The sequence below is a fragment of the Tachysurus vachellii genome, chromosome 7 (genome assembly GCF_030014155.1).
Source record: "Tachysurus vachellii isolate PV-2020 chromosome 7, HZAU_Pvac_v1, whole genome shotgun sequence".
In the NCBI taxonomy this organism is placed as follows: Eukaryota; Metazoa; Chordata; class Actinopteri; order Siluriformes; family Bagridae; genus Tachysurus; species Tachysurus vachellii.
In genome coordinates this window covers 10,532,645-10,676,823 of record NC_083466.1, presented here as the reverse complement: position 1 = coordinate 10,676,823, position 144,179 = coordinate 10,532,645, and the positions used below count along the sequence as shown (strand labels likewise).

At 38.0% G+C, this 144,179-nt stretch overlaps 6 protein-coding genes across 13 annotated transcripts in view; 1 reads left to right on the top strand and 5 right to left on the bottom strand.

Moving 5' to 3' along the window:
• Positions 1-30,103, bottom strand: part of ank2b (ankyrin 2b, neuronal) — a 130,614-nt gene extending 100,511 nt beyond the window's left edge. The window contains exon 1 of one of the 2 annotated variants that reach the window (XM_060874219.1): positions 29,825-30,103. In XM_060874219.1, coding sequence (XP_060730202.1) covers positions 29,825-29,884 — 60 coding nt within the window. In that variant the 5' untranslated portion in view covers positions 29,885-30,103. Of the gene's footprint in view, positions 1-4,454; positions 4,633-29,824 lie in introns of those variants that run through there. The other variant, XM_060874220.1, reaches the window with a different exon arrangement.
• A 7,099-nt stretch (positions 30,104-37,202) lies between these two features.
• nsmaf (neutral sphingomyelinase (N-SMase) activation associated factor) lies at positions 37,203-54,270 on the bottom strand. Its single transcript, XM_060874210.1, has 31 exons — positions 54,026-54,270; positions 53,563-53,643; positions 51,711-51,789; positions 51,548-51,612; positions 51,317-51,353; positions 51,061-51,111; positions 50,513-50,584; positions 50,381-50,428; positions 50,227-50,279; positions 49,579-49,708; positions 49,361-49,432; positions 49,171-49,279; positions 48,758-48,934; positions 46,648-46,727; positions 45,081-45,171; positions 44,901-44,964; positions 44,752-44,803; positions 44,526-44,646; positions 43,855-43,986; positions 43,640-43,682; positions 43,104-43,270; positions 42,900-43,008; positions 42,721-42,779; positions 42,571-42,638; positions 41,297-41,364; positions 41,036-41,159; positions 40,098-40,181; positions 39,159-39,309; positions 38,938-39,040; positions 38,182-38,291; positions 37,203-38,089 (listed from the first exon to the last, which is right to left on the bottom strand). Exons 1-31 carry the CDS (start codon positions 54,061-54,063, stop codon positions 37,995-37,997), a joined length of 2,733 nt encoding a protein of 910 aa, XP_060730193.1. The 5' UTR covers positions 54,064-54,270; the 3' UTR covers positions 37,203-37,994.
• A 743-nt stretch (positions 54,271-55,013) lies between these two features.
• On the top strand, positions 55,014-59,634 carry ggh (gamma-glutamyl hydrolase (conjugase, folylpolygammaglutamyl hydrolase)). The gene is made up of 9 exons (XM_060874209.1): positions 55,014-55,350; positions 55,436-55,544; positions 56,132-56,182; positions 56,270-56,354; positions 56,623-56,761; positions 57,373-57,479; positions 57,593-57,683; positions 57,795-57,929; positions 58,909-59,634. Exons 1-9 carry the CDS (start codon positions 55,257-55,259, stop codon positions 59,028-59,030), a joined length of 933 nt encoding a protein of 310 aa, XP_060730192.1. The 5' UTR covers positions 55,014-55,256; the 3' UTR covers positions 59,031-59,634.
• A 490-nt stretch (positions 59,635-60,124) lies between these two features.
• On the bottom strand, positions 60,125-88,715 carry unm_hu7910 (un-named hu7910). 7 transcript variants are annotated; one of them, XM_060874204.1, is made up of 23 exons: positions 88,520-88,669; positions 84,763-84,839; positions 82,686-82,835; positions 82,261-82,332; positions 67,992-68,045; positions 67,492-67,527; positions 66,246-66,281; positions 65,996-66,025; positions 65,802-65,837; positions 65,604-65,666; positions 65,480-65,509; positions 65,209-65,394; positions 65,025-65,110; positions 64,843-64,929; positions 64,520-64,670; positions 64,303-64,439; positions 64,085-64,183; positions 63,802-63,891; positions 63,569-63,709; positions 62,867-63,002; positions 62,694-62,785; positions 61,801-61,934; positions 60,125-61,648 (listed from the first exon to the last, which is right to left on the bottom strand). In XM_060874204.1, exons 2-23 carry the CDS (start codon positions 84,806-84,808, stop codon positions 61,498-61,500), a joined length of 2,043 nt encoding a protein of 680 aa, XP_060730187.1. In that variant the 5' UTR covers positions 84,809-84,839; positions 88,520-88,669; the 3' UTR covers positions 60,125-61,497. The 7 variants fall into 7 exon arrangements, with proteins under 7 accessions (XP_060730187.1, XP_060730188.1, XP_060730189.1 ...); XM_060874205.1 differs by lacking the exon at positions 65,604-65,666 and having other exon boundaries at positions 88,520-88,670; XM_060874206.1 differs by lacking the exons at positions 65,480-65,509; positions 65,604-65,666.
• Positions 88,716-89,198: 483 nt separating this feature from the next.
• sdcbp (syndecan binding protein (syntenin)) lies at positions 89,199-95,147 on the bottom strand. The gene is made up of 9 exons (XM_060873432.1): positions 94,967-95,147; positions 94,308-94,402; positions 94,068-94,185; positions 93,847-93,953; positions 93,584-93,745; positions 92,193-92,368; positions 90,818-90,989; positions 90,300-90,391; positions 89,199-90,213 (listed from the first exon to the last, which is right to left on the bottom strand). The coding sequence occupies exons 2-9, from the start codon at positions 94,356-94,358 to the stop codon at positions 90,159-90,161; spliced, it is 933 nt and encodes a 310-aa protein (XP_060729415.1). The 5' UTR covers positions 94,359-94,402; positions 94,967-95,147; the 3' UTR covers positions 89,199-90,158.
• Positions 95,148-97,689: 2,542 nt separating this feature from the next.
• Positions 97,690-102,685, bottom strand: LOC132848476 (cytochrome P450 7A1). Its single transcript, XM_060874200.1, has 6 exons — positions 102,496-102,685; positions 101,432-101,669; positions 100,378-100,970; positions 100,147-100,262; positions 98,325-98,503; positions 97,690-98,115 (listed from the first exon to the last, which is right to left on the bottom strand). Exons 1-6 carry the CDS (start codon positions 102,573-102,575, stop codon positions 97,777-97,779), a joined length of 1,545 nt encoding a protein of 514 aa, XP_060730183.1. The 5' UTR covers positions 102,576-102,685; the 3' UTR covers positions 97,690-97,776.
• Positions 102,686-144,179: the final 41,494 nt, after the last annotated feature.

Below are 144,179 nucleotides of genomic sequence, written 5' to 3'. Positions count from 1 at the left end.
GTGACATGCCAAAAACACAGTTATCCTACAAATGGGTAAAAATTACATTTTGATGCAATTTGATCTCTGATCTTGGTTTTGCTACAACACTTTGTTCCCATGGTAACAGAGAAGTTTCATGGGTATTTTCCATCTGTGTTGCTATTTGTCTTCCAGAAGATGCTTGAGGAAGGCGTCATGCTGAGACGGTCAAGAGAGCATCGTCGGTAAACAAGCACAGGCACAAGCGCCAGGTCTTTCATGTTGTGCAGATCACATGACCACATGACCAAGCCCCACCTAATGGTCTCCCAGGTACTGGCTTCATGACTAACATCATCTTATACTCTAAGTGGAGTTGGATTAGTGAAACTTGTTCAGTTACCTGTTTTCACTCATCTGTAGTCGCAAAAACACAAGGAACAGAGAAAAACAAAGGGTGTGGTTCAGTCTATACAGTACAAAATAATATAAAGATGACCAGATGCACAACCAGAGCAGAAACCCTGCAGTCATATTCCGGTATAGTCTAGAAGCTGGCTGGACGATTACAGCTTTCTGAAAGGTTTCACTTCCCAGCAACTCTCACTTCATGTAGCACTTCGCCATTTGACAGTGAAACAAGAGCTGGTAAGTTCAATGCAAAAACAAATCTGTACAAAGTATAATGCGTTCACAGTGGGTACAGACCAAAAACAGGGCCACATGCATGGCAACAGCTTCAACAACTACATGATTCCTTTCACACCCTTTAGATAAACTCTATTATTGTTGCAAAGTTCTGAGCCAGAAACTGGTCACCTACAGTTTTCAAACAGAACAGGAACAAGCTCTAAAATGACAATCCAGCTGGTTGAATCCAGGCTATAGGACTACATCTACTGCCGAAAACAAGCTCATGACCAAATGATCATTATCTCTTATGTACAACTAAACAAAACAAGTACAAAATGAATTAAATATATAAGTAAAAAGCCAACAATAGGAACATTAATATTGCACATCTGAAGCTGTGACTTCCATTTACTGCTCCATATCTTTCTAAGCTAAATAAGTTATAGTAACACAAATTAAATCAGGGCCATCTGTGACTTAGTAACTCTGCAGTGTCGATCGATACCTTTTCTCCAATTACAACTGACTCATACTATCACTGCCTCAAACCAATTTTCAGTCTCTCCGTTTTGCCAAACTTGAAAAGAATGAGTGAAAAGGTTTCATCTCAGTTGCTCAGACAAAAACAGAATCAAGGCTTGTTTTCAGGTTTGTACAACTAAATCTTGAAGAAACACAGAGCATCATTTCAATTAGTTAAGCCACAAGGATGCTGAAGATAAAACTGCACTTTTGTACAGAACTGTGCATGAGATTAGGAAGGTATTAGCTTTTATAGTCAGAGCTTATTATCTAGTTACTTACCTTACATCATAATACTGAGTAACAGCTACACATTACTCAGTAGCTGCAATAGACTAGACTAAACCTTATTTTATTCATTTTGAGAAGAGTTAGAACGCATATTTTATCCTTTTTTATGGCTTTCTAAACTGCACTATGGATTTCTATAGGAACAAGAGCTTCTTCGTCAGCAACATCTTCATCTGTCTTTAAAGCCGCTGCTGGGTGTACACTGCTTCGAGTGCGATATGCTAAAGCGCTAAGCGGCCCCCTGGGAACAAGATGCTGTAAGAGATGACGGATGCCAAGGAAATCATCTATACTTTGCTCCTTAATTATGCATGCCTTCAAGAACATTGCCTACAGCATTTTGCAGCTGTTCTCAAAGTGTTGCAGCCTGTTACAACTGAAAGATTGGAAATAACTGGAAGCAAAACTGCAACACTGTGACTAGCAAAAATGCTGCTATACTGCCATCAATACTTTACAGCATGTATGCGCATTGTTGTTAGCTGTATTTGAGTTGGACCTCTGACTTAAATCAATGCACAAACACGAAATCAGGACTGTTGATCAATTCTTAGCCAATAGATATAGCATTGACATGCCTTTACATGACTATTTTTAATTGCTTTCTGAAAATTTTCTAATGTGCTGTATTGATCAACTCCATGCAATTAAAAACTAAATGTTACAAAATTACTCTTGATTGAGTTACTATACATTTATCCAAAAGATCAGTTTGGAAACAAATTTACATAATACTAAACATAATAAATAGAATTCTTTAGTAACCATTTTAACTTGTTCTAGTTTTGTGGTCCCCGGAACGCTGGGTGTGAGGCAAGAATACACCCAGAATGAGATGTGGTCTCCATTAGTGAACAGTTGGCAACTTCACAAAGATAGACTTCATGGTAAAACTGGAATGAGTTTCCTAATTGCAGTTTTTTGACTATATTATACACAGGTATAGAATTGAATTATTTATAATCACACTCTCAGAGAAGGATGGGTTTCTTCCTCATGTCATCAGAGGGTGTATTTATTACACAGATCACCTCTGGATTGATCATTACAAATAAATTTATATCCTGAATATATTGTGTGTCCATTGTTAAAAGCACCATACAAATATACACATCCATTAACCTTTATTCGGTTAGTTATATGTTTTTATAATTAAACATGCTGACACTGGTCAAAATGGACTACTTATACACTGTGTTGTGTAAATACATGCCATTAAAAATCTAATAGACCTGTGTACTTGTGCTTAACCCTGCCCTTCCTTCCCTCATTAGTGTTACACACTGAGACACACTCCTCCACCCTACTCTTCTGCACTGATTAAACCCCAGCCGCCTTGCCCCCGAGGCAATGTAGGGTTCAGTGGGGGAGGGCATATCAATAATTCAAACACTGATCCCTCTTTGCCCTCTGCATCAAGAAGGACAGTCAGGAAAATGTAAGGGTGTGCTCATTCAGCTTAAAGCCATTGTTTGTGCACTGCAAAAGTGATGGTTGCCTTAGAGCGAAACATTTTTGCAAACTGGACACCACCAAGGTGTACCTAAAGCACACCATCATAAAGCTAATGATGGATATAAAAGCAAATTCTAGAAATACAAGCTTTTTTTCCCTCCCATGTTGATGGACTTGATAAACACTCTGTATTATGAGCTGAAAAATGTTTTTTTTTTTTTTTTTAATTATTCTTCCAGAACACTGAGGTAGAAATCTGAAGTATCTGAAATTATTGTATTTCATGCACAATAACTGACTGTTATGTCCAAATAATATCATTTGCAATTTTATATCGCGCAAAGACATAAGGCAGGAAATACCACACTGCACTTTCCACTCCTCCTTTAAAAAATGGTATTGTTTAAAAGAGTGTCACTAATTACATTTCAGTTCACAAATAACCATGTCATGAGTCACCAGCTAAACTGGGTTTTGATTGGTTCATGAGATCCACTGAAGTGGTGGTATCAATGAGATCATACACCGAAATAAATCTTGTACATGGAAACATGAAATATTTTCTAATATCTAGCAGCAATGAATGTACTATTAATGCATCATTATTAAGACACTATGAATAGGAGTAATTAACTATTAAAGCACAGGTGCAAGAGACAAATAACAGTATTTTTTTCAGTAACACACCCAATTCAACAAAACACCCACACCCCAATGCATACAATGTAGAGAATTAAACAAAGTGCCTTTTTTTTTTTTTTTTTTTTTTACTTAAATACATTACGAGATGATATGTATGATGACAAACACAAAGAGAGATGGACCCGCCCCATATTCAGCACTGACTACCACCATGAGGAACAAAAGGTGTATCATGACATTCCATAATACAAGAGTGAGAGTCTGTTAGAGCCTCCACAGAAACACTCAATATAGAAAGGCAGAGCCAAATATATACAGTAATCTAACCACAACTAAGGGAGGGGAGAGTATACTCTGGAGTATATGCAGCAATAAACACAGGGAAGAACAACATGATCAGCACTTCTTTTGCACACACAGACACACACACACACACACACACACACACACACACACACACACACACATTTTTTCATCTGTTGTGACTGAATCTTTATTCCCAAAACAAAATCCTCCCAAGTTCCCTGGAAATAATAACAAATGGGCATCATGCCACACAAACACCCACTCACACACACCCACACACACACACACACAGACAGACACACACAGCATGGCACCTGCCTAACAGTCAGCCTCTTGGGACAGCATCAGGCAGTTCTGCCCAGTAATGAAACGCTCAGTATAGAAAAAAACAACAGGCTTCCGTGAGTTACCTCAAACCTGCTGCACCAATACTGTCTAAAATTTGCTTTTCAACACCATGACACAAAATCAAATCCCATTTCTAAAAGATTCTTGTGAATATAACAGGTCCAACCGAACCAAAAGTGATTCATCGCTTCATTCAAGAAAAACACTATTTGTCAATCCTTAAATCGTCTTCTTTATATCTCAGGTATATCTCAGATGTGTAGACACCCGGTTCTAAAAACTGAAGTGGGGTTTACCTTTTTGGGTTTCCTTCTTCTTCCTCCAAGTCCGTTTAGTCTGTCTGTAGCCTCCATCCTCAGACAGGACTAGGTGTCTTCATTTATTCCCTCCTAAACTCTACTTTTTGTTATTTCAACTTTTTAAGTCACTAAGTGGTTCGTCTACTCCTCCATCCAACAGAGCTCCTTCCACACCCTCCACTCTATTAGTCTATACTGATACAACCACTGAGTGGAGCGCAAAGCACTGGAAAAAGGGGGAGTGGCTCAAAGATGCCAAGAGAGAGAAAGAGAGAGAGAGGGAGAGAGAGAGAGAGAGAGAGAGAGAGAGAGAGGTGGGGGGAAGGGGAGCACCAAAGGGGAAGAGCACAATGGTGTTGCCATGGCAGCAGCTGCCACGAATGTTTATCTGGAAGTGTAGGCATAGCAGATCAAGACGCAAGCTTAACATGTATGTGCTTGTGCATATACAGTGAATAAATATACTGTGTATGTCTTGCTTTTGACAAAAGAACAACTGAAATGATTTCATTTAGGCTGCATACTAATCTTACCTTGGCTACCTGCAAAGTGTAAAATATATGTTGTTTAAGCCACTTTGACTTTTTAGCTAAGCGTGAGTTTTGCAGACAGTAAATGGCATGATTTGATTAAGTTATTGGATAGCTGTGGACATAACTAAAATAGACATAATCTAAATCATTTCAGATTGTGATTAAATACTGGCTGGCAAAAAATGATTTGATATGTAAATTTCTTTCAGATACAAATACATGCACATAACAAGAAAATGATCTGTAACGTATATGAGAAAATACCGTGCATCCAGGCAAATGGAGTTTTCACTACTCTTGTTTTTACTGCTGACCCTGAAAAGCCTCCAGCAGCATACAGCATGTGCTCTGAAAGGCATGAGTTCACCCATGACCAAACACTAGCAGAAGAGAAAAGAAAATTCTTAACCAAACTGTGATGACTGTGTGTTCAAAAAAGTAATTAACATTGTACCTCTGTCAGTAAGAGCAGATGTGAGCCGAGAACTTGTTTAATTGTGTTAATTGAAGCTATTAACATACAAACATGAGGCTTGTTCTGCCTTGCTGTAATTTGACAACATCAACACTGCCCCCTAGTGGACACACACTTTTAACTACATCCTCCCATGTAAACAGATCTACAGTATGTAGACAACAGACATTTTATATTTACAATCATCAGTCACTGTAATGGGAAATCCTGCAAATTTATATAGCTGTCCAATCATGTGGAAGCAGCACAAAACATCATCATGCAGATACAGGTCTAGAGCTTCAGTAAATGTTTACGTCAAACATCAGGATGAGGAAAAAGTGTGATGTCTGTAACTTGGCTGTTGGTAACAGATTGGCTGCTGTGAGTTTTAAAGAAACTGCTGATCTACTGGGATTTTCACACACACACACAACAGTCTCTAGAGTTAATAGAATGATTAAAAAAAACAGTGGGTGGAGGAATCAGAAGGCTACAGTTGAAGATCAGCTGCTTTTTCCAGACTCCAACTGTCTGGTTTGTGTAAGTCTATATCCATGATAGCCTCAGATTCCTGTTGAGAAGTGGACCATGTTGTGGTCTTCTACTTAGTCTATCCACCTTAAGGTTTGATGTGTTGTGCATTCTGACATGCTTGTCTGCATATCACAGGTTTAAAGAGTGATTATTTGATTTATTATTATGTATTATTCCTGTCAGTTCAAACCTGCCTAGTCATTCTCCTGTGATCTCTTATTAACATGGTGTTTAAGACTATAGACTCTCTGAACACAGGATGGTTTTTGTTTTTTGTATCATTCTGTGCAAACTCTGTTCAAAATCCATGGAATTTTTTAAATATTCAAACCAGCACATTTGGTACCAACAATGCCATGGTTAAAGTCACATAGATCACACTGTTTTTCCCCAATCTGATGTCTGATGTGAATATTAACTGAACCTCTGGGCCAGAATCTGCATGAAGATATATACCGCACTGTTGTTCCTAATCAAGTGGGAAATGAGAGTATAAAATAATAATAAAAATAATGATTGATAAATAAATAAATAAATAAATAAATAAATAAATAATAATAATAAAGACTGGCACTATTGGCACATGCATAAACTCCATTTAAAATTTTTCTATATATTTCTTCCTTTTATTTTAATAATATGAAAAAAAAGAACAAAATGTATTCCACATTTTGGACATTTAGAGTACAGATAACACATGACTTCTCTGTAACAGGCACAGTGCTTATGCCACTAGTGGATCTGCATTCAGTTACATTTCCTTTATGTAACAGAAATTGATCCAAGGCTTATTAAATGTTTCTATATGTAGGGCATTCGATGTTATTAGAGCACAGGGGTTAAGGAAAAATCAATGCTAGCATTTTTCATCTAACCACCAATGACATAGACTCCTGATATGCATACAGTAAATCTGTTCACATTTGTTTCTCTTATTTTTAAAACCCAATTCGTAAAATAGAAAAGTTTCTACATATTTGCTATATATTTTATACAGCGGCAAATGCTTTGCAGTAGAGATATCACTTAAGTGTCTTTGTAAATGGTAAGACATCATTGTAGTTATACGCCACAGCCCAAGATCAGAAAATTGTGTCAGACAAATACTAGTTCATTCAAAAGAGAGTGTGTGTGTGTGTACGTGTGTGTGCATGTGTGTGTAGGACAAATGTAGTGTAATTGTCGTCAAGGCAACAGACTCTCTCCAAAAAGCTTTAAATCTTCTAACTGCCCTCACCAATACACAGACACACAGACAGACAAACACACACACTCACACACACACACACACACACACACACACAAACACACAGACACACACACACTTGACTTGCAGCCCTGTGTTATATGTAACTCAAGGCCATCTCGGACAAGCATGTAGTTTGTTTCTTTTCCTTAAACGAGGACACTTAGGGGAGTGTGTGCTCTATTCAGATATTCACACACTAGATACAGAATAGTACTGTTTGTTCTCGCTTAATTATTTCTTGCTTAACTCTTCCTTTTTACTCCCACAGTTAAATAGAATGTCTATACCAGCCCTTATAAAATGACAGTTTCAAAGAAAATTCAAGATCCCAGTTTCAGATTCACAAGACTAGTAAAGAAAATACCATAAAAAATAGTACAATAAAGAACCAGACAGGCACAAAACTAGTTATCAGTCCGTGAATGCTTAAATTAGCCCCATAATTTCATTTTGTCTGGATAATGCCTAAGGAGCTGGAGCAATTTATGTTTGGACTAATTATGTCTGTGTGTGTGTGCTTGTATTTGCGTGTGTGTGTATATATATATATATATATATATATATATATATATATATATATATATATTTATTTCAGAACACTGTCATCTCCTGAGGATGTGACAGCAGGCCTGTATCTGCATGATTGTAAGAGGTCACTACACATTTGAGTATTGCAACTATTTTGCGAAATAAAACACACTCAGTCCACACACACACACTATTCACCAAGATCCAAAGTGTTCTATTAAGCCTCTGACTGAAACATACAGTGTGACAAATTATACACTGAACACCTCCTCAAAAGCATCCTTTTGTAAAACTGTGTGTAAATCATTACACACTTTTGTCCGTGCTGTCTGTCACTCTACACACTGACTCCCTCTCACACAGGAGGATCGCCTGATGTGGTTAGACATGTAAGCTGAATTATGCTTGTATGCATAACACATAAGCCGAATGCCGAAGCCTACACACACTCCTCCTTCTTCTTCATCCACCCCTCTTCTTTCTTCTCATTTTTATTAATGTCCCATAAAGATCTGCGTGTAGTAGGAGGTTAACAGGCTCAGAGTGTTCTGGCAATATGAAAGACTGCAGTCAATAGAGTGAGAGTGAACTCTAGGCCCACACTGAAAACGGGGATAATTGACTCAGCAGGCACACCCTTCCCCCATGGCAATGCTCAATGGATACGCACACACACATATACACACACACACACACACACACACACACACACACATTTTTATTGCCTGCTTCTGGACTCCATAGGGAAGTTTATATCCACCCCTGTTGTTTCTCCGCCTCCTTGCATTTCCAAATGCAAGGAAAATTATGTTATTTCTTATCTTATGAAGTCTGTAATTAATCAGTAGAAGGCAACTCTAGATTGTAGGATATATTTGCTTCTGTTGAATGCAATGCATTGGAATATTTTAGGATGTATATGGCTACATTATTATTTAGCATTTTTTATAGATTTTAGGGTTGAGGAGCAGGGTTGCCATAGAGACACAATCTAAGTAGATAACCATAGCAACTAGCTCAAAGTCAAGATCAAAATATTGGGGTCATTGTGTGTGTGTGTGTGTGTGTGTGTGTGTGTGTGTGTGTGTGTGTGTGTGTGTGTGTGTGTGTGTGAGTGTGTGTGTGTGAGTGTGTGTGTCCACCCATTTTTACTATTTTACAAGTGTTCTATGTACAAATGTCAATCACCATGGCAGGACCTATCGGAAATCATTCCTGGCACCCTGCCATAGAAATTGAGGCCCAGGTGATTGTTGTCAAGGAAACCCAAACCTCCCTAGGTGAGTGTTGGCATGTCAACCTGTACCACCCCAGGCCAGTGGCAAGGTGAACTCCCCTCCTTAAATAAATCACCTACATTACGCAGTCCACAGAGCTTTATTAGATAGAGGAATATGACATCTGGAATAGGAATATGACTTGACTTAACTTAGTAGTTTAACTCTTTTTACCAGAGGCCAAAAATGGAATTTGTGCATGTTTTGGTTATGTCCATGTTCGGCATTGAATTCCTTTGTCATGTCAAACTCTATAGTGTTGTTTAATGACTCATTTTAAATTAGACACTCAGGGATTTAGAAATGTTTATCATTTCCTAAGTATTTCCACAGTCAACTAAGGGAAATTATATAGCAAAAAATGTTTTCTTTTTTTACTCAAATGTTTACATCTTCAAAGTATATAGTGATATCAAACCCATTTCTACTCTCTAAGATGCCCCAAGTGCTTGTTCATAAGCATTTAAAATTTGAAAGCATGATCTTCAACCAGTAAAATTCTGTGTATGGTTATACCAACAGAGGGGAAAATCGCACTAAAGTCCTGACTAATTTTATATCAGACTTGCAACAAGAAAATAATTCACTTTTGAATTTCTAATTCAAAATGACCGATAAGTCGATTTCAATTCTGCTGACAGAATGGAACACCGGTGCACTGGTAAAAGGTTTAACACTGATACAGTGGAAAATTTTATATTAAATTGCTTTCCTTCAAGTACAATACCAGTGTTGTCCATGACATATTATACTATAATATTTTCAACTAAACGTTCTTTTGCTTCTTTTTGTTTTCACCTATAGTCATTCAACATATGATATTCCTTTTCCCAGTAGCAGTGTTGCCTGTATTTAATATGATACCAGGCATGATGACATTGGATTTTCTTACATCCCTAAGGGTGCTTGATTGAATAATGGCTAGGTAACTAGAGCTTGAGGCTTTTAAGAGAAACTGTCCCAGTACTGAATTAACATCAGTTTGATAGAGACCAACACCCAATAACACTGTCATAAAATGCATTCTGAAACTAATACCGGATCAAAAGCATGTTTTAATGATCAAATGACCAAATCTAGAAGCTTCAGCAGACCATAATTTTGGAACATGATCTCCATTTACAATATGATGTCAGACCTGTATAATGTCATAGCAGAGAAGTGTTAATGAAGGACACTAATAAACTGTAATGTTAATTAAAAAAAAGGTCAGCATAGAGTTGCACACATCTACTAGGAGAAAATATCTCTCCAAGCTCCTAGTGACGGAGTAACTCAGAAATATGAAGGCAAGAACAAGCAAGCAGAATAACTGAACAAAGTACTGTTTGTATTAATAATCAGTTTTATCTGCAAAGAATAATAAGCAGAATTGGACTTTAGCAAAGGGCTTTGCTTTCCAATCCTGATCCTGTGACTCATATTAGAATATTTAGTCCCTATTCTAATATATCATACGCAGTGGTTAACCCTCTCTGCTCCAAGGGGTGCTGTATCATGGCTGAACCTGTGCTCGAACCCCAACCTCCAAAGTTTGGATATATGAAGAAAAAAATTCACTGTAATGTATATGTGACAAAGATTAAAGCTTCTTAATTAGCTGATCATACTAAACTACTATACAATCATACAGGTTAACATTTTATGAAATCGATTAAATGTTTTAATGGTCAGTCCAAGGTCACATGTGGCAGGTCAGCCTTGTCACATGCCTACACCTTTGGACACTAGATGACATGACAGATGGCATGACAACCATCTACAAAATAGTACAATAGAAATAATAACTTGACAATGCCAAAGATGTGTTACTTTTCTTTGTGTATTATTTATTCAGTTCAGTCAGAAGATGGCAGTAAAAGCACAATTTCACTCAAAACTAACCTTTCTGCAACAATGTGTCCTCAAATAAGATACAGCACACATGCTGGCCGATATAGTGAGAATACTTTTTGGACACTAAGCAAAAATGTGAACTGCAGTCTGGGCAGGTTTGAAACTCAAAGTTTAAACCTGTGGCAATAAAGATTTACCCAAACACTTGTGGCAACACGTCTGGGGAACATCAGCCATCAAATTCTACAGTGTGACATTACCAAGTACCTCCGATTACCCTGACTGAGTGTCACCTACACACAAACACACACCAGTTAATCGAGGAAATGTAAAAGTGTGTTTGTGTCTGTGTGTCCAAACTAGGATAGGAAAAACTGTCAGTTTTGATTTTGTGACAATAAGTATCAATAAGACGATAAGTATCAATAAGGCAAATAGTTTTTTTGATGCAAATCTGCAGCATATATATATATGTGTGTGTGTGTGTGTGTGTGTGTGTGTGTGTGTGTGTGTGTGCGTGTGTGTTACTTATATGTTACATATTATATAATTATATAATTATATACATATATGTTATTTATTGATTTTTATTTATTTATTAAATATTTATATACATATATTTTTTCTCAAAATGTTTGCATTAGGTTTAGGTGTGTGTGTGTTTGAGAGGGAGAGAGAGAGAGAGAGAGAGAGAGAGAGAGAGAGAGAGAGAGAGAGAGAGAGAGAGAGAGAGAGAGAGAGAAAATATGATATTTTTGTGTCATAAAAACCCCCGACAATTAGAGAACAGAAAGAGACTAAGCCTCTCAATCTATTCTATTTGAAGATACAACAAGCGACACTAGAAGGCAAGCATAACTGATGAATGTAACAGAAAGGCTTTTGGCAATGCAACAATACATCTGCCTGTCAATCTGCCATGCAAAGCACAACAATCTGGACATTAGATATGGTCATTAAACCACGGTATTATTAAACACCACACAAACTTTCTCACATCACCGAAAGTGTCTTATTCCTTCATTATTAGTGCAGAACAAGGAAAGTAGAGATGCACTGATGGAAAAATGCTGTTTTTTTATTTTAGGTGAGAATTGTCTTACACTAACTCAAGTATCAAGTGTCATTCACTGCTCTGCCTACTAAAACGCTTGAACCTTAACCCAGCCCAACAAGATAAAACAAGGAAACTGTAAATACTATTCTACTGTTTTGTATAGTTCATAAAGTGAGTTAAAAAAATAGTAATAACAAAGATGAATGAAATTCTAATAAAATGATTCTAATTAAAATAAAGCGAGTGCTACCGAGAGTAGAAACAAGTAATCTGATCCAAAACAGACAGAATTACAGACAGGATGTCCATCATAAAAACTAGAGGGACAAAGCAGCTTAAATGCCAAAATATAGCAAACATACTGAGCATCTCCGCAGCAAAATACAGAACTGCACAGATACTTCAAACTGAATGACAGTTCATAGTCTCTATTTATAGTGTGTGTGTGTGTGTGTAAGAAACAGTGGTTCTGCATCAGTAATCAGGCATCTGGGTGTTGTAGTCCATGCCAGCCATATTTGTAGACAGTGTTCTTGGAGGAATGGAAACTGACCTCAATTTTGGAAAGACTTCACAAGAATGAGAACAAAAGCAGGGTTTATTTAGAGGTATACACACAAATAAAAAAATCAGGAAGCAAAAAACAACTTGAGATAAAAAATTTCAGTAGATCAGTAGAGCTCACTAGATCAAGCCCAACATACAGACCTCAAATACATCTGTCCCAGGTGTGCGGCAATCAGCAAAATATTAAAGCCTGCTAATATTGTGTAGAGCCCCCTTGTGCTGCCAAAGCTCTGACATGTGGAGGCATGGACTCTACAAGACCTCGGAAGATGTGCTGTGAAATCTGACACCTAGAGGTTAGCAGCAGATCATTTATACACTTCACCTATTAGTTTAATGTTACAGCTGATCAGTTTTAATACAGCCCAGTTACAGAATTGACTCTTGGATGTTAAAGCAATCATAGGCGCCATTATGTGTCCTAAGGGCTATATGGGTGAGGATATGAGGCATGATGCTGGCTCACTGGCAGATCTTGAAGTCATGTAAGGTAAGCAGGGTTGGGAGGTATGTTATTTCTGTCTCGGATGAGAAACTCTATAGGAAATTGTCTACAGTACATAAAAGCACCTCTGGATGAACTCTCAGACATCATTTCCCTTATTGCTGTAGTCCACAAAGTATCACTGCAAAGTGTAAGTAGCACAGCAAGAAGAGCATGTAGTGTCAGAGGGCAATTTCCAATATATAAATGGAATGGAAATCAAACACAGGAAGAATCCAGGAAACCTGTAAGATGGCAGCTCTACCCTCTATACCACTGTGCCACCCTCATGCCTAGATCGTGCCACAGAAAGCAGATAAATGACTTAACTCAAAACTCTAATGATGCCTCTGTATGCTCTCAAAGCCCAGTAGAACATCTAGGCACAATGGTCCCTTATAAATCCAGACAGGACAGACTTATTCCACCTACATCCTTGGAACCGGTAAGAACAGGAGTAAAATTCTACCTGAAATTTAAATAATAATCAAGCCGGGTATATTAAATGTTAAAATGCATGTGATATTAGTTAAAATACATAGATGTTTGAGTTCAAACCTTATGGGTGTACATTATAACACACACATATGCACACTTGTGCATTATCTGCAGCTGAATGTCTTAGCATTAGCTAAGTAGGCCGTTCAGCTCCATTATATTCCATCCTATGTAGGGCACAATCAAAGTGAATGGGTAACCATTTGGGATTTGCCCCAACTAGAAAATGGCTGATGTTTCTTGCAGCACGGGAAAGAAATGTATGGTTGCTTAATAGTGAAAATAAAATGTAATAATATAAATGTAAAATAAATGTAAGTGTGTAAATCAGAATTATTACATTAATGTTTAAATCTGGTTAAAATATTAGGATTGCTAGCCACTTCAATATAATTAAAAATAGAGTTAGAGATGATACTAGTCCTGAAGATTTTTGAGCAGAGAAGCAATTCCAACTTTACCTGTATCTTTGGGCCACAGCTTGCCTTGCATAGAACACGAGTAAAAAGATTTCCAGCACTTTCGTATAAAGAAGTGCTGAGCGCACTGCTACTTGAATATGGCACCGCTCACATGATAGAGGAAATATTGACAAAGTGATGAACTATGGGTAATTTTCAAAGCTGAACCAAAACTTTTACATATGGGGTATGATTAATTGCAGGTGATGGAAGAGCAGGCTGTTGTTCAGAAAGCTTTTAGCATCTTAATGTGTACCATCAGATCTCACACACAAACAGACCCCAGTCAAGAGTGTGTGACATACAGTACACCACCTCACGGTCTCTGTATGATGTGTACTTTTTCTTTTTACCAAGAAAAGAAGGAAAGAGTGGTAAAGCATCTCATATAAATAATTTCTTAAAATACAAGAGAATAAAACTAGCACTACAGTGAGAAATAGTCAATACCCCTTCAGTAAAACAATAACATGACAAATGTGATGGAGATTTTAATGGGTACATAAAAAGAAACACAGGAAAAAAAGTTCTTCTTTCTGAGAATAGAAAAGACTTAGAAATACAATTTAATCCTCCCCTGCTGGGCTCAGACAAAAGACACACACAAGCCAGACATCCACAGAACTCTAATGTAGGTGTTGTGTTCGTGAACAAGCTGTTAATGATATTTAGTACAGGAAACCATTCATACAGCAAACAACTGTTCCAGCTTTGCATTCACAAAAAAGAACATGGATCCTACAAATAACTGCTCTTGTTTTATCAGTAACTGGAGATCTACGGTTTTATCAGTAATTACAACTAACAGAATTTTATCAGTATCTATCAAGTGCTTCTGTTTGTGTCATATCAGAAACTCTAGAATAGAAGTTGATGTTATGCCTATCGTAACTTAAACACTTAAAATTAATATCAGTTTTCATGAGTTTGCCGTATTATCGATTGCATCCAGCCCTACAAGTCTGGTTTCTTCTGGTATCTCACTCACTAACTTGTTGTGAGGCAACAAGCTACCCAATGCCCTTATCTTCCACCCCATATTTGTTGTCTCTAATCACATTATAATGCCCTGCTATCTATCCATACTATAGCTTCTCATTCTTTGTTTTTCACATGCATTTGCCCTCTGTCTTGATACTTTTCAAAAATATACAAGCAATAGCTCTACAGTGTTGTCCTAAAAGTCTCCATACATTGGGGAAATGAAAATTTTTTTTTTATCAAATGTCATAAAAAATTTGTCATACTTATTTTATATTTTTATTTGTTTCATATCTATTTATTTCCGTATATTTATAAATTTTCAGATACACTTTAACACTGGCTTTTACAGAAGAAAACGCTAAAATTGTTCTCCAGGCTGGATCACTTAGCTGTCACAAGATTGTGCTGAACATTAACTCAGTACATCAACTCATACACAACATTGTCACCGAACTTATTAACAAATTCAAACAGACTGAGAGAGACATTTAAGACACTCTGTTGTATAAGATTAAGGAAATAACGAGGGCATTCTGTATAAAAAAATAAAAACTCGAGGGTGTTAACAGTAATTCTGCTTGGTGAATTACTGGGACACATCACACCTGTAATGAGTCTGTCTGTGTTTCTGCCCTGTTTCTGTCTGCTGTCTTTCCCTGTTGTTAATTGTTTGCTCCGCCCACTCATTGGTTACCACGGACATTAATTGAACTCCATCTCTCCTTCAGGTGTGTTGTCTTTGTCTTTGTACAATCCCCGTAGACTCTCTATCCTGCCTGAAGGGCTTGGTACCGAACTGCTCTGCCTATCTGCTCTGTCAGTCCCTAGTTTTGTCTCCCTTTTTCTGTCTGCTGTCTCTCCCTCTCCTGTCCCTACTTGTAGGTTCAGAGCACCTCCAGCACCACCCTGGCCGCCAACTCTGCTATGATCTCTGGCTCGACCTGTAGCACCACCCTGGCTTCCAGCTCTGCTCGGGTCTCTGTCTCCACCTGCAGCACCACCCTGGCCGCCAACGCCGTTATGGTCTCTGGCTCGGTCTGCAGCACCACCCTGGCCACCAACTCCGCTGTGGTCTCTGGCTAGGCCTGCGGCACCACCCTGGTCTTCTGTCCTGCTTTGGCCTCCTGCTCTGCCAGCTCCGCCCTGGCCTCCTGCTCTGCCGGCTCCGCCCTGGCCTCCTGCTCTGCCGGCTCCGCCCTGGCCTCCTGCTCTGCCGGCTCCGCCCTGGCCTCCTGCTCTGCCGGCTCCGCCCTGGCCTCCTGCTCTGCCGGCTCTGCCCTGGCCACCTGCCCGGTCAGCCTCACCACAACACGAACTCGACCCGCCCTTCCACCCTGTGGCGCCTTCGCTCCGCCCTCCTGGACTGGTTTTCTACGGCCTTGGGAGCGTCTGGAAGCCGCTCGTGGGGGGGGGTTCTGTAATGAGTCTGTCTGTGTTTCTGCCCTGTTTCTGTCTGCTGTCTTTCCCTGTTAATTGTTACCCCCGCCCACTCATTGGTTACCACGGACATTAATTGAACTCCATCTCTCCTTCAGGTGTGTTGTCTTTGTCTCTGATTGTTTCTGCTCTGTGATTGGTTCCTGTCTGTTATTTATACTCTGTTTGTTCACTTCCCTGGTGTTGGTCGTTTTTGCATGTTGGATGTTGGTGTGCCTGTTCCTGTTGCTAGCTCTGTGCTCTGCCTTGTTCTGTCTGTCTGTCTGTTCCCCTTTCCTGTTAGCTCGGTTTGCTGCCTTGTTCTGTCTGCCTGTCCGTTCTGCCGTGTTTTGTGTTTTGGATTATTAAAACTCTAAATCTGCATTTGGATCCTCACTCACCTTTGTCCTGCATCATCACAACACCACCCTGTCACTGATTATTACTTTCCTATAATTATACACCCCATCATGTTACTTAAAACATGGTTGTGCCAAAGCCATGGCCTAGACAAATTTATCAGACAATGAGTCTGAGCAAACCCTTATGCTGCATTAGCTAAGAGCCAATATGACATGATGGAGTTGCTTTGTATTGATCTGCTGCTGTGGTTTAGCCAACCAACTATTCAGTGTGATGATGGATCTCAGTACAAAATGTGTGTGTCTGCAAGTCATAAAGTACTCAGAGAAATATTTGCGAAAAATGTTTTCCTGATGCTAATTGTTCATTCCACAGGGTTTTATCTCTGGACCTAAATTTTTGACCCCTCATTGACCCTTAGACAATATCATGGAAGTAGTTTTTGCTTGTCAGTAAAATGACCTTCATGATTCAGACTTGATATTAATTCAGCAATAGTACATGATTTATAAGGCTGGTGAGAGCTGTAGAGCTTAAGCTATGCTAGTGACTCAGCTGCACCCTATAGTCCACAGCAGTAGAGCCCCAGGCGTAATCCACTAAGAGCATGTACTAGGTACTGTACATGCTACAGTAGGATTGGAAGAGAAATGGATGGAGAAATGGATTGAGAATGACACCAGGTTGAGCTGAAATTACTGGTGTTTATTATTACTGTGTCATTCTACATGCAACAAGGCCAAGTATAAATGTAATCCAGCAACATCCATTGACTTTTTGTACACAGCTGGATAATGCAAATTAGATCAACAATGTTAAATGATGCACGTTTAATTCATATTTTTTCTTATAGTGCATGTTTGATGTAGGTTACGCATAGGTGTTAATACCTTAACTAACAAACATGCATTCACTCAAGTACTTGTTAGGTGGTCGTTATTCATTCATGTATTCATGACAGATTGGAGTTAAGATAGTGCATGGCATTAGTGCATGATTATTGGTGTACTGTTACTGTAATGTATAAACACTGCTAATATTTTTAAAAACCTTTTATAAAACATGTCACTCGTTAAATGCACAAAAGGAAGCAAGATTTTATTCAATGCAGATAAAGTATGGGTGCCAAAAAAGGTACTAAGCAGAGTTTTTGGAGCAGTTGCATAGAGGTCAGATAAAGTTACACATTCTGCTGCTCTGAACTGCTGCTCACACTTCAGTGTCAAATATATGACATATGACAGCATGATAGGTTACGGGCCTCTAGTAAACAGAAATAACCACCTTATTTTACACAGCAGTGAGCTGAAGGCATGCTGTGCTATATTTAGCTGTGAAGTGCACAGCTGACAAGGTAGGAATATATACTGTTAATGCCAAAGGTTTACATTAAGATATTTAATGTCAGTTTTTCACTACACTCCACACATTTTAGCTTATATACCTTTCTTTTGCACATTAATCTGGGCATATAGTTTGGTCATTAGATGTAATCTTTGACCAAACATTCTAGACCACTGTGTTCTTCAAACATTGTGAACGTTTGAGGAAGAAGCACATATGGGTGTGATGACCAGGTTTACACAAACATTTGGCCATGTAGTGTAGAATGCACCATGAGGAAGGAGTTAAAACTGGGTCGGCTGTAATGAACTTCATCTTCCAGTAGGACAATCATATTAAGTATACCACCAAAGATGTAACCAAATAGATTAAAGTATTGGAGTGGCCATCAAAAAGCTTTGACTTGAAACACATAGAAAAGTTATAGAAAACACTGCTCATTTAGTTACTGTAGCCTTTCTATCAGCTTGAAACAGTCTGTCCATTGTCCTCTGATATCTCTCAACTTCTAGATAAAGAGGGCTGTAAGTGTAAGTCATCCATCCATCCATTTTCTATACCACTTATCCTACATTGGGTCCTATGCCCCTTCTCTGGAGATCACAGGGGAATTGGGGCACAAAGTGGAGGACAATCCAACCCAATACATATACATCAGTCACACACAATGGACAATCAGCCTACATCACATGTCTATGGACTGAGGGAGGAAACCCCTGAGGTATGGGAGAAAATACACAAACGCAGGAATTGAACCCTATAGGGCTGGGCAAATGTGGTAACCTCTAAGGGGCCCTGCTGTGCGATCAATTGATCGACTGGTAGATAGATAGATAGATAGATAGATAGATAGATAGATAGATAGATAGATAGATAGATAGAGAGATAGATAGATCAGTGTTCAATGAAGGAACTGGCACTTCTAGTATGGAACGGACCACGACATAACCCTTTTGAAGTGTGTGTAGTTAATGTGACTGTCATAACATGGCATAGAAGGCAAATAGTTATCTCTCTCTCCTCCTTCTCTGTCCCCCCTCACTCTGTGTGTATACTGGTGCTGTGTAACTCATCATTTATCTGTGTGTGTGTGTGCGTGAGCGTGCGCATGTGTGTGTGTGTGTGTGCGCGGGTGTGTGTATTCTTTAAAGAAAACTCAAGCTATAATAATTACATGTGGCCTATAATGGCCTATAAGGCATGAATTATTTCTATCACTAAGTTTGGCAGCCTGAGCAGAAACCATTTTTCAATGTGGAAACAAATGACACCCCATTAAGCATGAATAATGTCTTATTCTTTTTCTATAGGAAATTTTGTGTGTGTGTGTGTGTGTGTGTGTGTGTGTGTGTGTGTGTGTTCATATGTCAATAGTCCATATAGTCAATAGTTTTATCTTTAACTACATCTAAATAGTAAACTATGAAATAATGCTGACTGTAAAGCTGCATAAACACTGCACACTGGTCATATTTTTACTTTGGCCCTTCTGCAGCACTAATGTTCCAGACAGGAAACGAGAAAATGAGAAAATCTGTCTAAAAGATATGACAGGAATGGGTGAGGAAGCAAGTAATCAACACATGGTTTTCATTTTGTTTTCCAGCATTTGATGAAAAAGGAGCACTTGACACTATTATTATTATTATTATTATTATTATCATAGTTTTTTAAAAACTATTTATAACTATTATTTTCTTCAAAAAAAAAAAGATAGAAGGTATTATGATTTTTATAAGACAGGAAATTTTCATGCCTTGCAAAACAATTTGCAAAACTCAGATGCTAACGGTGTAGAACCTGGGACAGATTAGCTACACAAAAACATGCCAGTGCACAAGTAGGAAATAAATGTGCACATTCCTCACTGCTATAGTAATGTGGTGCTGCATTAAACCAGCAAAGCTGAAGCCGTATTAATGTGGCATCATCACCTTCTGCAGTGAAACAGACTGAAAAACCTTCATTCAAGGCATCCAGTTCTGCCACTCTTAATCTGCTCACTGTTTCAGTGTCACAAAAAAATTTTCATCTTGGAAATAGAACTAGATCAGGTTACTCTGTTTATTAGGAACTTGTTATGTTTAAAATATTCTCTATGGCAGATACAATCCAGCAACCAGTACTAAATCAAATATTAGTGATGAGTTTTCACTCTGTCTCTCTAGTGTCAGTATCATGACTCAATAAACTATATAGATAGAGTCAAAATTACAAAAAACAAGGTGCTGATTGTTTTTATAATCTATGTCTGATAATATTACAGATTTTAAAACAGAAATACAATATTAGAGGTGTGACAAAAAAGCAGCAAATAATTAACTATAGTAAGCTAGTAATTATAGGATGCTAGTTTATTTATTGTAATGAATAGTCACAAGAAACAGAAAGGGAAGATTTCAACAGGTATAGATGTGAAATGTGGCACAAGGCTTTCACAAGGCCTTATCACAGTATTATTATCATGTTGTTTTCTCTATATTTGCTGTCATTTTGCTACACCTAAATATTTATACTGTCCATATATGGCTGTTCCAAGGGACAGCGCTTTTCTATGTGGCTAACTATATACAGTTTATGTAATGCACAGTGGCTTAGTGGTTAGTATGCTTACCATGTACGTTTGGGGTTCAGTTCATCAGGGGTTTCCTCTGCGGTACACTAGTTTCCACCCTCACTCCAAAAACATGCTCTATACAGTAGGCTGACTGGAATCTCTAAATTGTCCGTATTGAGTGTGTGTGTGTGATTGTGCCCTATGATGGGTTTGTAGGGACAGACTCAAGGTTCCCTATAACCCTGTGTACAATAGGTTAAGTGCTAAGGAAAATGGATGAATACATTATTTCTGTGTATATATTGTATTGGTTCAATTTCTACAGTTCTGTAGATTAAATTGAAAACTCTTCTCAATGGCACACTATATATCTATGAAAGACTAGATATTTCACTATTTGTCACTAGATAAAAGGAAGGTTTTGGCACAAAAATAAATCGTTACAAAAACTATTTTTGTTCAAACTTATTTTGTTAGCCATGTCTTGTGAAAATGTGAATCTAATTGATGTGCTGGCTTTTACTGTCTGCCCCTTGAGACTGAATAATGGGAAGAGAGAGAGAGAAAGAGAGAGAGGGAGAGAGAGAGTGAGCGAGAGAGAGAGAGAGAGAGAGAGAGAGAGAGAGAGAGAGAGAGAGAGAGAGAGAGAGAGAGAGAGAGAGAGAGAGAGAGAGAGAGAGAGAGAGAGAGAGAGAGAGAGAAAGAGAGAGAGAGAGAGAGAAAGAGAGAGAGAGAAAGAGAGAGAGAGAGAGAAAGAGAGAGTGTTCCAGTGTATCTTGAGTTTGTGTTTAATGTAATAAAATCATGACAAATGTAAGTGCAGTCGCAGGGTCTCAGTCTCAGTCTATTCAGATGCTTACGTGAATGAGAGAGGCTGATCACTAAAAGCAACTAGTGTGGTTTTAAGGTAAAGTGAAAACTTTGTTGTTTTGGACTATGGATATGAATGACAAAGTGTGTTAAGTGTGTGAGTAATGGGGTATCAAACCTTTGACTTCTTGTCTATGGGGTCATGTCTATTCTAATTTGCAAAGGTACTGTATGACTGTGAAGATTTGAAATTTGAATATCTTTTGCTCTGTTGTTTCTAGTCACTACTGCTTGTGAGGAATAAATAAATTAAAATACTGAGATGGAAAAGAAAGACTTCATTCATTTATTAAAACATTGTAGCTTACTAATCACAAACTTGTTCATTTGTACAGTTATTTAATCAGCAATCATGTGGCAACATCACAATACATAAAATCATGCAGATACAGTTCAAGAGCTTCAGTTAATGATCTTATTAAACATCAGAATGCAGGGAAAATGATCTTAGGGACTTAATTGTTAGTGCCCATTGGGCTGGGTTGAGTATTTCAGAAACTGCTAATCCAAAGAATTGCCACAGAATGATGCCAAAAACAAAATTCAACCAGCCACTACCAATTCCGTGGGTACCTTGTTTTTGAGATCGGAGGAGAATGAACAGACCGGGATAAGCTAACAAGAAAGCTACACTTACTCAAAAACCTACTCTACTTTTTTGTGTAACTGTGGTGAGCCAAAACACATCACAAAAGGTACAACATACAGTAAAGCATTGAGGTGGATGAGCTACAGCAGCACAAGACCACATTGGGTGCACAGAGACATCGAAACTAGAAATTTAAAGATAAAAAATACCACAAAATATATTTCCAATCTTCAACTGTTCACTGAAGCACAAGAGAGCAGACAAGACTCAAAGCATTATAAAATTGTGTCAAAATATGACATACTATACACTTACACTGAATAGTACTGTACATAGAACATAGTGTATAGTATGTCATCATCTTTACACATTCTAGGGTTTGTGTGCAATACCAAGCGAATCTACTGTCATCAATCCATGTTTGCAAAATTTTACCAATGGAAGCACTTGGGAATTGAAGGAAAATAGGAGGCCAAACTCCATCCTGCTTGTGTGTGACAGATTGAATGAAGGGTGACTAGTGGAATTCCTGTAGGGCACATGATAAGCTTCCAAATTTAGCTACTGCCCTGAAAGTCTCGTCGCAAAGCAAAGCACCTAATGAATAGTTTCCATAATCTGTACTTGAAATTTTTTTAATGATTAGAATGTCATTCATCAAGAAGAACACCTCAATATATAGTATTATATTTAGATGTAATTAATAATACAGATTACTCATGTATTTTAAATACTAGAGGACATCTAAAATATATACAGAAGTGATAAGGAAAAGCATTTCATTACGAGTTTCTACAAAGCTGATAAGCATCAGAGCAAAAATATTGTGAGTCTGCTGCCCATTGTGAGTCTCGGGTCAGTCTCATTACAGCATGTGGGATGAGTCACAGTGGTTCTGGAATGCACCAGGCTGGTGGCAGACTAAATCAGTACTGTTGTCGATCAGCATGAACAAGTTTCCTCAAAGATTCAAGAAACAGGGAATGCAGAATTGGCTATGCTGTGAGATCGCCACTCACTGATTAAGACAATTTCTTTGCTCTCAGTATTGAAAAGAACCCATTCACACACATGCACGCACACACACGCACGCACGCACACACACACACACACACAAACACACACACACGCAAACACAACGTTTGTAATCCCTTGGCATTATTGGTCTATGGCTGTCTCCTTGCCGTGAATGAATTATACAGGCTCGAATTCTCAATCAATTCAGGCTAAATAAAAGCTACATAATTCACAGGTTCCTGAAATGAATAAAAGATTGGATTACAGCCATCTTTGATAAACAGCAATCTATTTGGTAGGGATGTATAAAATAAATTCAGCATGAAGCAGGGCTCCTTGTTTGACCTCTTCCTCTTATCCAAAATATACTTTCACCCTTCCAGACTGATTCTAATCTTTTAATAGGATGTAGCTAGAATTAAACATTTATTTTATCAACACAATATGTGCATTCATATCAATATGTACTTTACTACTAAGTAAAATAATATATAAAAATAGTTACACATATAATAAAAGTAGTATAAGGCAGGTGTACAAGTATATCGAAGGTATCCTTAAAACATGTATAAATGTAAAATTATTTACATGTACCTTATGTGCAGATTTAGTTTGTGAAACATTGTATATGTTTATAAATGTAATATTCACTATATGGCCAAAAGTATATGAACACCTCTACGTCACAAGATTATTTCAATATCATGGGCATTAATATGGAGTTGGTCATCCCTTTGCTATTGTAATAAACTCCACTCTTCTGGGAAGGTTTTGCAGGATGTTGGAGCATTAGTGAGTTCAGGTAACTATGTCAGATGAGGAGGTCTGGGGTTCAGTCAGTGTTCCAGTTTATCCAAAATGAGTTGCTTGAGATTGAGGGCAGGACTTTTTTCAGGACACTTAATTTCTTCAACTCTAACTTTGATAAACTTTATGGACCTCACTTTTGAGCATAGGGACATTGTCATGCTGGAACAGGTTTGGGCCTGTTAGTTCCAGTAAAGTGAAATCTTAAGATCATACAAAGGCATTCTACACAACTGTGTGCTTCCAACTTTGTGACAGATTAGGGAATGGTGTCAAGAAACGTTTCACCATACTGTATCTACTAAGGGGTGGACACATGACACATTCAGTAGCTATCACACCAACAAAAGTTCCAGTGTGCTGTCCTGTATACAGGAGTACATGAGAGTTACAAGGCTACAAGTAACTAGCTTAGCTATATTTCTCATCTCACATTTCCCATTGTGTAGGTCATTGTTTAACTATTTCATCAATTGAACAGTGTAGACTGAAATTGTCAGAGATTGTTAATAAATGCTCCTGTTCTAAGCAATAGTATAAGGCTAATAATCTTCAGGATAAATAAAAATGAAAGGAAAGGGACTGCAGAAGGCAGCATGACTGAGCAAAATGTATACTGCAAGGGATGAGGGGGGAGAGAGAGAGAGAGAGAGAGAGAGAGAGAGAGAGAGAGAGAGAGAGAGAGAGGAAAAGACTGAAACCCAGATCAAGTCAGGACACAGACTGTGAATAAAGACTTACTATAAAGAAACTCAAACATGGCGTATCATTATAAGAGAAATATACCACCCACGGCTTTATTACACATGATGTAATATGTGTACATCAACATGATGTATCTTGAGTGTATGTGATGTCTTTTCATTCATGAGCATAAAACTGTAGCAATTGTCAAGTAAATTTGACATAAGCAGCACTTGGAAAAGAAAAAACAGACGAAACCTTTCATACTGCTGAAGGATTAAATGTGTCCACTGTGCCAAGTGACTGTGGGATGCTTCTACACACACTGGTCTTTCAGACACCTGAGTCATGTGACACGCTAATGTTGAAAGCAGCCAGTCGTTAGCTCACTAAATTCTCTATTCTGAGCCTCATGTTTATCCATCTAGCCACTCCACCCAGTGTTATTCAGCACAGTCCACTCAGAAATGTTTGCCATATTTCTTTAAAAAGACTCTTGGGAATTATAAAATCAACCTGTGCTCAGGGAAGAAAAATATTACATTTTTTTTTCATCACTAAGAGTGACTTATCCTTGATCTGAGAAAAGTCCTATTTGAATAAGGTACCTTTACCTCTAAATGTTTCTGACCTAGCATTAAATAGAGCACAAAATGGAAGATCCGGGGAACTAATACTGCACACAGGCACATACACTCCTATGGGCAATTTAGAGTACTCAATTCACCTGGTGGTATGTTTATGGGGTGAGAGAAATCATATAAAACCCAGAGGAAATCCACAAAGACACAAGAGTAACATGTAAAACGCCACAAAACAGTAACCTGAGCTCAGGATTGAACCCTGGATCTATAAAGGCAAGGTTCACAGTGTAACGAATAAAATATGTTGCACGTCTCATAATGTAATGTAATTACAGAAGAGGCGCTCAACAGTTTAGCTTTCATCCATATTTCACAATATTTTGTCCATACTAATCACCAAAACATGGTAATGTTATAATTTAAAATAAAAACCAAAACAAAACTACTGTCTTTTTTAACTGTTCTACCTCACAGCATGAACTTTTCTCTAACAGGGGTTTACTTTGATTATATTCTTAGATCCTGACCTATTTGTGCTAGCATGAGGATTTGTTTACTCTGGATACTACAAAGCATGTCTATAACTCACTCTAGATACAAGATTCTACCAAATACTGTAAATGTAAATGTAATTCTAACACACCCTAACTGCTGGATTCGACCTGCTATACAGTGAAAAGCTTTACTGTAACTAGCAGTCTAATTATAATGAAAAACAATCTTTTAAACAAAGCTTGAGGTACAAACAAAAGCTATTATTTTTGTCAGAGCTGTCCTCTTATACAAAAGCTCCTGTTCTTTGCCTTAAATAAAAAGAAGTACTTTTCAAAGAAATAAAAGACTTGATCTAAGTTATCTATCCCTCCCTATCACTTCCATTCATCTGTTTCTGTCTCAGGCTTTTTTTTCTCTCTATTATATTATTCTCCATTTCCCCTCCTCCTGTTTCATCTGTCTCTTGGACATGACCACACTGGGAAGGATATCAAATCTGCAGTTCTCTATTCAGGCCAGATAATCCATTTCTCAGCCTCTCATTTTGACTGAATGCATCACTCTCATGTAGTTTCATGACACCGCCCCTGCCATTTTGCTCTCTTTCCATGGCATTAACTTTCTCTATCCACCTCATCATCTTACAGTGATGACTAACTCTATTATAAGTCAGCCAGAAAGAGGGGCAGATGTCCACCACAGGAGCTGATTTGGTGACAAACTGCCATTCATCTTGTTTATGCATCAAACGCATAGATATAAACTGACCTGTAAACACACACTTTCATAAAGTACCTTCATTAACACTATATACATCATTTTTGTACCCTAACCACGGTAAAATGTGTGTATTTTGTGATCATAAACACACATGGCTGAGCATGATGTCACTGGCATATTCTCGACAGACAGCTCTGCCAAACAATCTGCTGCCATGGAGTTGAGGAGCCATGCCTCCTTGGTGATCTGGGCTGGCAGCTCTCACCTGCTGTTCTCTGCAGTTCTCACCTCTAATCTCCCAAGCAGGCAAAGCATGTCAAACATCATGCATTCAACAACATTAAACATTAAACAAGTGACATTCTCACTTGAGCTGTAACATGGGCAGCATTTTTTCATTCTATTTCATTCCAACTAGTATTTCTAATTTATTTAGATTTAATTACCAGATTTAATTATTGCTCAGGATTATATGAAGCTGGAGTATATATTAGTATGTATTCTGGATCTGCCAGGAGTTTCTGAGAACTGGATGAAGAAACCTTGGTGTAAACAAAATATGATCTCAAGACCTCCACAGACCATATGATCTCATTACACACATAACATCTGCATCAGAAATATGAGACAAACTGAGTAATAATAATTCAAATTGCCTGATCCTAGTGACCTAATAGTAATCAGGGACTATTGATTGCCCTAAAAAGCAAAGCCTGGTGGTATTCCAGAAAACACTTAACAAACGTTTTACCAGAACCAGACAATTGAGGGACAGGGGATTGTTGCTACGTACATAACCCCTTGGCAACTTTTGCAACAACAAGGCCAAATCATTGTTTTTCATTTTAGACAGAAGAGATTTGAGTTTGAAATGACATTTATAGCATTTGGGAGACAACCTTATCCAAAGCAACTTCCATTTTATCTCATTTTTGTACAACTGAGCAATAGAGGCTTAAGGGCCTTGCAAACAGGCCCAGCGTGGCAGCTTGGCATACCTGGGATTCAAGCTCACAACCTTCCAATCAGTAGTCCAACACTTTAACCACTAGGCTACTACACAGAATACATTAATACCAGATGAATACATGTAACTTTTATATCCTGGTACAGATGTGTTAAATGACATATCACATTTTGTATCAGACCACACAATATTTAGATGATGATCAAAAAAGTGTCCTTTTACAGTACATTGATTGTTTAAAAAATAAACATCTGAACATCTTTCCTTGGTTTTGGGATTCATTCATCAAGACTACAATTGTAAAAAGGATAAACCAACATGAAGAGCAGACAGCTGTTATTCAAGAAAAGTGAGCCATTTTTCAGAGACATTGCACAAGCATTGTGCATAGCCAATTCAACAATTTGGAACTTTCAAAGAAACCACTGGTGTACTGAGCAACATACACCAAACAGGTCGGCTAAGGAAAACAACAGATGATGACGAGAGCATTTTGAGAGCTGTGCAGAAAACCTCCAAAACAACACTCTAACAATGTCCACAGAGCAGAAGTGAGCGTATCAATAAGAAAACTTAGGGATCAGTAATATAGAGGTCAAACCACAAGATGCAAACCACTTCATCAGCAATAAGAATCAGAAGGCCTGTTTGGATGTCACAAAAAGTATGGCAATGAGCCACAAATGTTTAAGACCAAGTTTAACTCTACTAAAGTGATAGAAAGGCCAAAGCGGGAAAAATGAAAGGATCTGCTCATGATCTAAAACTTGTCAAGCATGGAGATGGTGTATAGCTTGGACTTGCTTGGCTGCTTATGGAACAGGCTCACTAATATTTATTGATGATGTAATTCATGATGGTAGCAGCTGAGTGAATTTAGAGGTCTACAGAAACATTTTGTTTGCCAATTCACAGAGAAATGCAGCCAAATAAATTAGGAGGAACTTCATAATGTGGCAAGACAATGAGCCAAAACGCACTGCCAACACAACAAAGGACTTCGTCAGGTGGAAAAAGTATGTTACTTTGCAACCTGTAGGCTTGCAGGACTAATCCTTCTAATCACAGCTTCATATTATATCTCCTACAGTATTAATCACCTGTAGCTAAAAATGTAAGTCAACAAATTAAAAACAGCACTTTGCACCAGTGATGCGTAGATGTTTTTAAAAGCTTTATGGATTAAATTATTTGTTTTAAGAGAATCCCAAAACAGTGCCAGTGGTCAGGGCTTGTGGTAGATTTGGAGCTTATCCCAGAAACACTGGACAAAAGGCAGGAATACACCCTGAACAGGCAACCAATCTATGATACATACACATAACTAGAGACGAGTTAGAGTTGCCAAAACCAGTTTGAGGATGGAACCTTGGACCTTGGTGCTGTGAGGTGACAACACTGCCCACTATGGGCGTGTGTCACCCAGCTCCACAAACACTGAAGTTAAAACTCGAAGGAACAGACAGAAAAACCCGTTTGAGTGTTAAAATTAATCTCGTATTTAAAGATTGTAGACATGAGGAAGTTGCTTGCTCGAAATCATAAAAAAAATGCCGTTTGTATCTTGGACAGAAATTACAAACAAAACAAAATTTTTGGAAATTTGTGTTATTGTTGGAATCCTTAAAATTCTGCACAGTAACATTAACAAAAACAAAATTTTTTAAAAACTAAACAAGGTTGTGTCAAATTGCACAATGTCAGGTGACCTGCAGGGACATGGTTTCCTCTGGGTTTTCCAGTTTCCTCCCGCCACCCAAAGGCATACTGCTACATTAAATTGCACCTGTGCATGAATGGATCTGTGTGAATTGTGCTCTGTAATAGATTTGAGTCCCATCCAGGGTATATTCCCTCCTTGCCCCAGTGTTCCCAGGATAGTTTTCAGATCCATTATAAGCCTACACTGGTATAAAGCAGATACCGAAGATGAACGAATAAATCATGGTTTTTAAGAGCCAGTTATTTCCCTTATTTTATGGTTCACTACTGTATACTTGTTTCCTGGTGAAGGATTCGTTGTAAAGAGACAAACGATTAAAAAGATACCAAGAATCAAATGATACCAACTACAGCACTGTTTCAGTGACTGGGGGAAAAAAATCAGTTTAGTATCCTGCTCTGATATTTTGACCTGGTATTTAACACACCATCATCCTAGTAACAACTTTTCCACAGAAGCTTGATCAATATCAGTGCAGAGATTTCCTCAAACTGCTCAATCACACCTGTAGCTCACTTATTATCTGTCTCAGAAACAAAACAAACATACAAACAAAAACTTTGTTTTCGACTTCAGAAGTAACCTGTGAAGCTTTTCAGTCGCCGTGGTGACTCACCAGCACGGGACAGAACAAACCTGCTACAGCCTCCATCGTCACCACCATCACCATCATCATCATCATCATCAAAATTACTGTCCCCATCAATGACCTTGCGCTTGCTGTGGTTAGGTCTTACAAACTCTCCATGGCTCGCTTGTATCCTACCTGACGGACTCGGTCCTCGTTTGCAGTTGGGGACGGAGTTTCTGCCTCTGGAGACGCCATCTGAGAGCCTCATAGAGCCGCTCCAGCCTCTGCAGCACAGGTCCGAGTTTATCCTCGCGGTTAGAACACACTGAAGGAGCGGCCGCGGTGGACACACGCCATCAGCTGTACTACAGCCTCTCTGTTACTGCTGTCCTCCAAATGGGACACAGAGGAGGAAACAACAACAAACAGCGTGCGCAGAGACGCAGTGCACTGAGAGGGACAGCTTAGATGATCTCTCTCTCTCTGTATGTGTGTGTGTGTGTGTGAGAGAGAGAGAGAGAGAGAGAGAGAGAGAGAGAGAGAGTGCATAATCCAAACACTACCCACGTTATAACTGCAAGGGAATAATATCAAATACTATAGCCAGTAAATAATTAGAGCAGCCAAGTATCATTTATTCTATTTATACAAATTATATAATGATATTAAATCAATCTATGTATATAAGAGTGTAAAGACCGAAAAGGTTTAAGATAAGAGTTAGCAAAAAAGTTATTAAAGCAAAAATTGCATGTCATCCCCTCACAAGGATAGTAAGACCAACCAAAGCCCCCATAGGTGTGAGGCAAACATCTTAACAGCTAATAACTAACTCCCATTATTTTTCTATGCACATTTGAGTAAGTATGTAAATATTGGATGTTTCACATTTTTAAAATGTAAAATATTTTTTGCCCTGACTGTGAAGTCTTGCCCCTCACAGAGCTTATAAATGACCTGTAGTAGCACAACGTTTAGTAGGATACATGGTTTCTGTTTCGAACAGGACTGCCTCTGCATGACATAACTCAAAATGTTCCCTACTCCATGAAGTAAGAAGCCACATCAAAGCCTGGAGCTGTTTTTCACATACGTTCGATTTTCTTCCTTGTCGGTATAGTGAAATGCTGGAGTTTTAGAGAGACACGTTCAGATTAACTAGGAACCATGAGACATTTGAGCCCTTCAGAGACAGTAAGTCAATATTAAACATCAGGTTCAATGATATAAAGTAACTGTAGGCTGAGAGATGACTAGGATTTGATTTTCTAGCACAGAACATCAGTCATTGCCAGGAAAACTATCCCCTGGAGTAGAGGAATATGCATTAAGGTCACTGCAGACTCTATAGTAAACCCATTTTGAGCAGATCTGTTTAAGGTTTTTCCCTTTTTTCAGAGACTGTAAATGACTAGAAAAACTTCAACTCAATGCTGAAATGCTTAGTTTTCATATCATGTAGCATGCTGCCTGCAATTGATAACAAAATATAGAAGAATGTATGTAATAACTAAACTCTAGAGGAAAATGACTAATTTCTTCTATCTGTTATATTCCTACAGTCCACTATCATTCCCAATAACAGGATGTGAAACCACAGTGCTATGATAACCGAAATGAATCTTTGCTCATACTGTTTGTCTGAGTCATGTTAGCCTAGCCATTCATGTAAACAAAACAATACCAAACTCCTCTCTGAATTACATCATTGCGTAATTCATTATAATCTACTTCCTGCAAGTTGGTTTCCAAGTAATGGCATCACCCTGGCAGTAAAGCCTGGCTAAATGTATTACTGATGTCAAGACATGACAATGTCCAGCCATCATTTTCCTCCCTTCTTCCTGTGAAATATCCTTCTGCCCCTGCTGTCATGTTGTATTCAGTTACTCTCAGTTGAAGAAAGTGCAGATGTCACAGTGCATATTAATCTGCTGAGACTTCTTGTTGACATCTTAGCCATTAGATCTTATTATAGAAAAGCACAAAAAGCTTATATTCTGGCTCATTTTAATAATTCATACAATGCACTGACAGATCTGTCCTATTTAAAAATGATCTTTCATATGATGACATACAGTTAATATGCATCACATGGTGAAATATGGACTATATGTGTGTGTGTGTGTGTGTGTGTGTGTATATATATATATATATATATATATATATATATATATATATTTATATATCTGTGTGTGTGTGTGTGTGTGTGTGTGTGTGTGTGTGTGTGTGTATATATATATATATATATATATATATATATATATATATATATATATAGTCCATATTTCACCATGTATATATATATATACAATATATATATCCAGAACTTTCCAAAATTATGATTTTCTTTTCTATGGATCTCAATCTGAAGTAAAGTTAAAATTCTGCTTATCTTAAAAGTGAAAAAGGAGCGAACTGCATTTAAAGATGATATTCTGACTAGTTGGACCATCATAGACATTGTACCAGCCAGTATCTGATTTTTTATGACTGAATGTATTAAGCTTATGCCTATTTTGTTATGACATATGGCTTCTCTATTAACAACTCTATTTATCAAATCAAATCCACACAGTTAGCTCATAAGACTTTAGACATCTTTAGGCAGACTGATTGTTTTCACAGCATTTTGCATAGCCTACCAGTCCGTGGGCACCAGGGGAGTGGGGTAGTTTTTTTTTTTTGTTTTTTTAATTTGGTCAGAATAACACATCACTACAAACATACAAAATTTCTATTTTGGCCTAAACACAATTTCAGGATACTTTTGGCCAGGATACAGTTTTCCCAGACTGACACACATATACTACTTACTATTATCTGGATGTAATCGATTCGGATGAAGGGAACTAATACTAGACAAATGATTTTTTTATTTTAGTTTCAGAGGTTTTAATTGAGCAATGTATATTTACTTATAGTTATTTGACAAATTTGTCACTGTCATTTTTATTTTTTCTCCTGTGTGGCAGGAGACCAGCCAAATACTTTTATTATTTCTTTTACAGCTACTGAGATGACTCAGGCCAGAACACACACACACACACACACACACACACACACACACACACACACACACACAGGGAGAGCTTGAAGGACTTTTTATCTCGTGTGTGTGTGTGTGTGTTTGTTCTGTACGTACACTTTTCCAGACCAGCACAGATTATTCACACAACACACTATCATAACACTTAATCACAAATACACAGTGCAGTTATGCAAACTTACCACACATATTTACACAAAACAAAAAAAAAGTATTTAACAAACTATTTACTTCATATACACACAGTTTAACATACACATTTACACAAAGCACTATCACATACACACATATCAAATGTTCTCATGTACACTTTATCCTGCCCGTGAGAGACTGGTGATGTGAAAATCTTTTGTGTGTATTTCAGATATAGGAGAGAGCGGGGAACAACTGAACATTTGTTTTCTAGTTTGTCGAAAACTACTTAGGGTTCAAAAATGTTTGAAGAACAGCAGCATGTACACCAACACTTTTTCTTGACCTGTTTCTAATGGGGGGGCATGGTGGCTTAGTGGTTAGCACGTTCGCCTCACGCCTCCAGGGTTGGGGGTTCGATTCCCGCCTCCGCCTTGTGTGTGTGGAGTTCTCCCTGTGCCTCGGGGGTTTCCTCCGGGTACTCCAGTTTCCTCCCCTGGTCCAAAGACATGCATGGTAGGTTGATTGGCATCTCTGGAAAATTGTACGTAGTGTGTGATTGCGTGAGTGAATGAGTGTGTGTGTGCCCTGCGATGGGTTGGCACTCCGTCCAGGGTGTATCCTGCCTTGATGCCCGATGACGCCTGAGATAGGCACAGGCTCCCCGTGACCCGAGGTAGTTCGGATAAGCGGTAGAAAATGAGTGAGAGTGTTTCTAATGTTGCAGTAACTAAAATCATTAAAAATGTTGTGTGAATTTATGTGGCTAATTACACAGAATAGCATAGTTTCTTTTAATCGCAGGGCACATTCACCTGTGCACAAATGAGATGCCTGCTATATATGTATTTGGAGACAATGTAGGGTTATAATGGAGAGATTATAGATTAAAATGATACTAAATTTTCATTCATTCATCTTCTATCGCTTATCCGAACTACCTCGGGTCATGGGGAGCCTGTGCCTATCTCAGGCGTCATCGGGCATCAAGGCAGGATACACCCTGGACGGAGTGCCAACCATTGCAGGGCACACACACACTCATTCACTCACACAATCACACACTAGGGACAATTTTCCAGAGATGCCAATCAACCTACCATGCATGTCTTTGGACCGGGGGAGGAAACCGGAGTACCCGGAGGAAACCCCCGAGACACGGAGAGAACATGCAAACTCCACACACACAAGGTGGAGGCGGGAATCGAACCCCGACCCTGGAGGTGTGAGGCGAACGTGCTAACCACTAAGCCACCGTACCCCCGATACTAAATTTTGAATCCCCATTTTAAATTAACACTAAACACAGACCTTTTCTAAAATTTCTACATACATTAATGTAAAATAACTTTCCTTTAATACCTAAAGTTTGAACTTGTCATGCCACCATATGTGGAAACTACTAAATGAAGTCTTTTACAACGTGTTAGTGTCCCGCTCTCCCCTAACACTAAAAACATACAAACAAAAAACAAACAAAAAACTAGCATTGCTAAGCTAGCATATACAGTAGAGCTGAATACAAAGGCCTTCAATTTGGGCCTTCAATTTGCCCAAATAAATCACACCAATAAATAAACCTTTCAGATATTTGGTGATATATTTAATTAACTTTATTAATAATTTTAATTGCATAAGCTTGGATGCAAATACTGCAAAGACACAAGAATAGTCAAAGTAAGAGTAAAATTCTTGACTAAATGATCAGAATTGTGAAACAAGCAAATAGTCTTGTGATTTATAAACGGAAGCCAGAACCATTATGGATTCCATGATGGTTTTCTCCAAACCTTTTCTACAAAATTGGAAGCATACAGTACAATTGTCTAGAATATCTTTGCATGCTGTAGTGTTAAAGTTTCACTTCAATGGAACTAAGAATGCTTTAACAGTAACAGTCTCTAAATAGACTAGAGTTCCATCAACACTGCAGTGCATCATACATTCCTGATATAATGTAAAAATAGTCAATGACAAAACGTGTGTCCTTTGCTTTATCGGTATGTCTGAACCTGAAGTGAACTAGCACCAGAATAATAAGCATTAACACTTCCACAGTTATACAGACACAATTTCTTTTTCTTTAATTTGCTCATTGTAGTAAAGTTATAATTGTAAAGTTACTATTTTTCTATTTTTTTTTTGTCTATTTTGATGTTTCTGTCTGTTAAACCCAAAATAATGATCGCTGACAATAAAACATGAAGGACACTGTGAGAGATATTTTCAGTGTTTTTTTTTTTTTTTTAAATGTTTTAAAATTGGGTGATTTTCTCTTTTTGATGAGAACTTCTAATAAAACTACTGAAATATCGACAAATGAATTCCATCCATCCATGTTCTAGGTCAGCAGTGGAGTCTATCCCAGGGGACTCTGGGCACAAGGCAGGGGTCACACGGTATAGACAAGGTGCCAATCCATCACAGGACACAATCACACAACTATTCATACACTACTGCTCACAGACAATTTAGAAATGCTAAAACTCATGTCTTCAGACTGGTTAAGAAAACCAGAGCCTCCCAGAGCACAGTGAGAAAGTGCAAACCCTCAACACACAGGGATGAGGCAGGAGTCTAACCCCCAGTCTCTGGAGGTGTAAGGCAAATGTTTTAATCACTAAACTACCTCCTAAAATATTAATTCAAACCGAAAAACTAAAAGCAATATAGAAATGCAGCTATGAGACAAACATGCACAAAAATGAATGAATGATTGAATGAATGAATGAGCACTGAGACTGTTATCTGGTCCTGTCCTTTACAGTCACATAAGTGTCGGGTACAAGATACCAGCTGCTCACATGGCTTTTTTTTCCTTTGTATCTGGTGGCCACTTTGAGTTTATCTCCATGTCACAGGTGCGTATTGTTCCATGAGATGTTTCAGTGGAAGAATGCCCTGGATGAATGTCACACGAGCAGACCGAGCTGTCAGTCAAAATCCAGTCACCTTCAGTTCAGCTGGTACTTACTGATATACATGGGTGAATTTAATGTCATAAATAGTTGAAGTGTGGATGTTTCCAGACATTTTCCATTAAGCTCAACCTGGGTAATTTGCTTTGCTAACAGGAGTAGAAACAAAGCTGCATTTTTGCATCCAAGCATTTCATAGACATGCCTAAAAAAGCCAGTCACTATGCGACAAAGTCACATAATATCCAGTAGATAAATCTGTAACAATGTCACGTTTCTAAAGTGTTAACCTCAAACTAATCAGTTTCTAAACAAGGCTCGAAAGTTGCCTTTTCTTAATAGAAAACGTTTTAACTAGTAAAGGTCACTGTAGGACACATTAGTAAGTAAGCTGTATTAGGATAAATATTCAATTATGCTCAGCAGGTTTTGAGCCCACCTCTGTAGACAGGAAGAGTTTCTAGATAAGGATGGAGCGATTGATAGGACTGTCACTTTATGCATTTTACTGACTCCAAATATTTATCTTGAACAGCAATAAAGGCTTCAATATTTACAAGGAGTCAGTTTTTAGCAATGGAAAAATTAAGCAATTGTAATTAGCAATATATCGCCATCTGTTGACAGTCTGCACATCCTGCAGCTCCTATTTCTTGGAGGAACATGAAATTTATTTCAAAAAATAAAAAACTATTTACTTTTTACTTACTTAAGATTATGAACTGCTAATAAACTTACGATCAATAAATAAATAGATTAAATAAATAAATCTTAGTTGCACATCCATCTTAAACACGACACCTTAACACTTAAACTGCATATTTCTATTTGTAAAGTTCATACAAGAATAATAAATAAATAGGTCTCACTTCCTTTTTATTATTATTGCACAAGAACGATATTTTCATTTTTACACGTATTGCTTGTAAGCTGATGCTTTTTTCAGCTATCAAAAATCTCTTAGCTAAGATATAAATATAAAATAAAGATCAGCATGTGCATGTATATTTATACGTGTACATATATACACACACAGAAGCCTTCTTCATGCTTGCATGAGTATTGCTGAACAGGGTGAATTACTCAAAATGTTTTCAGATATAGATTTATACATAATACATATGAATATACAGAGGCATAGTTTTCACCTGCATCTTTGTGTACATAACATTTAATTAAAGAAGCCTTTAAAATTCAATATGAAACCCTAAAAATGCAGAAACAAAGAAGTGCAGAAGTGCAGAAACAAACCCTGTCTTTTACTGCAGTATAGGCAGCGTATTTCATCTGAGCTATTAAAGTGCATTAAGAGTTACATAAAGGTCATAATGTTGTACATGACTGGACATAATTAGAATGATATCAGACTGGATCGATTTAATCTGAGCAGCTCCAAGGCCAGTAAGTGTGCTACATAAACACTGATTGATTTTCATACAGTGATACATGTTCCACATGTAGTCAGACGTTAAAAAATGTTTTACATTTTATTTTATTTACATGACACTATTTTTAACGGTGTAATTATATAGTATGCACGCAATCCAGTTATTAATATTTTTCATATTTAAATTATGTACATTACATACTACACAAAAAAAGCCAGCTGCTGTAAGATAAATATTTTTTATTTAACGCTTTTGCAATGTGTATTTATTGTGAGCATAAATATAACCCAAGTCAAATGATCATTTTATTTAAACGAAAGTAAACAATGAAAAAAACAAAAAAAACAAAACATGCAGTTGCTGACATTCACAAACCTTTTAAATCATCATTACAAATTGTGAGACTGGAATTCTGGGGACAGGTCGACTTTATAACATGACAGACAAACGAATTTTTTCTGGGCAGTTTCTGGGCAATTAATATTTTGATTTCTGCAGGTAAATGAGGTAAACGGATCCACGATATATAGCCACCTATTCCACGACGCACTCATTTATAAACATGGCATTATATTCCTTCTTAAAAAAAAAAAAAATGAAAGCGATAAAACTAATATAAAACAATAAAAAGGCAACACCATTTTACACTTTAAATATCAAACTAACTTTCATTGGAATAAGAGCACAAGTAAAATGAAATTCCTGATTCAGTTTGTGTAATGGCTTTCAGATTTGTAGTAGGAATGTAGTAACTGCTCAGGATCATATTTATGCTCACAGGTAGAGCAGCTGGGTGAAAATGACACTTCAAACTGAATTCTTGTGTCCAGCACATTTAGTTGTGGTCATTTTGGTGTGTGTGTGTGTGTATGTGCGTCCTAATACTGGGGTTTCCACAATATGATCTGTTTATCTTCCCCTCCTGTAATGACAGTGCTGCACTGCTCATTCATCCAAATGCAAGTGACAGGACCTGAAAAACCAGATAAAGGATATGAATATAATTTCCAGAGAATTTGGATTATTATCCTGTGTGTGCGCGTGTGTGTGTGTGTGTGTGTATACCAGAATGAGCAGGGATCCTGTGTGTGATCTTGCTAGCAAGAAGATCCCAAATCAGCAGGTTCCCTGACTGACCTCCAGCCAACACAATGCTGCCGTCCCAACAAAAACACCTGTGCTCCGGAATACATACAAATAAAATGCATCAATACAGCTGCTTTTAATGACGTAGAAAGTTTAAAGTGAAAGTTATGATAACATGGAGAGATATACTCTCACTGGTCACTTTAATAGGAACACGTGTACACTGACTAATTCATGCAGTTATCCGTCTGTGTGGAACTTTTCAGCTCACACAACTGTTACTGTAAGCTTCCTGGCAGCTCAAACTATTAGTCTGGACTAATCTTTTCTGACCTCTCATTATAATGGTGTTTCTGCTCACAGAAACGCCATTCAAAGACAACTAGACACTGTTGTGTGTGAAAGTACCAGGAGATCAGCAATTTCTGAAATTCTCCAACAGTTACTGTGAACACATTTTTTCTTCATTCTGTGATTTGCTTTGAACATAAAATGAAGCTTGACCTTTATGTGCAGGATTTTATGCGCTGTTCTGTTCTGTTGCATTGTGATTTGCTGATTGGATAATTTCATGAATGAGCATGAGGACAGATGTTTCTAATAAAAGCGGCTGTTGCACGCATGTCAAGCTCCCACAATACCGCTTTCCTGCCATTTTCTAATTCCAATTTTTTTGCCTGCATATTTAAAGAAGTGTGAAAAAAAAAAAGAATAAATGTATAAAAAGGGAGTTACCTCTGTTCTTCCTCTGCAAGTACTGCAGCAAGTGTTGTGCCTGTCTGTACGTCTGTAACCTTCAGATACAAATCCTCACCAATACTCAGGATGTTTCGACTGTCTGAATCACACACACACACACACACTTGAATTGATTGTGTATGTAAGACCTGTATGCACACTAAGACTGAGATTTCTGATACACACACACACACACGCACACACACACTTGTACACACCAGGACTAAAGGCCACTTGGTGGATCTTTTCAGAATGACAGGTCAGATGATGCAGGACGGAGAAACTTGCAATATCCCAAACACTCAGAGTGCCCTCTTTTGTGCCCGATGCCAAGAGCGTACCAGCAGGATTTAGAGCTATAGTGTTAACCTGTTTAAACAGACACAGACATCACACAATTTCATACAAATTTCTCTTTAATGTGCTGATTTATACTAGTGCTGTGATATTATTTAGTACACTAATACACTGTGATAAGGATAACGCTCAGCTATATCACACAAGATAGAGATATGTTACGATATTTTTAAAAGCAGACAACCCAAAAAAAAAAAACACAATGTAGAAAACAGTTTTGATAATTAACTAAAGATTAAGAACATTCCTTTTCTAAATTCATAGTAAAACTATTCAGTTTTCTAGCAGATATAATGTTGGATTTTACTATTATGATAAATAGATGCTTAAAAAAGTATTACTGCAATTATAAACAGTCCAAATGTTTATGCAGCAGACTTTCTTAAATTCTCATTATGAAACACACTGATTACGTAAAGATTATCACACACACACACATACACCATTTAAGTTAATATTGTAAATTTATTTTACCACATTTGTATTGAGCACGGAGGAGAATCTGCGGCTAGCAAAAGACTTTAGCTAACTGTTGCTAGGTTTAATATCAACAACACCACCACCACCAACAACAGGAAAACGTTTTTGCTTTTAATATTCTGCATTTTTTATCATTTTGGAGATTACAGACAATTAGGAAAATGTTAGTAAAAAAAATATGAACCAAAATAAATGCATAACAGTAACACACAGTACTGCAAGTAAATGCATTCGCTGGTATGGGTCTGGGTGCTGTTGGTACCGCAGTGAGGCATATTCACCTTACAGCATTACTCTCTGGTAACATGGTAAAGACTTACCCCGGCCTCGTGCTCCAACTCGGCCAGCAGCAAAAACTGTGTCCTTTTATTGTTGGAAATGTCTGAGGCTACACACTTCCACACCTGCTCCCAAGCAAACAAGAGTTCAGCAACAGGAAATGACAGAGGGCAAAAGAATAGGAGTATGAATCAGTATGAATGTTTTCATTACAGTTAGATATTATAGCTTTGCCACATTTTTGTCATTAATTGGAAAGACTCATTAATTAGTGTTTTTATTTTATATACATGTTCTGACCAATAAGATGTTTTTTATCTAGATGATCTGTTCCCCAAAAGAATGTTAAATTGGACTCACTTTATTCCATGGAGTTTAAGACATTGTGTCATTTGAAAGTTTGTGAACCCTTTAGAAATTTCTAGATTTCTGCATAAAAGCAGACAAAGTGAACACAATCAAACAGATCAGACTAATATATTATAATGTATTATATTATAATATATTATACTTATTATAATAAATAAGAAAGTGCAAATTTTGCAGACATGCGTTTTAATAACTGGCTAATTATCCTCCAGACAGTGACGGACCACGTCTGTCTCTCATTTCGGCCGTGTGGTGCGCGTGCCCACTCGCTGTGTGAAGCGCGTCCGCGCTATTCTCCGAGATGTACTTGACGGCCTTTTGTGCAGAATTTTTATTTTTTTTTTGGACGACCTAGTTAAGGCGGTAGGGAAAATAAAATGTAAGTAAAATGTAAAACTAATTACCCAGGCAGGTAAAATAAAAAGGCCCGGATACGAAAAGTGTCCTGTGCCCTGGGGTTAGTGATCTGTCCAGACCTTTATAACCAGTGGTACGCAACGTTATTTTGCAGTCAAGCATAATCATGTCAATGACTGTACTATTGATGCATCTTGTGTGACACATATTTAAAAGTATAACAATGAGCTTTAGCTGAATTTAGACCTCTGACCTTTACAGTAGAGTCCCACGATGCTGTGTAGAGCTGGTCGTCTCTCCAGCAAACTTGACTCACAGCGTCATCATGACCCATGAGTGTGTCCTGCCTCCTTCCGTATGCTATTGAATAAAAGTACCTAGTGCCAGATTAGGGAAGGGACACAGAAGAATATCGAAGGAGGAATAAAAAAATGGGAAAGAGAAAGTAAGAGGATGATAAAACAATTACGCATGCTGAGCCGTAAGAACGAGAATTTATTATAATGACACTTACACGTTATTATCCCATGAAGAACAAACTACGGTTTTATCCTCAGGTAATATCACACAAGAGGACAATGCCTAAATAGACAGAGAGGAAAAAAAAAGGATAGGGTTTGTGTTAGGAAGGCTTACATGTTTATGACTTATTAATGAGGATAAAATGTCACAGCGTTGTTCATCCATTTTAAATGCAGTTCAGCATGCTTTACATTATGAACCTAAAACCCAGCTAGTGGGAAGGACACTCAAAACACTATTAAGGTCAAAGAGAAATAAAGTAGAAAAAAATCTATTGGAAAAGTAAAAGTAAAGCTGATGAGATGATAATACGGAGAAGAGGAAACTTAATAATTGTTAAGTTGATTATCAATTAAAAAAGAAAATTAATTCTAAAAACTATAAGGGTAAAGACTTTTTTTTAAGGATATAAACTTAACTTTTTATACTTAAAAAAAGTTAGTTTTCCCCAATAAAATACTTTCATGGATGTTTGTTTGAGAGCAGACACAACGTGAAAACAATGACTGAGAAAGTGGGGAATGTAAGGTTAGGTTTGAACACATGATGCTTTGTTCACAAGTACAGCGAGTTGCAGTGACAAAGTGACCGGAAACCTTTCATTCTCAATGTTTCATTCTCGATGAGCAACAGTGACTGATGGTGACTGGATGTGAGTAGTTTAACTTGATGCTGTAAATGGTATAGTGACTAGCAATGGGAGTGTAGACAGTAGAGTGCACTTGATTTGTGACAAACAGCACACACTGCTTCTCCTTCGTCTCGTACGATATGATGCATATACCCTAACTTTATATACAAACTCTCTCTCTAAAGAATGTTCCATGGTAAACGCAAAAAAAAAAAAAATAAATGTTTTGTTGTCAAGTGGAACAGTAGTTGTGCTACCCACTGATTAATGTTATTACTATAGCAACCAGTAACAGAACCACACACTGGGAGCGACTGGAGAAAAAAATAGCTGCACGTATGAACGAAGCATGTAACGGAAATGTTAGCGTGATATTAAAAATTTCTATCGAGTTCCAGAATTAACCACGCCAAAGGACAGTTTGGAGTTGTTAACTCTCTGCCAAACTGCATCATAAAGTGATTTATTATAAAAGTGAAACACAAAAAAAAGTGTAGTGTTGAATAGAAGGCATCATTTGCTATTTTGTTATTTTGTTATAGAACACTGGCTGCAGTGTTTTGACCAAGTTATAATGGGTCTATTACATTTTAGGTTCTGTAATAATAGTTTAAGTAAGCATACAACAATTTTACCATGTTGGAAAAGGACATGCTCCTCTGTAGTGCCTTGCTTTCTTTAGAAAACATCTTTAAAGTAGAGTCTGTAATGAAAATAAAGAGGGTATGTTTTGTAAAATGCAGTAAACAATAGATTATTCAGGGTTTCCGTTGGCGATCCTTTACCTTGAGATGTCGTAAAAATGGACACACCATTTAAAGTCACTGCAATTCCGGTCACTGGTCTGAAAGAACAATTATAGACTGACATCAACACAACACGCACACACACACACACACACACACACACACACACACACATACATATATAGCACATAGACACCCAAACAGATGAACAAACTTACTCTTTGTGTATCTTGTGACTGGACTGCAGTGTGAGTTTGTTCATGTTGCTCCACGCAAGTGTCTTACTTTCCTCTGTCAGATCCTCAAACGATTCCATACTGGGAGAACCTGCACATGGACGTGCATGTTAGTATACACTTGTCTGACGTAAACCAGAAGTAATGGACTTGATCTACTTGATGTGTGACAAATTAAAGAGTTACCTGGTGAGAGGTCATTGGGCGATGTGCTGAGGCTCGTCCCTGCAGAGACGTTGTGGAATCGAGGTGTGATGCGTTGAGGATGAGGTTTGGTGAAAAGCTGTCGGGGAGTCTGACCAAACTCCAGAATCTGTGTTAGCATCGCTATCTTCTCATCCGGGTCCTCGATACTACACAAACATCAACACACACATGCACGTACCCATAAAAAAAAACAATTAAGCATAAAAATGATATACGATTCCAAAAACAATGATCTACAGACAATATTAGGTGCTAATCTAAAGGAATCTTGCTGTCCATCCAACAAAGGGACAGGCTGGATGCGGTGTCAATCCATTGCCGGGCAGAAGCACACATACACTCACACATTACAGACAATTTAGAGATTCCAGTCAGCCTACAAAACATGTCAATGGACTGGGGAGGAAATCAGAGTACCTGAAGGAAAGCGCCAATGCACAGGGAGAACATTTAAACTCTACACACAGAGGAAAGATTTACATAACCAAAAGGAATCAAATTCAGTGATTAATTACCTGTCACAGTCGATGCCACCTTCATATGTTAATGGGTGAAAAACTGGAAGTAAAAAAGACACAAGTCAATAAAATCCATCCCACGCATTCTAAGTGTCTAAGTATGTGGGATCTCAAATCAGTGCTGCCTTGGAGTGTATACTTTCATAAAACCACTTTTAGTGTGTGTGTGTGTGTGTGTGTGCGCGCGCGCGCGTGCGTGTGTGTGTGTGTACCATTGTGGGCTCCAACAGCTTCACTCCCTCTCTGTTTGTAACCAAAGATTAAATTGATCCACTCGTGCAAATTCTCTGAGACGTACTGACTCTCCAAAGCAGAGCGCATCTTCTGAAGAAAGTCATCCACATCTACACAAAGTGAAGAAAGAAAGAGAGAGCAACAGCGAGAGAGAGAAAGAGAGAGAGAAACATAGTTATAGTATGATGGAATTGAATCTGGTGCTCGTTGTTTCCTTTATTGAGGATAACAGAAAAATCACAAGGACATTAAGAATCAAGAACAAACAAATTTTCCTCACTGAAGCGTTAATCAAACTTGGCTTTACAGGGCATAACGAATCCGTATACACACAACATGATATGATTACGTACCTCATACCTAAACATTATTGCATAATAGTCTATACAAAATTCTTCTATCCTTTTTCATATGCACATCTTATTAAATTATATTATCACGATATTATAAATATAACCATGTACTGGAATTGCTCTCTTTTATGCCTTGATTCATTTATTCTGTTCTTTTGCTGACGCCTGCTGTCATTGAGGACCTAATAAACCTAAAAATTAAAATTTCCTTAGAGGAGGCAAGAAGAGAGGTGTCCAGGTAAAGGATAGACAGATACTTCTAGTAAAGGAGTATTTTATTGTTGATTTTAAACTACCTGTGGCCCAGGAAGGAAGTACCACATCTCCTACTCGCCCTCCACCCTGCCTCCGACCCAGATTTAACCCCAAGATGTTCTTCAGAAAATTGGTGTCTGTTCCATAGAACTCAGGAATCAACTACAACACACACACACACACACACACACACACACACACGAGTTACTATACATAACGTAGTCTAGGTTGCAAGTATTTGATGATCACAAGATCCAGGCCTCTCACCTCTTTAAAGTCAGTGCCCCCTTCTAAGCAGTTCTTCCAGGTATCTCCAATACTACACAGAGACAAACATTCAGAATTAATGAACAAAAAATATGTATGCTACAAAATAATGACAGAAGTGTGTTTATATGTGTGTAAGATTATGTTACCTGTTGAACATTCGGTCTGCGTGGTCAAAACGGCCATTCTGCAAGCACAGCATGTGCTCTGGTGCTTTAGAGAAGAGTGACAGAGAGAGTGGGACACATGATTCAGATTAAATGGGAACTCAGTGTTCGGTGTACAACTCGGTGTAACTCAGTAGCTAAGACTCAGGGTGTGAGACTCACCCACTCGAACGAGGTAGAAGAGGACATATCCAGGAGAGGAGTAATGACTACCATACATGAAACGAGGTTCAGGCATGTCCTTGTAACGCTCCTTCAAATCATACACACACACACACACACACACGTGCGCACACACTTTTTTTTAATTAAGTATATTTATTTACTATTTACTAACTTACTAATCATGAATTTACTAGAACTTTTTATTAAAAGAAGTTGTTGAAGATACTTTTTTTTTTTATCATCCTGGAGAAAATTCTGGAACATTCTAGAAATGTTCCTTTCCTACAGTTTTCATCAAGGGCTGAAAGTGATATTGTGCAAGTCACATGGCTCTGATACACATTTGTGCTATAAAAAGAGCAAAAAAAAAAAAAAAAAAAAAAAACTTGTGTGAGTGCTGATCTGCAGTGAGATAACACGAGAGAAAGAGAAGTGTTCAACTACATTAAGTGGTATTGATCTTATTCTCAATTACTCCTGCAATGAAACTTAAAATTTGTTTTGATTATTTCTGCCCCCTAGTGGACATGCACGTCATCTGCAAGCATAAAGGCAGGAAGATTTGGGAGCTCAAGTACAAGAGAACTCACACTGAACATAAAGACACATCTATGTAGAAGTAAAAGTGACAAGATTAAATGAAAACTAAAGACTCAAATAAAAATAAAAAAAAATAGTCAAAGCCACGGTTCATATTGTATTTCAAGCCAGAACAAGGCCAAGAACTAGCATTCTAGTTGATGTCGAATCAGCATGATTATTTTATGATGTCATTGCCTCTTTACACCAAAACAAGTGTACACTAACGTGGACTTCCACATTCAGGTTCTTCCAGTATGGAATCGTTTGAGGATCTGACAGAGCAAACTAAGACACTTGCCTTGGGCAACATGAACGAAGTCACACTGCAGTCCAGTCACAAGATACACAAAGAAAATGTTTGCCTATGTGTGTGTATACATGTGTGTAAGTATGTGCATTGTCCTGTTGAAGCCATTGTCTAATTGTTCCATTCAGAGAAGTGACAAGAACTGCAGTGACTCCAAGTAGTTTATATGGTGAAATATATTCTAAATCTATTCAGTCCAGTGACTATACACTGCTTAGAAAAGCTCATTGCATCACACAGTGTTTCTCCTTGGAAACTGGAACAAGGATTTGTGGAAAGCCAAACAGACTGCAATCTTAAAAGTCCTCAATCTTGCGGTTCAAAAGATATCAGATGCTATGTAGTGGACGGAGCATCCGAGACTGAGGCTACAGCTCATATGGCAGCTTGGGGGAATGAAGTTATTGAGTTTTTTTCAGGCTTGGTGGAGTGATCAATCTCTAAAGCGCTGTGGTTTGTGTCAGATTTCCTATTTCAGCAGTTAATGTGCCCTTGTTGTAACACTAATCTCACTATATCGATGTAGAAGTAGCAGAAAGCAATTTATTATTTAATTAGAACTTCTTAGAAATATTCACTATCCGGAAGAACTATTCATGACCGGTTATGGACGCTACATTTAAATCAGTACTTGTAGATTAAAAGTGGGATGTTAGTGAAGGTTTACGTTCTTACCAGTAGCCTTTCCAGTCTCTCTTTGTTTAAAGCTCCCACTGGTTTACTGAGGTCCCGAAAAGAGGCAGGGTTCAACAGATCTGACAGAAACAAACACACATCAAGACATTATACAATAATACTATATCATTCCAATGGACAAGTCCATGGTTTTATAACACTAATGTTGTGAAAATAGAAATAAGGGGAAGTCACTTAGAGATTTTGTGAAGTGAGGAGAATTTGGAAAGGTCAGGCGGATTACGTAATAAGGAGACATTACCTGAATGAATAGAAGGCATCTAGAGGTGCCAGGGTATATATTGAGGAGATTTCATGGGGAGGGGGCCTTTTTTTGCTTGCTTTTTTGTGTTCGAACTTTTTGGGTTGCAAGGGGATGCTCGCTTGTTTTTTTTTCATTTGATTGCTTTTGACTTAGAAATTTTTCCTTGAGCTCAATGGAACTGTTGGCTGCAATAAAGAAGTTTGCTCATTCTCATCAAGGTCTGGAAAGTCTTCTAATTGTTTTATTTGTATCAATTATAGTGTTATCAGTAAAGTTTAGTTTAAATAGTTAATATGCGATGTGTCCAGGTACTCCCTGCGATGTGTCCACTCGGAGGCAGGCTCCGAGTTCCGACACTAACCTCTAAAGTTTAGCAGCATTTTATACTAATCACTTCTTTCTTACTTTCTCAGAACAGTGTGTTAAAGCTGGTACAAAGGCACATCAGGAGGTTCTTAGTCAAATAAATCTTAAACATTTAGTAATATTGGGTTGTTTTCATTGTTGAGTTTAGTTATATGGTTCAATACAGCACTTATCTTGGAAAAAAGTACATTTCTGGTCAGAATAAAGGAAAATCTAAAAGAATAAGCAAGCATACATTCACTATTCCCATACAACACTGCATGAGAAACACCTGAGCAAATACTCATTCACACAATTATCTAATTAGCCAATCATATGGCAGCAAAGCGATGAATAAAATCATACAGATACAGACCAACAGCTTTAGATAATGTTCACATCAAACACTAGAACAAGGAAAAATGTGATCAGTGATTTTGACCGTGGAACGACTGTTGGTGCCAGAACATTTTTTCGGTTATGGAATTTCTATAGCTGCTGATCTCTTGGGATTGTCTCTAGAGTTTACTCAGAAAATATCCAGTGAGAAGCAGTTCTGCACACAGGAACGCCTTGTTGATGACAGAGAATGTAAACGCAAAATGGACAGACAGTTCTGAGCTGACAGAAACATATCCTTTTCTGGGCGACACCCGATTACAGTGGGATTACAAGTCAAACAGTACCAAGTGTGGTAAAAGGTTGAACACACAATGAGCACAGGACTACTGCAGCAGTTCTTAGGTACACATCTATGATGTCCAGTGTCTAATTTCCACTGAAGCAAAGGTAAAGTGTTGGAAATAACCAAGGCCTGTATTCATAGACACCAAGAATGATCTGACAGAGCTCCTAATTTAGCTTAAAAAAATCTAACTAGGTATCTTAGTTTACAGAGTGATTCAAGACCAATCTCAGAGCAACTGAATAACGATATGACATTTTTTCCCTTAGACAGGAGACGGGGCCGACCCCGTTGTTAGGTATGACACGTTCTTGTGAAGATGTTAAGAACATTTTTTGAAAACCAGTGGTTTATATTTGTGCCACTGATTTAAGAAGAAACATAGAAAGAAAGTATGAAACACAAATTCATAAATTAAAACAAATAAAAATACTTAATGCAAAAGAAATGCCAGAGATGAAAAAAATGCTGGTTTGTCTGTGCGTCGCCATAAACAAATTATTATTAGTAGTGAGTCAAAAAAATTGATTCTCCTTCCATTTTTTCATGTTTTACTCTGAACGAGTTCACTCTCATGGCTGTCTACTTTCTGTCTACAAGCAAATCAGCTGTACTGAGTATGTGCTTTGTAATTTATGTGTGATTGTATGAAGTATGAAAATCAGAGAAAACCAAAACATTTGGAAACACAGTTAGATTGATTGAGTTTGTACAAATACAGCTTTACTAAAAGATTGATAAACGAGGCCCAGTGTGTGTTCTGCTGCAAACATTTTTAACCTAGTTGTGTGTTTGTGTGTGTATGGCTGGCTTACCCAGCTGTGGGCTAGTATAGTCACTGAGGACCCAAGGAAACACAGGATATTGCGAGAGATCGTTAACACTGCGGTCTGCCAGGTTGTTAAGGTGCAGCAGGTACTGGTAGTTGGAGATATGTCCCCTCTGCCACTGCAGCATGTAACTCTCTGCTGTGTGCTCTACTATGTGGTTCTCTGTCTCAAACACACACACACACACACACACACACACACACACACAATATTACTTATCCTTAAAAAACACTATATAAAGCTAGACCATTATGATCATTCAAAAATGTATAGTGACAATGTATGTACAGCAATAGAGATATTTATTTAGGACTTTATCCTGAAAGACACTGGGTGCATGTGTGTGTGTGTGTGTGTGTGTGTGTGTGTGTGTGTGTGTGTGTGTGTACACAACATACCTAAGAAAGTGCCAATGTAATAGTAAAGTTCGTCCCTGTCTTTAGTATTGTAGAACTTTAGATAGATATCTGAACAAAGATCGTTCTCTGTACAAAACACCTCCAGTCCCTAAAACAAATACACACACGCAAAACACAGGTGTGATCACTGCATATACAGATCACTGTACACAGTCATGCACACACTTACCAGCGGTCGCAGGCCATGTCTCCTTTTATAGATGCGCCGGACACTGTGAAGCCCGATGTGCACCGCTGAATCCTGATCATATCATTCACACGAACAAATATTAAACATTTTGATTACCAGTCTATTAAAATCTAAAATATGTGTATATATATATATATATATATATATATATATATATATATATATATATATATATACACACTGCACTGGTAACTCACAGGGTAACCATTAAGGGGCTGGAAGTACAGGTTGTGGTCAGTGATGCAGACATGACCAGGGTTGGTCACCAGAGGGGTCACCATCTCAGCCTCACACTCCATATGTGGGGTCTCAGACACACTCTGAAAGCTGCACTCACACATAAAAATGCTGCAGTTAACTATAATTTGTTAAATATATAAGATATATAATATATATAAGAGTAACCGCTCCCAGAAAATCGGAGAAAATCTCATCTTGAAGTCTTGTCAAAAATGCAGATTTTTGTTTTCTTTTTAAAGGAAAAGGACATTTCTTTTTCACCCTGTGACACTGATGCAAAGATGCAAGTCATGTGCAGAACACCTGCATTTAGAGGACACAGAAGAATAACACCTGCGTTCACAGGACGCAGGCCTTATGCTTCACCGTTCCCAGCTGGCTGACGAGAGTTAGCAAGTAGGTGGGAATTGGCGTGACCAAATTGGGAGGGAAAAAAACTGATTTAAGTTTCTTCAAAACAAAAGGAAGCAGATTAAACAGCAGATTTTGATTTCATTATAAAAAGTAAAAAGCAGGAACTTCTTCGATCTGTCTTTATGAATAGAACCTTGCTCTAAAATGGCTAGAGGTGTAGGGTGAGTGTTAATTACACAAAGATGTCTAACCTGTTCTTATCAAAAGATGTTCTCGCCAACCTGGACTGCAAGTTTGCAGCGATCTAGAAATGTTTCACATAAACAGTTGTTATTATTACTGTCATAACACTGAGTGGATGTGTGTGTGTGTGTGTGTGTGTGTGTGTGTGTGTGTGTAACAAACCATGGCAGTCTGGTCCCCCAGCTTGTCCAGACACGATGCTCTATGTAGCTGGAAAAAAGAAACCGAGTGATAAAGCAAACACAGTCAAACATCCTCAGCCAATAATTCATCTGCACAAACTGCAATGCAAACCTGAAGCAACGTCTGGACAACATCTTCTGTTTTTCTAGGCACCTCCAGCTGGAACATGACACTTCTTTCTCCCTAGTAAGTTTAAACATTGATGACGAGAATGAAAGACAAATTCATACAGTATGAGAGATGAAGAGAGTCACTGAGTGTCAGTGAATGAGAAGGCTAGTTTTACACGTGCACCATGCAACAGTAAGAAAACCTCCACAACGTGTGATTCTCTTGCTATATAATAAAAATAATAATAATAATAATCTTCATTTGTTTTTTTAACAGACCAAAGTGACTATAATGTAACAACGACCAGAAGGAAATGCTTGTCTTTCACATCCTGTGTCCTTTTCTCTTCACTGTGCTGTTCTTCTAAAGCCAATTTCTTTTGTGTTTTTTTTTCTATCCCTTTTTTATTTTTTTGAAAAACATTGTTATGGCTATAGCAGGGTGTCATCAATTATCTAGCAAAACCAAGAATATTTGGCACCTATGCACTATAAAAAAAAAAAACAATATACATAAAAAAACCTGGTATTATGAATGTATTCTCTTACCCTTTCGTATTTGTACGGGGCAACAGCATTCTCCTCTTTAATAAGAAAAACCTGATGAAGCAAAAACACATGGATATAGCCAGCACTCACACGGTTATTTAAAATGCATCTGTTTGCTCTCCACAATAATCCAAAAACAATATGAATGAACATCACAACAACTGAAGCAACTAACTTTGCAATTTATGCCATTTATGTTAGCAGTGACAATTGTTTTATTATGTTTTTTGTGCCACATGCTGAAGCACATGCTCACCTGCTTGGTTTCCATAAGCAGAGATGCTGGCTTGGTTCTGCAGAAGAATAAGGAAATGAGAAGGAGAAGAGAGGAAAAAAACAACAACGGTTAAATATTAACTCTGTGGAAAGATCTGTGCTTAACTGTACATCACTTCTATTTTAACTACAAAGTATATTACAAGCATGGATCTAATGGAAGTGCTTTTGAGCTTCTCTAGCTTTATCAACTGCAATTGAAATATCTCACTCTTTAAAAGGGTTCGGCTCATTCTCCTCCACCGCTTCTATCCGCCGGCAGTCTTTCAGTAGGATCTGTTTTACAAAAAAATAACTTCGGTCAACATATTTCTCTCAGGATTTCCAAACTGATATACGAGCATGAGCTGCAAAAGGTTTGAACTGTAATTTACCTTTAAAATCGGCTCCGTCGTCTCATCTGGCTCAAAAATGACTGATTTGGAACAGATCTTTAGAGAGCCTCGAATATTTCTGTAACCAAACCAGTAAACAAAGAGACAAATTCATTTCTGAATCTTTAAAACAAAAACTAGTTTATCTGAAGTCCTAAAAAAATTTGCTTTGTAAAATACAGGCACTCATTATAACACAAAGTGAGCGTGGCCTAAACCGCATCCTTCACTAGATTGATAAAGAGATAAATTCGGAAATCTATCATCAATGAGTTAATCACGTCACAAAAAGTAAAAGTCAACATCCCATCACTGATTTTTTTTTTTTTTTCAGAAGCCATTTCCATTTGTCTTTAAATTGTTCTACTGACCGACTGAAACCTCCAAACTGCATTTCCTTAAAAACATCTTTGACTGTTTTTACTCCTTTTTCTTCTGATCAGTCTCTTGACAATATTTTACTATGTTTAATAAATCCTGATTTATTCATTATTCTGATTGATGCAGAGTAAAAAGACTCAACTCAAACCATGTAAACAGTTTAAACAGATTAACAGCAGCAGGTCTCCTTGGGTTCAGGACAGATATTTGGGAAACTTTTTGATTGTGTTTATCCGATTTCCCGGCTGTTTGTAAAACAATCATTATGTACTTATCATTTAGACAGAAGACTTTTGGCCACTTATTGCCAGACTGCATAAACTGATATCACATGTCACTGGATAAATAAAGCATTAATGTGTGAATGTATAAATTTCCACCATCTAAAAACTACCATTTTTACCGACTGCCGAACATTTTAGTCAACCTGGAAACCTTTGTAGAACTAGGCAGACTTTACAGTTGAATGATTTTCACCTGTTAAGAGAAAAATGATACAAATTTTTTTTCAAGCCCAGAGCTTTCTGTAAAGATTATGCTGGGTGAGGAGTCAGTAAAAAAGGCGGTAAAGAAGATAAAGTCTGCCTGAAGATAAATGTGGCTAATTAAAGTGAATTTCACGACTTCAGATCTAATACTTGCCATCCAAGTGTCTCCTAGATCACATCGCCCACACACTATAACTATACTTAAAACAGTGAAGCCAAATAGTCTGAGACCAAGTGGAAATGCTTTTGCATTCTTTTCTTACTGAATACAACCCATTTCATTAGAAACTATACAGTACTATCAACAATATCTTTGTGTTAAAGTTAAAATGTTCACTATTTTCACTGATTTCAGATTCGGTATGTCCCCCGTTCAACAACATCATTCAATCAGGCTGGCACGGACGTGTCAGATCAAATCCAATGTAGTGTTGTCGGAACATGTTGTACAACAAGGACAAGCGACTCAGAGATAATCTGACCTTTTGTACAACGATACATGGTCAAGAACACAAACCTGTTGCAAAAAACTTTATAGTGACCGTGCAGGATCTTGAATCCTTGAATTCTCTTTACTTGTTTAAGTTTTAAAAAAATTCAATGTGGTCTGACTCCAGCAATTTTAGCTCAAGAAGAAAAGGTACTTTTCAGAACAATATATAGTATAAAATGTTAGAAAAAAAGGAAAAATCTTCTAACGTCTATGCGCATTTAGTGCTATATTACTTCCCTGGGAGTATATAGCCAGAGGGTATTATTAGGTCAGTGAACTTCTAGAGAACCAGTAATAGGATGTATTGGTTGCTAGACGATACAAAGTACTTCTGTAAGTTATTATGAATAAGGAGGTCTGCCAAATGGCATAAATGTACATGTCAAAATGTGAACTACAAGTCAACTAAATCCTAGCATCTCAGTTTTCCTTAACAGGGTAACAACGTGACATCGTGTCAGTGTATGGTCACATTTCTAGCCATGCTCACCTGTTTGGGAGTGCAGTCATTTTATATGCAGTGTGTTGTTCAAAATAATATTCCTCCAGGTCTAGTAAGAGCAGTGAAAACCTGAGAAAGTGAAAACACACTTTTATTTATCCATCTTATCCTGCATGGCTTCAAGCTGGTATGACATGTCAATAAACCTTAGTGAACAGAATCGAAATGGAACAGAGCTGTTAATCCTCCACTTTTAACAAAAGAGTCTTTCAAATAAAACTGACCAGTAGCTACAATGTAAGGATATAATCATCAACAGTCCATGTGACTGCTTTACACAAACAACTTCCGGCAACAACCTCAAAAACAATAAGGTCTCATGTTAGAAAGCAGAGTTTCTTTTTCTATCGTGGGCATGTGGGATTTAAATAAATAAACTGAAGCTAAAGATAGCTCGAGTTGTTGTGTGAGCCTAAACACATCCGGATAGAGGTGTAATAGAGTGAAATACCTCTCTTTGCAGCGTTCCTTTTTTCTGATGAACGCCATGATGCACTGCGGGACAAACAGAGTTCAGACCCTCAACTCCCGGAACTAGATACAGCTCGATCGATATGTCTTGAACTACCTCTGAGAAAGAACAATGCGCTCGTTTGTTTTTGTTCTCTCTTTTTCTCTGGTCTTTGGTGCGCATGTCGGTGTGACCAGGAGTCGATCACATAAAGAGTCGACACTCCGATTTCAGGCGTTGGAAACGGAGAGTCGACTCCAAAACTTTGCAATCGATTCCTCCCGAGGAAATTGGTTCGTGTTTGCCTATGGAGGCTGGGTTTAAGCTCTTATTAATTTTTTATTATTAATTCTCAATAAAAATTGCCATTAAATGCAATTAAATATTCCATACAGCATTATAACAAATGTGTAAAAGGTTACAATTAAAAACAAAAAAGTATTACTATTATTATTGTTGTTGTTGTTAATATGATCATAATTGTTATTCATATAATAATAATAATAACAATAATAAAATAATAATAATAATAATAATGATAAAAATTATAATAATAATAATAATGTGTTGCAGTTTGCAGTTTGTCATTGAGAATTCAGACAGTCGATATGAATCGACTCCATCCACCCGCAACACAGTGAATCAGATTCCGAATCAGATTCCAGTCTGTCTGTTGTCGAATATTCTCTCGTGTCAGCGGCACGCGCACGCGCAAACACACGAGTCCAGGACACACGGTTTGCCCAGATCTTGTACTGTACGTGTTTATTTATATCCACTAGCTTTAATACTGACTGAAATTCTAAGGTCGACATTAGCCTACTGGATACCGGCTCGTTGTTAAAAGAGTCTTTGCAACTTCCACACGTCACATGACTCAAACGGTTATACACAGTGAACCTCCACTGATTGGTTGTTGGAAATAAAGGTAACCAATCAGAATCAAGCTCCGTCCTCGTGTTTGTCACATGGACTAGTTGTGGAAATAAAAACAAAAACATGACAATTTACTCATTTGTTTCTAAATATTATCAGTTTGAATATCTTGAGACCTATTTAAATAATCAGTACTTGCATTTAAGCAATACCGACCAGAAAATTTAGGTTTGAAGACGTCAAGATTGAAATGAGGAACTGATTCACGCAAGTGACGCAGAACTGGACGTGGAACAAAAACATACTGAGCAGCAGGAACAAAGTAGTTCAGTGATGGTGTAACAACACGAACCTTATGTGCATGATGGCGTTTTTCTCACTCTTTTTCCTAATGATTTCCTTTGCTGTCGTTGCAGAAGGACACCAAATCAACGACAGTCCTATAATAGGTAACGTGAGCGGTGTTGACACGCATTTTGTTCTGTCTTTCAGCCTGTATTACTAATACGGCAGTGTGTTGTTTTGTGTGTGAAGGTGTCCTTGCTCAGGAAGTGCGAACTCCTACACCGGGGAAAAACACCTACATTGCAGCCTCCTATGTCAAGTACTTGGAGTCTGCGGGTGCACGTGTGGTGCCAGTGATGTAAGTCCAAGTGTGTTCAAATAATAGAGTGTTCTTAATACGATTAAGAGCCTTGCTCAGGGGCCCAGCAGTGGCATCTTTGTGGATCTGGGATTCGAACCCATGACCTTCTGGTCAGTAGTCCGACACCTTAACCTGTGTAAGATGCTACCACATCTTTAACATGACAAAGTAAATTAACTTTACATTTAAATAAGCTCATGGTCTAAGAAATCATTTGCAGGAATTCAAAATTTTAAATGATTTAATTATTCTATTCTATTAATTTTAATTTTATAATGCAGAAGATAGGGTTAGGTGGAGAGAGATGATCCGCTGTGGCGACCCCTGAAGGGAAAAGCCGAAAGAAGAAGAAGAAGATTCTATTAATTTTATTAGCCTCAAAATAGAAGGTTTCAGTGTGTGTAAGTTCAATTAGGGTTCTTGCTGCATGAAAACCTGAATTATAACATTATCGCTTATATGAAACCATGTGCAGAATTTGATATATCTGCATATATATAATGTCAGACAAATTTGTTTTCTATGAGTGTAAATCTCTTGAGAAAAAAAAGCTGAGATACATATTGTTATTTCTGTGTGTGTAGGATTAATAAGACTGAAGAAGAATACACCAAACTCTTCAAATCTATAAATGGGTGAGTGACTGAACCCCAGGACATATCCCTATTCATCATAACATTGCATTTTATTGCACAAATAAGACTTTATTTTTTTCCCTGTAGAATCCTTTTTCCTGGTGGAGGTGTCAGCATTTTTTCATCTGGTTATGCCACAGCAGCTGGCATATTCTACAAACTTGCCCTGGAGGTAAAATCCACCGTGTTGTTCAGCTTGTTCATGCCGTTCTCATCATATTCAGAGCATAATAATGCTGATCAGTGTGAACCTAACTGTCTCTATCATTTGTAAATTTAGGGCACATATCTCAAGAGAATGTGCTTTTTAATGTGTGAGGCTGTGAACTTGGGTCAAAGAAGCATCTAATTACCAAAAAAGTTGTATTATTAGTTTTATAAGTTTACTTTGAATAATTTTTTTAATCAGAATTAAAGGTTGAATATTCGTGTGTTGATAGGCAAACTCAAAAGGAGATTATTTTCCTGTCTGGGGAACATGTCTGGGCTATGAGAAGCTCACACTCCTGACTAGTGGAAAGTCGTTACTGTCCCATACTAATACCAGTGGTGTTGCTCTACCACTCAAATTCACCAAAGGTGAGTTATTGAATAGAAATTTTTGTTGCTTATAGTTACAGTTAGAGGCTGGAAAGTATATTGTGCAACATGTCTGATTTAAATTAATTGGCTAATTCATAACTACACCAAACTGTGCCATCTTGAGGCACCCCTCTGTGACTAAGGCTGTAAAATATATTGTTGTCCTTATCTCCATTTTGGCCTTGATCTAAGTCTTTTCAGATACATTTTCTAAGAGTGGGTTGATAAATCATGGCATAGGCAAAAAAAAAAAAAAAATGTAGAGACTATTGCAGACCGAACTTAAATTGCAAGGGATCATAGTTCAGCAGTCTGTACAGCGCTGGCTAAGTAATAATTAGCCCAAAGTGTCCAAACTCTAAGCAGGTACACAAACAAATGTTGATTTAGGGAAGCTTCTACAAAGAGATTATTTAGTGTAAATTTACAGAAAGAGGTGAAAGTCGAAAAGGTGTTTAAGCTTTAACTGTAATGTCTGACGGATTACGGGGTCATGTTGTTAGGGAAATACTCAGGAGTGGTAAGAACCCCTTCACCTTTCCCTAGTGGATTTTGTCTTCTAACAACATGCCCTGTCATGTTTTATACCCAAATCCTCTGTGATTTAGAATCAACGGACAGCCGAATGTTTAAGGACTTCCCAAAGGACCTGATGACATCACTGGCAAATAAACCACTAACAGAGAACTCTCATGAGTGGAGTATCACTACTGAGGTGTTTTTACTAAAGAGTTTTATCACAGTTACTACTGCCTACAGTTTTTAGTCATAAAAAAAGTGACCCTCTTAGTTAATTAATAAATTATTGTTTGTTTTTCACTGGGACAGAAATTCACTGCAAACAAGAAGCTGAAAAATTTTTACAAAATTCTGAGTACAAGCACAGACGGACAAACGGAGTTCGTGTCCACAGTGGAAGGTGAGAACGTGTGCGGTGTATGTGTGTATGTGTATTGTGTGCGAGTCCAATATGATTTATTCAATGATTAAATTTCTAAAGCATCTATATTCTCCTTTCACACTTGCACAGCAAATGATTTCCCAATTTATGGAACCCAATGGCACCCAGAGAAGAATGCATTCGAGTGGACTCGTGAGTACATCCCCCACTCACCCGCTGCTATCAGAACCACTTTCTACATGGCCCAATTTTTTGTCAGTGAAGGTATGAACAGTACACCACATTATATGATACAGTAGACTAGGAGCATACTTTAGGGCTTTTCACACTGAAATAGTTCACCCTAGGTTATAAACAGAATCCTGTTTTTTTTTGGCCTCACTATTAACCTTAATCCTGGCTATTTATAATCTGATGTTTCACACTTTACTCTACATACCTAAACCCCAGCTTAACTTTCTTATTTGCCTGTTTGCGGTGTCAACAACCATGATACTATAAATAGAGTGCTTTAAATAATGGCTTGTCTGGCACTTTCTCATCAGTGCAAAAAACTGACAAGCACGTGGAGCAGGTGTTCTGCTAATTTTTCAGTGTCGTGTTCATTTACCCCTTTGTTATGGCAAGCACTTCTGGGATGTTCAGTGTTTTGCTGCCCAAACCGTTTTTGTTAAGTGTTGCTACGTCCTGTTTTCACATGATACGAGGCATGCGCTGTTCAGTTTCTGATCGGGTGTCTCACTGAGATTATTTCACACTCTACATGTTTGATACTACAATGTGGAGTTAAAACTGCAAAAGCAGTTGTGGCCTAATGGTTAGAGAGTTTGACTCCTAACCCCAAGGTTGTGGGTTCGAGTCTCGGGCCGGCCACGACTGAGGTGCCCTTGAGCAAGGCACCGAACCCCCCCAACTGCTCTGGGTGTGTGTTCATGGTGTTTGTCTGTGTTCACTGCTGTGTGTGTGCACTTTGGATGGGTTAAATGCAGAGAACGAATTCTGAGTATGGGTCAACATACTTAGCTGTATGTCACGTCACTTCACTTCTAATCCTGCTTAAGGGCAGGGTTTCATAACCCCCCTTCTATATTACATTCCTGTACCCCGGGGGTTTAGAACATCAGTAACCCAGGTTTAAACACAGTGTGAAAAGCCCTTTTAAAACATCACATTTAGATTTTACATGGTATTCTTAATTAAAATCATGCTCGCAATAAGAGTGCTTTTCTTTTCCTTCCTACAGCTAGAAAAAGTCTTCATAAATTTCCCAGCAAAAAAGAGGAACAGAACGCTTTAATCTATAACTACCAACCCACCTACACCGGAACCAAGTCTTTGTTTGTACAGAAATATTATTTTGATTAGGTGTTTATCACGTAAGCTATAGTCATCCTAAACATTGTGTAAAAAGAAGAAAGAAGTTAACATGCTGGTGCTGGTGCTTTATACCTATTATTTCATTTATGACTTGAAATCTGGTTGGGAAATCTATGTTTGAGATAACACACCTCTTGTGCTTGGAATGAAAACATCGCATTTCTAAACCTGAATGCAAATACCATGCTTCCACCTCCTCCCCTTTTCCTCCAATATGCTGTATCGAAGATTCATTCATTCATTCATCTTCTACCACTTATCCGAACTACCTCGGGTCACGGGGAGCCCGTGCCTATCTCAGGCGTCATCGGGCATCAAGGCAGGATACACCCTGGACGGAGTGCCAACCCATCGCAGGGCACACACACACTCTCATTCACTCACGCAATCAACCTACCATGCATGTCTTTGGACCGGGGGAGGAAACCGGAGTACCCGGAGGAAACCCCCGAGGCACGGGGAGAACATGCAAACTCCACACACACAAGGCAGAGACGGGAATCGAACCCCCAACCGTGTGAGGCAAACGTGCTAACCACTAAGCCACCGTGCCTTGTATTGAAGATTTTACATTAAAAATCTTTTCAAAATGCTTTGCTCTTTTTTTTTTTACTTAATTTTCAATTCAGGCCCAAATATTGGTCAAGTCAAATAAGAAACCTTAAATTAACTTATAACTAAAATATCAACAAATCACATTTGACATTTGTTTCATTAGTGATCAGTTTATAATTGTGTGCACTTGACATTTGCCTTTGTACATTTACAGAAGTACCAACAGAAGTGTTTGCAGACATGAACAGCAACACCTAAATGAATTTAGTTGGCTGTGTGGGGAAGTTTCCAATGCAAATTTATTTGTTCTTTAACAGTTGTCAGTGATTGCGTGTGTGTGTTTTCTTGAACTTGAGCGTGTGCGGCTTTCTGTGCGTTTTGAAAGCTGGAGCCTCAGAGTTGAGTGTAGGGCATAATCATAATTATGACATAAACCTTAGTCTTCATTTCAACCATCAAGTGTCTGACATCATGTTCAATCCACTGAACATCAACTTCTGGCATTCTAATATAATAAAACACAAGACTCGTAATTACACTTGTTTTATTTAATACAAAAATAATGCTTGTTTAGGCTTTACATTGCATGACCAGTGAATTTTTACACACCTAACAAGTGTAGGTATAAGGCACAGTTTTTTTGTTGTTGTTGTTATTGGTTTTTGTTAATGACAAAGGTGTCTGCAGTATCGGTTCCCTACACCCTCGTATACATACACACACAATTACTACATGTAGTGCAAAGTTACATCAGCTTTGTATTATTATTATCCAATATTTTTGACCCCTTCAGTGGCATTTTCTAATACGCTCACTGTCCACTTTATTAAGAACACCTGTATTTTCATACAGGTTTCTAATCAGTCACTGGTGTATAAATAAAATCATGCAGATACAGATCATCTGTTAACCTTCATATCAGACATTAGAATCTAACGAACAGAACGTGTGATCTCTGTGAGCATGGTATGCTTGTTGGGACTATATGGGCAGATTTCTTACAGAAGAGTCTCCAGTGTCTCACGATAACCTCCAGATTCTTGTTGGCTGACAGGAGTGGAACAAAATATGGTCTTCTGCTGTTGTAGAGAAATCCACCACAAGATTTGATATCTAGTGTATGCTGAGCTACTATACAGCACAGCAGGACTGTACAGTAATAATACTATATGCTTCTCGGCAGCTTGATCCAGTCAGTCACTCTCAGTCACTCTACACACTTTTTGTGTGCAGTGTTCCTTATAAACTCCAGAGAGTGCTGTGTGTGAATATAATCTGCTGTTTCTAAAATACTCAAACCAACTCATTTGTTCCCAACATCCGAGCTACGATCAAGCTCACAGAGATCACACATCTTATTCATTAGTATGTTTGATGTGAAAATTAAGTGAAGTTCTTGACCAGCACCAGCACGATTAAACACTTGCTTGGCTGATTAGATAACTGGATCAATGTGTAGTTGTTTCTAATGAAGTGAACGCTGAGTATATTCAAGTAACAGTATTATGCACCTTCAGTGGTCTGCCTCCTTCTTCATCACCTTTCACTTTGGTCCATTTCAGTGGTTTCATTTATTCAAAGCCGAACTCTCAAAACTATTTGTAAACCTTCATTTGTGGAATCCTATCAACTCATTTTAATTGCTTGTGCATGTCCCAAGCTTTGCAAAACACAAAACAGCTGTAATCCATCCACCTTTTCTTCCTGTTGACTGAAAACCCAGGACACCAGAAGGACAAGATGCATTACCCATGCTCTCCATAAATCACTATTCAATTAAACAGCATATATATTCATGTGGTATTTTGTTCAGAACCAGAAATCAGCCAGAGGTTAGGGTTGGCTTGTGGCTGTAACTGGCTGAGACGTCACAGTAATTCTTTGCAACTGATTTAATGCTTCATATGGGGGACAGGCTTTGCCTCTGGGATTGGCTGAGTGCTGGATGCCAGACGTCTACAATGAAGATGAGCCTGTAGCTTTCTGCATCCTGCCACACTTCGTGCTCGAACGAATCATCAAATATCAACACCTTTCCTTCTTCCCACTCTCTGCAACACACACACACACACACACACACAGAGGTTTGTCAGCCAAAGTTATAGAAAAGACCAAAATGAACAGAATACATTTATTGTTTATATCTCTGTTGTTCCAGCAATCTACTCTGAAACTTTTTCCTTTTATGTCGATGTTAACTGACCGGGTCTGGTTGGTGCAGCGGATTCGACAGCCTTTCTGAGGGATGACGAGACCGAGGTGCATGCGCAGACGGCAGTTAGTGGGTCCAGTGTGAGGCCATACATGTGTGCCAGGCTGCATCACTGAGAACTTGATCTGAAGTTGCAAGAAATACAAGAGCAGGTGGAATTACATTTAGAATTATAACCAGTAACCAGTAAGAAACAAAAGGCACTCGCACTGTAAAATGTTCTAATCTGTTAACATTCATCTTATCTTAATCTGAAAGAAATGATAGCATATTGATTGAGCACATTAATACTGTATGGGGATGTGGTAGCCTAGTGATTAAGGTGTTGGGCTACCAAATCAGAAGGTTGTGAGTTCGATTCCTACGTCCACCAAGCTGCCACTGCTGGGCCCCTGAGCAAGGCCCTTAACCCTCAGTTGCTCAGTTGTATAAAAAAGTAAGTCACTCTGGATAAAGGCGTCTGCTAAGTGCTGAAATGTATATAGTTGTGATTTGACTTACAGTCTAAACTACTGTCAGACTCGTGTTGTTACAGAAAATAATTTAAAAAATATATATTTAGAAAATAAAAAAAAAAACAAGCTGCATTATAAAAATCCAAAACTGCCACTTGCATGCATTCTGTCAGCTAAAAGTTACAGTGGAATGTGTAATAAAATTGAAAGCAGTAAAATTTATCCTTTAATGGCGAGGGAAAGAAATTTTGTCCAAAATGCGACTTGTATTTATTCTCAATTATTTCCAATGTACTATGTACACAAATATCTATTTGTAAATCTAAATAACGCTCTGCAGGTCTGTTAAGTCTTTAGCACGGTGTATTTGAGTGTAAGCTTGGCCTGGAACAGATGGTAATACTGTATATGTGAATGAGAAAGCTGTACCTGGCCTCTCTTGCAGGTGGTGGCCTCTTTGAAACGTTCCAGTAAAGCACAGGTTTTGGGGACACTCTGACAGGAAGAACTGACTTTCCTTCCTGTAAGTAGTGTTATATATAAAGATAAGTGGTGTATATGTGTACAATGTGTGAGTCAATATCGGACTGTGTGTATCGTACCCTGCTGCCAGAGTGTAAACTGGCCCCAGTCTCCTGTCTCTCGAAGATTCTCATCTTCTGGCAAGAAGAGTCCACTTTTAGTGTCCAGCACGGCTAACGCTTCGTCTCTGATGGTCATCCAGTTCCGCTCCAGCGTCTACATACACGCAATTAGGTTAAGTAAATAACATGGATTTAAACAGAAAATGAATTATATATGTTTTGAATTATAGTGACAAGAAGAGTAAGACAAATAGTAAAATAAGTACAAATACACAGCATTGACTTTTTAAAATGTTAGGAAAAAGCCAGTGTAAGCCAAAGTGTCTAAAATAAATAAAATTTAAATAAATAATGGTGGATTTTCCTGTAATAAGGATATAGATATTTCGATATCATCAAGCATAATTAAAGTTCAGACAAATTTACTTAGTAAAATTATACGGGGTGATGAGCTCACTATGAAAAATTATTTCTGCATGAGCTCAGATCACGCTTGCAGTTCATCCCAGGGGGTTCAGGGAACAAAGCAAGGGCAACCTATCACAGGGCACATACACCTATTCACAGACTATGGACAATTTAGAGATGCCACTCAGCCTACAACACATGTCTTTAGACTGGGGGAGGAATCTAGAGTACCCAGAAGAAACCCCAGCGGGGGCGGAAATCAAGCCTGCCAATCATGTTGCAGCTAATTCACTATATATATTCATTCAGTACCCGAACAAGGTCAACGTATCCAGTATCTTTGGCTGTCCACCATGGTTGAGCTTGTAGTCCTGCCACGTTATACAGTGACCGCTGCCAAACAGAGGCGAAATGACCATGTCGGTAACCAGCCTCGTACCATTCATGAGCCTGCTGCAGAAATACACACACACAACCATTACTCTTATTGTAGGATGAATAATGCAAATGAAGTGAGCGTCTTTCTTTTGTTGGTCGCAACTTACAGTCGGGTCTCCTACTCTCTGCAGTGCATCCCCAAGGTGAAAATAAAATCTCCCATCATCAGTTCCTGGTGCCCCAGACTCCAAACCCTCCTAAACATCAACACACAAACACAAATGATTGTGTATACTCTGTGTTTTATATATATATATATATATATATATATATATATACACACACACACATATACACACACACACATATATACACATATACATATATATACACACACACACACACACACACACTGTGTATATGCATATACATATACTCTGTTGGACTCACCTTAAGGTAAGGTATGCTTTCTGCTATCTTATTTTCAGATTTAAGTATGAATCCATAATGCACTTTGGCAAAGCCATCACTGGGAGCAACAGCCAACACCTGGGAAGAGAAACAACAAAAGGGAAACATTATATTTTCATCACTTTAGTAGTAGAGTGTCTTTTAGAGTAATCACAACACACTTATCTATAAAATCCTAGTCACATCAAAAACATTACCTCCTCATAGACTCGTTTGGCACCCACGTTATCACCAATCAGAAGATGAGCCACTCCTAGATCATTCTTCAGAGTGATGTCATCTGGGAAAATCTGCACAAGCCTTTCCAAGGTTGCTAAAGAGCCCTTTGTACGTCCTGTTAAGAAATAATCATTTAGAATGAATCTGGAGATGTGCATGTGAGGATGTACAGTATCAGTGCACGCACATACTTACCAAGAAACTGCTGTCTGTCAGCACGTCTCTTTAACGTGACTTTGATCAGTTCTGCAGGAGCATCTGGGAGCTCTGCTGCCTCCCTATAAGTGTTTACAGCCTTCAGGAGCATCTCATTACTACGCAATTTCTCAGCCATATCGTCCTCAGCCTGAACAAAAAAAAATGATGCACTGATCAAAATCTTGTAATATATATATATATATATATATATATATATATATATATATATATATATATATATATATATATATATATATATAACAATAATATATGTCATAATATGCAGTGAGATACTGCCTCTTTTTATCCAAACCTCTTACCTGAGCTTTACCATAGCGACTCCTGGGACTCTGGGGATATTTCTGCACAAGAGCTTCAAAGGCACGCAGAGCTTCTTCAACTTTACCCTAAACATTCAAACCAAAAGCTTAAAACAAAACAAACAAAAAAAAACTTTGAAATTTGACTTAATTCTTATTCAAGAAACCCGAACAGTGCCTACCTTCTTACGGAGTTTTTCAGCTGCATTGATTTCTGATTTTATTATTTTGTCAAATTTATTGAGGATGCTTGGCTTTTTCTTCTTAACTGCGAAACGTTCACAAGCAGACATGTGAACTTGACTAAAGTGGAACAGTGAAATTACTGAGCACAAAACAAAAACTTCTTTTACTTTTTATACTAACCCTCTGTTTCTGGTGTAATCCCCGATTTCGGTTGATGTGCAGATGAAGACTCTGAAGTGGTTTGAGGTTTGGATGTTTCCGTCACAGTCTCTGGGGTCAAGTCACTTGCCACTACGGGTAACACTGTAGGTTCAGCCTCAAGCTTCTGTGGAGCTTTAGTTTCAGGTGTATCATCCAGTGTAGATCCTAGAGAGGATTATAACAATGAATTTTTTTCATTTTATTTAAACATAAATGAATACAACATTTTATTTAATTTAAATAAACCTGCCTTTATTCTCATCAGCTAGAATGTCCGCAACTAACATATTGGAAGATACAAAAATGAATACATTATATATAAACATAACATACAGTATAATGGAAGATAAACAATGTTTTTCAATGCAACCTACACTCGTTTTCTAGCTGTTTATAGTACGACTCTTCACTTTGGTATCTTTCTGTTGCAGACAGCTCTTAAATTTAAGAAAATATAAATAAAAAAAAAAAGGAAAAGAGAGAGAATTAAACTTTGCATGTCGTTCCCATGACCATAGAAATGAAAGGATCTCAGGAAGACCAGCATGTCAAAAACATTCATTTCAAATTACCTAACGTTTTCTCCGGTGAAGCCTCTACAACTAATTCTGAAACACACAACAACTGATTATCTAAAATTACGGTGTAATGATCAAGAATACTTAATGCATCAATAATAATAATAATGAATGTACAAGTAAATTCTTAAATACTATTAAGTAGAAAGCTGTTCTGATGTATAACATGAAAACCACAGGAATCTCACCTCCAGTGCTGTCAATGCTTTCTTGTGAATCTGTGAGATAAGAAGACGGGAAGTGGAAGTTGAGAACAGCTAAAGATCAAGTTTCACTGATGCATAAGCTTTATAGAGCAAATATCATGATTATCATTTACTTTACGCTAGCGTCTGTATTTTGCCGTTTTCTCAGCTAGCCCATTTCAAGCCTAACATGAAATTCGTCGGAAATTGTAACACAATACAATCAAGTGTATGAACAGAAAATATTACTAACCAAAAGGTTGAAAAGATGCTGGTGCAACTACGTTGTCTGCAAAGACACCGAGAAAAGTCAGAAACAAATTTTTTCAGCTTATAAGTATTTTATACAAATATAGCTAATATTGCATCAATAAATAATACGTATTTATAAAACTGTTAATTCTGGTCCTTTAATTTCATAAGCAGTATTCCAAGAGTGCAGACTCAACAGATCTTATCACAGGCTATAGCTTCAAAACAGATATATTACTCCATTTCTCTCCATAGAGTACACTCTGGTCCTTACTGAGTCCTTTGCCAGCTCGAGACATCATAAACTGATCCAGGAGACGGTTGCATGCTTTATTTTCCACCTCAAAAAACCTCCAACATCAGATTTAAAATCTCACTAGAGGGCTTAAAGTTTCCACTGGGTTACAAACACACCGACCCTCAAGACACAAGGATAACATGTATCAGGGGTCTTTTCTGTATTGAGATTGTGCCAGCTCTAAAGGATTTCGGGCCTGCAGTGAGAAGAGGCCAACCCTGTTAGAATCCTGAGGCATCTAGAGACGTACCAGCTCCCAGTTGGATTCCATTTCATGAGGATCTCAGACATTCAAAGAGGAGACACCAACTACATGTGGTCTCTGAGGACAACAACCTCCTAATCAATACACAATTGTCGAACTGTAGAAAGGACATTATTCCTAATAACACTCGCTAGTGTTTATAGCGGTTTATAATCACACACTCCAGTGTCACCCAAATGAGTCTGGTTCCTCTCAAGGTTTCTTCCTCTTCCATCTAACGGAGTTTTTTCCTTGCCACTGTCCCGTCAGTCACCTCAGACTTGCTCATTGGGGATAAATACAAACACATTTACATACAAGTCTAATATTAATCTTTGTATAATATTAACTTTTTGTACTTTCTTATGTTCTATAAAGCTGCTTTGAGACAATGTCCATTGTTAAACGTGCTATACAACTAAATTTGAATTGAATTGAATTATTGGCATCCAGTTGGTGGAGGGAAATTAAGGGACATTAAGGGGAAATTTATTCCCCTTTATAAGTGATTAACAGGAGGAGGTCTTACGAGACGGCCTGAAGCATTGTGAAAGTGAAGCATGTGACAGAGCTGAAAGAAAATGCACTTTTCCAGTGCCTTACCAACCCCAAACACATATCCTGATCAAACAGCTTAATTAATCAATTTTAAATATGTTTGTGGGGCCAAAAAAAAAAAAAAAAACAACAGAAAATATAACTAACCAAATGGTTGAAACGATGCTGGTGCAATTATCTTGTCTGCAAAGACACAGAGAATAGTTAGAAATACATTTATATTTTCAGCTTATTAGTATTTTATATAAATAAAGCTTATATTCAAAAGGATGTTAGGAACAGGAAGCGGCTAGAATACCTGTTGTTTCCTGTTTAAGACGTCTCCTATTTGGTTTGGTGGAAGCGAAGTGTAAATGACTTGTTTGTGACTGACTATGCTGAAAAGCACCAACTCTTAGATCTTTACAAACCTCACTCATACGTTTCTTGTAACCAAAAAGCTACACATTGAACTAACTAAGAAAGTGTTGGGAATTGATATTCCTTAAACACACATTCATATTTCATTGTCAGATGTTTGTATATGTAAAATGATCATATACGTACTGTAACCCGTAACAGCTATATTGTAATTATTGGTATTATGGATGATCCCAGTATTGTGTAGTTATGGGTTTTATGATGCTTTATACTGGTTGTGATGTTACCTGCTGTTTTGAAGGGCTCTTCCTTAGTTTCTGAATCACTTTGCCCCTTTAGTCCTGCATGATGTAGCAGAAAGAAGCAGAAACTAAACCTTAACTACATGTTACTTATTATATCACAGACAATCAATAAGTAAACAGAAAACTTTCCCATTTGGTGCTCATGAAGACAGTGGCAGCGCGGGCCTGCTCGAGCACCGAAGTGTGAGTGGAGGGTGGAGAAGGAAGGGGTCGGGTTCTACTAATGAATGTTCTGTGATGCAGTGGAGCGGAGCAGTTGAGTGAATAAAAAGGGGACAAAAGAAAGCAGAGAGAGAGGAGAGAAGAGAGAGAGGAGAGAGAGAGTAATAGCAAAAGTAAACATACAAAGATTAAAGCACCATTTGACTTGTTCCAAGCCTGTCTTCCTCATTATTTGCCCACACTTGGTAGTGTGTTGCAAAACATTCATAAGTTCACACACACCGACACACACGCACCTTTCTCCATACAGAAATGACACCAAACAAACATAAATAAATATACAAGTCTGAGCCTTGTACAATTAAGCTGCTACGATACATTTTAATAGAGAACAGCGTTCACATGTAATAGGAACAACAATCGGACTTCTTTATTTCTGACCAAACACAATTTCATAAATCACATATACACATACACACACTCTAGTCACATATATTCTATATATAGACTTGTAATGAATAAATAAATATTGTATAGGTAAATATTCATGTATAAACACTATTGTTCATCTAAACATTGCTTATTTTAATTGGTGGTTCCATATTTCACATTTAAAAAAAGAAAAAGAAAGAAAAAATCAACGATAATGTAGGTGTTTCGAACTAAATGTTTCTGTATTTTCCACCGTGCATGATGTCAACAAGTTTAGATTGTATTGTCTATTGATTTTATTTAAATCATTCATTTAATCATCTTTAAGAGAGAGAATTCTGTTGATCAAGTGTAGAACCATAATGCTAATTTTGTCCTCCTTAATAGATATAAAGATGATAGAAAATACATGATAGAAAACATGTCAGCTTTTAAAAATGAAAAAATAAAACAAAAATAAGAGCACCAGTATGAGAACCAAAATAATATTAAAATACATTAAATAAACTGCTACATCTCTTCAATTTTTAAATAACAGACAAAAGAATATATATGCATCATTTATTATAGGTAACAGAGCATTTGACTAAAGTTTAAATAGGAACAAATCAAGAAAACAATTTTAAAAGCTAATATTAAAAGCAATCAAACAACATTAAATGCTCATTTTTAGCATTTTTAGCCTTTCTTCAAATATCTATTACACTAAATAGAATGTACCCTTTCACTAAAAACTCAATACATTCTATTAAGGTATCATCACAAATATGCACCAAAAAGTCGTCTAAACTCCAGAACCCAAACGTACTCCAGTACTCAAAAGTTCCTGTACTTCGGACGATCCAAAGCAGAATACGAGAACGTCAGCCTCCAAGAACCAAAACATGATCTCCACTGCATCAGGTTGAAATGTGCAGTGTATTCAATCCAAAATAAACAGAGGACTTTAGACCATTCTAGAATTAGTTGACCTTGTCCTATCAGACACTTCTCATGTGTCATTTTGTTTTCACTGGGTTTAAATCAAACCTTACACAAACCTTACACTGCATTTAACTGGTCGTTTTTTTGCTTTTCCAGATTGAAGATTTCAGGAGATCTTTGTTAGAAGCTTTTTTCTCCTCCTTCTCATCGTTAGTCTGACCAGACACTGAATCCTTCATTGATTCAGATTGTTTAAACTTCTCACTTAGTTTTTTTGCTTTTTCTTTGCCCTTGCCTTTCTCTGGTGCCTTTTCTTTTCCCACTTTATCCAGTGTTTCTGCCCCAGCCTTTTGTTTTGTTGCCTTTTCTTTTGCTAGCCTGTCCTTTTCTGCTTTCTCTCTCGCTAGCTTTTCCTTTTCTGCTTTCTCTCTCGCTAGCCTCTCTTTTTCTGCTCTCTCTTTTTCAGCTTTTTCTTTCACTAGCCTTTCTTTTTCTGCTCTCTCTTTTTCAGCGTTTTCTTTTGCTAGCCTTTCTTTTTCTGCTCTCTCTTTTTCAGCGTTTTCTTTTGCTAGCCTTTCTTTTTCTGCTCTCTCTTTTTCAGCTTTTTCTTTCGCTAGCCTCTCTTTTTCTGCTCTCTCTTTTTCAGCTTTTTCTTTCGCTAGCCTCTCTTTTTCTGCTCTCTCTTTTTCAGCTTTTTCTTTTGCTAGCTGTTCTTTTTCTGCTCTTTCTTTTTCTGCTTTTTCTTTCGCCAGCCTTTCTTTTTCTGCTTTCTCTTTTGCTAACCTTTCTTTTTCTGCCTTTTCTTTCGCTAGTCTTTCCCTTTCTGCTCTCTCTTTTTCTGCTTTTTCTTTTGCTAGCCTTTCTTGTTCTGCTTTCTCAGCCTTTTCTTTTGCTAGTCTTTCCTTTTCAGCCCTCTCTTTTTCTGCTTTTTCTTTTGCTAGCCTTTCTTGTTCTGCCTTTTCTTTAGCTAGTCGTTCCTTTTCTGCTCTCTCTTTTTCTGCCTTTTCTTTTGCTAGTCTTTCCTTTTCTGCTCTCTCTTTTTCTGCCTTTTCTTTTGCTAGTCTTTCCTTTTCTGCTCTCTCTTTTTCTGCCTTTTCTTTTGCTAGTCGTTCCTTTTCTGCTCTCTCTTTTTCTGCCTTTTCTTTTGCTAGTCTTTCCTTTTCTGCTCTCTCTTTTTCTGCCTTTTCTTTTGCTAGTCTTTCCTTTTCTGCTCTCTCTTTTTCTGCCTTTTCTTTTGCTAGTCTTTCCTTTTCTGCTCTCTCTTTTTCTGCCTTTTCTTTTGCTAGTCGTTCCTTTTCTGCTCTCTCTTTTTCTGCCTTTTCTTTCTCTAGTCTTTCCTTTTCTGCCTTTTCTTTCGCTAGTCTTTCCTTTTCTGCCTTTTCTTTCGCTAGTCTTTCCTGTTCTGCCTTTTCTTTCGCTAGTCTTTCCTGTTCTGCCTTTTCTTTTGCTAGTCTTTCCTGTTCTGCCCTTTCTTTTGCTAGTCTTTCCTGTTCTGCTCGCTCTTTTTCTGCCTTTACTTTTGCTAGTCTTTCCTTTTCTGCCTTTGCTTTTGCTAGCCTTTCTTGTTCTGCTTTCTCTTTTTCTGCTTGCTCTTTTGCCAACCTTTCTTGTTCTGCTCTCTCTTTTTCAGCTTTTTCTTTTGAAAGCCTTTCCTTCTCTGCTCTCTCTTTCTCTGCCTGCTCTTTAGCCAGTCTTTCTCTTTCTTGTCTCTCCTTCTCTGCTTGCTCCCTTGCTAGTTTGTCTTTTTCTGCTTGCTCTTTTCTTAGCCTTTCCTTTTCAGCTTCCTCCTTAGCCAGCCTTTCTTTTTCTGCTTTCTCTTTAATTAGCTTTTCCTTTTCTGCCTTCAGCTTAGCAAGCCTCTCTTGCTCAGCTCTCTCTTGAGCCGCCTTCTCTCTGGCTAATTGCTCTTCATGCTTTTTTCTTGCTTTCTCTTGAAGCAGTTTAGCTTCCTCTTTGGCTTTTTTGGCAGCGAGGATGGCTTTTCTCTCTTGTTCCTCGTTGGCAAGAATGCTTCGGACCTCAGCCAGTGCTAGCTTAGCAATCTTTTTAGCCTCAATCTTCTCATGGATCATCCGAAGCTGCTCCTTCAGAGCTGCTTTCAGTTTGTGCCCAATTTGTCTGGTAGAAGGTTCTAGATAAGGATGACCAAAAGTCTTCAGTTTGGGGGACATAATCTGCCACTTTCCATGCAAAAATCCAGTTCATGCCTGTGACAAGCTTGTACAATATAATAATGTTATTCTCCCTGTGCAATATTTAGTGACAATGTGCAAATTCAAATTTCCCCTTTTAATAGTTAAAAGAACTTTAAATGCATGTTTTATATAGATTTCAAACAGACATTTGTTTGCGCCATATATATATGGTTCAACGGTAACAGACGTGATGGTACAACATGACCAGACGGACATCTGTAGGCAAAGGAAGCACTTTCACCGCATGGCCATAACAGTCTTAACCAGTATAACCAAATGGGTACTGATACTACTTCATACTGTTCTGTGCTGGCATGGCCATATGAGCACAACTATGGTCTCTTGTCCCTTTTTATGCTGCTCAATCAAAACTAGAAGCTACAATAACAACAAATAGTGACGCATTTAACTGTGATGATGTTAGAAGGTTGTGGAATATACAAGACTCTATAGTGTAGCACTGCAGAGATGGAAATAGTGTAAATTCTTCTGGCTCTGATAAAATCACTGAATTTCACTTTTACATAAATCAATAAATATTGAATGATATTTTAAAACCACCAAATATATTGTTAGGGAGCATCCAAGAAATAAATGGAAAGCTATATACACAAAATGTAATGCTGCAATACATGAACACGGTCATCAATAAATTGTGACCAGTTGTAAGGAGAACTTAAACACTGATCAGCCATAAAATTAAAACCACCTGCCTATTATTGTGTAGATCTTTCCTTGTACCAACAAAACAGTTCTAACCAGTTGAGTCACGGACTCAGAAAAACCTCTGGTGTGCTGTGGTATCTGGCACCAAGATGTTAACAGCAGATCCTTCAAGTCCATCAAGGTGGGGCTTCCATGGATCAGAAATGCTTTTCCAGCACATCCCACAGATGCTCCATGAGACTGACATCTGGGGAATTCGGAGGCCAAGTCAACAATTGAGCCATTTGTTAGGTTTCTCAAACTATTCTTAAACAATGTTTGCAGTGTGGCAGGGCACATTATCCTATTGCAAGAGCCCACTGCCAATAGGGAATACCGGTGCCCTGAAGAGATATGGTACATGCAACATTTACATGAATTCCATAACCCAAGGTTTGTTAGCAGAATGGTGCCCAGAGCATCACACTGCCTCTTCCGGCTTGCCTTCTTTCAAAGACTCACACACTCAGACATCCACATTATGCAAAAGCAAACATGATTCATTAGACCAGACCACCTTCTTCCAATGCTCAATGGTCCAGTTCTGATGCTCACATACCCACTATAAGTCAATGGGGGACAGGGGTCTGCATAGGCCCTCTGACCAGTCTGCAGCTAAGCATCCATATATGCAGAAAGAAGTGATGCACTGTGTGTTCTGACACCATTCTTCATAAAAAGCATTAACTTTTATCAGCAATTGGTACTGCAATATCTCTTTTGTGGGATCGAACCAGCTGGGCTTTCCTCCTCCTGATTTGAATCAATCAGCCTGGAGCACCTATGGCCCTGTTATCTGTACACCAGTTGTCCTTCCTTGGACCACTTTTGGTAGGTACTAACAACCACATACTGTGAACACCCCACAAGCCTTGTCATTTTGGGGATGCTCTGAGCCAGTTGTCTGGCTATCACAATTTGGCCTTTGTCAACATCACTCAGATCCTTATGATTGCCCATTTTTTTTACTGCTTTCAACAAACCAAACTTTAAGAACTGACTATTTAATTAGTGCCCAATATATCTCATCCATTTACAGCAACCACTGTAAAGAGATAATCAATGCTGTTCACTTGAATTTTCAGTGTTTTAAAATTATGGATGATTGATGCTGGACTTAATCTGATATCCAGCATATAGATAATCTGTTTTTTTTTTCTTCTGTGAATCTGTCAAAGTAGAAATGAGTATTAATGGCCTACTTAATGGAGACTAAAACATCAGTTACAAATGTAACTTGATAAATGCCAGGGATTGTGAGAATAACCAAGATAACTCTACAAGACCTGTGAAGGTGCAGACGTCTTCTAAGTTGCAAAGTGGGGCCACTATGGATCGGACTTGGTCGCATTGGTTTGGGATCTAAAGAAGGCCAATAAGTAAAAACCTTGAACATATATTTTGTGGCAGGGTACATTATCCTGCTGCAAAGGCCCCTGCCATTAGGGAATATATGTACCCTGAAGTAGTGTACTTGGTCTGCAACAAAGTAGGTAGGTAGTACATGACAAAGTAACATCCACATGAATACCAGGACCCAAGGTTTCCCAGTAGAACATTACCCAGAGCATCACACTCTGACCTGTCAGGGGCTGGGGCCACAGACCCAGTCTAGTACAATGCACTGTCTGTTCTGACACCTTTTTAATCATTGTATCAAAAGTAAACCTTTTCAGGAGTTTGTGATACAGTAGCTCTTCTGTGGGATTGACCCAGACATGCAAGCCTTCTCTCTCCACACACATCAGTGAGCCTTGGGAAACCAATACTAGTTAACTGATTGTTCTCCCTTGGACCACTTTCGGTAGGTACTATCCACTGTAGTCTGGGAACACCCTGATGGTTTTTTAGAGGTTTTACCCCATCACCTTGCAATCATAACTTCTCTTAGATGTTTATGCTAAACTTTTTCATGATTCCAACACATCAACTCAACAAGTGCCCCTTTTCCACCGAGGCAGTTTGCATGCTGGTTCAGAGCCAGAGCCTAATTTAGAACCAGTTCTTTCTTTTTCGATAGCCAAAGCACCAGCTCTGAACCAGGAAAAGTAGTTCTTAAGTAGCACCAAAACGTTGCTGGTCTAGACTTAAGAACCGGTTGTGTCAGGGGCTGTGGGCGGGGTTACTGTTAGCACCTTTGATAATGTACCTTAAGTATACTAATGTTTAATACACGTTTACTTTACCGCAATATGATCAATTATCAGCACACATGATAGTAGGTAGCTACATGCTAAGGCTAAGTTTTTTCTGTGTTAATAATAAAATAACGTTATGTACTTTCTCGATTACTACCTCCGTTTATATGGATTACATGGAGCTGCACGTACACGTTGGATTCGCCGCGTCTGGGTGTTAATGTAGGTTCACAAAGCCATGAGCATTAACAGTAAAGCAACATCGCCATTGTTGATGTTTTTGTGTTTGCCGCTGCTGCGCTAACGTTGCTGTGTAACGCGACACGCATACAGTGACGTCAGACTCGGCTTTGTGATAGCTCTCTAGCCGGTGGAAAGGCAAACCGGTTCTTATAAGGTTCACCAGTGGAACCAACTTTGAACTAGCACCCGGTTCTTTTTGGTGGAAAAGGGTTATAAGTCTTCACTTGCTGCCAAATGTATCCCACCCCTTGCCAGGTGCCGGTGTAATGAGATAATCAATGTTATTCACCTGTCAGTGGATTTAATGTTATTGCTGATCAGTGTACATCAAGCCACCTGCACAGCTTTGTCATTCTAAATAAAGTAAGCTGTAAATGACAAAAAAAATGGCCACGAACAAAGCTTTCTATGGCTCATGGTGGTAATTTAACTAGATGAGATTTCAAGCTGATTAAATCAATACCCAGAAATTTTTTACAAGGTAAACTGCAGGCAGGGAAGAATAAATATTGCACAAGCCTAGCTCATAAGCATTCACAGTTAGTGTGCACATCAAGCTTCTGCAGTCACTAGTACTCAGGGAGACGATTCACATTCACAGCCCTCAGTTATCATTAATAACCTCCAAAATTCCAAGACATTCAACGACAGTGTTAAGCCACTCACATCGTTGTATTATTTATTTCTTCAGACACATATCATCTCTATTTTTAATCCTATGCCAACTTCATTAAAATGTACAAAAATCACGTTAGTGAATTGGATCACCACAAATAATCCGATTCCTGAAAATCATCTTCCTTTAAAATCCAGTTCTAATCCAGAAACAGGGTTGAACTTTACCTTCTGTAGGAAGATACATCTTCAGGAACACATTAATCATCTTTACAATTACACTTCAATACACAATCATAACAACAAACCAAAATAAATCAGCACAACCCATGCCAAGTACCTCTAATTTTCTTAAGAATCTCTTCTTTCTCATCTGTAGTGATAGTGAAACAGTAACATCAGTAACATCAACACGTTTCACGTCACACGTTTGAACTTTATTTGACATGAACATTTAGCAGTTTACCAGCAAAGAAATTCCCATTTGAATGCTGGAACAATGATTAAAACAAGTTTCAAACATGTATAAAACTAAGGCTATGGATGACATGAACGAAAATTTCAAAACAGGGCAAAATCAAGAGTAGGTTTCAATAGCTTAAGGATGGGATTGGCAAAGTCCAAGGCTACAACATCTATTTCAAATGTTGTCTACAGAAGTCCCAAAATAATTTCATTATTCGCATGCAAAGTATAACCACCAAAAATATGGCTTAAAACATAGTCTGGGACTTCCAAGTTTTTTTTAGGAATTATCTAGGAATTGCTTCAAGGCTGCACAACTGATCGACGATCTCTTAGATGAAGGATCACATCTACACTGAATAAATCAAAATAGCTGAAAAGAGCTTTTATTTAAAACCACTTAAGGTAGTTCCTTTTTCATACGTGTCCCTAAAAGAGGATCAAATGGGGAAGAGGATTAAAGTTACAATAAGATTTTGGAAAACTATACAAACACAGCGTGGCCTGTGGGAGAAAATCTAATGTGTACTTTTAAATGATCTGAATGGCTTTGTATTATCATATGCAGGTAATTACACACAAGTAATAAGAACCTTTTTTTCTTCTAAACTATGATAAAGCAATGTACATCATTCTTTCAAAAAAGATATTGCGTCATGATGGTGGTGATAGTTTTGTAACATCACTCAGCATAACAGAAACTGGAAGTTTATTAAAACTGGGCTCTAAATTTGAACTTGTCACTCGTCTACAGGTTTTAAACAATTCCTAGAACATATCAACCTGAAAGAGTGATGACCAACTACATCCGGTTAAACTAAAATATTCAGATGTATTCACTTGTGGAAGGATGCTTGAGATGCAAACATGACATGAGAAAACATGACATTTGAGACAAATGAGAAAAATTCTCCATTAAGTTGCCGGTAAATATTTATGATGTGCACTATAACATATCGTCGCTGTCGGGCAGAATCCTCATATCTCCAAAACCGTTATTTTTCAGGAAATGAAAAAAAAAACGCTGTACCTTATCTGCAGTGCACAGGGTTTAGTCCGCGTTGCAGTGGATTGTCTTGCGCTAAATTCCTGTCCTCAGACGAGCACCAGAACTAGCGGGGGTCAAGATTTTTTTTTCTTTGAGCCCAGTGTTTTGAAGACATTTACCTCAGAAGACGTGTTGATTCGCTGCGACTCTTATTAAGGAGAAATATGACGCGAATCTCTCCCTCGGAGTGAGGAAGAGGTGGACAGTTGAAGTGTCCAATGGAGTTATGAGACTTGCGCTCAAGCTTTTTTCAAGACTGTAGATTGGTTAATAACTTTACGTGGGGACTGACCACTAGCATCGATATGTGAAAAAATATGAAATTGACCAAATTTGGACATACGAGGTTTCCGCCCGACAGCGGCGATATATCATAACATGTATACATGCATGCAATATAAAGTTTAAACAGACATTATTGAACTAAGATGAGGCAATAATCCAACTTTGATTTTAAATGAACCAACAAAAATTTTTACCCACTACATGTTACATCCCTTGACTTTAGGATGTAGAAAGCTGACTGTATGATTGGCAGACACCAAGGCACGAAGACACAATGCAGTGTGATCCACCAAGCCAAGCACAGTTAACATTAGCATTAGAGATAACAAAAATGGAATTAACATGCACATTTGAAGACAGTCATTTTAACAAAAATCTACATGGCTACGTATTAAAATAAAGGATCACAAATTATGGTAACTTTAAACAATCACCTTTATTCAAGTGAACACAACTAGCAATTTTAACAACAGAAAGCCTCCTACATGCCAACCTGAGCGCGCACACACACACACACACACCACATCCAAAATCTCAATGAAGCTTGTAGCTTTCGAACAAAGAGCCAGAAGAACCAAACAAGCTGCCTTTCTTAAATACCTTTGCTTGCATTCTTTATTTTAGTGGTCGGAGAAATGCTCTCTGATTCAGAAGATAAAAAATAGTGTTATTAGATATGTGAATATCTGCTTAAACGTTAGAAAGTAAAGTAAAGCAACTCTAACTTTTTACACAAACACTGACAAACTAACATGAGCCCTTCTTGTCAGACAGAAAACCACAGCATGAAACCTGTTGGGCTATGTGAAACCACACATGCACAACACTTGACACTGGAGAGCGGTCAAAGCCATTTCCAAGCTTTAAAAACAACTTCTGGATTTAAGAAAACTCGATACTTCATGCAAGAGCAGGCACAATATATTTTTCTACAAAACACCTGTTCCGTATGGATAGATGCACTAAGAAAACTGTTTTTGATGAATCATTATTCAGTCCCTCGAGGACTGAACACACACACACACACACACACACACACACACACACACACACACACACACACACACACACACACACACACACACACACACACACACACACACACACACACACACAATAATCGCAAGGTACAAGACAGTGGACAAGCTGCTTTCCTCAAATACCTCTGCTTGCTCTCTTAGCTTTCTTGGTCACAGGTGATTCCTCTGATTCATGAAGAAAAAAAATGTTAGACATGTGCATAACAGAAAAAGGTAATTTCTCTCTCTCTCTCTCTCACACACACACATACACCCCCACCACTCACACACGCACGCCCACACGCACCCTCTTACACGCCCACACTCACCCTCTTACACGCCCACACACACTCACCCTCTTACACGCCCACACACACTCACCCTCTTACACGCCCACACACACTCACCCTCTTACACGCCCACACACACTCACCCTCTTACACGCACACACACACTCACCCTCTTACACGCACACACACACACACTCACCCTCTTACACGCACACACACACACACTCACCCTCTTACACGCACACACACACACACTCACCCTCTTACACGCACACACACACACACTCACCCACCCTCGCACACACACTCACCCACCCTCGCACACACACTCACCCACCCTCACCCACCCTCGCACACACACGCACACACCCTCTTGCACACACTCGCACACACCCTCTTGCACACACCCTCTTGCACACACTCGCACACACCCTCTTGCACACACTCGCACACACCCTCTTGCACACACTCGCACACACCCTCTTGCACACACTCGCACACACCCTCTTGCACACACTCGCACACACCCTCTTGCACACACTCGCACACACCCTCTTGCACACACTCGCACACACCCTCTTGCACACACTCGCACACACCCTCTTGCACACACTCGCACACACCCTCTTGCTCACACTCGCACACACCCTCTTGCTCACACTCTTACACACACTCTTACTCACACTCTTACACACCCTCTTGCTCACACTCGCACACACCCTCTTGCTCACACTCTTACACACACTCTTACTCACACTCTTACACACCCTCTTGCTCACACTCTTACACACACTCTTACACACACTCACTCACACTCTTACACACACTCACTCACACTCTTACACACTCACTCACACTCTTACACACACTCACTCACACTCTTACACACACACTCACTCACACTCTTACACACACTCACTCACACTCTTACACACACTCACTCACACTCTTACACACACTCACACACAGAATTAATCCTCCTTAAAGAAAAAAAAATTATAAAAATTTGATGCACATGCAAATATTAATTCACTATATTTTTTCTCTCTGTATGCCCCATACTATAGTCTTAAGACCTAAAGGTGACTACAGCATTAAACACACACTACAAACAAAACCAAACAACAACAAAAAAACAAGCTCTCTCTCTATCTCTCTCGATCAGGAACAGTTCATGCAATATCATCCTCAAACTGACTTAATTCACCAACACACACGAGCAGACGTCTTTAACCACTTTAGACTAAGAAGGCAAGCAGATCTGTGCATTCCTTTATAGGACAAGCGCAATATGTTCACTAGACTTCTTTTAGTCAGGCTACAGTAGGACAGCTCAAGTTGCAGGACCAGGTTCCCTCTAGCTTCATAACATACCAGTGACCATCTCCTCCTCATCCTCCTCCTCCTCCTTCATAACACTCTCTCCATCGCCTGCACCCTCACATGGCATCAGCACATCACACAGAAATGCCAGGAAGCTTTTTAACAATTCAGAACTGCCATCTGCTAAAGCATCAGCGCTCTCTGTGTGCACAGAGACAAGGCCCTTGCAAAAGGCAGGCAAGCCTATAAAGCAGGAAGAGCACAAGGTTGAAGAGTGAGGAAGAGTGAGGAATCATTTCTGCAAACTCTTAAATTTTAGACTGAAAGGTTACATTGCACTAACTGAACTTTATTCAAAATAATAAGTTACACTGCCACCAATCCATCCATCTAGACAGACAGACAGACAAGATAGATAGTTCATTATAAACAGAAGTTATTCTTTAGTCTTTGTTTTATGTGTTTTGAAGTTTCTGATATTAATATTGTTTGTAATTGTACATGTAATTTGGTACACTCTCTGGTCTTTAAAGTGCTTTCCTTGTGTGGGGCTAAAGCCATGTGTCACTGCCAATAGCTGTCTGTTATAGCACCACTGAATATGTGCTCTATAAGAAAACCACACTGCAAAGGATGTCAACTTGTGGACTGCGAGCTGACTCTGTGAAGCCTTTCAGCAGATCGTACCGAGCGCTGCAAATACACCACAGCAGAATCGATTGCTGTATTATTCTTGCTACGTTCAGCTACTCCAATGTTCTGAAATTGATGTCAATTATTTAGTAGAAGGACGCTTTCAAAAAATATATATTTATAGCCCTGAACCCTATAGCCATAATCACAAAGATTAACGGTCATCACCGTTCGGTCGAGGTATTTTATGCAAAGTGAATATCCCAGATATAATGAATAGTAGTAAAAGTAGATTTTAGTTACAAAAACGAACCAAAAACAGTTTAAATGAGAGCTTCATTTACATTCATTTGCTTTCTACTGCCAGTAGAGATGTAATGGTGTTTTTTAAATATCCGAGCTGGTTTTCACACTGGGCGTGTTTGCAGAGTTACTGTTTACTGTGCCCAGCTGCAGCACTGGTCTGGTTGCAGACTCACTTGATGCTATTGAACCCCGGTGCATTTGTTTTCATCTTACATAATCACGAATGCACATGAAGAACACAGCATGACACTATATACATATATATGGTATATAGATGGTATGGCATCTCACCTCTTCCTGTGTCCCACGAATATTGTCTTTAGCTTTTAAAACACTTACACAGGTTACATTATTATCTGAACAAAATGCAGAGCCCAAGTAGGAGCTGCGTTCAAGTTCACAGGAATAGCTACATGGTTTTAGTACAACCAAACTCAAACCACCTCCTCCAGGTAGTCTCAAAATTGGAATCTGTGGTGCACTTCCTGGTCCATGTAGCAGCTTTGACATTACCGATGTTTTATGCAAACTGTGCTGTGTTTCAGACTAAACTGCCAGGGTGAAATCACCAAAAAACTTTTGTTTTATAGAAAGAAACTGAAAATAACAGGAACGACAACAAAAAAAAAATTGTGAATTTCTACTGGTAGGCAACAATTAATTAGTGTGTAACAGAGCTTTTCTATCAGTGTGTTAATTAAGGTTACATTTTTGTGTTGATCTAGCTTATAACAAACCTGAACTAACTAACAGTATTGTTCATATGCTTTATTTACACTCACCGGCCACTTTATTAGGTACACGTGTCCAACTGCGCGTTAACTCAATGCATTTAGGCATGTAGACATGGTCAGGACGATCTGCTGCAGTTCAAACCGAGCGTCAGAATGGGGAAGAAAGGTGATTTAAGTGACTTTGAATGTGGCATGGTTGTTGATGCCAGACGGGCTGGTCTGAGTATTTCAGAAACTGCTGAGCTACTGGGATTTTCACGCACAACCATCTCTAGGGTTTACAGAGAATGGTCCGAAAAAGAGAAAATATCCAGTGAGCGGCAGTTCTGTGGGCGCAAATGCCTTGTTGATGCCAGAGGTCAGAGGAGAATGGCCAGACTGGTTCGAGCTGATAGAAAGGCAACAGTAACTCAAATAACCATTCGTTACAACCGAGGTATGCAGAAGAGCATCTCTGAACACACAACACATCGAACCTTGAGGCAGATGGGCTACAGCAGCAGAAGACCACACCGGTACTAGTAAGGTGTACCTAATAAAGTGGCCGGTGAGTGTATATCCTGATACTAAATACTGTCAAATAGACCAATTTTTTATCATTTGCTTATGATGTAATGAAGTGAAAAGATTATAATTATAGGCGAGAAAGTAAGGTCCTTGGTCAGTCTTGGAGGAAATGCGAGCGCACACACAAACACACACACACCCCCACACACTCAAACACACAAACTTACCCAACAGAACTTTGGCATCTTCTACATCAAAGTCACCATCACCATCAGCATCATACACTTTTCCAAGTGTTCCTGCAATGGAAGAATGGGATTTTATCTTTTAATTATTCAGACCACAGAACAAAAAATTAACAAAACAATGGTTTCTTATTGGAAAATGATGGAAGATACTGTGATCATTTCAGTCTGTTTTGAAAAGTGATATAAAAACCACAGGGTATGTCTAGGGTTGTAGAATAACCTAACAATGTCTAGTGGTGTAGAATAACCTAACAATAATTTGACATACAGGTTTTATAATGCATTTGCATTAACCGTCGATCAAATAGGTTTTAAAGAGAGTATGTCTGTTCCTAGCAAAGTAGCACAGAGCAAACCACAGAGAAGTTTTTGCAGTGACACAAGAGAGGAAATTGTAGACGTACCCACAACATTGTTGTACTCAACTAGGTCAAACCAGACAACAGCCACAGACATCCAGGCCCCCAACAGAGCCAACACTATGAGCCAGGTGAAGACTGAGTGGCCCTCGGATTTCTTGGCGCTCTTACTGACAGCAGGTACTGGTTGGGGCTCTGTGAACACAGACAGGTACGATGACAGACGGGTTCCAGACACTGATGCAGTCTTTTGTGTTTATATTTTGTGTTCAGATCCTCGAAAGGCACAAGATACAGTACAAGTTAAATAAAACATTACTGTGCATGCTGTTGTGTATGCTGTGTATACATGGCATCGCCGCACGGTTGTTTTTTGGTTTTCTTAATCTAGTAATCTAGTTCAGTGGATATTTCTGCACCTTTCTATTAGTGAACACCTGAACGTGTACCTGCCTATTTAAGGTGCGTTCACTCGTACATCGACTCGCAGCAGCACAGTGACCAGAGATCGTTCTTTTTTAGTGAGTGAGCCAGACTTCTGGCGAAATGAGTGACAGCGACCGCTGGTGAATAGACGTTGGCGTGTCTAAGTCTAGTTGAGAAAAGCTGGTAAAAATATGGAGTGATTTGGTGCAGCGATGACATGTAGACAATAGAGCGCAAATAATCGTTTCTTTCCTCTCGTATGACATAATGCCTATAAACAATAATGAATTTAATATATATACAAAGGCTCTCCCTGCAGATTGTTGCATTTTAGCTTCAAGAAACTTAACTGGTAGCTGTGCCATCCAATGACGTACGTTATTACAATGCCAATCGGTAGTATGAACACCTACAGGTGACTTTGTAGCATAGCAACCAACAGCTATTTTTAGAAAACAAATAAATAAATAAAACATCCGCTGTATGTGTGAACGTAGAATTACTTCCTCATAAGGTTTGAACACCTATGCGAAAGTCTTGTGCTTAATTGTGTTTAAAAGAATGGAGAAGGAGAAGGAGCAGAAGCAGCAGAAACAGAGCTATTTATTTCTGAGATCCAAATAGAGAAGTACAAATAGAAAAGTACAAATAGATAGCTACTGTGAGCGGCATTTCATGACCACAGTAACGAAAGGAACTGCAGATTGACACTTGCGTATCTCACGAATCAGCATTTCCTGGGTGCTTTGCACTACTTATAATACTGCATTGGAGCAATTTTGTGGCTGCATGCAGATTGAAGAATTAAATTAACATCGTCGCTCGGAAGCCCTTGATGAAACACCCGGAAAAAGAGTCGTACTTTATCGTCACGGCATTTTGAGGCAGCGCCTCGATGTATTGAAAAGACCGACGGAACGTAGGCTAAAGAAAAACAAAACAAAACCAAGGATCGTGTATCACAGGAGAGCTTTGTATTCTGCTGACAAGGTCACCTACTCAAATGCCCAAACAATTTCTAGGCTCCACGAACTTAACAATACAGAAACACAACACAATGTTGGTGTCCTAGATCAATTCTGAAGAGATGTTTCTGATGCATTGCTTTGACATGCATTGATCCATTTCCTCTCCCTATTCAAGCATTTATTAAAAGCAAACACAGTTCTGATACCCATATCCTTGCAGTACGCAAGCTTGTGCTATGTTATGCAGAATATCGCAGGCATGATGGCTGCTCTCTTTAGTACGGTGTGTGTCCTGCGTCCATGTCGTTTCACTCATCGTCGTCGCATGTCAGTGAATCAGATCCACATTTGATACACCGTATCAGATCAGTTCATTGCTGGTTAGGCCCAAACAAGGATGAACATGATTTCATACTAATTACATGCCGTCTCTTTATAAATAAACCGTATGTGTGTGACAAGAGACAACTGACAAACAGAACATGAAATAAACTCAGCTCAAGGTTGCACTGTCAGAGAATTGAGCATGACCTCTTGCTGACATGCTTTCATTAGACACAAAGCCAGACAATTTAACTAATAAACACTCCAAACACACACAAAACACAGACAGCCACCACAAGTAGCGAGTGAGGGTTGCAGCACAGACGAAAGGTTTGTCTAACAGGTGCTCATGCACGCCTGACCAGACCGTTTCTTCTCTCGCATTCCCTTGAAGAACAATCTACCTTCCACGTTTGCCATTTTGGTTCCATCCGCTTCTGTTTCTCCCATCCTAACCCCCACTAAGTGCTTCAGAAGAAACCTGCAAGGGAAAAATAAAGTCGTTGTTTTTCTCTCTCATACAAAGCAGCAGAAGCAGCAGCAACGTTCGCTGGCTCAGCTGCAACCCGATCCACGCTCGGCCTGTTGGGTATTTTTAGTGGTGCTGTCACCACATTTCGCTCTTCTGGGCCTCATATGGAAACGACGGACTGTGGAAGCGTCCCGTACGCATGCTCAAACTCACATGGGGTGTGCTGGGTGCCACTTAACACACAGATGTGATTCATTTGGGATTCTGTTGCACATTTACACACTGAGATGGAAAAATGACTTTCATTCATACAACCAGGGACAACGCAAAGCAGATCACAAAGGTTGTCTCTCGCAGTCTCTCTAGCACTCACACACACACAATATGTCTCAAGTTTGTATAGCCCTTGCTGAAGATTTGAATCTGCTCATGTCTATATAGTTTTTTCAACTTAAAGATTAACACATTGGAACTATTAAACCATGATTCCCAAAGTGAAGTGATTTATTTGCTTTTTTTTTATGGTGGACGGAATCCGCCACAAAGTTATTACCTTTTATATAATGTAAAAGGTTAGAATTCTCTGACTTATTGACTGCTCACTGGTCTGTAAAATAATGTAAACTTGGACATAACGTCTTCTATTTGTAGAAATTTACGGAACAGGAAAGCTCGAAGGATCATGTAGAATTAAGTAAATCTCTGTATACTTTGTATAGAGGGTTTGTGAAATTTCTTTTAGAAGCTCCAAAAGGTTTCAGGAGCTCTGTGATAAAATATAACTTGCCTAATGTTAGCAAAACATTAAAGTTTCTGTGCTGAGTTTTTTTAAATCGCAGTTGAAAACTCATTTATTCATACAAGCTTTTAACATGTAGACCCTGTTTCAACTGCTATTTTATGTTCATTGTGTTCTAATTGATTTTATTTTTTATTGTTGTTTCACTGGAAAGCACCTTGTGCTCCTTTTGGCTGTTGTAAGGAGCTCTATAAATAAAATTTGATTGATTGAAAGTCCTGTTTAGGACATAGTACATGTAGGCAAGACACTACATTTTAGTTTATTTTCCTGTTTTTGTCCACCCACTCCACACGATTTCATTTCGCTCTGAAAAAGTATTTCTTCAATTTTGATGGCCTCTAAATTTAATTGATAATTGGCTTCAATTAAACTAGACACACTTAGCCATGTTAAAACTGTTAAAAATCTGAAACAGAACTTTTCCAGCTGAAAGGTCTCAACATGCAGCAGATTTGACTTTTCACAATGAATCCTGAAAGTGATGAGAGTTATTAAAATACATCAATCTAGGGTTTCAAATCAAAGGGTTTCAAAGCCATTGGTCACTTCATGTGTTTTCTCCGATCCGATAGCTATCTGATTTGTTAAAACTGTTCCATTTATATTAGGACACATAAATGGGTCTTGGCAAATAGAATATCGATCCGATCTTTCTACTCCCGCCCAAAATGCAAATATATTTTACCTCATTTCCCGGGTAATTGAAATGGAACACGCTTTGGTGTATGTGGGTTTCAGAACGCAATAAAAAAAAAGACGAAAAAATGACAGTCATGCTACAAAAAACAGCATTTACTGTTTGCTGCATTTTCGCTGGTGGCAGCAGTGCATTTATCGCTGACTCAGTCATTCTGCCATCTTGATGACGTCAGGATTCATTCAATATATTCAGACTTTTCATTCAATATTTTTATGAATAATTTCCTAAACGGCATGCCATTATGTATGATCAGATCATATATATATGATCATCTTATATGATAAAACTCCATCCAAAGAAATGCAGCCAATCGCCCAATGCCAAGTCAATCACCAGAGTCAATTAACTACGGTGGCCGAGAAGTGCAAAACACATTAAGAAATCCGAAAACAAATTTGCGAATGGAAACTTACCGATCATCGGACGAGAGACACCTGTCACTCACCTGTATATCTTGAATGACAGGTGTCTTGTACAATGATCGGTAAGTTTCCTATCGCAAACTATACCTACCTTTTCCGGGTTGTCTGAATCGTTGCACGAAACACATTAATAAATCCAAAAACACAACGACAATTCAGACAACCAGGAAGAGGTTGGTATAGTTTGTGACTGGAACACTTACCGATCATTGGACAAGACACCTGTCACTCAAGATATACATGAAGTTCAACAGTCTGCCGCAGGGAAAAGTTGGAATGGATGGATGGAATGGGTTACTGTGGAATAATTTTGTTATTTTCTTATATTTAAACGGAGAACTTTACACATTACACATAAGATTCTATACCTGTATATCTTGAGTGACAGGTGTCTCGTCTGATGATCGGTAAGTTTCTATTCACAAACTATACCTACCTTTTCCGGGTTGTCTGACTTGTCGTTGTGTTTTCGGATTTGTTGATGTGTTTTTTGATTTGTTAATTTGTTTTTTATTTGTTAATTTGTTAATGTGTTTTGCACTTCTCGGCCACCGCAAATAACCCAATTGTGCAGCATTTCACCGGCTGAAGAGGAGAATGAATGGAAAAACCCCAATTACAAACAAATAAAAGAAGTCAGAAAAAGCAAAAGAAACCAACAACTTTTCTGACTGATTGTCACCCATTATTGCAGGCAAGGGATGTGCAATCATAAATAAAGGGTTATTTACTTTAAATGGTACCGTGTTCTAAGTTATTTAATACATATAAACGTAAATAACAGGAAATGAATGAGCTGAATTTCTGATTTATCTTCAGTGTATAACAAAAACAAAATAACCGTCCTTTCAAATTGTCAGTTTCAATATTTTCTGAGAGGGCCAGAATTTATTTATTTATGCACAAACCATCATTTTCGTAAATATAACTTCTGTGGGGGAAAAAAAAATAAAAACACTTAAAGAATATCTACCCATGACTTACAAAGATTATGTGCATGTGATATCTATAACCATATTCAATTGTAATGGCATTGCTTATAGGGCATGTGAAGATCAATTTTATAAACAAATGTACATTATAAATGTAGTGCATCTTATTAGCTCTACTAACAAAGTGAGTGGAGAACATATGCACCATGTCTCTGATGTAAGGTCAGACTTTCCATGGCATTTAAATCTGTTCCAAACAAAAGAGTAAAATGAAATGAATGGTCATGTGTTCCACTGGTCCTGACTCACCCACATCGCCTGTAGTGTTATAATCATTAGGTAAACTGACTCGTGCACTACACAATACGTTTCTTTGTTATTTATTAATATTATCATTCTTGCTGTTGTTATTAACATCAACGTGAGAAATAATTAACATGTGCAAAACTCCAACAGTTGAGTGATACTTCTAACGATATCTGAGCATCCTTGAATACTTGTGCATGCTCACACACTCACACCGCACACACACTCACACCGCGCACACACACGCACACCGCGCACACACACTCACACCGCGCACACACACTCACACCGCGCACACACACTCACACCCTCACCATACACACACCGCACACACACTCACTCTCTCTCTCTCACACACACACACACACTCTCTCTCTCACACACACACACACACACTCTCTCTCTCTCTCACACACACACTCACATCACACACACTCTATCTCTCTCTCTCTCTCTCTCTCTCTCTCTCACACACACACACACACACACACACACACACACACACACACACACGAGAGAGCTTTTACCTTTTTTAGCCTGTTTGCGTGCAGGTTTGTTATGGCCCATGGCGGAGATGCAATGCAACCTAAAAGTAAAACTTATTGAATGTTTCCAGGCTCCAATGCCGAAATATAACAATCAGTAAATCAGGACAGAATCTGTAGTTGAACTATGTTTCCGTGTGAGGATGACAGATTTGAGAAGATTTCCTCCAATGCCTAGTATGATGAACGTCGCTATTGGCGCTTGCAGCCAATCAATGTTCAGATTTCCCACAGAGAGCGAATCGTGTGGATCTGCGACTCTAAACCCGCCCTTTTTTGGAACGTGAGTAACGTGGCAAACTTGAGCCCGGATAGTTTTTCTCGCGAGATCTGTGGTGCTAATTAACTCCATCTACGGGAATAGTGTAAACAGGCTTGATTTATTCAGTCCTTTAGCCGGTAGTTATGTAGTAGGACCGTTTTAATACGACGTGGTGGTTTATGTGGGTCTCAGGATAACATTAAAATTCCCTTTACTACATAGTAAAAGGACAATAGATATTAAATCCACATGTAATTCTACTCATTACTGATCAATTTCCTCTCACTATTGAGGAAAACACAAATGCACAGAGCATGGAGTCCAAAAAATTAGGGAAAAGTTCAAGAAAATCTGTCAGTAACAGTAGACTTTATCTATAAAAACACTTGTATTAAGATAACTTTTTATACACTTTTATTTAAGTGGAAATAACATCACCAACAAAAAAAACACTGGACAATATGCAATGTTTGAATCCTGGACCCACTAAATGAATAGAATTTCCTGACATTATATAATAGTCATAAAACCGTTTATACCAATGATGAGTCAAGATTTATTTTATTTTTTTCATTTAAATCAAGAAAAAAGTCAACAAACCTACACATCCAACAGAAAGTCAACACTCCTATGAAGTAAAATCCTGTCAAAACTAAGTTCTTCTATCCAACATATTTTATTTAAACTCATATCAACACAATCCCACTGGATTTTAGTGAAATGATAGCAGATTTATAAAGAGTATATTAATAAAACCTCGTAAAATAAACTCAAATTAAATGTAGATTAATATATTTACAAATTCACCTGTGGTTGGAATCCTATAAGAACTATTTTCCTAAAAATTATTTTTTTTTACCTATGTTGTCAACCATGCATAGTTCAATTCCTGGAGATTGTGGACTCGTCCGTACAGTATGTTTTAAATGTTGAGAGAAATGCACCTACTTTGAAATGAGAGAAAGCACCTTTCTTGTGGCTCCATCGAGTTGGGTGTATGTGTGCTCTTAGACAGAGTTATAATAAATATAAGTAAACATTAAATAAGCTATTTAAATCAGAAAACATTCAATAAAGTTGCCTACAATATAGCGGATATAAACCATTATTACCTTGTTATTGTATTTCGGTAAAGCTTTGATTTGACTTTTGGGATTGAAAAAACACTGCACATTTAACGTAAAGGGGTTAATCAATGATGGAAAAGACAAAATACTGCAAAAAAGAGCAACGGTTCTCACTTTTCACCTCTCGTATTAATCTGCTTAAAAGCATAAACGCTGTGCGTGTGTATGCCACTTTATCTAAGCTGTAGTGCACGTGAAAGCCCATTCTAAGCCAGTTGATGGTTTGTCCATGTCACACCTCAGGAATGGAGTGGTCCATTAGAGATTTCACAATGCTGTTGCACATCCTGTGAAGAAAAAGGAAATAAAGCAATATAAAAAAGAAGACAATTTGAATGACTGGATTTTGTTTAGCCATAATCCCCCTCTTTACCTTTTCATCATGTGATCGAAGATGAGCACTGGCATCACAGTTACAGTCACAACATTCCCGCTAGTGTTGAGGATGTCTGACACTTGAGAGTCCTGGTAAACAGAAGAAAGGGAGAGAAGCAGAGGCATGCTTTGTTTAGTCCTTCATATGTACTTCAGGGGTATGATCACAATGTTTTCCTACTCGTGACTTCACTACGTTTTCCAGGAAAGAAAGGGACACATTCTTGATTTGTGGACATGACGGTTCTCTGTACTGTGTAATAAGAACTGGAAATTCTCCAAAGAGACACTAAATATAATTCCACCATTTTTAAGACCTAAATACTTTATTATCTCTTAGGATGTCATCACATTTAGTCAGTTGTAACCTAAAACAGCCCCCACGTTCACGAATAGGAACCACAAAAGGTAAAGCCACAAAAAAAGTGTTTTGAAAGTTGAAGTTTGAAAATGATTAGAGAGAAAGACACTGAAATAGAGAAGGAAAAAGAGAGCGAGAGAGGCAGTGAGAGTCACCTTTAGTCCAATCACATTCTGTCCGTTGATTTCACAGATCTGGTGGTCAGTGAGCAGTCCATTACGAGCTGCAGAGCTGTCCTTCACAATGGATGTAATTCTACCTTTCTTAAATATGAACCCAAGCTGCCCATTCATGTCCTTATGCAGAGTGACAGCACGCTCCAGTGGCCTGAAAAATGACACACAAAAAACACTAAATCCTCATTTCAATACCATTTGTAACAATCCTTTACTGACTTGCAATTATTTTACACCTTAATCCCACTCAACATCTTAGGTCCTGTTCCATTACTTTAGCAACAGGGTGTTCAGATTTTTAACAACCAATTGCAAAAAAGTTAAAGAGGTTTAGTAAGGTTTTGAGCCATTCCAAGCCACAAAAACAACTCCAGACCTCTTTGGAATGGTGTTTCAAAGTCTCTGGAACTGTACTGACTCCAAAAATATTCCCTCAGTTGGTGTTGATGATACCAGTAGAGAGCACTGTCTAAAACGTATCCCTCCTAAATGTTCAATTGGATTGACAGTCCGTTAATTGTGAAGACCAGTGCATACGGTTTACATAATTTTCATCCTCAGCAAACAATTCAGTGAGCTTTTATGCCCTGTGGATAGAGGCAGGGTCTTCCTGGAAGAGACTACTACAATAGAAGGGTGATCAATCAGCATGACTCTGTATTAATCTGAAGTGATCTTTCCCAAATCAAAATCAATTTGGCGGTGTGGCATGGTGCATTATCTTTCTGAATGAGGCCACTGTAACATCCATATGAATACCAGGACCCAGGTTTTCCCAGCTTGCCCATTATTCCTGAATCCAGCTTTAAAAGCTGACTGTTCACTTACTTTCTAACATATCCCAGTCCATGACAGGTGCCGTTGTAATGAGATAATCAGTTTTATTTACCTCACCTGTCAGTGGTTTTAATGTCATGGCTGTTCAGGGTAGGTATAATGTTATCAATGCAGAAAAAACCTATTAAAAATGACCTAGAAACCTTGGACCTTGAATACAGTGCCCTCATTAAACGATGTAATTATGGCATACTATACGTCAGACTAATTTTTGATTTTTTACTGCCGCATTAGTTGCTGCTGTTGTGTGGAGGTGTGGAATTTTTAAAAAATGTCGTTTTTGTCCCTTACTGGTAAAAAAATATAGATTCGTAGTAGACATAGTTACCCACAGTACATTTTGACTTGCTCAATATTGCTGAATCATTGTGTGGACATAAAATATCCTGTTCCTGGTAGCTTAATTAATAATTCAGCTGAGGCAAACTCGTTCTAATAAATAAAATATGTGTGTGTTGTATTTTCATGACTACTGGATACACTGACTACATCCTAAAGATAAGCAGCATGTGTGTACCTGTCTCGTACAGCTAGTGTTATTCTCTCAGGACTGGCATTCTTCAGAACCTTGTGTGCACGGTCACTGCTCCAGCCAGCACAGGACTCTCCGTTGATCTGCAGAATCTGATCCCCAAAGCGAAGCCCTCCCAATGCTGCTGGAGTGTTTACTTGTACTAGCTGTACAAACAACCCCTGAATAACAGACATCACAATAATCAGCACTGGCCAATAACAAGCAGTAGTTTAGAGAAAAATTCTCTTTTCTCTGATATCAATCATAAACATGGAGTTTCCACTTAGAGAACTGTCACAATTCTAGAGACTGTTGTGTGTGAGAATCCTAGATCAGGAACCTCTAAACCAAACTCCAAGCTCTTAACCTGTATTTGCATGATTTTTGTATTGCCAAAAGATGTTGTCATATGATCGGTTGAATAGAACACTGCATCATTTTGCATGTGTACTGGTGTTCCTTATAATGTGAATGATATATATATATATAGGCAAAGACTAGATTTTGCTGTGTCATTCATTGTGTTTTATTTTTGTCTTGTTTGTGGACAAATATTTTATTATTAACTCATTACCACAGAGGGAACTATCACAGCATTGATTTGTTGAACGTGCTCTTGTGCTCTTGATATTACAGAAAAAGCAGAGAAATTAGGCTATCAGGCTTGATTAGCATCACTGTCAATCAATATAACAAAACTCTAGAATATACATTTTTCTTATGAATTTTATTTACCACAGAATACACTCACTCACTCATTTTATACCGCTTATCCGAACTACCTCGGGTCACGAGGAGCCTGCGCCTATCTCAGGCATTATTGGGCATCAAGGCAGGATACACCCTGGACGGAGTGCCAACCCATCGCAGGGCACACACACTCTCATTCACTCATGCAATCACACACTACGGACAATTTTCCAGAGATGCCAATCAACCTACCATGCATGTCTTTGGACCGGGGGAGGAAACCGGAGTACCCGGAGGAAACCCCCGAGGCACGGGGAGAACATGCAAACTCCACACACACAAGGCGGAGGCAGGAATCGAACCCCCAACCCTGGAGGTGTGAGGAGAACGTGCTAACCACTAAGCCACCGTGCCCCCTTACCACAGATTAACTAATGAGAATTGTTTCCTCTATAATAGTAATAGTAGTAGTAGTGGTATGGATCTTATGTCCTCTGCTTTCGGTTAGACAATTGCTTAAGATAAAATGAAAGTTTCTCGAAATTGCCTTTTTAGCAGTAATATGCTCATTTTTCTTATGACCTTAAATTAATGTAATATTTAAGCATGTCAGCTGGTCTGCACTGTTTACAAGAGGAATGTGTTAGGAAAGTCTGCATGTGCACTGTGTGTTTGTGTGTACAGAGTTTATGGATTCATCTTACATTATCTATAGCTTTGAGACGGAGGCCGATCTTCCCGTCCATGTCTTTACAGATCAACACCTCTCTGACTCCCTGCCGAATCTCAGCCCTCTTCAGTCCCACGTCATTGCCAGTTATAGGAGCAACTGTCCAGTTTGTGTGAGATGAATACGCACTGATAGCCTACAAACAACAGATAATATAATCTTCTTCCTATAGATTCTGCATTTATTTGTGCCATGTAGAACCGACATATACACGGCCACAAATTCAAAAAGACTTACTCCACTAATTTGCTCAGGGACTGTAGCAGAAAAGGTTTTTATCGCCTCAATACTAAGATTCAGGCCCATAAATTCACTCAGCTGAGGATACAAACTTCCAGAGGCATCTGTTTACACACACACATACACACACACACACACACACACACAAAGATTTATAAATACCAAAATATACAACCTCAAAATTGAACGATAATGTTGTATATTGAAAAGGGTCTGACCTGTTTCAATTTCCTCCAGGTTAGACCCAGTGTGGGCGTGACCATGGTTGTACTGGGCGTGGTCAGAGAGTGCCAGGGGCGGGGCTTTGGATGGACTGGCAGTAGGAGTGTTATGTGCCTGTAGAAGAGATGAGTTTTTTGTTTGTTTGTTTTTTTTCCATTTCCAAGATCAAAACCAAGGATGTTACATAAGCTGAATTTATTTTTACATAATTACATTCAGAACGCACAGCATCATACCTGAATAAATTTATCCACCTTCAGGTCTTCTAAAGAAGGATACAATGACATGTTTTTCCTCCTGTTTCTTCTTGCACCGGTATGGTATCAGTTACCTGGATACATGCACGAGACATGTTAGAGTGCTATGGTGTGCTGTGCCAGAACAGCTCTATAAATGTAACAAGCATACGATTAGTCGTTTCAAGCAAACATAACAATGATCTGTCTGATCCAAAAACCGACAGCTCTGAACACAAGGCGTTTTCACGTGGAATGTTCCGGATGCAACATGATCCGCATCCATAAATCCATCCATGCAGCATGACGTCACAGTGTATATAATATAAAAAAAAATCTGGTCATTTCCCATAAACCGGTCAGAGCTGCACGTTAGATCACTGACGCTATTCATTAGGATGCATGCTGGAATTCGCAAACAGAAGTGTACACATCGCTTCACTGACGGTGAGGCAACACCTAGGACAATTTCGCAATGCGAACATCTTTCAGACGTGATCCTGGTTACAACGTTGCAGACCTTTCGAATGGCACGTGCACCATCGATGCTTTAGCATTAAGTGTGTTATTGTGATGCATTATGATGATGGATTCGTTTTTGTTTTTGTTTTGTTTTGTTTTTTCTTGGGATTTAAGATTAAATTCATCCTCAGACTCACCTTGATGATGCCGAGCTGGTGTCCGTCGTTATGTGGGTGCAGAGTGTGATATATCCACCAAAATGGGTCCGTAGGCTGCTAGTTAGTCGATGTCCTTCGTTGCGGTTCAGAAAGCCGATACTAATCGTGGTGCTGATCAAAGTTGACCTTCTGTGTCTCAGATGCTGAGCGACCACGTGGTATCAAATACACACTGTCAGTTCAGACAGAGCGCGTGCACCGTTTTTTTCCCTCTGGTGCGCGCGCGAGTTTCATCGTTTCTTGACCTGCTAGTTGTTTTAGCTCAATATTCCGAAAAGAGGTCAGGTGTTTCACATAAAACTATGTAAATGTACTCTTAATGATGTTGAACTGTTTATAGAATTATTTAGAAATACTTTCTAACATACACGGCTGTCAAAAAGCCTCGTTTTTATGGCATAATGCAGTGTTAGAACCACCTCACCTTTGTAGCATAGTGTACAGTTTCTACTGGTTTCTAATATCGTGCCTCTCAAACTCACACATACACTGAAGACATTTGGCCTTGAGATGTCTTAAAGAACTAAAAACGTGCTACTTTTCCTCGGAACACAACCAAATGTCCAAAAATATCACAACTTTTCTACCACAGCTTTGCTCATCCACTAGCTTCACCAATTGTCCTTTATTTGCATTCCCAGAAGACTTTGCGTTTTTCAAGGTGCTCTGATCTTGCCATCGCATCTGTTGTCTTGCCATCACAATTTGGCCGGTGTCATACTTGCACATTTTTCCTTCCAAAACACATCCCAAACTGCATTGACTGCACAGACCTACACCTAATACCCACACTTCCAATATGCATCCATCAAACTGTTTACATGCTGTTTTGCACACTGTTTTTGCTCTTTGCACATGCTGTCTCACATTTCAGTCGTTTGCTGTTTTGCACAATCCTTTACAATATCTCAGGTAACTGAGCAATAATACTGTGTTCATTCCAGTATTTCTGCCTCGCAATGTTGATTGAACATACATTATTTACACTGGTCGGCTTTCTGTTTATTGTCTTTTGTGTATTGTCTTGTATTTTTTGTTTGCACTGTCTTTCTGTCTTGTTGTTTTTTGCCCTGCTCTGTCTTTTGTCCTGCACTGTCTTGTTTGTATTGTCCTGCATTGTTTGCACTAGGTTGCACTTTATGTGGTTAGGACAACTTACTAAGTCCTTATAGCTCTGTCTTTGTTTTATATAGCACCATGATCCTGGAGAAATGTCTCATTTCACTGCAGCAGCTATATATGGTTGAAATGACAATAAAAGCTTCTTGAATTGACATCAACTTTGAGAACTCTGTTCATTTGCTGACTAATATATTAGTCCCTTTTGACAGATACCACTGTAAAAAGACATTCAATGTTCTTCACATCACTTGTTTTAATGTTATGGCTGATCTCTGTATGTCAGTTTGTCATCAAGATGACAAACCTTAATTGTTTCTTTTAGGGTATCCACTTTGATTTCAAATGCTCTATGAACACAAAAAGACTCAATTTCAATCTCTGATTAACTTGTCAAAAAGTCCAAACTGACTATAGCAATAAAAGTCTCTTTTACGTAAGTCAAATGTGTTTGAGCTTTTGATTTAATTTGCTCTCTATGATATTACCTTCCTGTTCATTAATCCAAAAAATGGTGCTGGGTGCCTAATAAGCCAAACACAATTTGTCATTTGTATGAATAAATCTGAAATATTCAGGTTTATTTATTTCCAAAATAAATATGACAAATATCCAATTAATCATAATGATCATTGCAAATACACATAGACATAATCAATATTCAATAGAATTTTCACACATAAATTCAATAGCTCTAATGAAGAAATGATAATGACTCGATAAAAGGAAAAAAAAAGAAAAAAAAAGAGAAAAAGATGACAATAGAAGTAAAAGAATTACTACTGCACCCCTGAATTAAGTATGCACTATGGTTTATACATTCACAGGTGACATACAACAGACATAAAGTATTTAGTGCTTTAATCCAACCAGTCCTTTACAAACTGTAAGCAACTATTTTTCAGTCTTACAGAATATTGCAAATTGACACTATAGAATATATGCACGATCGATAAAGGGCATTTCAAGATAGACAGAAAAAAAGTGCGTCCTCAAATGTATACACTATCAAAGAAACATTAATTCATCCTTTATTAAGTACCGCTACTTTTGTTGTACCTAATAATCAACATATATTTCCAGCTATAGTTGAATAGAGCATGATTAATATGTGTAAAAGGAATGAGGAAAAGCCCCAAATCATAGCAGGGACTGTTGCTACAGGCCTGGGAGAACATCACCAGGTTAGATACTGCTTCTGCTTCTAAAGCGTAGGTTGCATGTTAATGCAACAGAATGTAAAGTTCTGCAGCCTAATATTAGGATATTAACTGCCACAAAAATCTAATTCCCCTATGGTTTATCCAATGAATAGAACTAAGCACCTACAAAATACACATGATAATCTACACATTACATTCAGAGCCATTGTTTCATTTCAAACCCAACGTGCTTTAGTACAAAACTCTAGAAGTCTGTTAATTCTCAGCTTTTTTTATGGGATGTCCTGGTCGACCAAGTTGCCACTGCAGGGCCCCTGAGCAAGGCCCTTAACCCTCAATTGCTCAGGTGTATAAACTGAGATAAGACAATGTAAGTGACTCTGGATAAGAGTGTCTGCTAAATGCTGTAAATGTAAATGATTTTATACATAGATATGATTTTTTCTAATACTTTTCAACTGTTTTGGTTTAGCACATAACATTCTTTTTTTTTTTTCAGCTGACATTTTAGTCATCAATACCATTTTTCTCCCTGGGTTTCTCTGTGTACCTGTCTGCTCTTGTTTTGTATCTAAGCAATACATCTTGTGAAGGTGGCAAGATGCCAAGGCCGGCACGGGTACGGTCTGGTGACAGTGTGTTGCGATGCTCACTGAGTTGTAAGTCATAATGCCAGAGCACCAACATGAGAAACTGCTTTATCTCATTGATGGCGAAGAAACGACCCGGACACTCACTGGCACCAGAACCAAACGGCACAAGGTAGTGCTTCAGCTGTCGGCCATTTTTGTAGAACTGATTCCGCCTTTGACCTTCTTCATCCAAGAACCGGTTGTACTTGAATACCTGCAATTTCATAAAAATCTCTATCACAAAAGAAGCATCACGACCACTTTGATATACCACTCACTTGATACTGTATACCTTGATATATATTGCCTTGCAGCAATGACTGTAATATTTCAATCTATTTCAATAGGTTTTTATTAAGCAGCATTTGTATTTTTATGAGTAATATTGTTTCATAGAAAAAAAATGCTGTTTGGAGTATTTACCAACGGGTCTGGATAGATTTCAGGGTCTAGGTGTATTAGTCGGGGGTAGAGAGCAATGTAATCTCCTTTCCTAATAGCTGCTGTTTGGCCTGAGTCCAGGGTCAGAATGAAGTCATCACTTGCGACTCGGATCATAATGGAAGCACTTGACAGCCGCAGAGCTTCCCTGATAATACTCTCTGCAATGTAAAACCACACTAATATGTTAATATTGGTTTAGTAGAAATAGAATATTCAATATTTACCTTTAAACACTATTGGAACCATATTATGGATATTATTTCATAGTTTAGTGTGGGTTATATGATGGAACAGTGGATTTTTTAGCCCTGTACAAGTTATATGTAATTTTATTAGTAAATGACTAAAAAGACTGAAGCGGCATGCAAATGAAATAGGAAATAACTTTTCCTTTAGATTTTCTTCTTCGTTATTGAGGTGAACCTGTTGTCAGGCTTCTACATGGGTGTTTCTGCATTGTTAGATTCAGTTAAAATGGCCTTCCACAACTGATACACGCTGTCACAAAGCTGTGTATTAATATGAAGCAGGTGCTAGCTTTAAGATAACCTGAATACTAAGCAGGAAGTGTAACGGATATCCACAACATTATCTTTATTTCATAAAGATATAGATCATAAAGGCTTTATCTACGTTTTTTTAAACAGAAAATAGACTAGAAACTGAGTTATAATAGACTGTGGGATTTTTTCCAATTTGTTGTTTCATGTTTGTGCTCTATAAGTTTTTTGGAACATCTGTATCATTGACCTTTCCATTTCCTGTTTGGTTTCTGTTATTCTTATCATGCTTTAGGACTACAGTTATGTATTCCGTTCTGTCTATGCTAGTCACCGTGTTGGGACATATGGCCAGGATGTGAACTGGTTTGCTGACTATATTCAGCATGAATCATTAGGCTTAAACAAGAAGCTTTTAGCACATTCATTTGTCTCTAAATTTAGTTGTTTACTGCTGAATTTATATAACCACCAAAAGCCCAATATGAAACAAATTTCTAAAATCTGCCTAACAGCAAGCTTCTAAATTTTATTTCCCTGGAAATTCCCTGTTAGGTTTTCTTCCTTCCTTTTTCATGTACAGAATTGTTACTGTGTTTATAATGTAATCATACAGACTGCATGACTCAGGCTGCTGTAATAACAAACCAACATAATGAAATGTTCAAAATGAAAGTTACTTGATCTAAACTGTTTTTTTCCCTCTTAACCAAGAGTATGCAATCTTATTTTCAACCAGATTTTCTCTTTTTTTTTATTATTATTAAAGCAGGTTATGATGGGTATTATGACGTGTATCTGTTATAACCCAAGGTGGAAAGATAAAACCAGCTACAGACTACTCATTATACTTACACACAAAAATTCCATTCTATCCAAATCATCTTTTTATATGTTTAGTTGCTCGCTTCCCATCACTACAGAAATATTTCAGTGACTCAGTCTGTTCCGGTGTCTTTCACACGGAACACTATACTTAGTATTTGTACATGGTCCCAGATTGCAAGACTATTTTCATCAATGAAACAGACTGATATAATCCTTTTTGATGTTCCAAGAATTTTAAAATCAATAGACTTGTCAAAATCTAATATTCCACATAATATAATATGTTGGGTTCTATGATCGGCGCTTACACTCTAATTTATTAAAAATACACTTTATTTTGGTTAAATAAGGAATCACTTTTCGGATGTTTTCAGTTTTTATGGCCTCCTATAAATGTCATGAAGCTGTTAAAAAAGTCTTTTATTATAGGCTTTTTATTTTATCTAGCATGTATTATTAATAATAGGACCTACCAAGCACAATCATGGATTCCAGCTTCTCTTTGGACACACTGATCGCTTTGTCATTTGGTAACTTGGTGAAGATCTGGTCGATCTCTTTACGAGCCGCAGCAAAAGCTTCTGGATGTCTGGAAGGCCAACAAACATGGGAAACATTGTCAAAGATAAATACAAACAAATAAACAAAATGACCTTGCTTGGAATGAGTCATGTAATCAGTGGTGAGTGGAGTGTGTTTTCTACCTCAGCATATAGTACAGACTCCAAAAGGCAGCAGGCAGTGTGTTGGCTTGCGAAGCCCAGAGCATGCATACGTGTGTTCGTGCTTTATTTGTCTCGTCCAGGTGCATGCGATCGAAGGCGTCCATCCTGCGCTGAATCAGATCCGAGACATACATCCTGTGATTGAGCTCCCTGTGCAGCAGTCCCTTGGCTAATGCTTCTCTGGCCCTCCACGCACGGCCGCACAGCGCGATAGGCACTCCGGCAGCCAGTGCAGGAAAAGCCCCGTCAAATGCCAAAAAATCTCGCTTCGCCTTCTGCACGCATGTCCCAATAACACCCTTTCCTTCTGGCTGAAGAAGCCCTGAATTCTTCCCAAACAGAGTGACAAATCCAGCCTCAAACATGATACGTGTGGTGAAGCACTGCAAACCTTCCTCTTTCCACACGTTTTTGCTTGGCTGGCCGTGCTGGATAACAGACTGCAGATTAGCAAGCATGGTCTCACTCAGTTGCTCAAGAGGTGGGCCTTGCAGCGTTTGTCTGAAGAGCGAGTGCACTTCTCGGTAGCTTTCGCTGAGCAATGGAGATGTAAAATCAGCATGCCCAAACACCTGGTATATGAAAAAGGAGAAGAAAAACCCACAAACACCAATTAAAAATACACTGTGACTCTAAAATGTCTAACATCAGACTTATTTCTAGTGTCAAATAATTCACTTCATGTAATATTGGTTTAGCAGACATTTCAAAACAGCCTCTGGATCTGTGCAGAGACACACTGTGATCAAAGCACCTCTGCTTCAATGGACAGGAAAGGTCATAGGAAGTATTTCATTTCATTTTCAGACCACCACTTTCTGTGCACCCCTTAAAGCTGAGGGAAAATTTCTGGGCACTCTTTCTTAGCATTACTAAGCCTCACAATTGAGTAAAGGTTGAGGAGTATAAGAGATGGTGTCATTCAAGGTCATAATTAACTTGCAGAGGAAATCTTTTCAGCACAGGCACACAGAACTACTCATTCACACTTTTTCCAAATCTGCAATGCCTCTGTATTGTATGTGTGCCTCACCCGCTGAGAGAAACCCATGGCGAATTTGTGAAAGTCAAGGTTTTTCCCCTGGCGCATCACCGAGGAAAAAGAGAAAGGATCTGTGACGAAGGTGAAGTACTTCCCTGCAAGTTGGCATGTGAAGATGTCTCCATACTTTTTTTGAGCTGCTTGTAGGAAGCCCAGTGGGTTTTTACCATATTCTAAAATAACACCAAGAAAAGGCCAACCTTTCACTAGTGGAGGTTCTTTCTCTCGCCTGAAAAACATACAGAAATACATTTTGTGAATTTTAAAAACAAGAAAATGAGTTTCAATTTTTCAAATATATAATATTATAATAATAATATAATATATTATTAATTATATTATATTATATTATTAATTATAATAATATATATTATATATATTATAATAATATTATTAATTATATTATTAATTATATATTATATTATTAATATATATATTATATATTAATAATATATAATATTCTTATAGTAGTTAATACATTTCTAATTATATAATGCTATAGAAATATATAGTATTATTCATATATTAGATAAGATAATAGAATGGAAAAGCATAATGTAATATAAAAAACATCAGATTTGTGTGAGAAGCTATGTTCTAGCAATGAAATCTAGTTTTTATTCACAGTTCACTGAATCCAGGTGTTTATATAATTAAAACAGAGATTGATTGATATTTGGTTAGACCTTTTACCTATAGTACTAAAATTCCATGACAGCAGTAAATTCTAATCTATTAAACATCATCAACTGGACTAGATTCACGATTACTATCTAGTATCAATTTAAAGCATATTGAGATTGATTGCATTAATCAATAACACTCATCCCCTCCACATGTTTCACAGCACATGTTCAACAATCTGATATCAACTGATTCACTCTTTACAAGTGAACAAAAACACATAAGCACGTTTGAAGAAAAAGGCTTTTTTTTTTTTTTTTTTTTTTTTTTTTAAAAAGGCATGAAGGAGTAACAACACAGTAGAATCTCATGCTATTTTTTTCCCATGCAACTTTCAGCTTTCTCTTTTTCATGTGCCTTAAAGAACGTACCTTCTCCTGGACCATAAAGCGCTCAGTAATAGGAACGACACACCAATGGCGAGAAAAGCAACAAGAATCCATGTAGCCATGCCTAAGCTCCGTACGCTTTCTCCCACTTTCTCTTCCCTGTTTGCGCCTTTTCCTTCTGTCCCATCTGGCTCTGTTTAATCCTGTAAAACCCCTCCTGCTCACTGTAGGGGGGGCATAAGTGCACTCTGTGCGCTGTTGTGAAATCAGCTGAAATGAATCACCAGAGGTGTTATAGAGGTCTTATCTCTTTAAGCCTGTGTGGAATCCTGCTTCTTATTCTTAAAGAAACAGTATTATAAACAAATGCAATAAAGCCAGATCATGTGGACTGGCAGATAAAGAAGAGAGCAGATAATCTTGACATGGTTTGGGTTCCTAGGAATAACTGAGAAATTACAGTGAACTCCAAAGTCTGCTGATTTTCCTGTCCTTCATTACAATATGAAGTTAAAAGGCACAGAGTCACAAATTCACTACTATAAAGTGGAAAATGTTTAAAAATGCATTGAGATATTAATCACGGAACAAAGAAAGGCATCACATCGATAAGATGTCGAACAAATAAAACAAACTAAACATTAACTCTTTTTCTGCAAAGAACTGGTTGTAATTTTTTTTTAGCATTCCTTTAGTGAATATATGAAAAAGCCATTCATGGAGATTAGAACAGAACAGAGCATCCTGTAAAGGCACAGAGTGTCCTGTAATGTCTATGTAATGAGTCTGTCTGTGTTTCTGTCCTGTTTCTGTCTGCTGTCTTTTCCTGTGGTTAATTGTTTGCCCCGCCCACTCTTTGGTTTCCATGGACATTCATTGTACTCCTTCAGGTGTCTTGTCTTTGTCTTTAATTAGTTCTGCTGTGTGATTGGTCCTTGTCTCTTATTTATACTCTGTTTGTTCACTTCCCTGGTGTTGGTCGTTGTCTCATGTTGGATGTTGGTGTGCCTATTCCTGTGTCCTGTTAGCCCTGTTTGCTGCCTGTCTGTTCTTCTGTTTCTTGTGTTTTGGACTATTAAAACTTGAAAATCTGCATTTGGATCCTCACTCGCCTTTGTCCTGCAGCGTAACAGAACGACCAACCACATGGATCCAGCAGAAATTTTGTTTTGTTTGTGTCAGGGAGATTCCCCTATTGAGGAATATACGGAGGTATTCCTGGACTTATCCAATCAGGTGGATTTTGGGGAGAGGGCCCTCAAGGACCTGTTCAGGCATGGTTTGAAGGACGGGCTGCGCTACCTAGTGCCATTGGGCCGAGAGGTGGGGCCTTTCTCGGACCTGGCCAACGTAGCGTTGCTCCTGGGTGGGTCCTCCTTAACCGTGCACAGGACAGAGTCGGACACCGGCCCTAAATATTTTTTGGGGGGGGGCAGTAGGCATCGGGGTCCGTGGGCTGCGGAGCCAGGCCAGCCACGGACGCCCGAGGCCCCTACAGTACCTCGGTCCGACCCAGACCTGTGCACACCAGTGACCGAACCCGTCCACATGGGTGCCAGACCGGAAAGCTCGGGCAAGGCCCGGGGGAACCGGCTGATCGCCAAGCTGGCGGACACCCCGATGACGTCGGTTCGGGCGGCCGGCATCCCTACGGCACCGGCTGGAGCACCGAAGGCACCCGAAGCGCCTGAACCTGCCGAAGCGCCTGAACCTGCCGAAGCGCCTGAACCTGCCGAAGCGCCTGAACCTGCCAAAACGCCCGAGCCTGCTGAAACGCCCGAACCTGCTGAAGCACTTGAACCCGCTGAAGCGCATGAACCTGCTGAAGCGCCCAAACCTGTTGAAACGCCCGAACCCGCCGAAGCGCCCGAACCCGCCGAAGCGCCCGAACCCGCCGAAGCGCCAGAACCTGCCGAAGCGCATGAACCTGCCGAAGCGCATGAACCTGCCGAAGCGCATGAACCTGCCGAAGCGCATGGACCTGCTGAAACGCCCGAACCTGCTGAAACGCCCGAGCCTGCTGAAGCACATGAACCTGTTGAGGTTCCCGAACCTGCCGAAGCGCCCGAACCCGCCGAAGCGCCCGAACCCGCCGAAGCGCCCGAACCCGCCGAAGCGCCCGAACCTGCTGAAGCGCCCGAACCTGCCGAAGCGCCCGAACCTGCCGAAGCGCCCGAACCTGCCGAACCCGCTGAAACACCGGATCCAACCGGGCCGACCAGGTCGACAGAACCAGCCGAACCGACCGGGTCGATGGGACCGACCGGGTCAACCGAGCCAGCCGGACCGACCGGGTCAACGGAACCGACCGGGTCAACAGAACCAGCCGGGCCTACCAGGTCGACAGAACCAGCCGAACCGACCGGGTCGACGGAACCAGCGGTCCCCAGCTTTGTCTCCCTGTCTCTGTCAGTCTCTCCCTTTCCTGTCCGTCTTTACAGGTTCAAAGCGCCTCCAGTACCACCCTGGCCGCCAACGCCGTTATGGTCTCTGGCCCGACCTGCAGCGCCACCCTGGTCTCCGGTCCTGCTCTGGTCGCTGACTCTGCCTGCGGCGCCACCCTGGCCTCCGGTCCTGCTCTGGTCGCTGACTCTGCCTGCGGCGCCACCCTGGCCTCCGGTCCTGCTCTGGTCGCTGACTCTGCCTGCGGCGCCACCCTGGCCTCCGGTCCTGCTCTGGTCGCTGACTCTGCCTGCGGCGCCACCCTGGTCTCCGGTCCTGCTCTGGTCGCTGACCCTGCCTGCGGCGCCACCCTGGTTTCTGGCTCCGCCCTGGCCTCCTGCTCTGCCGGCTCCGCCCTGGCCTCCTGCTCTGCCGGCTCCGCCCTGGCCTCCTGCTCTGCCGGCTCCGCCCTGGCCTCCTGCTCTGCCGGCTCCGCCCTGGCCTCCTGCTCTGCCGGCTCCGCCCTGGCCTCCTGCTCCGCCACGTGGACCTGGCCCGCCTTCCCACCCCCTGTTCCGCCTCCGCTCCGCCACCCTCCAGTTCTGCGTTGGAGTGTCTGGAATCCACTCCTAGGGGGGGGGCTCTGTAATGAGTCTGTCTGTGTTTCTGTCCTGTTTCTGTCTGCTGTCTTTTCCTGTGGTTAATTGTTTGCCCCGCCCACTCTTTGGTTTCCATGGACATTCATTGTACTCCTTCAGGTGTCTTGTCTTTGTCTTTAATTAGTTCTGCTGTGTGATTGGTCCTTGTCTCTTATTTATACTCTGTTTGTTCACTTCCCTGGTGTTGGTCGTTGTCTCATGTTGGATGTTGGTGTGCCTATTCCTGTGTCCTGTTAGCCCTGTTTGCTGCCTGTCTGTTCTTCTGTTTCTTGTGTTTTGGACTATTAAAACTTGAAAATCTGCATTTGGATCCTCACTCGCCTTTGTCCTGCAGCGTAACAGTCTAACAGGGTTTAGGATACTAGCAGAGGACTTTTATACACTGTTCCATTTCAAGCTCGGTTGTATTGTATTGAGATGTTATGTACGTGAACTGGTATCTGATTAACTATTGGGAAAAAAAAAAGAAAGAAAAAAAAAAACGCAACAAAAACCACAGATTTTCTATCAAAGCAATGACTAGAAAAATGTATAAGGATCATTGTAAATTTATTGTTAATTCAATTTCAAATTCACTAAAATGCTGCAGTCTAATTTTTAAAACCAATTCAATTAATTAAACACATTAACAAAAACATTAACATTAGCCTGTTGGCTTTCTCACTAAAGTAAAATAGATGTGATTTAAAACATCATAAACTTTACTCTTTTAGATGTATTTATTTATTTGTTTGTTTGTTTATTACCTACATTATTTTTCTCTTGACTCTACTTCCATTTCTAGCCATTAAATCTATCCTTCTCTCTAGAGATTTCACACAATAGAGACCACCAGAATGTAATCTGATCTATCACATGAATAACTGAAGAAAAAGATTTCATCTCAAGCACCTACATCTAACTGTTACAGTACTGTAAGTACCTCCACTAAGAGAGGATCTCATTACCCTCTTCTTCACCACTCTCTGCAATGCTGAATTAGGTTTTATTACACCAAATGCCATATTATAATCTTGTCTGATCAGCACGATTTTCAGCAGCTACTGTATATCAGTCCCTGTACAACTTGTCACGGACGCGGGGGTAAAAACGGACCCAAATGCAGGACAGCTTAACAAAAACAGGGATTTATTAAATAAAACAAAACAGAAACAGGGACTCAGAACAAAACCAGACATGAAGACAACAGGATTCCGTGCTGCACAAGGCAACGTGACTCAATTAAATAGACAACACAATCAGAAACATCAGGAACAGGTGTGCAGAAGCGGGGAGGAAGAGACAAGGGCGGGGCCGACACGTGAAAACTGGACGTAAACAAAAGCACATGGCCACAGTCCAGGCTGAATCCTGACACAACTGTACCAAATCCTTCATAATACACACAAGCTTTTCTCCAAGACAAACAGTTTAAGATGCTAGATGTTTTATTATCAGGGCAGAGGCTACAGGTTGTATTTGAATATAGGTACCTGACTGAGTTCTGACTGATTTCATACTTTCTTTTGTGTTCAAATTTCAGGTGAGATTCGATCAACAGATGTAGAAAAGGTGTACTGTACGTGTATTCTGTGGTTATTACCCATATTACTCTCTGTTTAACAACCTGATCATGGGTTAATACAACTACTTTAAACCAATAGTCTTTGTATAAACAAACACTTAAACTCATTAATAAGTAACTGGTACTTTTTTCATCTGTGCCAAATATTTAAAAGATTTAACTTGCTGACTTGGGAAAACGTGAATAGTTTCTTCCCCAGAGCTATTAGAGAACTGAACACCAAAAAAACACAATCACTGAATGTTCCAAACTATCTGCACTACACACGCTCACGTCTACACATTTCATAGACTCCTACAGTACCTCGTATTTAGTTCTTCCCGACCACAGATCTGTACAGAAGACATTGAAAGTGCAACACTTTAATATTATTTAAACTTAACTTTTACTCTTATAGTAACATTTATAACAGAATGTTCACATGTGCAAAATGTCAAGTGCAATATCTCAGCTGTTTACTACTTCAACTATATAGTATTTTATCGGATCACTTATGTTAATGTTTATGATAATGTTTATAATATTTTATATTTATGTGTATAATTTTTTCTTTCTTTCTTTCTTTCTTTCTTTTTTTACCATTTTATGCACCATAAGGACTGACACAAAATGTTGTTGTACCCTGTGCAATGATAATAAAGAAGTTGTCTATCTATCTGTCTATCTAGATGTTTGTCTGATAAACAAGATTATATATGGCTTGACTTCTAATTCAAATCCAAAATTCAACTTCAAATGTATTTGTATAGCGCTTTTAACAACTGACATAATCTCAAAGCAGCTGTACAAAACATAAACATAGAAAAATAGGTTATTATAAAGTATAATATAATACAAAAATTCAAGATTAATATTAGATATATTGTGTATAAATATAAATGTGTAAATGTGTTTTGTATCTAAATGTGTTAGATATAAATGTGTTTGTATTTATCCCCAATGAGCAAGCCTGGGGTGACTGAGGCGACTGTGGTGAGGAAAAACTCCCTTGAATGTTAAAGGAAGAAACCTTGAGAGGAACCAGACTCAAAGGGGAACCTCATCCTCATTAGGTTGTCCTCAAAGACCACATGGGGTTGGCATCTCCTCTTAGTATGTCTAAATACTTCAGAATACATGAAGCACAGTCCAACTGGAGCTGGTAAATCTCTAGATGTCTCAGGATCCTCACGTTTGGCCTCATCTCAGTGAAGGTCCAAAATCTTCATGGCACGAAAGACAATCGGAGCTGGCCTTTAGATCCTAATGAACTATCAAATTACAGAACTATTTCAAACCTTTTGTTTATGTCTAAAATTGTCTGTTCAACTGGGCTCCTTCTTACAGGAGAACAATATCTTTGTAGGGTTTCAATCATTAATCATCAATTAAACCCCATCATAGCACAGAAACTGCACTTGTGAAAGTTACAAATGACTTGTTCTTAGCTTCAGACCAAGACTGCATGTCACTATTAGTTCTACTTGACCTTAGTGCTGCATTCAACACTATAGATCACGACATTCTCCTAGATCGCCTACAACTTCTCAACTCAGACAGTTTGTGAATATCAGAATAATTGCATATTGGTCAACAAGAGGTGCAGCAAAAGGAGATAAAACATTCCACTCAGGAAAAGTCCATTTAAATTCTCTTTGAAAGCTGCAATTGAGTGAAACTCAGAATTGGACTCGTATACTGAGATAAAGTGGTTTATTCTTACTCACTTCTGTCTGGACTAGAACTTTATTGTTTCCAATTGAATATTCCACACTATCAGCTGTCAATATACATCTATTAACCGTTTTCCTTCATTGACCAATATGAACATTTTACTTGTTGTTTTGCTCCTAGTGTGTGTTTTCATGATTTTATTCAGATCTTTTGCTTTATAATTTGAATTTCGGGTGACTTTGTAACATTTTGCCAAGGCAGTAGAGACGAAACACTCTGACATTTACATACATTACATACAGATTATTAATGCACACTGGCCCAGTTACATAAACCAACACAAACAAAATAAATAGAAAGGGGATTTCAGCAGTGCACGACTGATGACTGAGAAGCTTATGTATCATGGGAATTTTGATTAATCAGAGTATGAATTGCTGAAGACAGAGATTTCACTTACTCATTTCATCTCAACGTCAAGCTTTTGTTCTACTGTAGTCTCTTGCCTCTCAGCCACAGTTCATGTACAGTATATGGTTCTTGTTTTCAGTTGTACTTTACACAGTAAATGTTCTGCACTTGCATTCACACAATCCTCACTTTGAATAAGAGAGCAACACGTATTATTGTGTTAAAACATCAAGCTCTAAACATTATCTCTATTTTTCTCAAAACTCTGCTTTCAAAATTTTCTGCATCCCCCATGTTAATAAATGGAGAAGCGTCGCATGGGAAGACAATTGTCCTGTAATTTCTAATAAGGTTGAGGAGCTTTTTTTTTTTTTTTTTTTTTTTTAGAGACACTGCTCCAAGCACAACATTTCAAACTTCTTGATATTATTTTGGAAGTTTGTGTGTGGTGTGTATGTGGATTGCTTTCTGTTATCTGATTTACGAGGATATCTCAAGCATCCGATATAAAATATATACTAAATTCCCCATATTCCCTAAAGGTTTTTGCTTCTATCGGTTTGATATATATTGCTTTATGTCTTTGTATTATTGTGCAGCACTTTGGGCTATTGAAATTGCAGTAAAATGTGCTATATACTGTAAATGAATAAAGTTGAAGTTGAAAAGTTCATAGGAAGATAAGATCTATACATAAATATCTAAATGCTTAACTGAGCTGTATACTAGAATTATGAAATGACGGTATGCTAGCATGCTGGTATGGAAGAACAGATGCATGTTAGTGTTTTAATTTAAAAGTAATTAGAAAATATGCTCGTATGTTAGTATGGCAGTACGCTACTATGCAAGCATGCACATTTCACACTCTGAACTTTGTAACAATCTAAAACAATACTGTATTCATATTCATTTAAATCATATCAACATATCACTGTATTTCATATGCATTTCGACCGTTTATTCTTACCAGTGTTACTTTATTTCCATATATCGCCTTATATATATAGTTGTTTTGTTTCACTCTGTACTTTGTCAGCTATTTATGATAGAATCAAGAATAAAAGCTTCTTGACTTGACATGACGATATGGAGCCTCTTTTGCATATTTAATTTTTTGCATCTTTAGGTTTTTGTTGGATAGTAACACAATAATATCAAGGTAATAATGTAAATACAATGTCAAAAAGTAAAATGTGAAAAAGACAAAAAAAAATATTGTCTCTGTAGCCAGAATGAAAATAGAGCACAAGGAATATATAAATATAGAATATCATTTGTCATTCAATTGAATGTTTATCTGCAAATGTTTATCTGAACATTTAATCTGCAAAAGGATGTGGTGCAGGTTTCCACTGGATACAGTTTTGAGTGTTCACTATAAGTAGTGATAAAACGTGATTTAACCTTCATTTTTCCCTCGGTCTTTTTGACCCGGCTGGAAGATTTTAATGTGTCATAACTTGGGTTTTCTTCCACATATTTGCCTGAAATTTAGCAGGGTTGTTCCAAATTATGAACTTTGCAAGCAAAATTAATTTTGTCTATTTTCGTTGAACTATGTGTTCAGAACAATATATACTTTGCGTTTTGGAACAGCTTGGGTCATTTTGACCCGGCCACATTTAGTGGGGCAATAGGTCACTCTTTTGCCCTTTTCAGCACAATGAACATACATACAGACACAAAAATGCACACATAAAATGTCCACTAACACACGCACCCAAAACACACACTCACACCCCACACACACACACACACACACACACACACACACAAACACACACACAGATTGGGCATTGCATTTCATTAGGCCTCCAGAAAAAAAAAGCCAAACATTTGTAAATATTTCACACTTTTGATATGCCTTTCTCCTAGCAGAGGGCAAAATATGATCTACCGAAATGATGCTACACACACACGCACGCACACTCACACATAAGCATTGGGCATTGCAATTCATTAGGCCTCCAGAAAAAAACAAAAGCTACTCATTTGTAAATATTTCACATTTGTCAGATGCATTTGTCCAGCTGGGGGCAAAATTTGATCTACCAAGAAGCTTCACACACACACAGTGTCAAACACTGTTCAAAGCATTGGACATTGCATTTCAGTTGGCCTCTAGACAAAACAAAGGCTACATATTTTTAAACATTTCACACTCACACACACATTCATATTTCTATAAAGAAGTGCAAAAATAAAATACATGTGTTTTGTAAATCATATTTGTTTCCTCTCTCTTATTTATATATTTAGTTGCATCAGTAAGCTTTGGCCTGGAGATATGCTGAGTAATGTTTGACGTTCATCAGTCAGTGGTTATCCAAAATAATATTTATAATTTCTGCTTATTTTACTCAAAACATGGCATAATTTTATAAGGTGTATCGTTCATAAATTAAGTATAATAAAAAAAACATAAGGAGTGTAAAAGAAGTTTTATTCACATGAAATTATGCCATGTTTTTGAGTGTGTGTGTGTGTGTGTGTGTGTGTAGCCTGTTGTTGGTTGATCAGATGACATCAGGTGGGCAAAATAGATATTACAAGTGTAAATTAGATATTACACACAGAATGGTGATAATTGTAGAATTTTTGATTTATAAGCATTCAAGTCAATTTGGCCTGGAAAAAAAACAGGTTTTATTATTTGCTGACATTAAAAATTGTCAAAATGGTTTCAAAACAATCTCCTGCCTGTAATTGTGCATCAACTTTTGTGCCTCTATAGTGAAAATAATTCAAAATTTCTGTTTTTTTTTTACTAGAAAATGAGGTATTTTTGCATATTAATTAGGTTTATTATACCAAATATTACAAACATTTTTGCAAAATATATGTTAATATGTTGGAAACAAGTTAGACTAAAAAGGTGAAAAAAAATGTCTATCATATATACTTCATTTTTTATAAGCAGTCAAATCAGACAAGGTCAAGTTGACTCAGCGCTCCTAATTTGTATAGGAAGACAATACAAGGGTTAACAGAGCACAAATTATTTAGCTTTAAATAAAGCCGAAGCACTACATTCCCCTCACTAACTCCTTAAGAACAACTGCAGATATTTATATTAAATATATTTGATTTCTCAGTCAATTTTACAGATTGTTCAAGAGGAAAAAATTAAGGAAGAAAAAAATATATACAGTGTAAGTGCAGAATTTTAAATAAATCCAATGGTTATTATTATTATTATTATTATTATTATTATTATTATTATTATTATTATTACTGCCGAGCAGCCACATAAAACTACATGATTACATGAAAAATACATGATTATAACGACAGATAATGTAAGAGAACTGATAATCCTAGTTAGCACAAAAAGATCTGTTCAATAACTAGAATTACACAATATGGTTAAAAGTAAGCTGACACCTCAAGTCAAGTCAAGAGTCAAGAAGCTTTTTATTGTTATTGCAACCATACAGTATAGCTGTTGCAATACACAGCGAAATGCCACAACGTTTCTCCAGGATCATGGTGCTACATAAAACAAAGACAGAGCTATAAGGACTTAGTAAGTTAGTCCTAGCAACATAAAGTGCATCTGTGCAAACAGTGCAGGACAAGACAAAAAGACAGAAAGACAGTGCAGGACAAGACAGAAAGACAGTGCAGGACAATACAAAAAGACAGAAAGACAGTGCAGGACAAGACAGAAAGACAGTGCAGGACAAGACAGAAAGACAGAAAGACAGTGCAGGACAAGACAGAAAGACAGAAAGACAGTGCAGGACAAAAGATTTGTGGTGCAGGTTTCCACTGGACCAGGTGTGGCTTCTGCTTCGAATAAAAACCTGCACTCACACTAACCCTTTCTGGATAACACTGGACTTTAGGTGTACAAAAGAACACCCACTCACTATATAAACATTCTGTGGATTAATGAATGATCCCACATAATCAATATAATATCATACCTTCTATATCTTTACTTCATTCTGAATACACGAAGACACAAAAACCAGTAACTACACAATAATGAAAAAAGTTGCAATTCAACAAATGGACTGATGAGTAAGGAAACTTTTTTAAATGGCAGATTAACTAGCTTTGTTTATTATTATTATTATTATTATTATTATTATTATTATTATTATTATTATTATTAATTCACCACGTTCAAGAAACGCAGACTTAAAACTCAGACCCACAACGAATTCGATTTAAAAACGAAGATTTATGTGTACATAAAAAGCAAAGTGCAATTCGCGTTACACGAAGGAATGACAACACAAATCTCAAGCTAATGTTACAAACTTTGAGCTTTCACGTTTGTCCAGACTGAAACAACTAAAGTGTTTACCTTGTCCTCGGCCTGCATGCTCTAAATAACAGGAAACACACTCCAACGAGGAAAGACGCAGCTAGAATCCATGTAGCCATGTCTAATGTGTGTATCACTTCATTCGCTCCCACATTCTCTTCTGTTTGCTTCTTGTCCTTCCTTCTTGTCCGTCTGGTGTTTTGTTCACTATAGGAGGCGCTCTATCACTGCACCATGTCGATGTGTGTCCTGTGTGAAAGCACATGCTGTTTTATACCGCAGATTTCTTTATTATTTATTTATGCTAAGTGAGATTGTGAGTGGCTGTTTATTTTCAGGCTGACTGGCTACTTGTCCAACAAATTGCCTTATAACGCAGTTATTATGGATACAGTTCTCAGTTACTTTGCCAAAGGTTACAGTATGTTCACTATTAGTAGTGATACAACGTGATGATTCAACAGCACAAATTATTTAGCTTTAAATAAAGCAGAAGCACTACATTCCCCTCACTAACTCCTTAAGAACAACTGCAGATATTTATATTAAATATATTTGATTTCTCAGTCAATTTCACAGATTGTTCAAGAAGAAAACAGAAATATACAATGCAAATGCAGAATTTTACATAAATCAAATAGTTATAATAATAATAATAATAATAATAATAATAATAATAATAATAATAAAATAAAATTAATAATTATTACTACCGAGCAGCCACATACATCAAATATCAAACTGTTTACATGCTGTTTTGCACACTTTTTTGCTCTTTTGCACAAACTATCCAACATTTCAGTCGTTTTGCACACAGTAATTACACTGGATGGTCGGCTCTGTTTCTGTTTACTGTTTATTGTCTTTTGTGTATTGTATTTTTTGTACTTTTTGTATTGTCTTGTAACTTTTTGTCTGCACTGTCTTTTGTTCTGCACTGTCTTGTCTGTCTTGTTTGACTTGCCCTGCAGTGTTTGCACAAGGTTGCACAGATGCACTTTATGTGGCTAGAACTACTTACGTGCAAGTCCTTATCCCTGTCTTTGTTTTATGTAGCACCACAATCCTGGAGAGACGTTGTCTCATTTCACTGTGTACTGCAACAGCTATATATGGTTGAAATGACAAAAAAAATTTTCTTGACTTGACTTGACATAAAACACGCTGCCTGCGTTGCAAATGGGCTTCTTATATTAAATAAAATAATTCTAATACATTATTATAACGACAGATACTGTAATATAAGAGAACGGATAATCCTAGTTAGCATGAAAAGATCTTTTCAATAACTAGAATTACACAATATGGTTAAAAGTAAGCTGACACCTCAAGTCAAGTCAAGAGTCAAGAAGCTTTTTATTGTTATTGCAACCATACAGTATAGCTGTTGCAATACACAGCGAAATGCCACAACGTTTCTCCAGGATCATGGTGCTACATAAAACAAAGACAGAGCTATAAGGACTTAGTAAGTTAGTCCTAGCAACATAAAGTGCATCTGTGCAACCTGGTACAAACAGTGCAGGACAATACAAAAAGACAGAAAGACAGTGCAAACAAAAAATACAAGACAAAACACAAAAGACAATACACAAAAACACCGCCGACCAGTGTAAATACTGTATGTTTAAACAATATTACAAATATTATCAATATTATCTAACCGCCACACCCATGTGTGGTACTTCCACAAGCTGTTGCCACAAAGTTAGAAGTAAACCATTGTACAGAATGTCTTCATATACTGTAGCTTTACAATTTTCCCTAAATAAAGGACTAAAGGACCCAAATGTACTAGTATGTACAATGCTGTGTGTACAAAAACGAGGTACATGAAGACATGAGGGCACATTTGCAACATGTTGTTAACCTTGGTTCATTTAAATCCCAAGGTAAATGCAATCCCTGTTTAACATTTCACACTGCTCTCCGGTATAAATACTGACTTTTGCATAAGTGAAAAAAATAGGCTTGATATTTTTTGTAGACTTTAAGAACTGATATCCAGCCTGGGTTCATTTTTCAGTAAAGTTTCCATTATATCTAAATTGTATTTGTCACATACACCATCATACACAGTACGGCATTTGGTAAAATGCTTTATTGACCATCTGAGTCAGAAAAAAGAGAATAAAATAAAAGAGGAGTCAATAACACTATGACTTCGGAGTGCCAAGAATGACTCAGGCCATGATGCAACCAGTATTACAGAATTAAACCAACTGTTTATGTCTTTCAATACGCTTGTATAGAACAGATACAGTATAGACAGAATAATTACATTTAACACTTAGGTTACAGTATTAATTATTCACTATCTTTGTTATATAGCAGAAACAATTCAATCCGTATCACATCTAGGCTTCAGTCACGTGAATAGGACATTTTTATAGGTGAATTATTATAGGTGAATGATAGGTGAATTATTATAAAAAATTAATTTCAGTTTTATCTTATATCACTGTGTGCTCTTTTGTGAACATAATTATATACTACAAATATGTCTACATTAAAACAATGTCATTTTATTGGGGAACTAGCAAAAACAAAAGAATGGCTGGCATGGGTCGTGTACATTACAGTTTTCAGGAGGAGATTTTACTGTAAAATGTCAAGAACCTTTTGTATAATGTATGTTATAACAGGAACTAACTTGTTTAGCAGACTTTCCAAACATTTATCATATCTATAAACAGATAATAAAACCGTTGGAAAGTGTTGTTATAGGAAAATAATCCATTTCAGGCTGTTATCAAGCATCAAACCAAAACCTCATGCATACTGTATATAGTTTTAATATATATATTTATTTCTCACTTCTAAGAAATATAAAAGAGAATCAGGTCAATGTTGGAAAAGCCAACTGAGAAATCACAATTTTCTTTTCTTTTTTTATTATTATTATTAGATATTATTATTATATCTCAACAGTTGAATATAGAAAGTTTACTCACTCACTCACTCACTTACGTTCAGTAACCACTTTATCCTGGTTAGGGTTGTGGTGGCTCTGGAGCTTATCCTGGTAACACCGGGCCTGAGGCGGGATTAGGCACCAGTTAATTGTAAAGCACAATGTACACATACATTCAGAAAACCATACAAACATAGGCACGCTATTTTTAACCCGCTGGCACTTCAGCTTATTTTGAAAGTTTTTTAAGGAACTTGGAGGAAAACCACAAAGACTTTAAGAGAATTTGCACAGACACAGAATTATAAACAATAAATTCGATATTTTTTTTCACTTAAAAACAATTAACATTATCAAGTACTGGGAATAAAGGCAAGAGATGCAATGCCACAGTTTCATGAATCCTTACACTGTTTGTGGTTAGTCTTTGCTTTGACATTTCCTATTTACACAACTATTGACAGTTAAAATACTTGCAAAAGCATTACAAAATTACTATGAACCAAAGCTGAACATATGTGAATGTGTTGAAATTGTCAGCACACACAACCTGTACACCACAACAGCACAACACTAATAATAAAACACTAGATGGAGACAGAACACTAGTAAATGTGGCAAATCACATCTTTTTAATAACTATCATGTTATACGGTGAGTGTAATGTACAGTTACAGTTTTGGATTGAAACATACCCTAGCAACATACCACTGTAAAATAATATTAGTGTACACCAACCATAATTTATAACCCTTAGCTCAAAAGCAGATACTCAGAAATCTTGATAAACTGAATCAGACATGCTAGCTGGAATTGGAACTGCAGCAAATGATTATGTGTTGGTATCAGCATCTGTATCAGCATCTGTTGTTCTTCATCTATAAAAAAAAATATGTGAGTTTCTCATACTTTAATATTTGTTGTTAATATTTTATTGTAACTTGCATTACTGCTTTCAAGAATGTGTTAGATTTATGTGTATAGCGATAGAGTGTATTATGAGGAGCTTCAAAATGTTCAGCGGTTTGTTATGAGGCCTAATTATAATTCTCTTATCATTCATTTACCTTGTATTAAGTAGACATGCGTTTGATTTATACTCCTTTTTTCATTCTCACAAAGAATGTACAATCAATTCCAAATTATCCCTTGTGAAATACAGTCATGTGAAGAAGTTAGTACACCCCATGTAAATTGGACATACAGATATATGGTCTTCATTTACATAGTGTCGATAGCTAGAGGTAATAGAATTTATCCCTCCGACACTGACACAGATGAAAGAATTCTGCACAGAGGAATAGGCAACATTTTTGTTTATGCCAGAGGAATCAATGTAATTATTGAAGCTAGCATGGGGGTGTATTTGCTTTTATTACTTATGTTATTTATTTGATCTTTTTTAGACAAATTTCCTTTACTTTTTGTTCTATTGTTCTCTATATATACATTCTGTGTAACTGAATATATCCTGATGTGTCCACATATGTCAAAATAAGAGGAAAATTTCAAAAGGGGTAATTGCTGTTTTTCTCTGGCCTTTCCTGTACAGCATGTCACTGTAATCAATTTTAGCACTATAGACTTGTAGCACTGCATCACCTTCACATCTTCTCTCTTGATAGTTGTTGTTTTAACAGGCTCCCTAATACACCAGGAAACCACCAGAAGTTCTGATCTTCCGCATCTACTAAGTAGCAAATCCCAGTTAACCACAGACTCTGACACACAATTCTGAAGCCTCACAGGTCTGTCTTATTGGTCAGATAGTCCACAAGCAAGGAGACATTGTGGGCTTCAACCTGCATTGTGCTGTTTGTTCTCCAGTCAGAGAGGCAGTGGTTGTGGTTGAGGCATGTCTATTTCAAACTAAAGACAAAGAAACACTGAACATTGCACATTTTGAAAATTCCTCTCAGTCCCCAGGAAATACATTTGTCTACAACCATTTCTTGTTTATATATGAATAGATATATGATGGTATGCGTGCATGTCACCGCACCGCATGCTATTCATTTCAATACAGAAAGCTCTGCTGCATTTTCACAGTGTATGATGGTTGAGGTGCAATAAAACAGTGGCAGAAAATAACCCTGTATCCATGGGAAAATTTGGTATTGGATCACTGATGCTATGGGGCTGTTTTTGGGGATTGTTTTCCACAAGCTCTTATAAAGAACAACAGCATCAAGATCTCTGTTATGTAGCAGGACTATTAGAAGCAGGTAGCCTCTGAATTCACAACAAGATGTGGCAGAGGATAAAACGTCGATCCAAATCAACATAGATCCATTTCTAACAATGGCCATGTTGAATTTGATCATCTGAATCATAATAATAAGAATTAGACTGATATTCTTCTCCTTATCTTGTAAAAGTATGAAAACACGCTGTATATAATTTAAAATATACTTGAACCAGGATCATGTACTGTAGGCTCTTTGTATACACCCGATTAAGAAAGGTGAAATTTAATCCTCAGCATTCTTAGTTATTTTCTGCTCTACTCATTTCAAGTTTATTAGAATTATATACCTCTCGCTGTGAACTGTGCGTCACTTGATCTGTTTTTCTCAGTTGGACACTTGTAATGCCCATAATTTGTGATGATTTGAACATGGAAATAGCCCCTGCTATACACTAATTTTCTAGTTGACTAAATCCTTATAACTAACTCCCTCTTTTCACAATTTTCCTTCTTTCTCTTGCTGATCCTGATAGTTTCCTAAGAGTCCTGTTAGCTTTTTATTGAGATACTTATCACCTGATTTATAACCTTGATAAGCACAGAATTAAGACTGCTACAAACAAACCTGAATGGCTAAAATGTACAGTGCAGCACAAATGAAAATTTTAGTTTTAATGCATCAGAGTCAGTGAGTAGAGAGAGTGAAATCTGAACATTTATTAGAAAGTTGCTGATTTTGTCATGCACAATCAACAACAGTATAATACTGGAATGTTTACTTTCAATTTTATGTAAACTCATTTTTGTTGGTATTTAGTGAACTTAAGTCATGGGTAGTCAGAATAAGATATGTTCAGGTAATTAGACTATTTAAAGTTTATTTATGTAATTTAGTTTACATTGAAATCACATTTTGAGTGGAGATTAGACACCTTTGTTTAAATGACTCTTGGAACCAATTATAATTAGAGGGAAATGTAACTAATTAAGGTGATCAATTGTACCGTCTACTACTATTACTACCACTACTATTACCACTATTACCACACACCCCTCACACACACTCTTCACCCTCCTGCCATCTGGAAAAAGGTACCAAAGCATTCTGGCCCCATTCGGGACCAGACTGTGTAACAGTTCCTTTTCACAAGCCATCAGACTTCTCAATAACTGAACTGAACTGTACTGAGCACAACATACACACGCACATCATCTGTATGGACTGCACAGACCTACACCAAATAAACACCCTTCCAATATACATTCATCAACCTGTTTACATGCTGCTTACATCCATCAAACTGTTTACATGCTGTTTTGCACACTTTTTTACTTTTTTTGCTCTTTGCACACACTGTCTAATCATTTCCGTAGTTTTGCACATACTGTAAAATATTTCAGTCGTTTGCTGTTTTTGCACAAATCCTTTACATTATCACAGGGACCTGCTGCTACTGTAAGAAACTGTGTTCACTCTAGTATTACTGCATGCAATATTGTCTGAACATACAGTATTAACACTGGTCTGTGCTATTTCTGTTTACTGTCTTTTGTGTATTGTCTTTTTTGTATTTTTTGTATTGTCTTGTAACTTTCTTTTGTTCTGCACTGTCTTGTCTGTCTTGTGTCTTGTCCTGCACTGTTTGCACCAAGTTGCACAGATGCACTTTATGTGGCTAGGACTACTTACTAAGTCCTTAGCCCATTTGAGCTCCTGACTTTTTCCACACTGTTGGTATAACATATTGTTCTTCCATGCTGTTTATTTAATATACTACTTAACAATGTCTTCAATTTTTTATATATAATTTTCAAGTAGATTACTATCCATGGGCACATTTAGTCTTATAAAAATAAATCTGAATCATTTGATTTTACAGTTAGCAAGATAGCAACCCACTGAGGCTGCTAGCTAAATCAATCATGTTAGAAATATATTAGGATATACTATAATATAAGGAATATTTTATGTGATTTCTTTTTATTACATTTGATAATTTTGTACATTATTATTGTTTTGTGAACAGCTTGCTGGAAATGCATTCAAAAGCCTGGTATGTTAGTTATTTAAGTAGCTTGATAACAATATATGCTGGATGTTGTAATAAAATCCTCTTTGTAATTGTTTATAGAAAAGGCAAGAAACTACTAGTGTTCATTTTGCAAAGGCTTGACTGCATCAGGTATTAATGTTAGAAATTAATCAGAGGACATGTTAATGAAGAAGATGTCAGCGCTGCTCTAGTTAGATTAAGCCCTCAGCACAAAACTAGATGTACAAAAAAAAGTGTTGTAATCATTGTTTAATTATGTTGATGTTGAAAACCTAAGCATGAGTATGATATAAATAATGAAAGAATGGCTCACCTCCCAGTTTAAGTCCTAAATTCCCAACATTTCCTTAATACACTGAAAAGAATGTGAAAAAAGTGAAAATATCTTGAATACAGTCACGCTTACATAGTATTGTCTATTATAAGATTAACCAATCATAAAATGATTAAACCTTACTTTATCTAATTTTACTAATTTCAAGCTTGAAATGATCTTTTTTCTACTGGCAGATTTTTTTTCAGCTTTAGGGAAAATTAATCAATAAATCGATAAAAAAACAGATTTTTGCAAAGAATCTTTAATGAATACAATTCAATTCAATTCAAGTTTATTTGTATAGCACTTTTTACAATTGACATTGTCTCAAAGCAGCTTTACACAACATAAACATAGAACAAAAGGTTAATATAAAGAATAATATAAGGATTAATATAATACAAAATTCAAGATCAATATTAGATATACGTAAGTGTGTTTGTATTTATCCCTCATGAGCAAGTCTGAGGTGACTCAGGCAGCAGTGGCAAGGAAAAACTCCCTTAGACGGTAAAGGAAGAAACCTTGAGAGGAACCAGACTCGAAGGGGAACCCATCCTCATATGGGTGACACTGGAGGGTGTGATTATAAATATACAGTCAAACAAATGTTGTATTGGTGCAAAAGATCACATGGAGTTCACATCTCCTCTTTAGTATCGCAGAGTCTGACTGGAGCTGGTAGATCTCTACTGTAGATGCCTCAGGATTCTCAGCCTCATCTCAGTAGTGGTCCAAAATGTTCATCGTACGGAAGACGATCGGAGCTGGTACAGTTTCTGGATGCCTCGGGATGGGTAGAAAGAGAGAAGCAGTGGAGAGGGATTAACATATCTGCTGTTCATAAAATGTGCAAGTCGGATATAATAGTGCACAATATTATGGGATGAATACATGTATATGAGATTTAAATTATGTAACGGTGCAGCTTTTTGTCATTCCTACATATACAGTGAAATCAACATCAGCTGGATGTTGAAATGTTCTGAAATGTTCGTCGTATTTTTTTTTTCAGTCGATTAAAATAAGCACATACTTCCAGTACATACACATACATCCAGAGCTCACAGTATCAAAGACTCTGAGTGTCAATATTATGTGTCTAATTCTGTGTGTGAATACACATAAATATGAAGCAACATGGCTATTTCACTAAATTATGTTAATACATGCTGATCAATAACAGATTTCAGGCATTCAATCATCAATTGACCTCTTGCAAATCTAATCAGATGTCTTTCATGTGGTTACACTGAGATCGTTGATCAAATGACTTTTAGCTGATAAACACCTTTCCATATAGGAACAAAATCTGTAATACTCTGTAGCAGGTTTCTCCTTAGTAATAAACACTTGCCTGATGTTGTTCTGCTTAAATTCTGAACCATATTGATGCCTTTTCAGCTGCAGTTGAATGAGCCATGACCCATTAGCAAATAACATCCATTTAACCTACTACTTTTGATATATAATTGATGTTTTCATGGATCCTTCGTGTCAGTAAGTCATTAAACCGAACATTTTAAATGTTACAAATACGGAAAAAATATGTGTTTACATGTGATGTTGCAAATGATCTAATGGCATATTTTGGTAAATTTGTCATTTTTATTGTTAATTGAAAAATATTTTTCAAAATGTGTATTTGAATATCTTGTGCAGCATTCTAAATTATTTGTTTTATACGTTGTTTATTACATATTTGCTTTATCTGTGTAAAGACCAAAAAATATTTTAAAGTGTGAAAAGAAAGATTTCTATTCCATTCGAAAAAATGTTTCCAGATAAAACCACATTGGAGGCTGCAGGAAAGATGCAGGGGAAAATTATCCAGAAGAAGGAGAGTTAATACGGTTTCTTTTACTGTATACTGCTATATAGATATAATTATTCATGATTTTCTGATTATAGATATTACTTTATTATAGAATTCAGTTGATCAGCATAAAAAATGGCCCGTTAATCAACAAATTATTCATATTCAAATGTTATTGTTTTATAAGTGTTAAAACAAACTATATAATTTACAGTATATTAAAAACTATTATTCATTATGATGTGTTTACAGATTACTTGAATGGTTTATGGAAACAGTACTGCATATTTTCAATAGAAAAGAGAATATCACAGAAGTAGTGGTCTCTAGTATTCCTGTTTAACAGATAATAGGGGGTAAGAGGCATGACAAGCAGATTGAAACTGTGTCTAGTGGTGATCAGGAAGATACTAAAAGCCCAAAGTGATAAAGACCTCCATGGTACATTAACCCTACCACATACCCACCCACACACACACTGAGACTTTCAGCTTGTGAGACCGGAGCCTGACCTAAACTGCTAAAGCGGAACATGTGAACAATATGAATATATGATAGACACAAACATTATTAATTATTCATTAAAAATGTATTTCATTAAATCCCCTTTTTCCTTTTCAGGACAGTGAATTCATTTGAACTCTGTCAGTCTGTTCCGGTGGATGCAAAGCTATGAAAGAAATCGTGGAAAAGCTCGTGGTGTGTGTTTGCTTTGTTTCTTTGGTTTGTAGCAAATTTTGCTGAAGTGGCCATCAATGAGAAGCTTTCATGAACCTCCCACGTCATGCACATGTGTATATGTGTACACACATACTCACACACAACCCCACATCACACAGCTAAACACTTAACACCAGCACGACTCAGGGTTGCCAGGCAACCATGTGGGTTTCAGTAGGTTGCGTATGAGACAAGCACTATTCAGACCATGTCTGTTTAGGCCTCCAAGTCTCCACAAACTTCTAAATACCACTCTATCTACTTTATTCGATATCTGGACCAAGAACTTTAGATGGAATACTTAGCAATTCTTTTCATCAAGTGTCCCTCTTGGCTGAAGATGGGTTGGAAACCAATTTAGCAATTTATGTAATCTAATGTTACAGCCAGGAGCAACACTGTGGGTAAGAGTTCACATAGGGCCAAAACACTCTGTTCTAACCAACGTGTGACTTAAATAAGTTCACAGAAGAAACACACACAAAATGAGAGGTAATAAAGAAACCTGCCTCCATTCTCTTTTTTAGTGGTTTATGCTATACCAGTGATAATGAGTTAGACCAGAAAAATAAGAGTAACATATTTACAGTTGTGTGGCAAACACACGTGTGATATGTTTTTACAAATCAGGACACTCTAGTTCATTTTTTGCTACAAATTAACCATGGTTAATAAGTAATTAAAATGAATAAACTAATTTATTAATAGATTTATTATGAATGTGAACTATGTTCTAAAGGTTTCCAATTAGAAACTAGGAACTATTAAGTTCTATTAAGCTAGGAACGATCCAATGAATCCTTAACGAATGCAGGTCTCAAAATATATGGACACTATAATTCTACAGTGGTTCCAAAACTCTGTATGAGGAAGAGTTAGATGCCATGTTGATGTTGAATCCCTCATGCAGCAGCAGTACATCTCCAACTGTGTCCCCTGCCACCATGCCACATGTGATGCTAACCAAGATGGACTCCATGGACAATCCAGAAATCTAGAGCTCCTTCCTGAGTATGCAACAGCTACATGGGGTCTCTTTGGAAATAAAGGAAATAAAGTACGTCATAGAAAGAAAGAAATGACTTGTTTTACTACCCAAAAGAAACCCAAGAATAAAAAACAAAAAAGTTGTAATAAATTATTTTTTAAAAATAACTTTCTGGCTTTCTGCCAGGTGAACTTGGTATTGCGTGGGGGTCTGCTGTTACATTCTCCTACTCCAATGGCTCCACTGCATTAATGATGCCTTTGCACAGATCACCAGTTGGTACCTTGGTTAACCACTTCAGCCATTGAAATTTGAGGTGGTCCACAGACTGGTGGTGCAGATAGTGGTTGTGGATTACAGTTATCAAGTGTCAGCTGTTGATGGAGAGGAGCTGGTGTAGGTGTGTGTGGTGTGTGATGAGGTAATGCGTCTCTTTATGCTTTTAGGAACTGGAGTGTAACCAAAGAGTGAGAGAGTGTGACATAGCTGGCGAAGCTTGTGAGTGATGCACGCATACACACACATACATCTATACACACACTCGGTACTATGAACTTGAATATGACAGAGCAAAAGCTGTGAGACCTGTTGTACTCAGGTTTTGAAAGTGTGGTGAAAAATGTCGACTGAGACTAAGACTGTGGTTCGTATAGTACTAGATCGTCAGCTACCTTATTGTTTCTGTTAATAATGTTATTATTAACACACAATTACACATATTGATATAATATTACACAATTATTGTGTCATATTATAATGTTTAAAAGTCACAGATAAAAATGGAAATATCTGTTATTAGCTATGGACCTATTTAAACCGTTGCTGCATTGGCTAGCAGTGCTCCTTACCCTCCCACTATCAGTTCATTAATGATCTGAATCATCACCAGCCCTTGTACCTCCCTCTGTGCCATGGCAGTGTCAGGCTGTCATCAAGTTCCAGTGTTCCCCGGGGAGGATCAGATGCCAGCTGCACAGCTCTAGCCATCCAATTCCAGGACTATTCCATCTCTAGTTTTCCCTGTTTTTTCCTTTTCTTTGGACCATGAGCCTCAGGCAAAATTCTAGGCTTGTAACTCATGTGATTCTGCCATCAAGAAACACCCTGTGGATTAAAACCATGACATTCTCTTATTGTGCCTACATGCTATGGCAAACAGGATTGCCCAGGATGAAGGGTGGTCTCGGATCAGAGACCTAGATTTTGTACAAATGAAAGCATTAAAATACCACTGAATCATTGAGCCTGCGTTGCCTTGGCCTTATCTACTGGTACCTCTCCATGAGCTGGCTTGTGAATAATGTTATTATTTTTATCCAACCATGTTCAGATCCTATTTGATCTTTTTTAGGACAGAATATAATTAACTAAATAATCTTATTGTAGTCATGCTGCCTACTAAATAAAATGTATTTTAAATGCCTTTACATTAACAAATTGTTTTTTAACAATGGCCTTCAAAATAAAAAGTTGAGCATAGATAAATTATAAAATTCAGATATAGCTACAGACTTAAGCACTGTAGATGTTTGTTCAGCTCATCACTTATACCATGGTCATATTTTTTAAAGGACAATAAACTGAATTAACAAAACTGCCAGAACACAATATAAAAAAGAAAATGTAAAATTAAAGAAATTGTTGGTTCAAGAGCTTTTTTTAAAATTCACTAAAAGTCAATGCTTGTTATATTAAGATTAGTATGGTACATCATTAAATTAGCATTTTTTTATGTTATTATTTTGTATTGCTAATTGCTTGGTAAGTATGTGCATAACCTGTTTCAACCTGTTTCAATTAACTTTCCTTTTGAGCTTAAGTCACTATCTCTGAATATGGCACAGGGAAAGAATTTTTTTTTTTCATATTTTAGGCATTTGGCTGCTAGTATTTGAACTCAAGACCTTCTGATTAGTAGTCTATCTTAAACACTGAGTTACTACTGGGGTAGTTCTCAGGGATAGTTCAATCTACCTTTTACTTTTATTCACCTTTTCATTCTCTCTCTCTCTCTCTCTCTCTCTCTCTCTCTCTCTCTCTCTCTCTCTCTCTCTCTCTCACACACACACACACACACACGCACACACACACACGAACACACACACACATTGATTCTGTATTTCTCTACCCCAGCTAACGAATGCTTTAGTACTGCATTATAGTTTCTGCTTTGTTAGCACAGCACTTCACTGCTTATCTGAATAATTATCTTTTTACCTTAATTAAAACAAAAATAGTGAGAGAGAGAGAGAGAGAGAGAGAGAGAGAGAGAGAGAGAGAGAGAGAGAGAGAGAATTGTATCACTGGTTTTAATAGCTTAGGCCAGAATGTGCTTTATCTTTAAGGAGTTGTTGCCAGTTATTTTACCATAATTAAACACCTAAAATAGCTAACAGAGCTTTGGTGATTATCAGCATCCTCCCACCACCAAATTCAGCTAGGAGTTAAAAAACACAGTGGGAGATACCTTATCCACAAAGCAATAAAGCACTGAGGTTATATTCAGTTTCCCACTACATACCTGTGGGTCAGATTTTCAATCTAACAGCCCTCATGTAGCAGCACACCATGACAAATATAAGCAGTGAAGATAAAATTCATTGTTTTCTGTGATAGAGGCTAAGCTGGCATGTCTTCACAAGTCAAAGTGACAACACTGAGTAGGATTTTCAAACATGTCACACTATAATTAATTAGTTTATGTAACACACATATTCCTCATTTTGACCTAAATAAGTTCGACTTGCCTGAGTTTAATAATGATGAAAAAATTGTGGTCATCTTCCCTGTTGTTTACCTAGACATAAGTTGCTATGCAACAGATTTGCCACTTCAAACAACAGGTAGAACAATATTCCACGAATATTATAGATTATAGCATTACAGTATAGAGCTTTAGAACTGTGCATACAATTAAAAAAACGATTAGAAGATAGCAGATTGCTACTGACATATGGATACAATGAAGACTAAAATAAAGCAAATATCATAAGGCACAAGTACACGTCCCATCTTATAATTCAAACTTCAAGCATTTTACAGTATTTAGTAACAATCATGATTTATTCAGTCACTACATGAAACTAATAAGATATAAAATAAGATGAGTAGCGAATATAAGTTTTACTCACAAGTCCTGGGACTGTAAAGGGTTAAACCTATTCCAGCATTATAAACATTATATTACTATTTAAGTACACTTAAAGCCAACTGAGCCAGTAGATGTTTAGAGTAATCTGATGGACAGTGATAAAACATAAATGTTGTATGCTTGTGTCCCTGGGATGTGAATATTTGTCTTGCAAACACAGAACCTGGACATAATGGGTAGAAAACTCCAGATGCCCGAAGCATGTTGCTTTTTGCGTAGAATCTCTTTAATTTCCTGGTACCAGATTGAGGCAGATTTCTGAATTACAGAATGCGGCTACTGTATACAAACAGCTCATCTTCCACTGGAGTTACTGGGCAGAAATCATGCTGATTAACATATTACTGTGACCAATCCCAATTAGCAAACAAAAAAACAGATGCAATAATACAGCTTATGAAAATGTATTAATTTAGACTAATCCAATGTAGATCTAGGGTCCATCTGTGTCTTGTCTTTATATTTTACCACTAAAAATCAAACTTTTGGAACATCTGAGCCTTTTTCATTTTCCACAAGGAGACTTTTATATTTAAATTGAGGCCTACAATGCGCCTTCGCGGCACATGCAAGCTATATAATAACAAATGATTTAGATGAAAATCTTTTTACAATAACCTGGTTGCATACATTATTCTCCCTGAGCATACAATGTGCAGGGAAAGTCACATTTGTGTTCAAATCAGGTCTGTCTGTCAAAGCTCCCTCCCTCCCTAATTAGGCAAAAATATTAAAACTCATGCTCAAAAATACCATACAATATGAATAAAGATATATAATAAAGAGATTATGCTTAACCCTGAACAAAAATCAAAATAGGATTGTCTTTGACTGCTGATGGTGGTCATGGTCCACAAAGATCTTACAAATTATTTAAAAACATGTAGGATTGTCAAAAGGAGAGGGTTACAAAGAATTAGGTGTGCCATAGAACACTGTGAAGATCATCAACAAAAAGTGGAGAAAGTGAGGCATCACAGTAACAGAAGAACAGGATGTTGCTCCATAATTGAAAAAAAAAGGTCAAGAAGAAAACTTATCAGGGAGGCTCGTGAGATTAAAGAAGCTGCAGTAATATCTGGCAAGTGCTCATCACTTCCTGCATATGACAACAATCTCTCATTTTCTTCACATGTCTCAGTTATGTGTTACAGTGGCTTGATGTTAAAACTGACATTGAAACTAACTGAGAAACTCGAGTGTATGAAGTGACAGCATGAACAAAGGCAAATAACACGACCTAACCTTCTCTCTTTTAATGAAATGCACTAATATAATGAGCATTTTTTCCCTTAAAAATAGCTATTGCTAAGTGTAAGTGCTGTTTATCCGTATTCAGTATTGTCAGCTGTACTTACATTACTTTGATTAAAATTGGATAATGGATGATGTCAGCTAGCTTGCAAATTATGGCTCTGGCAGTCATGACTCAGAGCTCAAAAATCTTTTAAAAACATGTAGAAATACATGCTGAAATTATGTGTCTACAGCTTAACATTTTACAAGCTTATTAATACTGATTTACTTGCCAATTTGAGTTAAGAAGTGTGCCACCTAGTGTGTACTTAGTACATACCCACTATGTGTGTATGGGTGGGCAAGAGGTGAGCCCACTGTAACTATTGCAAATGCTCTGATTACAAGGTCTCTACTTTGCAGACTCTGGCTACAATCTTTGCAAGATTTTGTCCTTAAATCAGTTCCAGTGAAATGATTAGAATAACTGGTACTAAATAAGTTGCTTGTAAATATACTGTATATTTTGTGTATGCTGACTTTTCATCCAGACCCTATACTGGTTGCATAAAAGGTTTGGATGATGCACCATGGAACCTAGTCTGATCCAATTAATTTTAAAATGCAGATTAATTCAAATGGAACTTGGAAACCTGGGGGCATGATGTTTAGTAGTTAGCATGTATGCCTTGCACCTCTGGAATATGAGGTTTGATTGTGTATGTGGAGTTTGCATGGGGTTTCCTTGCAAGTTCTGTATTTTGGTTTCCTCAACCAGCCCACAGACATAGTGTGATTGGCTAGTTGGTATCTCTCAATCATCTGTAGTGTGTGTGTGTGTGTGTGTGTGTGTGTGTGTGTGTGTGTGTGTGTGTGTGTGTGTGTATGTGTGTGTGTGTGTGTAATGGGTTGTCGCCCTGTCCAATGTGTTCCCTGGCTTGTGCCCTGAATCCCCTGGGATAAAATATAGTTTTCCTATTACCCACTGTAGAATATGCAGTACAGAAAATGGATGGATGGATGGAAACCAATAATGGAGACTGTTCTTCGCATTGTTGTATCTTGGATCCTAAAGCTGTCCAAGATATATCATACACAGCCATCTTTAAGGTGTCTGTGCAGTACCATTCACAGTAACCCCATGGTGCAAGTGTTTTTTAGGAGAACAAGTCTTCAAGCAGGGTCCATCAGGATGGATGAAGCAGATCCAGATAATGTAATTATGTGTTGCCTCAAATTTCACTTTCATTACAGTATTGCGGTGGTACCACATTGAAATGCAATCACATCCTCAAGCTCTCCCCACTCTTCCTTCGCAAAAGCCTCCAGTTGTTGGAGATTGGAGGCTACCTAGCCCTGACCAGGATCTTCAAATCTCTCCACAAACTCTTAAGTGGGTTCAGGTCAGGGCTCACTCCAGAACATTTATGTTATTGTCTCTGAACCATTGCTTGACCACTCGTGCCGTGCCGTATACTTATGGTCATGTTGGTAGGTCCAGTTCTCCGGCAGGTTGAGCTTGTGTGCTGATGCCAACAGGTTCTTATCAAGAATCTTGAGATTGTCCTCCTTTTTCATGATACTATTTATCTTAACAAGGTAACCTGTACCAAAAAGAAGCAACCCCATAGCATGATGTGACCACCGCCGTGCTTAAACGTTGGGATGTATTCTTAGGATTGAAGGCTTCTCCTTTCTTAAGCCAACTATATGCAACATCCATACACTGAGCTCCAGTTTAGTCTCATCTGAACAGAGGATGGATGACAAGAAGTTTGTATCTCTCCACTTTGCAAAGGCCAATCACACATACCGGTGTCTATAGGTAAGTAGTGGTGTCTTTCTGGGGTGATGTCCATGGAAACCACCTTCATACTGAATGGTGGATCTTTGATACCATCTCCCCTGCTTGGTTAAGGGTGTCTATTAGAGCTTTGGTGGTGATACGGGAGTTGTTGTTTGCATCTCAGCAGATCTTTCTAGTGACTCTAGAGGATACTTTCCTGCCATGCAAATCCAGGTTTTTGAACATCTTGAACTTCTTGATGATACTCTGTACGGTGGATACAGGGACATCCAGTTCTTTGGAAATGGCCTTGTAGCTTTGCCTCCACTATGGGCATTGACGAAGATCATGACTAAGTTCTTTCTTCTTGGCCATGGTGACAGTGACTGAGAATAATTAGAGCTTTGCCCCGTAATTATACTTTACATAGCAGGTGTTACCATTTAACATAATTAGGCCTTAATTGATTAGACCTAAATTGATTAAATAGATTATAGTGACTGGAGTGTGAAACCATGTGCACCTTCACAAAAGGAGGAATTATTTATGAGATTGGGAATAGGGTATGTTTCATTTTTAACAGGTTCAAAAGAGAATATCTGTCCATATTTATTTGAATACAAATGAAGATTAGCTAACACATATGTAGGTTTGTGCATCGCAACTAATATACTGTATATTGAGTTTTGCCAATCATCCACCTTTTCCACATGATTTCACTCATATAAAATCATAACCATACATACCAATCTCTGTGCAATTCTGACAATATATTACAATATGAATTAAATAAAAAATATAAACACTATCTTATCAGGTTTTATTTCAGGATGGTCACTTTCACAGTCTGGAAAAATGGAACTGAGCCATTTTATATGTGTAAAAAAAAAAGATATTTTAGTTGGTTGTGTAGCCAATTGTTTAATAAGCCAAATGACTGTTTACTATTTTGAGAGTAAACAGTCATTTGGCACTGCAGCACCAATCAAGCACACTACAGCACACAGATACGCGCAGTTTTATATGCCGACCTGTTTGCAGAAAGACACCTCAAAGCCACATTTAGTGCTCCATTTTCCATACTGTTATTTCAGCTTAGTAAGTGCACTTGTCCTCTGTGGAATAACAAGTTTATGGCCTAATTTTTGGCATAGTCCTGAGTTTGAAGCTATTCACCCCCCATTATTCTCTCTCTCTCTCTCTCCCTCTCTCTCTCTCTCTCTCTCTCTCTCTCTCTCTCTCTCTCTCTCTCTCGCTCTCTCTCTCTCTCTCTCTCTCTCTCTCTCTCTCTCTCTCTCTCTAAAAAAAGGTAACAGTATAATCTGTCACTTAGTTTTTGCAAAATAGTACCATGTCCTGCGGTAAAAGTGAAAAGCTTTAGTTAACCCTTTACACTCCCAGGACACTATGGTGGCTCCAAAACCTATGCTTATTAGGTTTTATATTTTATATCATTTTTTTCTGTAGTTTTATTTTATGTTATTTTATTTAATTCATTTTACTGATTGATATGCTTTAAGATAGGATTAAATTTGATAGTAGGGTTTTTTAAAATCTACTCATACTGTATTTTATGAAATGAGGTGTGATGATAGCCTCTACTGTACACCTGAAAATCTAATGGTTTAGAATGCCATTTTAGTCCGTAAATCACGTTTGCATTGATTAATTTTTGTAGATCCATAACTGACTTTAATGTAATGCAAAACACAGTTATAGAGTTGTGCATTTTAGGATTAAGGACCAACATTTCTCTATGGCAAAAGACCCAACAGGGTGTCTACCTTGTGATAAAAGACAGAATAACACTTCTGTTGTTACATGTATGTCTTTGGCAGATGGCAAATCTTATTTATTTTTTATTAACCACAGATGGGATTTTTTTTATCGATTTGTGTGTCTTATATTCAAAGCAAAATACAAGCATGTAGCTAATAATGGAGTTGAACAGTGCTGGAGTCTTTCCCCAGGTTACCAAAAACTACTGTAAGACAGAGACCATGTGGGTTATAGTAAGTGCTAGTCATTATTCATTCATTCATTCATTCATCTTCTACCGCTTATCCGAACTACCTCGGGTCACGGGGAGCCTGTGCCTATCTCAGCCGTCATCGAGCATCAAGGCAGGATTCACCCTGGACGGAGTCATTCACTCACGCAATCACACACTAGGGACAATTTTCCAGAGATGCCAATCAACCTACCATGCATGTCTTTGGACCGGGGGAGAAAACCGGAGTACCCGGAGGAAACCCCCGAGGCACGGGGAGAACATGCAAACTCCACACACACAAGGTGGAGGTGGGAATCGAACCCCAACCCTGGAGGTGTGAGGCGAACGTGCTAACCACTAAGCCACCGTGCCCCCCGCTAGTCATTATAGTTATTATTATTTTTTAAGCTCTTCCCAATGAAATATCCCCTTATTTTACTACACTGAAAGACATCAACTGTTTTCATCAATCTTCCACAGTAGTTATATGATGATTGAAATGGAAAAAGAAACAAATTAAAGATTAATGTAGCAAAAGATAGAGCTTGTGATTAAATATTAAGACACTAACAGGGATGGACAGGAGAGGCTGTCCTGTGTGTGTGTTTGAGAGAGAGAGAGAGAGAGAGAGAGAGAGAGAGAGAGAGAGACAAGAAAGTGCAACTAAGCTTTATACCTCACTGATGGCTACAATACAGATTAATACTGACATTTTGTAAAATTGTCTATTATATGCAGACACACACACATACACACACACACACACACACACACACACACACACACACACACACACTCATATTCTCCAACAATGAGTCTGCTTGATTTTAAATTGCCAGAGAAGTCAGTTTTGATGTGGGCGTGCAGTTGTTTGTCTGAGTTTGTTACTAAATTTTTATTGAATATTTGCTGTGAAAGTTCAAGTGATGTATCAGATGATTGAGCCATAACAACACTCTTTTTGCACAGTATCGTCACCATGAAAAAAAAAATTTATATACTGCAGCTTGAAAATAGGACTACATTATTACATTTTTTTCTGCGACAGTCCAGGTGTGTTCTGCTAAGTTCATACCACGAGCATTGAAAAAAGAGGTCTATGTATGCATAATGAGCTGTCTGTGTTTGTAAATGAGCTCTCTGTAACTTCCAGAAATGGAGGACATTTGAATGAACACCTGATGCTCGGTGTATTTTGAAATGATTTTTAAAATAATTTTCATAAATGTTTATAATCTTTGCTATTAAATCAGGTAAAGTTGACAAGGTCAAACACACCTCTCTGTTTGTGGTCTTCAAATACATGCAAATGAATTCATCCTGATTCTGTCCTATTTTTTTATTATGAAGTGTGAGATGCTAGCAGAAATAATCTTTGACTGATCAGTTACATGTATGACTAGGATTAAGATTTGTTTTTGTTTAACCGATATGGCACAAGTATAGCATACTACTTTCTCATCATTTTGTTAGGTACTCAGGCAACAATCATATTATGAGTGGAATTATTTTAAAATTTAAATGGACCAGACTCTCATTTGGTGTTGTATTTTTATATTCTATCTGAGCACTCATGTAAGTACACAATGGACCGATTATCAAACATGAACCTTAAGCTATCAAGACAAAAACATGACTTTCAAAATCATGTAATGGATTAAACAGAGTCTATACCGCCTGAAATTATACTTGTGCTTTTTTAAGGGCCAAAAGTAATTTTGATTTGGAATGCACTTTTTTATTGGACCTTTAAACCAAATCATTTTCTGATGCTACATTAAAAAAGGCCATGCCATGTGAATGTGTTAAATCACCTCAGTGGGTGGCTATCAGGGTAAAAACCAGAGCCAAACACAGGGATAACCAAGTGAATCATATATTTAACAAAACTACTAGACTAGAAATTTAACCGGAACTTAAAAGTATGTAACAGAATACACAGACTGAAGGCACTGAAGAGAAACTACGGACAAAGACAAACACGGACTCAGCAGGGATAAATCGGGGAAACAATTAAAGACACATAATGGACAGGTGTGCAGAGGAGGGAAGGAAATAAGGCTAGGACAGGGCAAGGACACGTGAACAAACAACAAATAACATGATACATGAAAAACACACTGATGAATGCAATGTGAACACATCACCAGCATCTCAATGTAATTTACAGGGGGAACAGATTTCTTAGGCCTTCAGGAAATTCTGTTCACCCTCTGATTTAAATATTTTCTGGGTAAAAGCACATAGAGAAAATATAGTACATATAGTTCTGAGGAAATGTTTGAACAGGATAATATTTCTGAAGAATATATTAGTTACTTGTATATGACGCGTTAATTCCAAATGCGTTAAAACGACCAAGCAATATAACTTCTTATAATAAGACATTAGTGTCTTTAGAGACTTTAAAGTTTGTATTTATTTGCAAGCTATCAAACAAAGAATGCAAAATATACATTATTTGATAAAAGTTACAAACATGACGATAACACATGCAATAGATGCTTTGGGAAAACGTCATGATTTCATGCATGCTAATGCATGCATACTACATTTACATTTACAGCTATTAGCGGAAAAATTTAGCATACTAATTTGGAAACAGGGAAACTAAATTCTCTGGAAGACCAGAACACCCCTAGAATGTCCAAGAATAACACTGACACACATGGACATTATCCTGTTAAATACAATGTATTATTAACAAGAACAACAACAAAATAAATGAATATCTCAACTATTGAATGTTAATAAATATTCAATAATAACTTTAAAGTGAATCTAAACATGTATGACTTAAATTTGCTCATGTGTTATATATACTAAAAATGACGCAAAGCACAAATTCTTATGTCAAGAGTTATTTTCAAATAATTGAAGCTGGAGACAGCAAAGTACTGTAGGATCATCCGTTCCCTCTAACAGTGACCACTCAGATGGGCCATTTAAAGCAATTGTTTTTCATCACTTCAGTCTGAAAAGACTCTACAATTGGCTCCTGTTGGTGTTCTCACTTTACTGTCCCCAGCTTAAATTTTTTTCACTTAGACCACACTGAAAGTAACTTGCTCGTTGCACAAGACTTTATGCTTCCTGTCATGTTTAATAGATTTACGTGAAACACATTCGAGCAGATTTAACACAGTTGCTCATATTTAAAAGATGGTGTTAATTCTTACATATATGAGTTTCTGAAATTCAGTGTTGTTATGCATGCTTTTAACTTACTGGTTGATCTTTGACTTCAACGCAGGTTGCTGTGGAAATTGTTTTCTCCTTACTGGCATACTTTCAAAAGCTTGTTCTCTTGCTGCAATTTTCTTCTTTCATTTTCAAACCCATTCAGTGCTCATATAATAGACGTCTGTATGAAGTACTGCGTCTTTTTTGTGAAAAATGAAAAAGCAGCAATTAAGACGTCATTTTCAGAAGAGACTTTTGTTGCAAAATGTGATGAGTAGGTCATAAAACTTGAATGACAGTGACAAGAAAAGAGGAAAACAACACCCATTTGAATCTTTCTCCCACTATATAAGTATATATATCAGTATATCTTCCTATTTTCATTTTGTTTTTTCTCTGAAACCGAGAAGTGTACTTAAGGTAGTTTGACGTGAGAATTACAGTAAATATATTATCAGTAGTATTATGAAATGTATTATTTAATGCCATTTTTCACATACTGTAAAATTCTAATGGAATTTGGCTTCATAATACTATGAAAATTGACCCTTTCATTCAATTCTACAGTCATGTTAGCATTTTATTAAGTAGCAAAAATAATTGAGTAATTAAAATAATTAAAATGTGAAAATATAATGTATCTTTATACATTGTAATAGTAATAATCAGGGTGCTTTTTTCAAGTGATTTATCATTATATTGTTATTATTTCTATAGCGCTGTCACTATATCATCACTACACCCTCACCCATGTGACCCAAGCTGAGCCAATCGTTAGACTCACAAACTTACACAGCCCCTCTAGACTTGTCTATAGCAGTGATTGCCCAGGTCCTTGCTTTTTTTCTCTTCTGAGCAAAGGCTTTCTATATACATTCAAGCTCATGTCTGGACCAGGAACTTTATGTGATGTGATTCTGCTCAACAGACATCAGCCGACTTGATTTTCTTCTACTCAGCATCTTTCCCAGGCTCCTGACAGTCTTATATCTATTGCTTTGTGGCAAACTTTGAATTTAGGGTTAGGGACCATAGGGACAATTAGGGTCAGAAATCAAGTTTGACTTCAGAAGAGTGCAAGCTCTGCAGGTAGGAAGACATGAACTCTTTCACAGACTGTGTCATTCAGTGGCATGATGATGGGTTTGCATGGCCTGCGAGCCATTTTAATGGACAACTGGTAAATTGCCCTATCATGAAAATGGACGTTCACTACTAATATGCAGAATTTCTACACTTGGCTGGAATACTAATAAAACTGGGAATGCTGCTCCTCAAAACCATTTCAGAGTTACTTATTGAATACTAAGTGCCTGTTATTAACACTATACAAATGCACTAAAGTAGTGACATGGGAATGTTTGTACCTTGAACCTATAATGCAAGCCATTTTTCTCTCATTCACTGAATGCTCTAAGGTGTTCCCCCTACAAACATTGAAGTTGTAACAGTACTTGAATCCAACTCTGATACTGTATAACTGTTTGCCTCGTATGACATGGAAGCACATCTGAGAGGCTATGAGCCCTAGAGAGAGTATCATTAGAAAAAAATTATACTGTCATTTTTGCAGAGAGAATGTTCAAGCATGAGTACAATACGGGCTCTCAAGTTCGACGGAATGTAGCTTCCAGCTGCTGGGTCACTTACTATCAGCTTTATGTGCTATAATTAACACGATAGAGGAGCTCAGTTATATAAAGACATTTTAACCCATTTCAGCATTATATTCTATGGGCTAGAATGTTTTCTTGTTTATTGTTTTTTTACATGTGCACTTTTGTCCATTACATGTTACTCAATGCACAATATGGATACCTCCTGAGAGGGGCATTAAAATGAATGTCACAAGAACCTTTGTGACAAAATAACCCTCATTGTTTCCCTTTGCCAATTTTTTGGATTTTAATGACTCTTCATTGAACCTCATATGAAGCTTTAAGTTTCAGTGAACCTCATCCTCAGAATCAGTATCAGTACTTTGAGGAATTTTCATATTTAAAAGTGAACAATAACAAATTTCAGAGTTGTCCTAAACCTCCATAAAAGTATTATGGACACTACTCATGTGCTCATGGTTTCAAACGGCTGATAAAGAACGGTAACCAGCACTGGTGAATGTCTGATATTTAGGGCCTGAGCACCGAATGGTGCGAAGCCCTATTGTTTTTCCTCGGGAGTATTATTTTTTTTTTTTTTTTTTTTTTTTTTTCCCACACATTGGCCAATTGGGGTCCCTTAACATGCTCGAAAACTCTTGAAATTTGGCACACACGTCAGAGTCGCGCGACACTAGGATTGGACAAAGGTTGGAATACGGGCGTGGCAGGGGGGCTCTGTAGCGCCCCCTGTAATGCAAAAACAAACATTGGTGCACAGATCGGGCAATTATGTACGCACATGTACGAGAGTTGGTACGCATATAGATCTCATCGACCCGAACAACTTTCGCGCTCTAAACTATGAGCTCCGCCCAACAGGAAGTCGGCCATTTTGGATTGTTTTATAAGTGCATGCGGTGAACTTTTAAATACTCCTCCTAGGGAATTCATGCGATTGACATCAAACGTTGTGAACATGATGCCGAGACATTGCACTTGCTAAATTGCGAAGGGATTTTTGATATCTCGAACGGTGCTGCCATGGCGAGGCGACAAAGTTATGGCGAATTCAGAGAAACAGGAAGTGTCTAATATCTAAAGCAAAAAATGTCTTATTGGGATGACACGCGGTGTGTATGTTCGGCCAAGGATTCCGATCGCATCGATGTGCTTATTGTGAATCTCGGACATAGCGCCACCAACAGGCGCCAGGAAGTGTGTCAGTCACAACAGTTGCATGTGGTGAACTTTTAAATACTCCTCCTAGGGAATTCATGCGATTGACACCAAAAGTGGTGAACATGATGCCAAGACATTGCACTTGCTAAATTGCGAAGGGATTTTTGATATCTCGAACGGTGCTGCCATGGCGAGGCGACAAAGTTATGGCGAATTCAGAGAAACAGAAAGTGTCTAATATCTAAAGCAAAAAATGTCTTATTGTGATGACACGCGGTGTGTATGTTCGGCCAAGGATTCCGATCGCATCGATGTGCTTATTGTGAGTCCCGGGTATAGCGCCACCAACAGGCCCCAGGAAGTGTGTCAGTCACAAAGGTGGATTTTTTCACAGTTGCATGCAATGAACTTTTAAATACTCCTCCTAGGGGATTCATGCGATTGACACCAAAAGTGGTGAACATGATGCCGAGACATTGCACTTGCTAAATTGCGAAGTGAGTTTCGATATCTCGAATGGTGCTGCCATGGCGAGGCGACAAAATTATGGCGAATTCAGAGAAACAGAAAGTGTCTAATATCTAAAGCAAAAAATGTCTTATTGTGATGACACGCGGTGTGTATGTTCGGCCAAGGATTCCGATCGCATCTATGTGCTTATTGTGAGTCCCAGGTATAGCGCCACCAACAGGCCCCAGGAAGTGTGTCAGTCACAAAGGTGGATTTTTTGTCAGCTTCATGCAGTAAACTTTTAAATACTCCTCCTAGGGGATTCATGCAATTGAGACCAGACTTGGCCAACATGGTGCAGAGATATTGCAGATGCGAAATTGCGAACGGATTTTTGATATCTCAAACACTGTTCTCATGGTAACGTGTCAAACTTTACTTTCTTTTTCAGGCATATTTAAGTCTTTTGGCGTGCTTAGATTAACTTGAAATTTGACACATACATCACATTTGTCGGCTGTTAAGTGTGGACAAAAAGGTCAGACAAAGGTGTGTCTCTTAAGTGGCTCACTAGCGCCCCCGTTTGTCTAAAATGTGGGGTTTCATTTACCTACAGTCCCCAAATGGGTCAGTAACAACATAAAATAGTCCACTGATATTTACCCACTTGATGCACTTGCCCACCGTGCATTGTTTTCTGGAAGGCACCGTATAGCGATGAACAAACGTGCGAAGGCCCGTCATCGCTGCTTGCAGCTATATTTCCAGTTGAATTTTTTTTTATGGAGAACAGGGATATTTTGGACATAAAAGTTAACAGAAGTATATAAAATAATAATAATGACTCTATAATATTGTCGACATTTATTATCACACACACACACACACAAACACACACACACACACACACACACACACACACACTTGAGTCACTTAAATGACTTGATTTTTACCCAACTCTATAAAAACTATCCATTTATGTTTTTATATACAGTATATACATAGATGCCAACTATAACTAGTTTTCTGCTCTGCAATGGATTTTAAGATTGTAGGCATTTATGAAGTTTATTAATTTTCATTTTTCTATTTTATACCAAAATCACTCATATCACTCACTGTTTTTTTCCTTCTGGCATATTCTTTCACATATTAACCAACTACAATTAGCATAAAAGAATAGTATCATCTGTATAGTATTTGTATACTGCCTAGTCTCTTCAGCGTTTGCTAGCTGAGCTAACATTTCTGCAACCATCAGACCTGAAGTTTTATCTTTCCGCACAAGACAAGTCAAAGAGACGATTATTCTAAGTACAAAGAATACAAAGCAAGTAAAAGGAAGGCTGAGAAATTCTGATCAATTGAGGGAAATTCTGATCAATTGAGGGAAAACTCAACAAATGAGAGGATTGGTGCTTATCTATTGTTGAGGAGCTGTTAATCTGCTTGACATTCATATGCTTCAGATGCTGTAGGGACATTTGTGTTTTCCCACAGGAAAAATGCTTTTTTAATTTGTGCATGTGTTTGTGTGTGTGTGTGTGCGTGTGTGTGTGTGTGTGTATTTATATAGCTCTTATAGTTTGGAGTGGTTTAAAAGGAGCAACCATCGCACATTTTCTTTTCATCTGATAAACATCACTATAATAGACTGTGGGTTTGAATAACAAACCTCTTTGTGAGGAGCACCATTTCATGACTCATATGCAATAAATAGCTGAATAAATAAATAAGCAAATAATGCATTGATAAATAATGCATTATAATAATGTTCAAAACAACGAGTCAGTATAGATAGACTGTAGGCCATTTGTGTTTATTTGACTGTTTTTTTTTAACAGTGTGTACATCTGCTGCTATGATTCTCCGCATGAATTTTACATTTGGTTGACTTTTTGCTTTTTCTTAAATTGACCCTAACGCACATAACAAATTACAGTAATATTAACATTCATCACTTCATACTGACCGAATTATTTGAACTTGTTTTTCATATAAGTACTGTATAGTCATATTTGTCAACAAAGGCAACTCATTCTTATAACAGATCCCGCAGTGTCTGCAGTTGTCAAAGAGGTGTAATTAGTCTTAAAGATTTTCTAATACAACAGCACGTTCTCAGGCTTGTGTATATTATCTGCTCCATCGTTGTCTACATCATTGTCTTTGAATTGCCTGCAGGTGTTTCTTTGTTGCTGAGGCTTTTGTTTGAAAAAATGAGGGCAAGTGAAAATACCTTGCCATATCGAACCTCTGCTTTTGTACTGCAGGATATTTCCTGTGAAATTTTTCCCCCAGTAACCTTTTTAAAGAGATCAAAATACACACCTTGTGTATGGCCATATGCAGCATAACACATTGGAGCCTGAGGAAAGTGTATCATAATCAAACACTGTTTGTTCTGTTCATGAAATGCTGTTCAGTAATACAGGATATCTACATACTGTATATACATCTCAGTTTTTATATAAGAAGAAACAACATTATATTATATTATATTATATTATATTATATTATATTATATTATATTATATTATATTATATTATATATGAAGAAACAACATAAACTGCTTTAGTAACAAGAACGGTATTAGAGCTATGAATATTCTGTTAAAAGACGAACAGAAACATATCGCTCAAAAATTCTCAGACTCATCAAACCATTTAGTGAGCCCATTTGCCCAGTGATTGCTGGGCAAATACCAAACAGTAAACAAACCACAAGGTTAAAGAAATAGGCACAAAGTCAGGTGATGATCAAACAGAGTGTCAAAGACCAAAGCAGAATCAAAACCAGAAGAATGATCCAAAATTCAAACCAAAACAAAGGCTTAGTATGTCAACTGTATTTGTAAAGCTAAACAAATACTCTGCAGAGTATAATAAAGATGTGTGTGCTTATACAGGGTGTGGGAGTACATGAGTCCAGGTAATTGGGTGACTATGAACGTGGCACTGTAGTCCATAATGAATCCATGTTTGTAGACAGGTGCATTGTGCACCTTAGTGCTGCTTTTGACACCATTGATGATACTCTTCCCCTTGGTAGACTAGAAAACTAGCCCGCTCCTAGCACAGGAGATCCGATCCTTGTCATTATGCAGATGTAATTATGACTTCTTTACACATACTAAGGAAAAGTTTGGTGTTCTGCAAGGTTCTGTTTTAGGACCATATGCTACTTCTGGGTAAAACAATTCATAAGATAAGATATACCTTTATTTGTCCCACAGTGGGGAAATTTCTCTGTTACAGCAGCAAAGAGAAAGAAATGCAAATATATAAAAGAATAGAGACATAATATAATATACAGTATATACACAACATAATGTATAAATACAGAGAAGAAGAAAAAAAAGAGACCACAAGTAAGTTGTTACACTAACAGACATATTGCACACAGGTAATACTGCACGTTTTTCAAAATTTCTGTTATTGCACGTGTTTAAAATACTTCAGAAACATGGTATTAGCTTCCACTGTTATGCTGATGACACAGTTGTATGTTTTAACAAAGCGAAACGAGAGCTACCAGCTTAATAATGTTGATGCTTAAACAGTAGTTTGTAATAACAAGTTCGTGTTTGTTCAGAATGCAAGAGCTAGAGTCCTAACTAGAACCAGAACCAGAACTCCAGAACCTAACCAGAACCTTATCCAAAGTCTCCCAGTCAAATTTTCCATTGGTTATAAAATTCTGCTACTTTCATACAACACATTAACTGCAGTACCTGAGTGACCTTTTGTTTTTTGATGATCTCCCTCACCTACATCACTCAAAATGGGCAGGCTATTTGTTGCTACCTCTAATAGTTAAAGCAACGTTAGAGCTTTCTCCTATAAAAGCCCTACAGTTATGGAACAGCCTGCCAGTGTCAGTGTTGAAAATATATTTGTTTTATTTTATTTATTTTATGTCAAGACTTTTGTGAATAGTGTTTTAACACACATTGCATGCTGTACCTAAGTATTACAAGATAAAAAGCATATCCAATTATCTGTGTTTCTCTCTTTATCTATTGAACTGCACATGGTGCTTCTGAGATATCAGTGATCCTGCTCTCTTCTACTTTATCTCATCACGTGGAAACCACTAACTGCTGCTGAGGATGGCTCATCATGGACAGCCTGGAGATACATGGGAATGCTGTTGATAGTACCACTTAGAAACCATGAAGGTTGCATTGGACTGCAATTACCAAAGTCTCCAACAGTAAACAGTTAATAACTTCAATGAGATAGATTTCATGTTTCCTGATTATGCAATAACACTCTTTGACCATATATCACACAGTTTGTCTACCAGTGAAATTATTTATGATCACACTATCTGATGTCACACAGATGAAGGTGTTCTTTTTTGAGTTTGGTTCCTCTTAAGGTTTCATCATATCATATCGTCGTTTTCCTCACCATCATTGCATCTGACTTAATATAAGGTAAATGTGTAAATCATTAATATCCTGACAAAGTTCTGTAAAGCCTATTTGCAGAGCCATTATTAAAATCATTATACAATTTAAAACTGAACTGAACTGAATTATGGGAAATGGAATTGAATGGCAACTCTGGTGTTGCCATGTAGGGATGAGCGAGTACAGCATTATCTGTATCTGTATCCGTATTTGTTAACCATATGAATTATCTGTATCTGTATCCGTACTCGGAGTGGGTGTGGCTTGTCTTGAAATGGGCGGGGCTTTAACCGGTAATAATTAATTTGTAATATTTATAACACTAGCTTACTACCTTTATGTTTTTATGAAATACAGCAAAAACGTGTCAGACACTCAGTGTCTGGTTACTGGTTAGAGACAGCTGAAGGTTTAAAAAAGAAAAAAAATCTCCGACAGGCAGAGACGCAATGCGAGTCGCATTCTACCAAGCAAGCACCACGTCTGAACGAACCCACGTTTACCAGAACTCTACTGGTTAGTAAGTACGTATTATTAACGTTACAACCCGAAGTAAAAAGCTGAAGAAACCCTAAACGTTAACGGAAAAGACCCGCGAACCCGAGTGACTGAGGGAGAGACAGAGAGCTGTTGTGTGTGTGACTGTGAGTGAGCAGAGCGAGACACAGCAACACAATACATCTGTATGTGTGTAGGGGAGGGGTGCTGTGACTAGCCTATCACAGAATGCTGACACAATCAGCTACCCAATGATGATTTTCATTCAATCCGAGCACAGATATTGA

What these genes read in the sequence shown, in the direction of transcription:
- nsmaf (XM_060874210.1), bottom strand. Translation starts at nt 54,063, where the DNA reads ATGGCGTTCATCAGAAAAAAGGAACGCTGCAAAGAGAG. An exon ending in CCAAGTGGCCTTTAGTCCTG is followed by an intron (nt 39,041 to 39,158) that starts GTGTGTACAAGT and finishes TGTGTGATTCAG; the next exon opens with ACAGTCGAAACATCCTGAGT. An exon ending in CTTGCAGAGGAAGAACAGAG is followed by an intron (nt 38,292 to 38,937) that starts GTAACTCCCTTT and finishes TCCGGAGCACAG; the next exon opens with GTGTTTTTGTTGGGACGGCA.
- ggh (XM_060874209.1), top strand. Translation starts at nt 55,257, where the DNA reads ATGTGCATGATGGCGTTTTTCTCACTCTTTTTCCTAATGATTTCCTTT. An exon ending in CTCTTCAAATCTATAAATGG is followed by an intron (nt 56,183 to 56,269) that starts GTGAGTGACTGA and finishes TTTTCCCTGTAG; the next exon opens with AATCCTTTTTCCTGGTGGAG. An exon ending in ACCACTCAAATTCACCAAAG is followed by an intron (nt 56,762 to 57,372) that starts GTGAGTTATTGA and finishes TCTGTGATTTAG; the next exon opens with AATCAACGGACAGCCGAATG.
- unm_hu7910 (XM_060874201.1), bottom strand. Translation starts at nt 84,808, where the DNA reads ATGGGAGAAACAGAAGCGGATGGAACCAAAATGGCAAACGTGGAAG. An exon ending in TGAGTACAACAATGTTGTGG is followed by an intron (nt 82,333 to 82,685) that starts GTACGTCTACAA and finishes CTTCCATTGCAG; the next exon opens with GAACACTTGGAAAAGTGTAT. An exon ending in GATTCTTAAGAAAATTAGAG is followed by an intron (nt 71,659 to 75,763) that starts GTACTTGGCATG and finishes ATCCTTATCTAG; the next exon opens with AACCTTCTACCAGACAAATT.
- sdcbp (XM_060873432.1), bottom strand. Translation starts at nt 94,358, where the DNA reads ATGTCATTGTATCCTTCTTTAGAAGACCTGAAGGTGGATAAATTTATT. An exon ending in CCTGGAGGAAATTGAAACAG is followed by an intron (nt 93,954 to 94,067) that starts GTCAGACCCTTT and finishes GTGTGTAAACAG; the next exon opens with ATGCCTCTGGAAGTTTGTAT. An exon ending in TTCGATCACATGATGAAAAG is followed by an intron (nt 90,214 to 90,299) that starts GTAAAGAGGGGG and finishes TTTTCTTCACAG; the next exon opens with GATGTGCAACAGCATTGTGA.
- LOC132848476 (XM_060874200.1), bottom strand. Translation starts at nt 102,575, where the DNA reads ATGGCTACATGGATTCTTGTTGCTTTTCTCGCCATTGGTGTGTCGTTC. An exon ending in GCTTTATGGTCCAGGAGAAG is followed by an intron (nt 101,670 to 102,495) that starts GTACGTTCTTTA and finishes TATGTTTTTCAG; the next exon opens with GCGAGAGAAAGAACCTCCAC. An exon ending in CCATGGGTTTCTCTCAGCGG is followed by an intron (nt 100,971 to 101,431) that starts GTGAGGCACACA and finishes TTCATATACCAG; the next exon opens with GTGTTTGGGCATGCTGATTT.